The following is a 144,179-nucleotide window of genomic DNA, read 5'->3' on the forward strand; positions in this document are numbered from 1 at the left end:
ACAAAGACCAGAATGTAAGTCATGAAACCATAATACCCTTAGAAGAAAACATAGGCAAAAATCTCTTAAATATAAACATGAGAAACTTTTTATTGAATTCATCTCCTCAGGCAAGTGAAACAAAATTAAAATATAACAAATGGAACTACATCATGCTAAAATGCTCTGTACAGCAAAGGACATGATAAGCAGAAAAAAAACCCATTACAGTATGAGAGAATATATTTGTAAATGACATACCTGACAAGGGGTTAACATCCAAAATTTATAAAGAACTCACACACCTAAACACCCAAAAAGCAAATAACCCGATTAAAAACAGGCAGAGGATATGAACAGACACTTCTTCAAAGAAGAAATTCAGATGGCCAACAGGCACATGAAAAGATGCTCCACATTGCTAATTATCAGGGAAATGTAAATTAAAACCATAATGAGATATCACCTCACACCAGTTAGGATGGCCAACATCGAAAAGACTAGGATCAACAAATGCTGGCAAGGATGTGGAGAAAGGGGAACCCTCCTGCACTGCTGGTGGGAATGTAAATTAGTTCAACCATTGTGGAAAGCAGTATGGAGGTTCCTCAAAAAACTAAAAATAGAAATACCATTTGACACAGGAATTCCATTCCTAGGAATTTACCTTAAGAATGCAGGAGCCCAGTTTCAAAAAGACATATGCACCCCTATATTTATTGCGGCACTATTTACAATAACCGAGAAATGGAAGCAACCTAAGTGTCCATCAGTAGATGAATGAATAAAGATGTGGTGCATATACACAATGGAATACTATTCAGCCATAAGAAAGAAACAAATCCTACCATTTTCAATGACATGGATGGACCTAGAGGGTATTATGCTCAGTGAAATAAGCCAGGCGGAAAAAGACAAATATCAAATGATTCCACTCATTTGTGGAGGATAAAAACAAAGCAAAAACTATAGGAACAAAACAGCAGCAGACTCACAGAACCCAAGAATGGACTAAAACAGTTGCCAAAAGCAAAGGGATTTGGGAGGGAGAGTTAGAAGGGAAAGGGGAATAAGGGGCATTATGATTATCTCACATAACATAGGGGGTGGGGCACAGGGAAGGCAATATAGCACAGAGAAGACAAGTAGTGACTCTGTGGCATCTTACTATGCTGATGGACAGTGGCTGTAATGGGTTATGTGGTGGGGACTTGATAATGGGGGGAGTCTAATAACCACAATGTTGCTCATGTAATTGCATATTAATGATACCAAAATAAAAATGTTATATTAATTTCAGGTGTTAGCACCATGATTAGACAATTACATACAATATAAAATGCTATATTAAATGTAGTTACTAACTGTCAGCATATAAAGATAGTGTAATATTGTTGACTGTATTCCCTATGCTGTGCCTTTCATCCATCTCACTTATTTATTTCATAATTGGGAAGTTTGTACCTCCTTATTTCCTTCACCTAATTCATCCATCCACCCAGTCTCCTCCCCTATTTCAGCCACCAGTTTGTTCTCTGTATTTATCAGTTGATTTCTGTTCTATTTGTTTGCTTGTGCTTTTAGATTCCACATATAAATGAAAGTATATAGTATTTGCATTTTTCTGACTTGATTCACTTAGGATAATACCCTCCGTGTCCATCTATGTTGTTACAAATGGCAATATTTCATTCTTCTTTATGAGTGATTAATATTCCATTGTATATATGCACATCTTTTTTCCACTAATCTATTGATACACAGTTTGCTTCCATATCTCAGCTATTGTAAATAATGCTGCAATATACATAGGGATGCATATGTATTTTTGAATTAATGCTTATGTTTTCTTTGGGTAAGTACTCAGGATTGGAATTATTGTGATATTTCTATTTTTTGTTTTTGGAAGAACATCCATACGGTTTTCTATAGTGGTTGCACCAATTCTACATTTGAGGAAGTGGGCATCTTAAAGAATGCAATGGATGTGATTTAATGATGCAAAATGGAGGAATTAAGCATCCTAAGTGAACCCACCATGGCTGACTATGGAAATTTTACTTGACCCTGGCATTTCCACAGTGCATGAGAGAAGGTTGCAGGGTCCCGGCACAGTCTCCCTTTCAAGTTCTTGAAATGACCGTAGATGTTCCTTTTAATAGTCATCACAGTCTACTTTAGTACCTGCAGGAAGAACCTTGTCAGATCTCCCTATAAACTATTGCTTCCAAAACTTGATTATCTATGTGAATTATCAGGGAATCAAGTTAAAGTGCATACGTGATTGATTAGATTTGGGGTAGGGCTCTAACTCCTGCTTTTCTAATAACCTCCCAGGTGATGTGGCCACTACTAGTATATAGATCACACTCTGAGAAGCAAAAACATAGGATAGTTAATTCCTTATATAGGTCTGAAAACTTCCAAATCAAAATTGTGTGTGTGTGTGTGTGCATGCACTTGCCTGTGTTAAGGTAGTGGTGGTGATGGGAGTACTAAAATTGTTGAGCCGATATCTTCTGAAAGCATGAACTGACTCAGGAGCGCTGCATATAGAGTCCATACTACTTGGTATCCAAGTTCCCCTTATTAAGCTATGGCATTTCACTTTGGTCAAAGCCTGGAAGTTTTCTTAAGGGGATAACTGTGACACTTTTATTACTCTTTTTCTCCCTAAAATCTCAGCAGAGCAAAAACTTGGATTGCATTATTTGATGAATTATAATTAGGAATTTGATTTCCTTTTCGGCAGCAGTAAAAATGTGTTCACCATCCCTTAAGAATTCACTACCACAGGTCTGGTGCAGTTTCTACAGAGGTGCTTCAGGGCCTTTCCCAAATCCTTATAGGTCTGGTAATGAAAAATTCTGCTTTAACAGCCCTTTCAAAGTCCGGTTGCTAAGCTCTTCCAGGATTTTATTTCACAATATGGCAGTTTTGTTGTTTTTTTAAAACTGCTTTAGAATTCAGCAGTTCAACAAGACTGTTTTGAACTACTTTGTGTAGAAGAATTCCTGGGAACTAGAGAGATGCATAAAACCTGGTCTGGCAGACCTGAATTCAAATTCTTATTCTACCAGGTACAAACCATTTGCCCAGAGTTTATATAGCTTATGCCTTAATTGCCTCAACTGTAAGTAGGGATGATAATGCCTATTTATGTGTAAGGAACCCACAAGGTAAAGTGTATAAAATCTTTAGTATGGGATCTGTGAAGATTTAAAAAAAAATTAGTGATGGTGAAAACTATATTATGGTTGTACTTACACTGAATTATCAGCTAGATCCTACATTCTATAAATATTACAATATCTCATTATATAAAACATTCACAGATGTAGTCTGCTTTATAGAGTGTGTGGATGAGTGTGTGTGTGTCCTGTTAGCCTATAGAAGCCGACGTGTTCTTACAACCTGGTCGATCTTCAGCACAAGGCTTTTATCTGAGACAAAAAATAACAGGGAGGTGAAAGGCTTAAATTTATGAAATAAATAATGCGCTAACAAGAGCTCCAGCATGGAACACTTTAATTCCTGAAGTCTTACCTCATTCTTTATTCCTTTCTATAATTAGACAAAAGAATATGTTGATATTCAAGTAGTAAATATTTATTTAGGTCAAACCTAACCTAATTAAAGAAAAAACAATTCCCAAGGTGGGATGTGAAGCCTGATGAGTCAGCCTAGCAGAGCAGGGACCACGCTGATTTTGTCCCCTCTTATTATGCCCCCCCAACACCACACGCACACACACACACACACACTCTGGCATACAGTGCCAGAACCATATTTACTGAGATGAGCTGAATTAAATTTTTCATTTATGTTTAAAACATTTATTTCATAGGGAAAATAACCCCTGTATTTGTACACATAACCTTTGGAATACTAGAGTATTCCAGCTAGAATAAATCTTAAGACACAAATAAGAAAGCTCAGTTGAGCTTTACAAGGTACCAGCATTTCGCCAACAGGGAGATGGCTAAAGACCGGGAGATGGCTAATAATGGGGCGAATGAGTGGGCTGCGGCTGACTGAGGCCTGCTTTTTGTGATGAGAGCATGGAAGAACGTTTTTGGACTAAACGAGTTGGCGCTATCAGAAACGGCTTATGCGACAGAAGCAACAACATAGTTTTCTAGAAAAGCCCTCCCAGTAGATGTGTGAACTTGTTTGACTTATGTTACTTCTTTTGGGCTTAAATACATACAAATTTCATCCTATCTCTACCATTAAGTAATTATTACTATTTTATCTTTTATTGAGCAGTTCAACTTGTCATTTAAAAATTCTACCCGCAAACTATTTTTGAATCTTCAATGCAATAACCGTCTAGAACCCAACCATCTAAATGGCTGTTTCTAAATTACAAATGAAAATATAGTAACTGACTTTGATTATCAAAGACACTCAATGATACCTGTAGATATTATTTGTTTTCCTTTTATAGATAACTTGTCCAAAGTTGTGCACCTATAAGGGGATAAAGTCAGAAATTGAATATAAGACCATTTGCTTTCAGATATTATACTTTGAATTTATGTACTGTGATGACACCTAAGTTTTTCATGAAAACATGCTTTAACAAAATTTGTTCCGGAGATGCCAATAGACCAATGTGGTCTTGGTAGGATAGAGATGTCAGGATGTAAGAGAAATGGTAGAGTGATGCCAAAGACAGTGGATGGTAACTGATGGAGAAAGAATATGGTGGAGAGAATGAAAGTTTATAATTGGGCAGATGGAATACAAATACTAGGCTTGCCACTTCTCAGATGTAGGATCTGCAGTGATTTAATTGCATCTCTGTTCTTTCATCTGTAATATGGTCAGAACATTATAACCTTCTCAGAGTGACTGTGAGTTCTAAATGAGATAATATACATTTAAATACCCAGTGTCTCTACCCTAGGGGCAAAGGCAGGTCATGGGAGGATCACGCATGGGACATTTGCAGGGTTAGCAATTACATGTCCAAAATAGTTTTTACCATAGTATCTTAGAACACACCTGTTGTCAGTGTTCTTTGTATGCCTCACCTGAGAGTCTCCTCTCCCACTCTGGATTATAAACCTCTTGAAGACAAAGACAGGCCTTTCCATGGTCTGTCCCCACGATAGCCAGGTGGTACCCAGTGTATGGAGGCAAGAATTTAATAAGTTCACGAGTGATATTTTGAGGGTACCCCTGTGGCTTGTAGACTGGAATAGCATAGAGAGAGACTGGAGAAAGGGGATTAGCTAGGAGGCTGCCTGGAATGAGAGAAAAATTTCCACTTTAAAATTACCAAGTCAGCGATTCAGAGTCTATATTGATTTGCTTTTTAAAAAGAGTATTAATTTCCCTTTAAAAATGTGGGTGAAAGACTAAACAAATTGGACCTTAGATTTATTTACTGACAGGCAGTCCCTGATTATTTTCCTCTTTAAATCATCCCACTGCCATACTGCAGGTCCTTCCAAACATTAATATTAATGATGTCTTGCTTCTGGGAGAGGCTGGTGGATATGGCATTTCATAATTCAGATGTAAAAGTGCAAAGGGTCTCACAATTTCAACTCCAGTACCTTCACTGTGCTGTGAGAGAAAATGAGAAATCAGAGTATATAAAAGGGATTCAAGATTTAATAATATTTTTAAGATAACTAATCCCCTGTGAGAATGTTCTACATTCCCACCTGGGCAAAAATTTGATTAATGTCCAGTTTCAGTTACAATCATACTTGTGTTTGTGTGGACATAGGGTTAATACTGTTTTTTGGTTGAAGTCAACCTTTCGTTCATTCATTCATTCAACACATATTTGAGTGCCTGGTATTCACCAAGCTGGAGAGGGTCATATACCTAGCAAGCCCCTGTCCTCAGTCACACCTGTCACAATCAAGAATCTTTTCCTCTCAGTCTCCTAGAAACCAACAGCACAAGGTCAAAATGTAATTACCAGCCAACTGGTGATAATTGAACACCAACATAAATCAGGGACTGTGCTGAGAACTGGAGTTATCTACCAATGAAAAACACGAGATCTCTCTCATGGAGCTAGCAGACACACGAAGAGGAAACGGGGTGATAAAGGGTGTATTGGAGAGTAGTAGCAGTTAGCTAGGGGCATGCCAGGAAAAGGATAGGGAAAAGGTATTTTCAACACAAGCAGCATCTTATGAAAAAGATGGGAGAAGAGTGTAGGGTGCTAAAAGGGAAAGGAAAGTAAGTATGGGAGCATCCGAATGGTACATAGAGGTCAAAGGGAGGTGATTCAGGAGGTTGGAGAGGTGAACACGTTCTGGAATGTGTGAGTCTGGGATGCCACATCGGGATTGGAACTGGACGCCTAACTGAAGGCTGAGGTCCTCTTCTGGTGCTGAGTGAGTGCAGACATGGGGCTCACCCACTTTAGTTCGCTGCCCTTTGTGCCTAGGGAAGGGTGAGTAAGTCCTCAGGGAGAGAACCTGTGAGCCGCGTATGTGAGGCATGGGGCAGGAGATAGCGATGGTGATGGACCGGGGCTGGCTTTCCTGCAAAAAAAGTACTCTGGCTGGGTGGGGATGTGCTCGCGGGGAACAAGGCCGGGGCGGTGACCCTGCTGGTAGACCACTGCATTAAACCCAGCAAGGAAACACGGAAGTGCAAACTAGGAGGCTGACATTGATAATGGGACTTTTTGCCACCTTGTGGTAGAAACGCTTTTTTGCTGTCTTCTTGGTGCTCCTTGTATGTATAGGTTTGATGTTTTTCATTTTTGTTGGTTGGTTGGTTGGTCTTTCGAGTTCTCAAGCTTTTATTTATTCCTTCCTTTGTCCTTTCTCTCTAAAGGGTCCCCCTCACCTCAGATGCTCTTGCTTGGTCCCAATATCAACACCAGGCACTGACAGACACTTTCAAGACCAGTCATGTTCTAGTAACCGAGCAGCATCTTGAAGTATTCTTCAATTCCACAACCATTTCCCTTTTAATGTATTGGCTTGGAATTGAGCTGTGGCTCGGGACTTGCTTACAGGACAGTCCGTAAGTCCCAAATTTATATTGCCAGAACTCTCCTCGGGCTTTGCTTTCCTCTAATGTCGTCTTGCTGCAGAAACGACTGGGTGGAGTGACACCTCCCTCCACTCCTAACGTCCTGTATTTGTCTTCTTGTTGCTGGCTGGATTTCCACTGATAAAATCAGCATTCTCTGGGCTCCTTGGTACTGACAAGGGAATTTTAAACTCCTTGTGGTGGAAAGTTGCTTCATGTTTAAAGTCCAGGCTGACAACAATCTTCTGAATGCCATGAAGTTTCCTGTGTAAACCTCCTGCAAAATGTCCCTGGAAGCAGTTGAAGCAAACTGTTAGTGCTGAGAGCAGGGGAGAAAAGTTCTATAGGGGCTTCACTGGGTATATGGAAAGACTCTCCCCTCAAGTGAGATTTAATCTCCCCCAAAAATGAATTATTTATGCAGATGTGTCTATAATGAGGCCATTCTAGCTCATGCTGGGAGCTTCTGAGTTTTCTTTAAGTATGGAGAGAGGTCTTGAGACATGACACAGCAAGAGGGTGTTTCTTTCTTCTTGCAGCTGCTGCTCCGAAGGTCGGACCAGTTACTCTCTCATTGTTATTGGATGGCTTCCCTTAGAAACAGAAGTGGCCAGATCTGTGTCTGGATTTCAGGCAGGGGGAGGGCAGGGCAGAGCTGGGGAAGGCTGAGGACAGGGATAGGGCAAGAGGGAGGTGGGGTTGCTGGGCAGGGCTACTCAGCCTTTTGAAACTCCATCTGTTTTGTCACCAAGTGGCAGAGGCCAACAATTTGCACAACATGATTAGTGCAACATGAACAGTTATTCAAGTGAGGCAATCAATTGGTACCTGGCAGTAGGCTGTGAGAAGAGCTGCCAGTCTCCTTTCTTAATTGGAGAAATGCCTATAGCGGAGCCCTTTCTAAGTATGCTTACTTAGTTACATGGAAGGCCCAGTCTCTTAGTAATAACCTATCATTTTTACTAACAGTAATACAATAATTATAATAGCAAATATTATTTTCTCTGAAATTGTAAATCTTGGGGGTGTTTTATTATTATTAATATTAATATTACTGTTGTTATTAGTGTGGGAAATGTATCTCTCACATGCTGGGCTCTAATTACCATTTTTATGAGTACTACGTATTCTTTTACTTAGGCAAATGGATTTGTATACGAAGGGACTTTTCCCTCCCTGCATCTCTATTCTGGAGCTCATCTGTTTATTGAGAAGCATCCCAGAATGAGCAGAGGGTGATACATGTCATCAGTAGAATATTGCACTCTTAAATAATGAACAAGGTAGCTGCAAGGACACTGCCTAACAGTACATAAGCATGAATTTTGAGGTTTCTTTCATTTATTTCATCCAACCATATGCTGGACAATGACTTGCTATATCATGGTAGGGATTTCGGCATCACAGAAGAAAAGGGACTGGCCTTCATGGTTCCTTATAACCCTGAAAATTGATCATTTTGTGTTTGATGATGCCATATGAGGAATGCCCAAATGATCAAGAGAAAGCTGTGCCACTTCTAGAAAAATAGCCCTGCTGGATTCCTGCTTCAAATAATTCTAAGGAGAACTTCTTTTGGTGAGCTTCTTGACCTTGGCCAGTGAGGACAGTGTCAGGAACACTACCTCCATCAATTCTAATGTCTGGGTTAAGGAAGAAAGTTAAGAATTTTTCTCCTCCTGATTAGGACATCCTGGGAACATCTCAGGTGGGATATAAATATCAGATATACCCAACAGTCAATTATAAGTATCCTCGAGCAGCTGAGATCCAGAGTGGACTGAAACATTTTAGACAGGGTTGTTTATATATATGTGTGTGTGTATGTGTGTGTGTGTGTGTGTGTCTTCTTATCCCATCTTATCTCCTCTGTGCCTCTGTGTGTGTGTGCCTCTCACTTATCCAAACACACACACACACACAAAATGAGAGAGAGGGACCTTTCTTTGTTCTGTACCTTTTTTCTACTTATTTGTCTCTAAAGGAACTCTTCTTTAGCCCACTTTGTGAGTCACTTCCTTTCTTTGTCCTTTGTCAATGGAACAACACACCTTTTAGGTCATTGCTTTTCAACTTCAGGGTGTCTGTGAATCACTGGAGATTTTATTATAATGCAGGTCCCAAATCAATACATCTTGGTGGGGCTTCATGTTACAAATTTCTAACAAACTCTTAGGTGATGGAGATACCGTTGTTCAGATGCACCTGGAGTAGGAAGCTATAATCCAGCTTGTCTTTTTTACTTTGGCCTTTCTAAAGATTGACTAAAGGATAACATATCTTCCTCTCATTTCTAGGCTCCACCAGAAGTGGAGTAAGAGGAGCAATTACATGGCTGAATATGCATGATTCACAACAGGAGACAGCAGTAAACAAAGGCCCCAGCTCTCTTCTCTTGCCTGAGAGCTGTGCTGACTTGCTGTGGCCAGAGGCAGAGAGGATGATTCAGAATCTTATCAGTGGGCTGAGAATGATTCAGAATCTTATCAGTGCAGTAGCCAGAATTGTTGGTGAAAGTGCATTAAAGCTCTAAAGAGTTGAAATCCTGTAAACCCACATACCTGAAAAGCCCTGTTGGTCAAAGATCTCAAGACAGTTTTCTTATGCTTTTCAGAAGCAATCCTCTGCAAAATCCTTACTGCCAACTTACAAGAAACTTGACAGTGGGTGGCATGTTTTGCCCTATCCTTTATTTTTATGTCATCTTATAGTTCTTGTTTGCAAAGCACATTAAAGAACTGTGAAAAAATAGAGACAAAAAGACAGAAAGGGAGAAGATAAGTTGTGCCATTTAGACTTAATTTACCACTTTGAGTAATGAGGAAGGATATGGCATTAGATTGCAGAAATTCAGGGTGGTATTTCTATTTACAGTAAAAATCTATGATGGAATAACTCAGAGGAAAATAAATGGAAACAAAGAGTATGAAAGTTTGGAGAAAGTTCACAGAGAGGTAGAATCGAAGGCAGATTCTACAGGTGATGATGGTAAAGAGAATGGTCCAAAGGAGATCTATCATATGCCTTGTTTGTTACTAGTCAGCTTGGTAATCTACCTGGTAAAAGAGAGTGACCAGACAAAAGAAATGAGTTCCTATTTTGAATGGTGTATTTCTATACATAAATTTATGTTTCAGTGAAATATGTTGAGGGCAAGAGTTTCATCTTATATTTATCTATGGGTCCCCAGAGTCTAGTGTAGGACTTGGCACATAATAAATAATAAATTAATGTTTGTTGAATGTAAGGGTGGATAAATGAATGTTAGTGTACCATTAAAATTCTTAGCTATGACCAAATCTCAATGTATTGAGTATTATTTGAAATAGATTTTGAGCTGATACTTAATGTTATTTTCATATATTATAGATGGATGGATAGGTATTACTCTGTATAATGCAATGGTATTTATTCTGTGTCTTGACTTAATAAAAGTGGGAGCAAGCTGCAGAGTAAGGCTAAGGTGGAGAAGGTGTGGTTTAAAGAAAAGCATACTCAGGTAAAAAGTTCCTGCCATACATAAAAAAGCTAAACAAACCAAAAAAAACAAGCAAGATAAACTTTTGGAGGTGATAGATGTTACCTTGGTTGTCATGGTTTTACATGCGTATGCATATCTCCAAACTGAGGAAACTGTATACATTAAATATGTGCAGTCTTTCTTATGTATCAACTATACTTCAATAAAGCTGTTTTAGAAAATCAATGATAAGACCAGGAAACATTTATGCAGAATTCAAACCAGGAAAATAAGAGGTACTTGTCTTCTCTCTCCACAAAAAAAAAACAAATAGATACTCACCTCTTTAATATTGGTGCGTTATTAATGGTCACATCATAAGGAAACAGAAAAGGGGATTCATACATTCCTGTGGAAGGAACAAGGAAGAGAGTGACATTTATCCCTCTACATCTCCATTTTCGAAGAAGAAAAGAAACTAAAGCTGTCTACTATGCACCTCTTTAAAGACTTTTTGATAAACCATGATCCTGACATAGGACTGTAGGATAGGGAAATTTCAGGAACATTATCTGGGTGTTTGGCAGGGAAAACAGTCCAGATGGTGAGGATTCTTACTGTCTCTCCAGCCCCTCTTCCCATCCCAAATAAGAATGAGGAAGCAGCAAGGCCCTCAGTCCCTAAGGACCACCAGCAGGAAGCCAGCCAAAGCTGCGCACGCCTGCGTGTGCTGGGGCCCTCCATACTGCTTTGATTTCAGCCACAGAAAATAGAATGCATTTCAGCATAAACACAGAACACAGATAGATGAGTGTTATCAACTAAATGGCAGCTGTGAGAGGGAACATGGGAGTGGCTTCTGAGGAGGTATTCCATATCTCCCAGGAGACATCAAATTTGAGTTTATAACCTGAAAGGAGATGCAAGTGCTTTTCTTTATAACCCAGGTAACCTTTGTGATATTCCACAAGTCTATTATATTTCTCTGTGTTTCTGTTATTCCATTTCTTTGTTTCTGTTATTCCATTTCTTTGCAGCTCATTCCAAGAAAACTTCTTGAATGCCATTTCAGTAATCTCTCCAATAACCTTCTTTTCCTAATCTGTCCAATTAGTTATATACAAAAAGATATTCCTGACAAGAAAGCCCACATGTTCCTGACTGTCACCCTTCATGATGCAACATCAGGCCCAGCACAGGTCATTAGCATAGTGCCCACCTGAGGTGGCTTTGAATGAGGTCCCAGCAATGAGGTCCCTTGATTGCTTAAGAGAACAGGGTTAATTGCCAGGCTCAATGCTTACACACAGAAAGAGCCAGACGTGCCTCACCAGCTCACAAGTACATGAAAATCAAATTACCCAGCTAACAGGCTGGATGTAGTTTGTGTTTTTATCTTCCTTTCTCTGGTGTGCGCCCACAGATGGAAGGGTTAAAGATGTGATAGTTGGCTCACACTGAACATTTATCCTTTCTGATTCTGTTAGTGTTTTTAGCTTCAGCTTTAAAATTTGTTGTTTATTTCATTTTCTTTGCTTGCCAGCTTGGGAAATTAGTCATTTTCTCAGAGAAAATCAGATAGTGGACATAAATCATTTGATTTCTAGCTCATTCATTTTCAACTATCTCAAAGTTCTTCTCTCTTCCCAAAGTTCTTATCATCTCCTGACTGGGGAAAGAATGGATGGCTATACTCTTATTGCCAAAAGACAGGTATTTACATAATTTAAAACCCTGCCAGACAAGTAATTATACATCATCTCCCCTGTGGTGCCTTCCACCAGGAAGACAGAGACACAGGCTGTTTCAGAGGTGATGCAAGGGGGCCAGGGTGCTACACTAGAAGAACTGGGTCCTTCTGTCTTTGCTTACAGAGGAAAAAGTGGCTTTATCGAGATTTTACCTAGCAGGTGGGCACTATATATGGAAGAAAGGGATGAATAATGAATTTATTTTTCCTTAACAACACATTTCTTAAACAAAATTGCAAAATGCATAAAATAGTATGGATGCATGTCAACTACTTAGAAAATTAGGATAATTTAGATTACCACGGCATCTGCAAAAGTTACGTAACTGCTTCAGGTCAAATATCAAGTCTTTTTCATTTGTAGTTTGAGGAAATTAATAATTCTGTCCTCCAAGTTGTTTTTCTACTGTTGTTACTCTTGTTTTGTTTTTGATACAGGAGATAATACATGGTAGTAGCACAGTGACTGGGGCAACAAGCGCTTACTAAACATTAATCATTATTATTATTTCTATAAATTTTTGAAATAGGATATGGACCCCTGACATTTTCATTACCAAATACCCATATGTTTACCTTTATTTCAATCAAGACCCTACATTTGGGAATATTTCCATTCTCAACATACTATATTAATCAAGTAATTATCAAATTGTTGTCTTATTTTTTACTGTTCAAAGGCCTAGAACTGTCGATTATAGCTTCAGATGTTTGTGATAATGAGTGTTTCCACATGAAGTTCATATTCCAATTCAAAGGAAAGAAGGATGGTATATTGCCCCATGTGAAATGGTCTATTCTTGGATGAATTTGAGAGCATTAAAAATATCACAGGGACCTAGGTATTCAGACATCCTGGGCAAGGACCCACATCTACAAAGTCATTTCTGTGATCAAAGTTCTAGGATCTTATGGATGAAGATTTTTTACTTAAATCATGCCAAGCTAACGATACATAGTGTCATTTCAGGGACATTCACAGGTATCTTTCCTTTTCACAAATCCCAGCAACTGGATGACACCTGGAGTTTAGCTTGTTACTTCAGAAACAAGGTCACAGTTAATACAAATAATAGGAGAGGCCATCTTTTAACCCCATGTTCAATCAACAAATGTTTATTGTAGGTCAACTATGTATAGTCTTTTATATAGTATAAATGAAATTTGAGGCAGAGCAGAAAGAAGTGAGGGACAAGATCTTCTGAGTGGTGTCTGTCTGAGTGACAGGGGAGAAGAGAGAAGAACAAGGCGAGGGACTGGGGATGGCAGACTGAGCCAGTTTCCCTGGAACTGACCAAGGTTCCGGATCTGTGGCCAAGTAGTCAGGGATTTGTTTTCGGAATAGAAATGCTTACTTTGGGCTATGTCAAAGTGGCCCTTTTCTGATCTATGTATATAGAACATTTTAAAAAGGGCCCCATCTGCTTTTGGAAACACCACCTACCCCTTCAACATGCCAGGCCACATAAGGTACAGCACTGCTCTTCCAATCCGGTTGACGGACCTTAGGAATCACAGACACGAAAGATAATTTGCTTCAATACTTTAACCAAGAAATCAATGGGTCTAGAAAGCGAAGTCCAGCACATTCAAACTGCTTAGTGTCATATTTATTCGGTATAACGTTTAACATTCCCAAGTGGCAAGGAAAATAGAAATTTCCTCTGGCAAAAGAAATAGAACTATCAAATCTGTAATAAATAGAAATCTTTTTACCTTTTACACATTCTCATAATTTCCCCTGCTGCTTCAGCTAATTAATTATCAGTGCTGTTTGTGTTTAGACAAGGGGTTTGTCTCCTTCACAGCCCATCTGCTTCTTGGTAACCTTGCTGTTAAGTCATTGCAAAGTGGAGTTGCTGATAAAGCTATCATCTCCATGGCAACCCACTGCTATGTCACAAACACAGGAGTGTGACCTCACTGCAGTTAAAGGAGAAATCAAACCGGTGTCTGTTGTGAGAGGCGATAAGAGTTTTTAATCAGACACATGGGTTTTTTTTGTTTTTTTTTCAGAAATGCAGGAGGGAAGAATCCTTGTAGAGGAACATTACTGTACAACCTTGCTGCTAATTAGTAAATATTAAAGGAACATTTTAATCTTAGGAGTGCAATATATATGTGCGGCTGGTCGTAAGTTTTGATGTAGATTCCTTTTGCTGGAAACAGTTTCCAGAATGATAACTTAGTTTTATAAAATGTCACCAGTTTTCAGATACCGATGAAATTTTAGTAACAAAAGAACTGCAGGATACCAGAATTGATTCCATTCAAGCCAAGTTGATAGATGAGAAAACTTGGTTACATAGTAAAGGACTTTTACCCAAAGCGACTCAAATATTCTCTGTGGCTACTTTGATCATTTTGGAGAAACAGTTGCAGGCTGTGTGAGTCTGTGTCCACCCCACTGTCTCTGGCTTGTGAATGTGAGTGGTGATGCCAGTGGGTGACTGGCAGGCTTCCTATCAGAACACCTCCTGACAGGTCACCCCGAGTGCACAGAAGGGTGCTTGTTCTGCTCTGACTTCAGCAAGGCAAGTCCTCAGCCTTTCTCTTTTAAACAGAAGGCCTCTTGAAATCCCCTTCTATTTAGAATATTTAGAGCCACTAGTGGGAAAAGCAGCACAAAGAACAAATCAAGGGGAAGAGTGTAGATGTGGTTTGAAATACCAGTTTTGTGATTTATTTCCTCAGCATGGTCATTTAAGACAAGTTACAGTCCCTTAAACAACCAGCTTGATCTTCTTCCATAAGGAAAAGCAATTCTTCATCTTTTTTGTTAACTGGGATGAAATGAGAATAAATTAATTAAGTATGGGTCTAATTCAGGGACTTTTCTTTTTTTTGTCCTTTGGCTCTATACAGGTTAATTTCTTTAACATCCAACTAATGAGACCTTTATTATCCCACAAGCATTCTATGGCTGTTTTATTATATCTCTCTTAGTAAGATGACACTTCTGGTATGATATTTACCAAGCTGAGAAAGTAGGCAGCTTCTTCCTTACTTATTGCATCTATTTGTACAGCGGCCCATATACCGAAGGGGAATTATGACATGTAGTCACGGAGCATCTCTCCTAAAGAAAGAGCTAAACACACTGAGTGAGAAGGTGAATTCTAAAATCGACCCACAGGAACTGTTACCATAAGTTCTCATCAGCCTGTTATTTCCTTCCTTGGATGGCTGGTTAACTGGTTACTCAGTTGTATGATGCAGGGAGTAAATATTGTAACCTGGAAGTGGTACATCTCTCCAGCTGTCAGAGCGTTAAGGCAACAACATTCACTGGGCACTTGTGTGTGCATGTAGTAGATACTGGTAAGAGAAAACCAAGAGAAGAGTGTGTGCAGCCAGCACATTATAATTGTTTCCAATGCTATGGTAGACAGGACCAACAGACACATAACAGTACAAGCAGAGGTTACAGAGTCAAAGGTGATGCCTGTTTCAGTTTATATAAGTGCCAGGTGTAGGAATAAAGCATATCAGACAAACCCCATTTTTTTATTAAGATATCATTGATATATACTCTTATGAAGGCTTCACATGAAAAACAATGTAGTTAGTACATTCACCCATATATTATCAAGTCCCCCCATACCCCACTGCAGTCACTGTCCATCAGTGCAGTAAGATGCCACAGAGTCCCTACTTGTCTTCTCTGTGCTACACTGTCTTTCCCATGATCCCCCACACCATGTGTTCCAATCATAATGCCCCTCAATTCCCTTCTCCCTCCCTCCCCACCCGCCCTGCCTACCCCTCCCCTTTGGTAACCACTAGTCCTTTCTTGCAGTCTGTGAGTCTGCTGCTGTTTTGTTCCTTCAGTTTTGCTTCATTGAGACAAACCCAATATTAGATGGCAATTTTTAAACAGATAATTGGAAAGAAAGAATGGACAAATAGCATATTCTGAGCATTTAGCATGTGCCAGACCCCATTCTTTCAAACAAACCTAGGATTTGGCTTTATAGTTTACCCATGAGAGGACTGAGCTTTGAGTAGTTAAGTGACTTGTCCAAATCAGTAGGCAATACACTGGCAAATTTCAGAACCCGAGTATTCCAAAACCTACACGTTTATGACAAAAGTATGCTGCCTTGCATGATCTTACAGGAATATGGCATAGACATAAGACAGAGATGAGAATAAATGACATCCTCTGGAGTTCAAATCCCCATTTTTTCACTTCCCTCACTTGGATTGATCCAAGCGTAGCAGGATGCACTGGCTTCCCTGCAGCTTTAGCCATGATTCCTTCTGATTGTTTTTTTTCTTTCCTGTAACACTGGAGAAAGATATGCCAGCACATGTTGTTTGAAAGTACTCTCCCTCTTGGAATCATCCACCTTTTAGAAATTAGCTGAGTAGTGTAAAAAGACTTAGCAAGATTAACATATTGACAGAATTGATAAATTTTACTTTTTATCCACATTCCTGGATATTTAAAACTTCAGTTATTTATAGACTGCTGTTTAGACAGCTTTGCCATTATATAATAACCATTGATCTATAACGCTCATAAGTTTTCTCCTATAAATAATTCACTTGGTCTGCTTGCTTGTGTAGTTCTCATTTGGCCTGGGAACATTAAATAAGGCAAATACTTGGAGAGTTAAAACACTTCAATCAGGTGTCCTTGCAGCTAAATAAGTTAGATTTGGATAGATGGGAGTAGGTAATACTGGCTGGCCTTTAAGTTTAAGTTATAAATTGGGGGCAAATGAAGGGTCCCAACCATTACTTATCAAGGATGTTGTATGAGCTGAAAGAGGTGTTGCTTAGCTTTTCTTTAACTGTGTAAGCTCATATGTAATTTATATTTTAAAGAGAAAAAAGCAGAAATGGGATTGAAATATACACCTTGTTAGATCTTATTTTCACATAACACTGTGGCTGGGACATTAAGTCTACATACATTATAAATAGATTTACTTCATTCATCTTAATCACTGCATAGTGATTTACTCAGTTTCTTTTTTATGGATTCAGGTTGTTTCTAGGGTTTTGAGGGATTTTGTTGTTGTTCTGTCTTGTGTTGTTTTGCTATTACAGAGAATGTTGCGATCAACTTCTTTATACTCCTATCTTGCCAAATTATTGAACATCTCTTTAGGGTACATTTCTACAAGTCCAATTGTTGATCAAAGGATAGATGGACTTTACCTTTTTATAGATATTGGCACAGGGTATATATACAAAGTGTATCAATTTAAACCTCTGCCAACATTGGTCTAGTTTTTCAATATATTTCATTGTAGTATTAGGAAATATCAAAGTTTTAAACTTTTACCATTTTGATGTCTAAAAAATAGTCAAACTGTTAGGTTAAATTTCTTTAATTATGAGTGAGCTTGAACATTTTCTCATGTTAATTGAGAATTGGTATTTGGTATTTCTGTGAATTCTTCATGTTATTTTTCTCATTTTCTATGATATAGTTTTATTTGTAAAGTTATTTTAATATTGAAAGTATTAGTCCTTAGACCTTAGACTATCATATGGTCTAAGAATAGTTTTCACAGTTATCATTTCTCTTTTAATCCAGTTTGTGGTAATTCAGGAAGTTGTAGGAGTTTTAAACTTTTATGTAAATATGTCAATTCTTTTTACAATTATTTGGTTTTAATTCTCTAATTTCCTAAATTCTCAGGAATTTAGGGAAAAATACACATTTTCCTTTTGCCCTCATAAAATCTCTTTCTTTCCTGTTTCTGTTGATATTCTTATTAATTCTTTGGTCTATTTAGGATTTATTTTCATGCGAGATGTAAGAAAGAAATGCAACTATTTTTTTAGACACTAGCCAATTGTCCCAACAACATCTGCTATATAATTTGCTTTTTATTCATCTTTATCATGTACTAATTCTTACCCTTAGGCATTTATCTCTATATACGATTTTCCTTTTTTGTTGTCCTTCTGATAATCTGAGCTACTATAAACTGTACATCTTGTAGCTTAATATTTCATAGGGCCAGTTTCCCTCCACTATTATTTTTCATAGTTATCCTGGCTTTTCTATATGCTTTTGTTTTTTCCATAAATAATTTGAGTACATCTCGGTACTTTAATTGAGAGTGTGCTAATTTTATAGATTAATTCTGAAGTAAATGTTATTGTTACAATATTGAAACTTCACCCAAGAATAAAATACGTATTTCCATTTATTCATATTTAATTCCATGGGGTGACTAGAGTGTTTTTCAAATACATTTCTTTCTTAGTTTTCTTTATAAATTCTTATAGAAAACCTCTGCATTGTTCATCTACTGTCTAACATGTTTTGCTTTCCATGACTCATCCCATTTCTCTAATATCATTGTTTTATTTTCTCTTCTCATTTAACCTTAGAAATGTCAAAATTCCAAAGCAGCAGTGAGTTAATTCTTCCAGGTTCTGGAGACTAGCCTTTAGCTATGAAGGGTGAATGACAGAGTATTTGAACAATGGCCAATACTATAAGCAGGGCAGGGCAGCTACCTCTCACTGCTTTTGACTAGCATGCAATCATTACTAGTGCAGGACTGAGTGATTTGGATGAAGTTTACTTAAGGATCACTGTCATTATATATTTATGAATAACTGCAAACACTATTTAAGATAAGCCATTCCCTGAGAATTGACATGCCACATCAGGACTGGATGATAGAATTCCTAGGCCTGCTTTTATGGCACTCACAATCTGTTTCATAAGCCAGCCTCTGCAAGCTAATGATCACAGTCACCAACCATTCTATTCTCATTTTAATAAACATTGCAAAGAGAGGAAAGGATAGTAGGAGGAAAAAATGTGATGAATATACTGCTTAGGCTGTCTACAAACAAAAAAAAAAAAAATCCATTCGACCTTATTTGGGGGAACAGCAGAAAAAAATGAAAACCTCTAATAGCAGCCACACATTGATGTTTAGCCTCCTATGCTCCCCTTTATTCTCATCCATTTCTTTCCAAAAATGGTGGGGACAGGGTATTCCCAAACAGTGTATTCAAATCCTCATGCCTTTTCCCTCTTTTTGTTATTGGTGGTGGTGGTGTGTTTTAGGGGGAGTTGCAATCACAACAGCTTTCTGAAGCTATTCAAATAATCCCATATCCTTTTCCATTACCAGAACATTTATTTTGTCTGGGGAACAGGTTTACTTACAGTGAAAGATACTCTAATCTCGAGGAGTTCACAAAGAACAGAAGATTCACTCAAAATCATCTCATTGACCAGGCTCTGCAGCTTTATAAAGGTCAGAAGCCTCCAATCTCTCCACTCCTCCCACCCCATCTTACTCTTCCTCAGCCTTATCTCTTGTCCCTGTTCCCTGATGTCAAGTCTAGCCTTGCCAACCCTGATACATAAACAAGTGGGTTTAGTCACAGAACAAGGTGAATGGAATTTCTTTCACATGTTCACTGGGAGTCTGATGTATAAGGTGAATGGAATTTCACATGTTTACTGGGAGTCTGATGTGTCTTACATCTCTATTTTGTCCACTAACCAGAACCAGAGCTGGTTAAAAGTCTGGTGAATTCTATTGTCTGAAGCATGAAGTTGTAATATCACCTACTAAAAGATTCTATTAGGATTGGAAAGGCTGAAGAGATAAATATCAGTCTATGTCCCTTCCAGTCCTTCCTTTTTTCTCTGATCTAGAATCAGTGGCAGGGTAGGAGGAAGGTGAGGGCCGAGGATACTGAATAAAATGCCCTAACCCTAAGAGTAGGATGGGCACTTGAAGCTGGAATGATTGTGGGCTTCCATCTGGTACTTAAAATGGTGAGGGATTATTTTCGGAATGATGGCTCTGTGGCTGTGAGAACACAAGTTAGCAGGAATGGAAATCTCTAATGGGAATTTATATTATTTATATAATAATGGAGTTAATTCCAAATAATGGGATTATTTGCACACACATATTCAAACATGTAATTGCGTGCATATAAGGAATCCACATAAACATGAGATTCCAAAGAGAGGCAAAATGAAGTGTACATATCATCCTGATCTAAGGAGAACAGGGTAGAGGTCTGGGACTTCAAAGGGAAGGAAAGCATTTCACAGGAAAATGAAAATAAAATTAATGTCTGATAAATAAATGTTTGGTAAGCCATCCAGAAACAGGAGGAGGAGAGGACATTAATCAAACAAGGCCTGGCAATAAAATTCCTGAGGTTCTGTGAATTTAACTGAAAAGTGGGAGAAAATGTATCAAAGGCACCCAAGATTATCAGAATAACTTGGGAGTTTCCAGTCATCTCTATTGGTCACATTGGCAAACACTTGGCAGTCTCATCAAAAATGCTCCTAGAGCGCACACAGCTGTGCTTCCTCTCACCTGGCAGAGCTGTGAGTCTGCCTTGAGGGAATTCTATGGAACCTCAGGCTGTCCTTCAGATGTCTAAATCCATTTCAGTAACATAAATAGTGCAGGAATAAACAAGAGAACAGTAGCTTCTGATTGTCCATTTGATATGGTCCTGGCTAATCCCCATAGCACATTCTCTCAGATATAAGATATTCAAGGAAAGTTAGGTCTATCTATCTGTCCAGAGAAGAATCCAGAATAACAATAAACCTATTACATCACAATTTAGTTGTCCACACAATCTAACTCTAGACAAATTGCCTCAACTCTTTCCTTTCTCAAGTAAAAGGCGATTGATAACTAAATCTAATCATGCCCGCAGGTCCCATCCGTGATTTCTTTGCTCTAGGGTAAAGACAAAACATAGGTCTTGCATAGTCAGGCCTCTACCCATGTTTGCAGTCTCATCTCCTCTAGGCTCTTCTTTACATTCTAGAATCCAGCCACATTTGCCTTTGGCTCCCTGTAAACTTGCTATTTCCTGTTATCCCAAGGTATTGTCATATGACATGCACTCTCCCCAAATTCCTTTCCTTCTTCTTTTTGCTCTGTTGAGGGGGAAACATCTTCCTCTGCTTTCAAAGATTTTTCTAGATGGTCTAAGAATTAAAGTGACATGAGAAAGAATAACAGGAGAAAAATCAAATAAATTTGCATACATATAGGGGATCTGCGTAAACATGAGATTCTAAAGACAGGCAAAATGAAATATACATATCATCCTGATCTAAGGAGAACAGGGTGGGTTGGGGCCTGGGACTGCAAAGGGGAGGAAGGCATTTTGGAGGAAGATGAAAAAGAGCAACTGTTTGGTAAATAAATTTTGCTAGGCCATCCAGAAACATGAGATAGAGAGGACTTTAATCAAACAGGGCCTGGCTAGGTTCCTCCCTGTCTACCATCCCTAGTTAATATTATAGTGCAGTTATCTGTGGTGATAGCTGTCTTCCTGGAACATGTCATGGGTCTTCACTCTTTCAGGCAGATAAGGGGAAGTTTAAAGTTTCTTCCTGAGTCTTTTGGGTCTTGATTGCCTTAAACTCAAAATAACCTGAGTCTCGAAGTAATTCCTTCTGAACCCTTACAGCTCTTTACTCTAAGACATCATTTAGATCCTGGGTTAAAAATTAATTCCTTGGGAAGGCTGTTTGTTGTCCCTGAACAGGCCAAATAATACTATAGACTTTCAGAACACCATGTACTTGGCTATGGTGGCACTCGCCACTGTTTTATTTTTCTCATTGATTGATATGATTTGATCCATGTCTGCTTCTCTTTCTAGATTCTAAACAAATATGAGAAGAGAAAACTTGCCTGTGTTGTTCACGATTGCATTGTCTATGAAAAATCCATTAAAATCACCTTGAAATAAAGGCAGTTTTATTTTAGCTAAATGTAGGACCTACAAGCCCAGGAAGATGTAACTTCAATAGATGGATAGGAGATAGTTCCAAAGGGTCCAAGTGAAACGTAGAAATCTAGTATGGTGGTCAGCTTTTCACAGGAATGAATTTTCTAATGAATGTTGTCTGTATATCCTTCAAAAATGCTTGGGATCTTTAGGGAACAGAAAAAACTCATGCAAATACGTTTCCCTGGCTTGGCATAGGATATAGGTGTTCTTTGCTGCTCCTAGTGTAACCATCAGCTGAGCTGAGTGAGATGCCAAATTCAGGAGAGGTGACTGCACAAAGAGAAGCAATATAATCAAACAGTTGCCAAGATAACACTCCAAAATCATCAGGAAAAGAACAACAAAACATACCACTCAAAGAATCATAGAATGTTAAATCTGGGAGAAATATTCAGTATTTTAAAAGAATAATCTGCTTCTTTTAAAAATGAGAAAGCAGAAGCCTGGCAGTGGAGAACTAGGACAGAAATCAAAGGTTCCTTACATGTGATGCATATGTTCTTTGCTACACCATACTGCTTCTGAAATAGTCATATACTTGGACATTGTAAAAGCAATTGGGGAAAGAAACAGTTAGTGGAATTCACATACTGTAAAAAGATAATCTGTAGCCTTGTTTTCTTCTTGCCATACAAATGCAAAAAAAAAAAAGAAAGAAAGAATGACTGAATATTATCTCTGAAACATATTATGGAGAGAATGGTAGTATGGCAGTCATCCAAAAAAGCTTTTACTGTTTCTGGAGTATTTGTTTGGGTACATTAAAACTATTTTTTTAATATAAAAGGCAGTCCCTCACCCTGGTCCCTCTAAATGAGAGACAGTAAATGAGAGGGATGGGAATTACAGATCAGCTAGTCATCTAGTCATCTAGTCAGGGATTCCCGGGGCCTTCTGGAAAGTGTTGTTTCTGCAGCAATCCAGTTTCAGGGAGTTAATTTCTGCCAAGGTTTTCAGCATACACATCTAAATACAGTTCTTCAAGTAGAGTAATTTGATGTCCAAATTTCTAAAGCTGTATTATTTCTATATTTCAACCCAAAACTTCAACGTTGAGCTTGATTATACAATTAAGTCCCTCCAAGGCCACAAAAAATAACAGAGAAAGAAAGAGAGAGAAGATGAATCAGTCACCCGATCTTCTAAAAGAATAAGGCAGCATTTGATAGAGTGACTGGGTTGTGAATATAATTTGGGTAATATCAGTTAACACACTCTCCCGTCCCCTACCATCACCAAACGCACACACACACCTTGGAAAAAGACCAGAAGGGGGAATAAATGGTGTTATTTTTGTGGGTGTCCTTTTTATGTTATGTTGTTACATTATTTTTATAATCAAAACTTATTTTTTCAGTATGTTATTTAACATGGCATAATAAACCAGAGTAAAATCCCCTTCCCATAATCAAATTTCCATGACTAACCTATTAATCTAGGCCTGACACTTTTGTTCTTTGTTAACTCCAATTCAACCAGAGAAGTTACAGTAAGATATTACAGGGATGGTACCCAGTGAAAACATTCAAACAGCAAAATATGCTCATCATAAATAACTCTTAACCAAAGGTAGGTGCATTGTCTGACTTAAGCATAAACCCCTCATTAAGCGTCATAAGCATAAACCCCTCATTCTTATGAGTGACCTTCCATCCCCTGGGGGGTTGTTATCATTAGTAATATTCCATTCCTAATATTGAATTCATTTCTTCAGGAGCCCCTGTTTTATGTTATGTTCCACAAAATTTAATGCTGACCCTGCTTTTAATCAAATGAAAGATAAAAGTGCAGAAAACAAAAAAGAGGGGGAAATCAAAGAAAACAAAATCAAAGGAAACATGTGCAGAAAGTCCATCTGGTTGTTTCTTTCAGACATGAACTTGAGTCTCAGTGAATGAATGCCCCTTCTCACAGTTTTGGCACTTTTAGTCTGGAGCGTCCTGAATAAGCCCATGTCTGAGTACTCTCTTATGGTGTCTCTGAAGCAACATCTGAATATGGGCCAGCCAGAGAAGGGTTGCCCTGTAATTAGCTAATTTAGTCCTAGAATTATCTGCTTCATTTAATGACTCTTATTTCACCTGACTGGTCGACATCTCTGAGTTCACTTTTTCCAGAAAAATGATGAATCCTTGCACATGTTTACCTATAAAGGTGTTTCTCCCTTCCATATCAAGAAGCATGGCTTCTTGCTTTAGGCGACTGTCTGCTCCATTTACCAGTGCTACCTCAGTGATGTAGTTCTGAGTACAATATTTCAGTATGAAAGGGAGTGAGTAGCCTCTCTACCCTCACATTTCATAATGGCTTTCCTGGATGCAAAAAAAAAGAAGAAGAAAAAATCAATTCCTGACTCGTAATGGGAGGTCCTTTTATCTTTCTCATGTCCTCATTCTCTGCTTCTTTTGTCAAAGCTCAAGTGGGGTAGCAGCAGATGAGGAGAAGTTCTGTATCAAATTGAATCTCTGGCTCTGTCTTGGGTCAACTTCAAAGGTACCATATCTCTAGGGAAACATGAAAAGGACTCTGTATTAAAAAAAAAAACCTTTACAAAGGCAGCCTTTAGTGGAGATGGCAGGTGGCCCCCGGAAGAGTCTCCAAAGGTTGATTCTTAAAATGAACTTGACATTGACTTGACACTGAAAGATGAAAATGGAGCTAGTGAGACACTTTTTGCCAGGGAGATGTCACTGGCTTGGCACAGCTTCTGAGGAGAGGCCACATTCAAGGGAGAAATTCCTGTCTATGCTAACTGGCAATACAAAATGTTCATACAGCAATGTGGCCAGTGGAAGCCATTCTCCCAAGGGAGCCATAACTCTGTCTAAGATGCTGGAAAGGAGGGTCTTTTGGGTACATTCTTCTTCTTTTGTCCCTTAAGTTCAAGGAGAAAGAACTGTAGGTTCTTAATCAGTTTTAATCTTCCTATACCTTATTGCCAGGCACAGTACTTCTAATAATAATAGCACTTCTTAAATGGATCTAACAGTAAGCTATTTTCTGGTAAGAGTATGCATTAGATCTTAAGCACTTATTATGTGCCTTTGGAGCAGTTTCTTGAGAGATTATATAATCTCCACAATCTCCATGTTTTCTTCACAGGATCTCCATTTACACTTCATACTGACTCCATGAGGTAAATATTTCCCTTTCCTATGTTTCCAGTTGAAGCTCAAGGAAGTCATTCAACTTGTTTAAGACTTAAGTGGTAAATCTGGAATCTAATGACCCCAAGCACATATCCCATGATGCCACATGCAATTTGTCCTCTTTGCCACCAGATAACACTTACATTCAGGGCAAGACTTTTGGTAGAGAAAGTATTGGTCATATTATGCCCATACTACAATTCCAGAAACCAATCAACAAATGAGACTGTGATGAGCGTGCGAGACCCGTGAGAGAATCATGCTGGAGAATTGGGCGCTCTATGTGTAGGTGACAGCGATGGCACACGGAGAAACTGGATTTCATAAGAGAGCACTCATATGCAAGTATTAAGTCTACTTCTCATTGCAACCATAATCTATTAACCTTTGTTACTGAGGATTTCTATTATTGCTAATGCCAGTTAACTTACATGGCATCTGAAAGAAAAGGACAGAAGGGCTGAGAGACAGGATGTTCTGTCTAGATTCAAAAATCAGAGTGGACTGTTAAAGATATTGACTTGATGGTATTGTACAATAAAGTTAGTGACAATAAATAAGAGTGTCCAGGGACAAAGTTAAAGCCCATTAGGTTACATTGTACCTGCTGTAGCAAACATGGGCAGACAGGTGTGAGCAAATTACGGCTTTCCCAGGAGGTTCCAAGAAGATGGTAGATTTGGGAAACCTTCATATTTTCAGTTGTGCCCTGAGCTGTATCTAATGAACACTACATTCTGAAGTCTTTGGGCTGAGCAGATGAAAAACGGTGGGTGTTAGAAATGGGCTCAATATTTGCTTTCATGCCTCATTGCATAGCTCTTAACCTGTTGCAGATTGTGTTTGAGAGTGAAGGACAAAATGGTTAACAGTAGCTTCCTAACATATGAGAATATTTATTTCTGTATGCATTTCCCCTTTCAACTTCATTTCTATGACTAATTCCCTGAAATGCAGTAAATAATTTACAGTGTTAGTATCACAGCAACAGCAGTCTGCATGGGTTGGTTGTCGATTTATATCTAAAATAAACGGCATCTTTCAGAAGGAAGGATGGATACAGCAGGAGGCGTGGTTCTATGTGCTCACTGTTGTCAGGCTGTATAAGCGTGCTTGACCATACATGCAGCTCACACAACGTGCGTCTATGACTGGTGTCTTCATGAACTCATTCAAAAAAAGTGCACACAGTATATCGCCTTATGCACACAGCTAGTCTCATTTCACAGAATGATAGAGCAGGCTTATGCCAATATAGAATTTCCCAAGTGTAAACCTCTGTTTTATTCTCTATAGAACACCCATTGCTTTTCAGTGGGTAAGAATGGGACAGACATCTTTACATGTAATTGGGATGGGGAGGATAGAAGGTCTAGTGACTTCTTCAACAGATTTTCAAAATAATCCTGCCGTTTCAACTCAGCTATATGTCACTTCCAGTGGTTCTCTGTGCTACAAATAGCCAAGTCCTTAAACTGGGAAGTTGTTTCTACAAGGCAAATTTGGTGTCTCTTAGATTTCTGCTTTTGGTTAGAATATGGCCTTCTTAGCTCATTTTACATCAATTATCATAAACTGTACAGCTTCACAGTTTCCAAAGTTTTGTTAAACTTATCACCTCTTATTTTCTTTTTGTCCTTTATGCCTTGTTATGAGAATTTCCCAGAGGGATGTAAAAGAAAGGCTATCCCCGGAATTGTGAGAGAATCCAAAGAACAACTTGGACAAGGCCAGTAGGCAGGTCGATAAGTTCCATTAAGGGTTACTTGTGGAGCCGTGGCAACATTCGGGCATTTGCCACATCAATGTCACTCACACACACACACACACACACACACACACACACACTGCTGACTGGCTGGCTTTCATCAGAGAACAAATCCTGTGTGTGGCAGAGCTGGCAGTCCTGGAGTTCTTCTCCTGATCTTGCTGTCTCTCTCCAGACACAGAGCAGTTCCATATTCTCTGTGCCTCGCCCTCCTGGAAGGAGCACCTCCCTCTTCCTGGAACTGCCATCCAGGAATGGGACCCAGTAACTTGTTCTGAAGTGGTGTCCTGAAACAAGATTGCTGCTCTTTGGCTAGATTTCAGAGACTCACCTATGCTACATGCCCTTAAAATAGCTTTTTTTTTTCTTTAGTGAAATTTTGGAAAAAAGCAGAAGTTAATCTGTGTTCAACTTGCTGTCTTTAATTAGATGTCTGTTTTATTCTTTAGCTTATATCTCTTAAATCTCAACCTTTCTTTGGAGACCCTGGTATTATACTATAGTATAAATCTCCTTGAATTTGCAATTCCAAGGGGGAGATGGCTTAGACAAGTTTGGAAAATCCATTCCTCACTGGCCAGCCATTAATAGCCATTGAGAAAGTACAGATGGTTTGAAACTACTGACTACATTACCCTTCAATAGACCACAATTTCTGGGGCTGTGCCTGGACTAAGAATTGTCTCTGAAAAATATATGCAGCCCTGGTTACTGGGCCAGAGAGTATAATAAATCTTTTTTTAAAGGATTGTTTTTATCCAGTTTGCTCTCCATGTCCTCAACTGAAAGGAAAGTGTTGATGCCATTGCTTTGATCCTGAGAATAATTTAATTCTGCAGTGTGCCTAGAACCTTTGCTTGTTATAGAAGGAACACTTGCTGGTAAATTTTAGAAGTCCAGCAACTGACTCAAGAAGAATTAGACTTGCAGCAGTAATGTAAGCAAAATAGCACATAGTGAAGTTTGTAATAGTTGAAAATAGGCAAGGAATAGCACAGTGGGTACACTGAGAGCTGCTGCAAAAATTGACCTTAAAAAAATTAGACCTATGAGAAATACATCAAACAAAATATGATGGAGAGCAGCTAAAAGTGTGCATAATCACATCTGTTAAAGACTAAAATTTGATTTGATAGAAAAACAAAGTATTCTTGACAAAATTTAGATCTGCAAAAATGAATGAAAAAATTGGATTTGGTGGAATTAATAAACACACAAATAGAAGCACAAAAACACTACATGCAAAATGCAGAAGCTATAATTGATGAGATTCAGTATGAACAGAAGACCTTGGTCTTTCAATTATTCACAATTCGCAATTTACACAGAAAAAGCATTGACCACAATAACACACAATTTTAGCAGAGTGAAAATGAAAATGAAAGCAGAGGAAAAGATTTAAAAGCAGCATATAGAATATTGATCAAAGAATAAAATTAGTAAATGGAGTTGTATTCTGAAAATACTGTCTCTACCGAAAGTCAGCAGCATTCATAGAGTCCTTATTAGAATATTTGTATGTGCAACAAGGATTTAAACATTCTTGCTGTTAGAATCTCACTTGTCCTTAACCTATTCTTGAAATATGGTTTATAGCTATAACAATTTTTTTCTATAAACAACGTGATATAAAGACCCAGGTAGAAGAGTAGGAGAGTGTGTGTTCTGACTCAGTACATGGCACTTAATATAAGTTGGAAATTGTGCCAAACTGAGATAAGACCCTGACTTTCTCAGTTTGAGAGAGATGTGGCTGGGATAGTATTCTGTACATAGTAGTATTTGTTGATTTTAACTTTTATTGACCTCGACAGGATATGCTCAGTCCTTGAGCACAATGTATGTTAATGGCCCAAATCATCTTTCTCTGTTTCTTGGCATGTTTGTGCATTCTCCAGTTCTATTTCCATTTTCAGCCAATGCTGAATTTAGAACCCACCCCCCACCAACACACACACACACACACACACACACACACACACACACACTTTCTCTCTGTCTCTCTGTCTCTCTCTCTCTCTCTCTCTGTGCCAATCCTACCAGCAGGTATTTCCTGATTCCCAGTATGCTCAGGCCAGATGAAGCTTTTAACTGCCTCCTTTTAGCTCCCAATTAAACCTCTTTGTTTAACAACTTTGCTTTCAGATTTGTTTTACCTTGTTTCTCTTTTCTATCCATCAGCCCTTTCATAGTACCTAACTTTGTGCTCAGTGCAAAGTAGGCTAAGAATTACATACAAATTTATAATAAAAGATAAATCCTCTATCTGTAAATAGCAATAAATAATAAAATAAAAGCAATACCAGAGTCTTAAGGGGAAATTAGGAGGTGAATTTTGTCAGCATAAATCACTGAGATCTATGGTCCATGCTCAAGAGTGAAATGTCCTGAAAGAAATACACGTTGGTTTGCAAATCCATCCTTTCTCTTGGCCAGTTTTCTATGTGGCTTCACTTCTGTTTAAAATACAATCCCAGGATGCAAAGAACACCTGTATGCAAAAGCATGTGTATAAACAAATCTTATGCTAAATATGTTATTTAAATTGTGCCACTTTGGATTATACTCATTTCTTCATCCTTCTATTCATGTGAATCTTTGAAGATGAGTTCTTTGTAAAACCACTTTAATCTAGCAATAAATATATAATATCAACAAAACCTTATGGAAAGGAGAGAAGGCATCCCTGATATGTATATTTATGACTGCTCTGTAAACAAGTGTGGGTTAAAAAAAAACACAAAAAATTGTTTGTGAAAATGTTTGTACTGTGTGTTGGCAGAAGGAAATGAAAAAAAAAAAGCTGCGCTATCTTTAAACAGTCAATTCACAGTTCAAGTAAAATATAATGCATAAAATAAATTTAAAAATATTTCACTCTACCTGATAGTAATATTTATAGGAAAACATAACTTAGAATATAAGAGAGCAACTAGAGATCATTTAGAATTATTTTCTTATGTTAAAATGAAGAAATTGAGACTAGAATAGCACAGATGGCTTAACCCAGCCCGGGAAGCTAATGAATGATTATCTATATTCTGGGACAAACATATTGCACATGTTAATCGTTTTCCACTGAAAATAGATATTATTGGTAATCCACCCTGTTACCTAGAGCAGCACAAAGTGCACAGTTAATGAGTCAGCTCAGAAGCTGGGAGGCAAGAAGGCAAGTCATCAAATTTACTGAACATTTAATACATGCTTGGCATCATGCTAAATTCCTTATTGCAGTTTTTAAGAGTTGTGCAGCAATGAAGCAATTCATATATTTATTGATGGGGGCTTTTAGTGTTGATAGAGTCTATGTAAATTTGCCAGATGTCTTGAAGTAAATTTTGGAGTTAGAATTTGAACCCAGATCTGTGCCTCTGAAAGTTAATTTCAACAAGCCACAGTGGTAGGAAATAATAGAATTTTGGCATTTCTGCATGTCTTCTGAGACACTGGAAGGACATTTGCTTTATAAACAACCTTGGAAGTTTGAGTTGGAGTCTCTCTAAAAATAGATACACAGATAGATCTTCAAAGATAGTAAAGTCTCCCACCTCTCCCCAGAGAAAATTTGCTTACATTGTTCTATGGTTAAAACAAACAAATTATTCTCTCTCTCTCCAGATGAGGAGATGGGCAGGTTTGCCGGTAGCCCCTTCTAAGATTAGGAATTTCTTAAACTCTGTTTCCAGGCTGTTTCAGACATAGGCCTGAGTATGTGGCATCTGCGTGGGATGGTTCCATATCACCCCACGGAATATGGTGGGCAAGGGAAACTGACATGAACATATTGTGCCATGGATAAGAGATTGTCTACGTCCATGTGGGCTCATTGTTTCCTTAGAAAACACACTGAAGGAAGTATGGTGGGCAAAGTTTGGGAGCTGCCTGAATACTAGACATACCCTAGTTCTCCAACCCATAAACCTGCCTGCCAGATTTAAGGAAAGGGGTCTCATTCGTTCCCTGACAAAGTCTGTCTTCACACAGCCAAATCATTTTAATCGTGAAAAAATATGACATTTCTTAGGCCCATTGGCTACAGCTTAGATTCCATGGAACTCATTAAAAGCCAAGGGAGAAAAATAATGGTCACTAAGGAGATATTCTAACAAAGAGAACAACAGTTATTTACTAATTTAATTTAGCTAATTGGCAATTTAGTTAATTTCTAAAAAGCTCTAATATTCTTTCTGATTCAGAACTGTTTGTTACCATTTAAGAAATTGTTCCATGAACATTTCTCTGATACTCCCAATGAGGATGGTGGCTACCATTTCTAACCAAATGCCCACTTTTTGCCAACTTGGTCTTTTTTACACTACCCACTCCTGGCATTCTTGACAAAAAAAAAGTCATCTATTTCTATTTATACTTTCAACTATTGGTGAAGTATAATCATGTCTACCACATGACCAAGTCAGTGCCTATATAAGATGCATATATTAAAAATTCTTTAAGCTTTTCTCATCAATAGCTAATCTATTCTCATCATTTTTACAGTTGTCCTTTCGTGAATTCTTTTGCATTCAGTGAATTTTTTCAGCAGTGTGACTTCTCAGTTTGAAAAGGTAAATGCTAGAAGCATTTTCATTAAGATGGCCACCAGCTAACCTGTGAAATGGTGCATCAGTATGCTGCTTGGGACCAGCCTTAGCCCTTTGGGCTGCCAGCTCCCATAGTTCTTTTGAGTGCAACCCGTCTTCTCCATGACTATGTGCCTGCTCTGCCCAGGACTGTCACTCCCCACGGCTACCCTGCATCTGATACATTTGCACCCCCATTTGCCTGAACTGCCCTTGATCAGATGGGCCCTCTAGAACAATGGAATTTGAGGAGAACAGAGAAAAAAAACCTGTTTAGACTTGCAATTCTTCAGTCTTTTCGATAACAACCACGATAAAAGAAGATGAATATGAGGGGCAGGGAGGACTTTGTGAGCAAGAGTTTGTGGTTAATTTCTTGTCACTGAAGAAGTCTGTGGCAGGAATCAGACCATGGCAGACAGAAGTGCTCTATTCCATGTCAGGAGAATTAACTAGTTTTTCACTGTGGGGAAATTAAGAACAGAAACAAACGAGGCATCAGAAACAAAATGGTCACAGTTGTTCTTTGTACTCTGTTCATAACTTAGTGCCAGGGGGTGAGGCAAATTGAATATATTAGGTCATTAATTTCCATGGCATCCTTGTGAGGGAGGACAATGGAAACTAATTATCCTTATTTTATAGATTCTGAGGGAAGTAAAAAGACCTCTCCGCAGCTTGTGTAATTCATGGGTAGAAGAACCCCAAACCTCAATTTAATTTCACAATAGGTCATAGGTTCTAGTCAAGTCCCTTGGAAGACCCATTCCAGGCTGGGAGCATGCCACTGAGCATGCTGCATGGCATTAATGGTCTGTAATCCTTTCTCATATTCACCAGCGTTTCCAAAGAGTCAAGGCAAGTTCCAAGCAAAAAAGGGAGTAGAAAGTTGGTGTCTGTTCAGAAACAGAACCACGGAGTACATTTAACCAAGCGACTGATTCACTTTCATAAAATGACTTTGTCAGTGCCTAATAGTCTCAAGTTTTTAGAAATAGCACAGAAAAGATCCTTCTCAAGCCCATCCGCTTTTCTTTTTGTCTGACAAAGTAAAAAAGGGCCCGGCGGTGTCTGGCGGGGCCGTCACACTGTCATTGCCTCACCAGCTCCTCCCGTCCTCCCCTGCAGTAGACCTTCCCAGGTGTGCAGAAGTTCCCTGTCAGGGTCAGGCGGGAGACAAGGGGAGGAAAATGGACATCAGGCTATAAATAAGAATCATGCTAGATTTTAAAATCATGGGAGTGAATTTTACATCATAGAGCCTCAGCAAGGGGGAGGTATGGGGTAGAGCAGGAGAGCTCAAGGAAATACCAAAGGACACTGTAAGTGGGTGCAGCAGTTGATGGCAAGCAATATGCCAAAACTAAATAAATAAAAACCCCTCTCTTTTTCAAAGGTGAAATGCTCTGGAGTTTGGCACATAGAATTAAAGTAGAAAAAAAAACACATTAAAGGCAACCCAAGCTCCAATGTTGCTGTCTACTGTGCTTTGATGTAGTCTGGGCATGTACACAGGGTTACCTTTCGGGTTAAAAAAATGTGTGTGTATACACACACACGGAAAATGTGTAAAAATTTCATCTCAGCCATGTTCACCCAAAAAGCACCCTGGCAAAACAGCTGGTTATAAGCACACGAAACCGTCTCTGGACAAGACGGAGCATTCTTCCAGCCCCACACTAGGGCCAGCAGAGCATCCCGGCTGCATGACCTTGGTAATGAGAACTGGAGAGTGGAAAACCCTTGCTCTGAGGGCTCAATAATTAATCAAAGCAAAAAGATTCTAATGAAGGCTGGAGCCACATCAGAACACAAAGGAGACATTTATGAACCTGGGGCTAAATGTAAGGGGAAAGGGAAAGAGGAGAGCTCAAAAGTTATGTTGCCAGTGAATGAGGAAGTCAGAAACTGAAATATTGGACTTTTCAAAGTTCTGGAGAGCCCAGTGGAGCAGAAATTCATGCTACACATGAGCTATGTTAACCTTCTCTTCTCTTCAATGCACATATACACAGAGTTTGGGAGTTTGATGTGGGAGATTTGATGCTAGTCACCCCCAGGGCCTGGATTCTTTAATGAGGGCCCAGCCCAGTCAAGAGCTGGCCGAAGGTGGGCTTTTTATCACTTGCCAATCTCGGGACACATGGTAATTCTCTGTTTGCTGTGTAACATATGTGTACCAGCAAAGCACACATATTTTTTTATTTTATTCACGTGTTCACTCATTTATTGATCAATAATTATTGAGTAACTAATGTGTGAAACCAAGGCCAGCACAGTGCAGACAAGAGACAAAAATATAGAGTCTCAGATCCTAAAGAAGATATGAAATATTAGGCTGAGTTTAGTGCCAGGAGAGAACTGTACACAACATGACAGAGAAATTCAGGAGAATGCAAGACCGATTCTTGTTTAGGATGAACCAGAAAAAGCTCCAGGGAGGGAGTGACACTGAAGCTGTGCTCTAAGCATGGTTGGTATCCTTTAAGGAAGCCAGGAGCACAACCAGAGGAAAAGGTAAGCAGAGCTGTGTTGTCTTCAGTCATGTAAGGCTGTGATCCTCCAAGTTATCTATTCTATACAGCCACATTTATTTCCATTGCCTTGTAAAATAATTCAGAACCATTGAGCAACTAACAATGTGTGGATTGTATGTTGCAACAGAGATCCAACTACCAGGAAGAGCAAATGGGGACATTGGGATTACTTTTATTTATTTTGTTAGAGTACATGGTTTTTGACAAACTCTGAATTTGTCAGTAAGGAGGCAAAAAAGTGGAAGAGCCCTTTTGATGTCCACATAGTCACTCAAATGGCCACAAAACCACTTGATATTTTCTCTTTGGGCAGCTATGTTGAGTTGTAGCTCTTCACAAATAACCTATAACGGCAATCTCTCCTCTAAGAACTTGCATTTTGTGGGAAGACAAATGTACATATATTCACATGAAAATTAATACCAAATTTATTGACAAACTGGTGGATGTCAGTTTACAGTTTGTAAAGGGTGTTTATAAGTTGATAAAGCCTCTTAATAACTCTATGAAATAAGCTGGGCAAATTATTATTACCCTTATTGTGCATAAAGGTCAAGATGAGTGAGAGGGTCTTAGCAAGGAGAGAGCCCTGTCCTAAGTCGGGTGGACTTTTAAAAATGTGACCACTCCATATACATTCAACTTGGTTTGTTATTTTTTTAGCAATAACCAGTAGGAATCATCCATTTTTCAATTCACTTCAACAAATATTTCTATTATCAAGTTTCTGTCTTTAACTGGATCTTGGTATGGCTGATGTGCATAGCAAAATCTACAGTCTGATTGGGGCAATGATTGCTTTATAGATTTTTCTGAGAAGTCTTAATAGTTCCCACCCAGATAGGCTCTCCAGAGATAACAAATTGATAACATGGTCTAAATAGCCCAAAGACTTCCTTCCCACTCTTTTTTTTAAGCAGCTAGGGGATGAAGTAGAAACAATCGAGATGCCCATAAGAGGGCTGTAGAAGATGTTGCCCACATACATGAAAACATTGGCTGTTTTCTGCACATGTGCCCAAACCACAGTTCAGCCTGCTAATATGTATTGCAATTACCTTTATTTAGCAAAGGGCCTGGAAAAGAAATCAAACCTAAGCTGTCCCCACCCCGCAGGTCCATAAGTGTACCCTTGAAGTTACTGGTGACAGTGCTGCACCCTTGGTCTTGGATTCTCAGAATACATGCAGAATGTGTCACTGTGTATACTTGTAGGACATACTGAGTTACAGTAGCCGCAGTACATATTCAGCAAAGCTTCTAGTTCTGTATTTTTGAAAACTGAGCTTTTAGGCACATCTAAGTTCCTACAGGCGGGTCATGTTTCTCTCTGATCTGGGTTAGGAGATTTTTCTTCAGTTGTAAAGAAACAGCCAGATACACTTTTTCGGGGATTGGGGTGGGGTTTACAGCTGCTTCCAGGTCCTCCAGAAGCCCAGGAAAGTTCTAAAGGCCTCTGGATCCTTGAGAGCCTCTGGGTGAGAGCTCAGAGAGAGCTTTTCCTTTCGTGAACTCAGCAGCTGGCCAAGGGCTGGATGGGTCTGTCTGCCTGGTGGGCGCCGGGGAGATTTGTTCTGGGCAGAGGCCCATATGAGTGCGGCCGTCTGGCTGGTCATTTCTCCTGTGCAGAGTGGTTTAGGAGCTGAAAAGGTGGCACCTACGGGAATAACAATTTCTCAGAAGGGATAAATGTGTTTCTCTGAAATCTTGAGAAAGATTCTGGATCCTGTTTCCATTCCTAGAAAACCCTTCCATTGTCAACACTTGGCACTATTAATGAGCACATGCTGTGACAATGAAGCAGCAGTTAGGGTCACAGGAATTATTTGGAGGATTATGTAATCTTAGTCCTTTTACAAAGAAAGAAGAAAAAAAACTTTAAAAGGTAGCAGTGAAGGACTTCCTTCCTGCTGAGAGTGATAATACTACCCTTCAGTTATGAAAATCACACACAGCCCTCCAGCCCATCATAAAGGATGAGCATTGAACTGGAGAAAGATTAAAAACAAAAGATTGTCTTTTATCTTTCTTTCTGTAAATCTGCCTCTTCCACATATTTCTTTTTTTTTTTTTTTCAACTAAGGTTCATATTGTGAACCACCCGTATGTATGTCTTGTGAGATTATGGGAACGTCCCTGCAGGGTGCTCTTGTAGACAGGCTGTCTTTCATTTTCCTTTTCTGATAATCTCTAGACTCCATGGATTACACATCAGAGATCATTTTTCATAATAAAGCTTCCTCTCAGGCAGTTTATCCTGAAAATTTTATGGTTGATTGTGTTTCTGATCAAAAATATTCAAGCTGTTAGCATTTCAAAAGATGAATCTAAGAGATTCAATTAGAGAAAGGAGGAAGGAAGATACAGTGTAATTGATAATTAGGTGAACTTCACTTGAGCTTCCTTAGGAAAACTCTGGTCTTTGCGCTGGATTTCAGAGAGTAATGAGTTTTTATCCGAAACTCACTTGCTAACCAGCTGGAGTCTTGTTCTCCCCTCTCAGTGTGAGCAGTCTTTGGTAAAAGGCTTATCGCGGGTAATGGGCCAGCCCTTCACCCTTGATCCTTGTCCTTTAGTCTGCAGAGACCCGGGATGTACACTGCCACCCAATAACGAGGTGAGGATCAAATAGCAGCTGATCTCATCAGCCCACATAAAGCCGAGAATGGGCACATTTTCACAAATTATTTGAGGACAGCACCTGAATTGCTATCAGCTAACTGGATAGATTAGGGGAAGCTGAATAGCTCCCTCCCAGCACCCCCTCAAATTATTCAGGGGGTCTTTTCCAGTCTTAACCTTTTTTATGGAGATAGAGCCAAAAGTCCTATATAACCTTGATTAAATTTAAGACATTCTTGGCTTCTTTTTAGTGCTGTGCAGGGATACTCTTGATTATGTCATTACACAATCAGACTGCATTTGCCATGGCCAGATACAGTGTGAGGCCAGATACAGATACAGATACCCCAGAGTCCTAGGGGCTACATGAGGAAATGTCTGAAGTATATCTTACTATTTGACCATGACTTTTGCTGAATCACAAAGGAATGTGTAGCTAAATTAACAAAATGGCATAAACTGCAGTTTAGCTAATGGTTAAAAAGCATAGGCTCTGAAGCTAGCTCACTTTGATTCAAAACCTGCCCCCACTATTTTTGGCTATTTGGTCTCAGGCAAGTTACTTTACCTCTTGGAGCTTCAGTTCTCTCATTTGCAAAATGAGCGTAATAATAATAATACCTCTTTAGGTTGGTTGCTTTGAGTCTGGAATGAGATAGTTGGGACTGATGTGAGCAGATCTATTTACTCACTGGATTCTTCTGTTAATACGACTTTTAATTAGAGTCCTGCATGGTCTTATGTTTCATTCCCATGTACTCGATGGGAAATTTCCCAGCATAAATGTGCAGATACTGAAAATAGCATTCCTGTGAACCCAGGAGTGTGTTTGGGAAGTAGACCTCATATACTTTTGCCAATAGCACAAGCATCAGTTATGTTTTTTTCAATTCAACACTCAGATGCATCTCCAGGCAGCAGGTCTGGAGGAAACTTTGAGCTGGTAAGTGCTAGGGTTGCGGAGCTCTTGAGCAGTAGAAGCTGGGTGCAGATCTTCAGAAATGATCCTACTGCTCATGGGCACCTTCTAGGTCCCAATACTCTTGATTTAAGAAGTGCTGAATACTCTGAGCCATATTGAAACTCAGTTCTGTCCATGTCTCTGATCATCCTCATCTCGTGATCCAACATTCACTCTTCCATAACGGCTCCCCCCACCTTTAGACTTTGGCTTTGCTTCCCTAGGTAACTAGATAAAACTGCTTTCCCCACCTAAATGCCATATAGACTCTCCCCTAGATTCAATATCTTAAAAACAGTTATAATTATTCAAGTCTGGCCCATCCCCTGGAACCCTATGACTCAAGATTTCTATGTGCACAGTGTCCCCTTTGATCCCTTTCCAGGATATAAGCACTTGGCAATTGATACAAGTGCGTCCAGCCCTTTGTGTTAAATCCCTTAGTCCCTTATCTAACCCGTGTCAACTGAATTGAAGTACTTGCTTCTCATGCATGTTGCGTAGTGTGACTTACTGTTGTTGTTTGTGGGAGAGTAGCTTCTCTTTCAGCCTGGTTCCTCCACATATCCCAGCATTAGAGCTTGAATCAGTTGTGAGGACCTGGGTTATGCTGCAGAAACAAATGACTCTCAGATCCTGATTTCTCAAAATAGTAAAGTATTCCTTCAACTCCCTCAACATGTCTAGCATGCGTTTGCTGTGATTTCTGCTCCATGTCATCTTCGTCTCAGGAGTCCCGCTGGTGGAGTGGCCACTCTCTGGAACACTGCTGTCTCGTAGGGAAACCAAACCCTGCAGCCATGTCTTACTTCAACAAGGTGGGAATTCATGGTCCTCCCATACAGGGGGGAATTGTGGGGTGGGTATCAAATATGAATGAGCAGTCCTAGGATCTGCCACTATCCTGGAGCAGGATTCTGTCACTATAGGAAAGACTCTAATTCAGACTTAGAAGTTTTTCTAAATGGGAAGCTCAACTTCTAGTTTTCCGTATCTCCAAATTATAGAAAAAAGTGGTAAAATCCAGGAATTAACAAACTGTAGATTTTAAGTTAATAATGAAGTAGGCTTACCCCTTATTTTTTAAAGGATCCTTATTTCAGAATTTTTTTGAAGGAGGATAGTGACCATTAGATTGATACAATGGCCCCTCTCTTTACCTTTTACTTCATCTAGCTACAAAAGATCAGAGAAAGCACATCAAGTCATTCTCTAAATTATGGATTTTTTTTATTGTATCTAATGTAAATATTTAATGTAAATACACCATAAAAAGTTGAGTGTCATTGTAAAGAGAAAACACATATCCAACAAATTTATTCAAATCAAATGGGTGTGGGTGAAAGCCCTAAGTAAGTAACTGATAAGAAAATAATACCTAGTAATAAAATAGCTAAAGAAATAATAATAAAATCTCCTGTAAACCCAAGGGAAATATAATGTTACAGTAGGAGAACTGACAACAAAATTAAACTAATAAATGAGAAATACATAGTGTATCAATTCAGAAACTGCAGTAAATGCATTATTTTACTTTCCCAATAAGATGGCTTATTTATTTTTTATTTTTTTCCAGGAATAGGATTAAATATTGAAATTTTTTTAAAGCCAGAGCTATTTCCAATTCCTCTGAAAAAATGAAATGAGAGTAATGTAACTGACGTTCTAAGGATGAGAGAAAACTTGTTTATTTTAGGTTTTAAGGAATGAAGGTGTTCCAAGCTCAGATATTGGCTTAATTTCAGTGAAAGTGCAAAATTACTGAATAATTTTAGCCTTGATAAAACAAGACTGCCTTCCAGTGAGGAAGAAAAATAACCAGTTTTTAGCTCTAAAACTCTTTGGACATACAAAGGCTTTGTTATTATGTTATATTTTTAGTTTATTATGCACAAGAGATTAGTACTTAGTGCATAATTTGCCATTGCAATAGAATAAATAAAAATAATTAGTTCACAAATTGTGGCAATCAATGGCAAGTCATTTACATAAGGAATCGTGAATCTCTGAGTTCAAAGAGTAGACCAAGTATGTAGTAAAATAATCAGAACAGGTGATGGGATGTGTATGTTCACCTGTATTTGTCTTTTACCCTTGTCCAGCAAGGTAGAATGCCCTCTGTAACTATTTATCGAATATTCCTAGGATCAAGTTGCCAGGCAGATGTTTCTAATTGTTTTGCATATGAAGGAGGTGACTTAGGGAGAAGTGTGAAGCTGACTAATAAAGTTTAAAAAGCTCAACTCCAAGTCTGGTATAATCCACCCAATAGCCCTAATTCATCTCCATTAGACATAACCTAAAAAGTAAAGTCTCCCTTACTTATCTACAGTCACCAAACTCAATCATCTTAATAATGCAGCTGCTGATGGAGGATTAACAACCCTAAACCTCTTGGACGTGATGAGCTGTCATGTGGCAAAAGGCTAATTAGAAGGGCCTAGATAGACTTCAGAGGGGAAATGTGGCCACACTCGTAATACCTCTGTGGCTGATCCTGAGTTCTGAGTGCCTTAGAGATATTCTGAAATGTTTTGCCATTTGGGAAATTAAAATTTACAGTGACAAAATTGCCTATGTTAAAAAAAAGCAAAACAAAATCAAAAGAATGACTTCAATTAATGGGTCAGCCTAGGGAAATGGATTTTTTATTTGTTAAGAACCAAGGGACTGAATAAAGATCCATCAATATACAGTACCAGGTAATTCTAATTAACTATTGTAAGCAAGGAGTTTGTCTCACTTAGTTTAGAAGCCACAGGGGAAAATAGCTCTTCCTTCTTAATGCACAGGCATTATCTAACATTCCACAAAAGAGACAATCTTATCTTCCCTGGAAATCTTTGCTTGTTCTTCTCCAGCTAATATTTTTATTAATCAGTATTTGATTAGGTATTTTCATTTCCAAAATACTTTAAAATCTTACATTTTATAATAAAGACAGTCTTGATCATTATCACTTTTTTCTCCACAAAGTCTAAAACACATAGAAGGGAGCTAGAACTTGAATGGGTAAAGCAGTTGGCATGAGATATGGGCCTAAGACTTCAAGAATTTGGAGCTTCATGTTGTATGAGAATGTAAAGAAAAACTGTGTAACCCAATTGTCAGTTTTATCTACCTAGTTTATATCTTCTGCCAATATGGGTCTTTCATTACTTTTTACTGAAATGGTATTTACTTAAAAAGTAAGTTTTGAAAATTCAATATACTAATCAGTTAATATTTTAAAATCCCCTCTACATTTTATACATATGCATATTTTATATAACCAAAAATGTAGCTATTAGTATCCTTTAAATTTCACTTAACTTGCCAGATATTTTGCCATTTGCCTAATATTGTCAGTTTACTGGCTACATATCATTTTGTTGTGTTGACATACTATATATAATTTATTAAACTTGTCATTCATGTGAAATATCAGATTACTTCAAAGGTTTATTTTCCCAATAGTATTATTAGAAATAATGTTACTGATAATACTGCAATGATCATCTTACATGCATGCTGGATTATTAAGATAAATCCCAGGAGTGGAATTATTGAATTAAAGATACAACCGTCCTTGTGGCTTTTTTGCTACATTTTTATTTTATTTATATATGATTTGACAATTTATAACGCCAGTAGCAATGAATGAGTGTATCATTTTCACCATAATCTTGCCAACAGTGTCTTGTCAAAAACTCGATACTTCATCATGCAATATAATGTTTCAAGTTCACTTAAATTTCCATTTCTTTGACACTTAAAGAGTTATATTTTAGCTAATTAAAGCTACTGGGATCATTAAAGCCCTCTGAGTTATTATTGGGTTTTCATCGTTTTGAGTTAAAGATTTAGTTATATACAGATGAATATAAAATTTAGTTTCAGGAAGTCCATGAATAGAACTTGTTATACAGTGGCATATCATAAGTAAAGTTACTTTATAAGGTTGAACTGCCTCAGTTTCATATAAAAAGTAGCAAAATAACCTGGTTAAAACAATGATCTCTATTTCAAAAGGCTTGAAATAAATTTGTCCTAACAAGACATGGACCCCAAGGGCATGGCTGCAGTATTTCAGATTTTATTTGTCTTTGATTAGAAATTTCATTTATTAATAGCATTTCACTGATTCTTTTATCCATGTGCACGGTATACTTCATCTTCTCTCTTTCAGAAAGGCTATGGGAATAAAAGCTGTTTGTTTATTTAGTCATGCCCTGGTTTCAGGATTTATTATGAGCTTTCTTGAAGAAATGAAAGAAAAATATTTTAAACCCTTGTTAGGAGGTAGACTCTATTATCATCACTTAAGGCAGAGCTCAAAAGTGAGCATTGGGTCACTTACTTTATAACACTTATTCTGATATCTTGTAGTTTTGAGGAGATTATCGGATCACAAATTGAACCATAGATCAAATCCCCTCTCTCCAGCCTTTTTGTTCAATGGCCTCAGAGCCTGTGTAGGAATATCTCCACAGAATGGGACTCTTTGCCCTTTGGTAGTTTTCACCCCAATGGTGAAACTTTTGCATATTCAACCTCATTGTATCTATAGAGTAGCCATCATTGAAAAAAGTAAATAGTCTGAGATGTTAGATAACCACACAACAGGTCTGCATTCATGTTGGTATGGTGTTTTTGGTAATGTCTGATCACAAATGTCTAATCAATTGAATCTCGTTCATGTTGTTTCCTGCCTTTGACACCATATGTAACAAATTAAAATGCACTTCCTCATGACATAGTCTCATATATTTGAAGACATCTATTCTGTCTCTCACGAACCTCCTCAGCTTTAAACTCTGCTTCATCAGACATTCTTTCAAATCTCTTTCCCACCCTGATTTCACATCAGTTTACTAGTCATCCTTTGAAATGATAATGTAGCACAATAATAGCATATACTTACTGATTGCAAGCTATGTGTGGGGTTAAGTGCTTCACTGTGAGGCAAGCATTTTATATCCATTTTTTAGACAAAAATGAGATAAAGATTTTAAAAGCCAAAATACTATAAAACCAGGAATTATCAAGCCTGGGCTTCTGACACAGGACTGTCTAGCTCCAAAGCTCAAGTCTGTCCCCACCTGTGTGCATTCTGAAGACCCTGGGTGAGGTGTTACTAGGACAGAGTAAAGCAAAACAGTCGACTCCCTCATTCTAGATGGGGCCATTATTGTGGCATCCAAAATTTCTTTTAAACGTATTATTGTTTTATACTCATTACTTACAGGCCTGTATCAGGCTTATTATTAGCTAAATCTGCCAAATCCTATTGGTTTGGTTTTATTTTCTACAGTTTTTCCATTAAACTATGTTATCTACAGTTGGTGTCTGAACCTAGTGGAAGACTTTTCCTTTATCTAACTTATATTTATTAGGTATCTGGGGCTCATACATGACAAACATCCAGAGTCTTTCCCCTTGAAATCAAATGCAAAAATTTCAGGATATTCCTGTCATGAAGAAGACGAATAGTTTTAAATGTATTCCCTAATAGACTGAAACTCTTGGATAAAGTGAATGTGAGGGTATATAGGCACTTTTCCCTTGTCAGCAATTGACAATGATTAGTTAACTTGTTTCTTAGATACTATGGTGATGAGTAAGGAATGATACAGTATTAAACATATAAGGGATTTTGTAGTGAAAAAGTAGAAATCAAAAATGTAAGATGATGTTTTACATATGTTAGGGAAAGTCTGGCATGTACAAATGGCCTAAGTTCTATATGGTTCCAAAATTTGCTTTGTGTAGTTGGGTCTTTTCTTCATCTTGCATTTTCCTAAGTTTTGATAACAATACTAGTTCAATGCTTTTCCGTGCATTTCCTTCATGACTTGGGAGAGCCTGTGTGAAAGCAGTTTGTAATAGGAGCATACGCACGAGTGCAGGGCTGGTTATGGGAACATCAAAGGAAGTCGTGATAGTAGGAAGTATCTTGTGACTCCATGGCTAATCCACAGCAGCTTCAGATTACACTTTACAGAAGAATCCAGAAGCAGGACTGGTTTTGCTTCAACCATTTCTTCACCTCTCTTCTACCTCTGGGCCAAGTCACTTTTCTCAAAACCACAGCACCTTAATTCTATATGTAGATAAGATGAGTGGACAGTGACTCATTTTTCTTTGTTTTGTAGGTTATTTGCTAAAGTGAGAAGAGGAGTAAGGGTTGGATTTGGGCTAAATACAAACTATGAAAAATAAATAGAAAGTGTACTAGGGCATTAACCAGGATTATGTAGTGCAATTGAGAACTGATAATAAATTACAGCTTATACTCAAAATCAAAACATGCAGTGACACACCTCTATATGGCTATGTGGTTTTCTTTAGCAGGGCTTAGTAGCCTTAGTGTAGAAATAGAAAATATTTCTGTAGAATGAACATATAGATGGGAGATTACATGGAAATATAAACTGGGGGGTGGGCAAGTAAAGTAGGGGCAAGAAATGTAAAATGCTCAAGGGAATGGGTCCAGGCTGGTGGGAGAAGGAATTGAAATTGTGAGAAAGGTGACAAAAAGAAAATAAGTGTTAGAAGACTAGAAGTCTCTGTGAGATCAAATAGCAGCTCTAATGAGGCTCAGGAAAAACAGAGGGGGTGGGTTAAAAAAAATAGGAGATTGTAACTGGAGCAAGACAGTGAGATGCAATGACTCTGAAGTGGAGAGTAGATAGAGATGGTGAGAAAGCCCAGGGTGAGGCTGTGGAGTGAATTCCTAATGTAGAGGGGATTGAAAGAAACTCAGATCTGGGAGGCTACAGTATTTGACAAGTAGAGATGGAAAACAGTGTCAGCTGAGTAGGGAATGACAAAAGCCCAGAGAAGAAGGCAGGAAGTACAAGGATTTAGGGATGGCTGGAAAACAAGACACGTATGTTAGTCTAGTGGGAGCAGATCATTTTCATAAATAAATTGTATGCAGTCCTTTTCCTCCTCCTCCTCATCCAGATCTTTTCCTTGTAAGTTGTATGAGGCAATAGTGATTCTGATTTCAAGGCTGGGTAGGGCTCACCCAGCTTCCTAAACAAAAGGAAAGACAAATTAAAATACAGGGCTGAGTATTGCTATTATTTTTTCTTTAATATGATGTTTTGTGAATCATTGATCAAGTGTATACTTGCCCCAAACTCATTTTGTACAGAGAATATTTAATGCAAAAGTGATTCCCACCCTCAAAGAATACTTATCTATTGCCTTTTTTCCCATTTGTGCAATACACTAGTACTCAATATTTGTAAATGTAATTTAATATATTATAAAAGAAAATTATATTCTGATTTCTAATATGCTCCTCTGATGCTTCTGCCCATGATGTATCTAAACAAATGTAAGAATTCCAAGTGATAACTGCTGTCTCTGTGGCTAAGGAAAAGAAGAGAATTTAGGTAATTTATCAGATTATCCTTTTTATTTTATTCTCATATATTTTTATCTATATATTCTATATATCTGTATCTCTATAGCTATCTATAATTTATAAAATATGTTTAATTTAATAAACATATCAATCACTGATCATGTGGAATATAAATATATTTATGTAATACATTATATATAATTTATATTTATATATTTATAAATATACATATCATATTCATTCTACATAGCATTACTATAACCTCCCAGAGTCACAAAATCCGGCAGATGTATCATGCTCAATTTTATTTTAGATATTATTTTCTTAAAGTTTCATATTACTAGTTTTGTTCTGTCCTTAGTTTTCTTGAGGAATCGTATGACTCATTTCTTCCCTAAGAACACAGTTGGCTACAGAAATGTTACAACTAACCCCCTCCTAATACATGCATACATATGTGGGTGTGTAAGTGTATATATGTATGCATATATAAAGCTTTGAGGTTCCAGTTTACCCCTGGAGGATGATAACATGCATGGCTTTCTGAAATATGAGTTGGCATTTCAATTTGGCCCAATTTCACCCTAAAGTTAACAATTCTATGATCACATTTCAAAAAGGTTTAAGGACACCGCTGAAGATGGAGTCTGATAAGCAAATTTCTGTGTGGTTCTGCTGGCTCTCTCATTTTTCTTTTTCTCCTTTTATTTTAAAAAATGAAAGAAGTAAGGCTGAAAAGGTCAAATGCTTTAGGTTTTGTCAGACGGTTTGGGATTTCTCCAGTGAAGAATACATCCCAGTTCCCCGGAATGTCAAATCAGCAGCTTAGTCGGTCACTAGCACCAGGACAGATGGGATTCCCCCAGGAGGCTTGGCCCACTTCCCTTCTTAACTCACACAGTTAAAACTTGAAACCATGGATTTCTTTAACTTCACATTTGCTTAATAAAAAGAAGCCATTCATTTCCACCTCCAAGAGAATTTAAGACAAAGATCTGAAAACCGTTCCTCTAGAGAAAGATCAAGAGGGAAGCAGATGAAGAAAAAATGCAATATATTTTTATACTGGTTATTTGATTGAGATGTAAGTAAATATCCATTGTGTAGAAAATTGCATGTAGTTGATCAATAATGCCATCACTAATATCAGGCTCTAATGGTTGGCTTGAAAAGATATGGCTGGGATACCTTAGGCTAATCTTAATTAGCTATAGGATTTTTGTGTGTTGTAAGTTTCACAAGCCTTGGTGTTTTTTTTCTTCTATACAATGTAGAGTTAGACAGGAGGATAATATAGTTCAGAAATATCTTGGGAAGACAGGCTTCTTGCATGACACATAATAGGGTCCCAGTAAGTGCTTATTGATTGAATGAATTGATAAATAGTTGATTTTTAGTTTGAAGGCTTCAGTTTTGTCATAGACATGCTGAATGTTTTGTCCAAATTACTTAACACCTTTGTGTAGCTTCTTCCTCCTAGAATTTCTAGGGATAGTATGATGATTAATAAGGTACTGATCTGAAGAGATTATTAGTTCATTTAGGAAAGGTATATTAATTCTGTTATTATTTGTATGTATATTACCAGTATTGCTCATGTTTAGAGTCCTGTTTCTATCACACTGCCATCTCTAGTTTCCATCAAGATATTTTAATGTATCATGTTTTGAAAAATGTTCTTATAATACTATCATTTGTTTTGCTGCTACTGTTATATTATGGTATAAAGTCATAATATAATATACATTTCTATCAATATAAAAAAATGGTCAAGCCAAAGTATGTATTGAATTCTTACCGCCTTCCAGTGACCTTTTGAGTCATTGTAGATGTGACAAGGAATCATGACATCCCTAAAGTTGCATTCTAGTTAAGGATGACTCTGCACATAAAGACAGATAATAAGGAAGTGAGGAAAAAAAAGATAGTGCTAAGTGTTTAGAAGAAGATAAATGGCGTAAATGTGAAAAAGTGATGGAGAGATGAATTATTTTAGATTGGGTGCTCAGAAAGGTCTGACAGAAAAGATGGCATTTGAGCTGAGGCTGGAGATGTATGCAGGGACCAGTGCAAGTGCCTTCAGAGAGAATGAGTTTGGAAGGTTCTAGAGGCAGCAATAAATTAATTGTGACTGAGACACAGACAGCAAGTGGATAGTAATATATTTGTACAAGGATTCAATGATATTTTTTTCCTTTGTCCCTCTGCAAAGCTGTTACTTCCTTCAGTACCGGAAGAGGAAGAAAAGCTAACCTAATTCCTGAGCTTCAGAATTTATTTCCAGCACATTGTTCCAGCCTCCTTCTTGGAAGTGCTGCACCTCAACAGGCCACTCACCCTGGGCCCGGGTCAGCCCTCTGAGCACAGAGGGCTGTGAACATACTCACCCCAACTTTACGAGCCGGAACTGTTCTGAGAGAAGACTGAGTCCTGCCTGTCGTCTGTGGTTTTTCTTTCACAGTGAAAGGAAGATGAGGCTGAAGATGTTAAGAAGATGAGGGGATGTTAAGAATGGGAAAGTGGCCTAGATGTATATTGATATGTCCCTGAAGATGAAAGCATGTTCTTGCACGTGGCTGGTTGTTTTCAATACTGTGAAAGGTAAAAATAAATGCATTTCACAGCATCAGAAAGGGAGATGGAGTTAGGATGCTTAAGTATCGTTCAGTGCTAACTAAATGTTAAGAAGAAAAGAAAACATGAAATGTGGATTTTCATAGGCATTTATGTCTTTCCTTAGGAAAGTTTTAAAACATTCACACTACTAGAAAGAAAAAATTGTGTAACGAATCTCTATGTACCCATCACCAGCTTCAGTATTTATCAATGTTAGGCCTATGTGGTTTCACTTATCTCACTTCTTTTCCATTTTTTCACTGTCCTGTAACACAAGTCCTAGATATAATATTTTACCCATGCATGCTTCAGAATGCTTCAACAGGAAACGATATACTATAAAATATTACCACAGTGATATTATCACTCCTAAAAAAATTAAACATTTTGCTCAGATCCTTCAATTACTAGACCACACAGATTCTCTAATCGTCTTGGGTATGTCTTTTTGTCATCGGTTTGTTCCAACAAGGAATCAAAGAAAAGGTCCACACATTGTATTTGTTTGTATTCTCTCCTAAATCTCTAGACTGTACGAGCCCCCCTCCTCCAAACTTTTCATTTGTTTGGGAAATTTAGCCACTTATCTTATAAAATATCTTATATTCTAGATTTGTTTGTTTCTTTGTGTTGCTGATTAAGGGGCTCCTCCAGTCTGTGTATTTCTCCTAGTTAGAGCTTGCTGAGACTCAGAATAATGACTTTTCTCAACAGCATGTAGTAGGCAGTATGTAGCATACCTGGATCACATATGAAGGCCAGCACCAGGCAGCTAGCTGGTTGTTATGCTTTTAGCAATGGTTAGACTAATCAATGGGTTCAGGGGCTGGAAACCCAGGCTCATATATTAAAAAGGTTTTCACCAAATTTTGCCTATTATTCTTATTGTCCACTGATGAACATTGCCCAAGTCACTATTCCATTAGGAGGTAGCAAAACTGATTTTTAAATTACATTATTCTATTTTCCCCCTAGAATTCTTCTATAAAGAAGAAATTTTCCTCATCAACTATTTAGTTACCATGAATAGTGCTTTAATGTTTTAAAACATCATTCATGGAGTAAAAACAAATAAGCTTAGTAGTGCAATAGGTACAGAATATTAGTCAGCCAGTCTGTGTATGTATGTATGTATCTGTCTATCTATGTAAAGATGTTACCTCTGGCTAAGAACACGCAGAGACTATGCAGAGAAACTGGTATTTGAGTTGACTGACTGACTGATTGACTTTCTTTCTTTTTTCTCTCTTTTTTCTTCCTTCCCTCCTTTTTTCCTTCTTTTCTCCCTCCCTTCTCTCTCCCCTCTCTTTCTTTCCCTGCATATGATAAAGTTCACAGTTCTAAAGTGTCCAGTTTGATAAGCTTTAATGGTAGTATGTATACATGTAATTTTCATTTCTCAGTGGCTAGTGAAGTTGAACATCATTCTATGTACTATTAGCCATTCATATTTCTCAAATCTTTAATTTGTTTTCATATTGATGGTTTTGTGCCTTCTTACAATTGAGTTCAGTAAGTTCTTTGTTCTGGATACAAGCTCTTTGTCTGATATATGTGATTATATTCTACCAATCTGTGGCTTGCCTTTTCTTTACTTAATGGTGTCTTTGGAGATTACTGACTTTGAATGTTAATGAAGGACAATGTATCTTTTTATTTTCTTGTATGTCTCATGCTACTGTGTTCTAAGAAATTTTGCTTACCCTACACTCATATAGATTTTCTCCTAGGAGTTTTATAGTTTTAGGTTTTACAGTTAGGACTAGAATTCAATTTGAGTTAATTTTTGTGTATGATGTAAGGGTAGATTCACATTTTTCTATACAGGTATTCATTTGCTTAAAAGTCTTTCCTTTTCTCATTGATTCCCTTGGCACCTTTACCAAAAATCAATTCGTATGTGTGTTTCTCTATTTCTGGACTCCCTTTTATGTTCCATTGATCTATGTCTATCTTTTTGCAAATACCCAAACTATCTTGATTCCAGTAGTCTTATAGTAAGTCCTAAAGTCAGGTAGAGTAATTCTTCTAACTTCCTTCTTTTTGTAAGTCACTCTGGTTGTTCTAGATCCTATGCATTTCTGCACAAGTTGTAAAACCAACATGTCAATTTCTACTAAAAAAAAAGCCTACTAGAATTTTGATTTGAATAATGTCAAGCCCTTACATCAGTTTGGTAAGAATTGTTGTGTTAATATTAATATTGAGTGTGCTCAATTAATTTTTGACAAACACACTATGTTAATTAAATAGGAAAAAAGTATTTTTGAACAATGGTTCTGAAACAACTGACTACTCACACTGAGGGGGAAAATGACATCTACATCTACCTTATTCCATTCCCAAGAATTAATTTGAAATAATCATACATTTAAACATGAAACCTGGAACCATAAAGCTCTTGAATAAAATATAAGTGAATGAATATGTTACACTGTAGAAGGCAAAGGTTTCTTAGATAGAACCCAAGAAGTGTAAACCATTATATGGAATGAAAATCCTAATAAATTGGAGATCATTAAAATTAAAAAATCTGTTCATCAAAAGACATCATTAAGAAAATGAATAGTCAAGCTACAGCCTGAAAGAAAATGTTCAGAATGCATTTCTTACAAATAAATTGTATCAAGAATATAGAAAGGACTCCTAAAAATCAATAATAAAAGACAATCTAATTAAAAATGAGCAAAAGTATTGAACAGACAATTTACAAAGGAAGATATATGAATGACCTGTAAGCATGTGAATAGGTGCTTAACATCATTAGTCATCCTGGAAATGCAAATTGAAAATGCAATGAAGAATGCAAATTGAAACTCCAATGAGATATCATTTCACACCTGCTAGAATAGCTAAAATTAAAGAGAAATAAGACAATATGATATGATGTTAAGGATATGGAGTAACTTAAATCTCATATGTGCTGGGAATGTATAAAATGGCACAAACACTTTTTGAGAACTGGCCGTTTCTCATAAAGTGAAATATTGCTATGCTAGAGTGCAATTTTCATACTTATCTCTGCCTCCTATTGGTAAGAGAGGCAGCTCAGGATAGTGATAGCATTCAGGGCCCCACATAAACTAGCTGATATCTTTTGTTACCAAGAGGTAATTAATGTGTCTCTCTGCTCAATTCCTTGGTTAAGACTGGAATGTGGGGGACATTAGTACCCACCTAAAGAACTACGCCACAATGTGCTCAACTTCTACATATATAAGTCTCTGGGATTGGAGAAGATTCTCAACATGCAATGTTGACTAACTGCAAGTCACTTCTAGCTGTAGTTCATAATGACTCTTGTTCTTCATTTATTTACCTCGTGTGCCATTAGGGTCAGGACTAACCAGGTGACTCAAGAAGTCAGCAAAAAGCCTGAAAAAAAGCTGAAGAAGGCAAGGGTTGAGGAAGGAAGATAAGAAAAGTAAGGAATAAGAGGTAAAAGAGAGTACCAGACTGGCCGACTAGACAAGGATTCATGCATTCTAATAATATATTTAAGAAAAAATAATAAAAAATAACTAGGCTTCATTAGTACTTGGCCTAATTTATGCTTATATTATGATCTGTTAAGTTGAATGCAGGACATTTTCCTGTAGAATTCCCATTTTGGCAATTGTGCCACTTACTCTTTTTTTCTTTTTTATTTCCATCATCATTTCCACTGGTTCCTGTTAAGCTTCATTTTGTTGATTTCTGATTACTTCTCCAATTTAACAATGTCATTTTGAATTCAAATACCATTCTCTGGAGTGCTGCCCTCCCTGAACCTTCCTGGGTTTCATTTGCAAGTTTGAGAATAAACTCTATTACCATTTCATGGTTGGAAATATTAAATATGCATTTTGAAATGCATAACAAAATTCCCTAAACTATTTCAAGGCTTCACAAGCATTAAGAGTGATCAAATCCGTAGTGTCCTCATGATTTAAACTTGAGAGTTTTCATTTTGCTCTAAACATCAGACTAAACCATACAGTATGCATTGTTATTTACCTACATCTAGAAGGAATTCTGATAACTAGATCCAGAGCACAAATTCAGAGTCATTCCAGTGGAAAGCCAATGTTAGGGAGTCAAAATCACTTGATAATTAGGGGATATGGGTAGAGTTGTACCTTCAAACCAAATTTATGCAGAGATGTTTGTAAAATAACAAATCAAAACTGCCAAGCTAAGATTTTGCTTTATTGCAACATGCAAACAGTTTTATGAATTATACTCTATTTGAAATACGGGAAACATTTTAATTTGCATCTGATGTTTAAAATATTTTCTCAGTGAGGAACAGGTGTCCATTGCACTGAATCTAGCAGCTCCATAAGTTAAATCTGACAAATTTTAAATGAAAAGGGAGATTGTGTCATTCACCTCAAATTTTATAATGATATGCTAAAAGACTTCTCCCAATCTTGCTTCATCTGGTATGAAGACATATAATACTTTCCCCACCCCCCACCGTCCTCTTCCAGTGTCATTTGGAGCTCTTTCAGGGGTTGCATTATCTTCATGAGGCTCTAGTGTCGCCTGGTGGAAAAAGCAAGCCATGAGATGCGAGGATTCCTTCTTACTATTTCCAGTTGAATGTACAACTTGTTTAAGTTGAAGTCTCTGAAACAACTTTAAAAAAATAAAGTCTAATCGTGTTAAACATTCTCTTCCCCTCAAAATACATTCTTTGATGCATTAATCATTATCATCTGTTTTTTCAAAAAAGTCAATGAAATATTATTCCTGTGAAGTACAATATACAAAATACTACCAGAAAATGATTCAATATCAGTATGGAAGATACAAAAAGGGTCTGACATTCTTCATAATACTAATAATAACTAGCATTTATTGAATGTTATGTGCCGGGCACTGCTCTAAGTGATATGCACATTCTTGTAATCCTCACAGAAACCTGATTTACAGAATAGTAAACTGAACAGAGAGATGTTAAATATCTTTCTGAGTAAGTAGGCGGCAGTGCGAGACCTCACTATCTGGAGCTGGAGCTCATGTACTTAACCACTACACACCTTGCCTCCCATGATATGGACTGTGGGTCTTGAATTGGAGAAGGTGGTCTCATGTATCTTAAAGTTAAGTGCAAGGAGCCTAAGCTAAGCAAAATCTCTTAATATCACTTCAGTCAGAAGCGTAGGTACCACATCAGCCTTTGTGAGGAGAGGTGGGTTGATTAGTGGAAGGACAGACTAGAAGTATCTGGGGAAGGTATTTGTACCCATTTCCTTAGGAGGAATACAGTTATCATGTGGCCAAGGAGAGTAAATACAAAGTTGGATTTCATGATTCCAAGAAGCTACATCTGGATTTTGTAAAAATCTGTATGATCTCAGTTACAGTTGAAAAGTGCATAAAATGAGAGAAAGTGAAAGAAAAGTAGATGTTCCTTATGAAAAGGTGAGAAGAGCATTTGCTCTTCTGCTACTTTTGTTGAATATGGTTTGAACACCTTGTGGTATTCCACTGAACATATATTCTATCATTAAAGAATTCATTTTCTGTAGGACATTTAGGTTCTTCTAGTTTTTGCCACTGTAAATAATGGGGATAATGAACATCTTTGTATATGGATCCTAATCCATAGCTCCTTTGGTTGGGTGTGTTGAAATAGGTTTACTTGATGAAAGTTGATAGCCCTTCCTAAGGTCTTGATACATTTTTTAAGATGTACTTTTTGGGCACTTTTTTGGGGGTGGGGGCTGTGGGAAATATTCATAGTGGCACTGAGTATGTATAGCATTAGCAGCAGGCTCAGCTCTGGAGTCCTACAATACCTTTCAGTGGTTATTGGCAGAAGAAAGCAACCACCCACTGTCTTTTCAAAGTGAGATTCAATGACCAGGCCCCCTTACGTTTTTGCCAGGAAAAGTTACCTTGGAAAATCTAATACAAAACTTTAAGCAAACGTCTGAGAAACCTATTATTCCTGGCTAACCACTGACATTCTATCTTCTCATAGATAGTCAGATAGAGTAATTACTTCCACTCTTTCTTCAGGTATCCACTTGAAATTTGACCAAGAATTCCACGGTTCCTGGGTAAATATAGAAATTAATTTGTGTCAATACTGCCCCAATTCTTTCTGGCCCTTATAGGAATTTAAGCTATGGAAAATAGTATCATCATATGATGTCAGCATTTTAACTGGATGACTTTACACTATTTTATAGATTAGAAATGAAATGATGAGTTATGTTAATCAAATGCCATTTGTTTATTACATTTATATTTTATTAAATTTTAATATAAATTAATATATTGTTAATTATTATAATACTCAATATATTTATAATACATTACACATTAAATATTTATATTTATACTTTTAATGAAAATTGCCCAATTTTTTTTTTTATTGAAGTATTGTCAACATACAATCTAATATTAGTTTCAAGTATACATGGTGGTTCATCAGTTACCCACATTATTAAATCCTCACCCCAATGAGCACAGCTACTCTCTGTCAACATAGGAAGACGTTATGGAATCACTGACTATATTCTCCATGCTCTACTGCTATCCCTGAGACCAACTTATATTTGAGAATTTATGTGTCCCTTTATCCCCCTCCCCCTCCCTGCCCACTCACCCCAATTATAAAGGCAATAGATTTTGAAAGTATTTTATAAATGTAATAATGTAATATCCCTAACAAGTTAGATTGCTTTATATCCCTCCTTTTACAAGTATGGGGAATTGAGTTTCCCGTGAATAAGTAACTTGTCCTTAAGTGTGCCAAGTTCTGCCAGACCTAAGCATTTATTTGGTTTATGTGGCTAATTTTTAAAACTACTCATTTACCTTAGAATCATCTCTGTTTCTTGCCTACATGGGACTAGCTAAATTAAATTTCATGTCCAAAGGGAAATACAACATTCTTTGAACCAAAGAAACCCTTTTAAAAGGGACAATAACTTCTTTCTCTGAGTCATCTTTATGTTGTTGCAGAGCAGGAAGCTAATCTTGCCCCCAAAGTCAAAACAACTCTTCCTTTCCTAAATTTAAATACAGCACTGATGTAGTGATGTCAGAGACTAGAGAGAAGGTACATTGCCGGATAAGACTTGAACTTTCAAGATTTGTGAGGTAGGGCACATTGGTTTTGTGAACTTGAAAATAAAAATACATGAAGAGTTGGGGTTAAGGAATAATGGGAAAATTACATTTGCAATCCAGATCTTCTGATTGTTTTAAATAGGGAAGGCTGCCTCAATCACTAACACCATGAAAGTGTATCTAGGAGGTGTTGTGGGATGAATGTTTATGTTCCCCCCAAATTCATATGCTGAAGCCCTGAAGCCAGTGTGTCTGTGTTTGGAGATGGTGCCGCTAAAGATATTTTGTTAAGATTAAATAAGGTCATAAGGGTGAATCCCTGATCCTGTACGATTAGTGTTCTTAAAGAATAGACACCAGAGGGTTTGTCCTCTCTCTCTCCCTCTCTGCACACTGAGAAGAAGCCATATGAGGACAAAGCCAGAAGGTGGCCATCTATGAGCAGGGAAGAGAGCTCGGGCTAGAAACTGTACCAGCAGGCACTTTGGTCATGAATTTCTAGCCTCCAGAACTGTGAGGAAATACATTTCTGTAGTTTAAGCCATCAAGTCTGTGTTTTTTTTGTTATGGCAATACAAGCAGATTAATCCAGAAGGTTCCATAGCACAGGGAAGCGTCTATAGTTTGGATTAGACCTGTGGGGTACTTAAAGTAGGTGAGTTATGTTCTCTAAGCACATCCTTGTATCTTTGTATATTGTTTATAGTTTTATGTTGCTGTATAATTATCTGAAGAGCACCTTTTTGTTTTCTTACTGAGTAGTCCATGAGAAAAAAAGGAAGGGAATTAACATTTATTGGACACTTAACATTTGCCAGACACCATTTCACATATGTTTTCTCATTTAATCCTTAGAAACATCTTGCAACTTAAGTATTATTATTCCAATAATTATAGTTAAGGAGATGAAATAACTTTTTCCCACAATCACTTAGCTAGTTAATGGGCAGATTTGAGACTCAAACCCACTGTTTTTTGTTTTTTCTATGAAGCCACATTCTTTCCATTACACAATACTCAGGATCCAGTCAGGACAGAAAATCCACTCTGGTATTTCAAATGGAGAGAATCGATTGTACTGGGAACAAAATAATTGAACTTCCAAGCAGAAGATGTTGAAGCAGACCAGAAAGTAACACAAACAAAACAAGGTTGCCCATACCTTTGAGCTGCAGGATCCAAGGGCGTAGGTGGTGCTACTGGACCCCAGGAACTTCCTGGTGGATCCCACATGATCACCTTGCCTGTGCTGTGCCACTTGGGACCGTGGAGGAGAAGTTGTCTAACAGGAATTAAGGTGGCTGCCTTGGACGCTACTCAAGCAGAGAGACAGAGACAGAAAATTACTTTGGCTTTTCTCCTCCTCCTAATTTCCAGTCTCCCATCAATTCCTCTCATCAGCTAAACCTCCAGAAAACAAGAAGCAAGGGGCTCAGGAAATATGATTCAGAACAGGCAGAGAAGGAGCAAAGAATAAGTCTGGGAGCAAACAAGCCGATGGCCAGGGCTGGCCACGTCACGCTGCCATCTAAGTGAGAGAGTCTCAAACCAGACAGCTGTTCTGCATTCCTCTCCAATCCCAGTAAAGTGTGATGCTCACAGTCACGTCTTTACATCTGAAAGGGTGTCACGACTTGTCTAGACTTTCATTTTGCACATTATGAAACCATGACCCAAACAGGCAAATTTATTTAGTGAAAGTCAAATTAGGAAGTAAATAGCAGAGCCAGCACCAAATCCAGGAATTCTGAGACCAAGTCCAGTTTCTTCCCATTTTTCCATGAAGTGGTCCATAAGCGCTTGTCAAATTGAACTGGACTGATTCAAATAGGTGATGATGGGGGGAGGGCGATCATAAGCTTCCAAAAGCAGGATCACATACTTCCAAAAATGTCTGGCCAATTCAGCACCATAAGGACACTGCAGACAAAGGGCATTCCTGGTCAAACCATCATACCGGTTCTTTCTTACTCATCTTATTTTTTTTATGTTATTTTAATTGTTGTCTTGCAGTTAATGGAAACAGAATGATTGTTACTTTATTTTGGATTACCACTTGATTTGTTTAAATGTAACTACTTTCAACCTGATAACCATCAAGAGTGTTAATATAAAATGGGAACCACTGCACCAACTGACCCCAGTGTACATAACACATCGTTTTTGCTCTTTTTCTTAAATGACTATTATTTGAGCATTGTCCTTGGCTGATCACATCTGAGAATAATCTCCCCTGCTCCTGCCCTCCAATAACTTAGGGGTAGAAATCAAAGAAAATTCCTTTGACTCGAAGGATAAATATGTTTATTTCATCTCATAAAAATTCATAGTAATTTCTCTTTAGCATTCTTGTTATATTTCTCAGTAAATCCAGAAGAGATTATATTTCTATTTTCTCAGAACTTGCTCTGGCAAAGAAAAATAAAAAGATTAATTTGTACTCTGTCTTCGTGTTTTCCTAGCCTCCCAGGCTGCAATTTCCCAAATCACAGAATATTGGTTACCTTAGCTATAGAGCTCTATATAGTTTTTGTGGACTAAAACAGGAATGGTGAAATAAACCCGTCTAAGACTTCCTCATGACTTCTTCCCTCTCTCCCTTTCTTTCTCTTTCTCTCTCTACCTACTGAGAGAGCACCCACGTATTGCTATCAATTCTTTCATCAATTTATAGTTTGAAATATAGATAATCCTGAGAGACAATCATGCTAGGTTCTCCCCCACAGGGTTGTGCAGTATGCAGCCATTTACATAGACTATATTGAAAATCTCTTCCCCCAGGAGTTGTGCAAAAGGACACCTTTGCATAAGTCTAAACAAAGTGGTCTTAAGCAATTAAGTGGGATATGCATAAAAATCAATAAAGCTTTGTTCAGATTGGAGGAAAGATCTGACTGGGATTTCTCAGTCTATAAATCAGTATCTAACTTCCAAGTTCTGCCAAGGTCCAGGTCCCTTTTGCCAGGCATCTTGAACACTGAAATTTTCTCACTGTATCCAACTTCATTTTTTTTGTTTCATTCAAGATATGTATCCTCCTTGCAGCTAGTCCTAAAGTTTCTTCTAGACTCCTGCTTGTTCTCTGATCATTCTGTACCTCCCACTGAGATATCCTAGTTCACCTTCCGTCCATTACTCCCACCACATAGAAATATATATTATATCCAGAAAAAGACAAAGGTCTCTCTTGTTTATCAGCTAGTAACCATTTCTCAGATAAATAATTTCTTGACAATAAAATAATTACCCCAAATATATAGACATATGAGAATCAGATGCTAGTCATCAGCAAAGCTTATTTTCATGAGCATTTGTAGGAGCAATTTTTATTAATCAAACTCCTGTGGTAGCTATCCTTTAAATCATTAAATAGAGAACTTAGAGTGCATTCACTAGTCAGGTCCCACAGCACAGGCTTGTGCCAAAAACTATTATAATTACTCTCTTTTCAGAAAAAAAGAAGGAAAGAAATAACCAGCATTCATCTATGCCGTGGTTTACTCAGAACTAGTCACAGTGTGATGCATTATCCTGCCCTTTTACTCTGTCTTTTCATGAAGATCTTTGAGCACTAAGACTAAAGGGGCTATCTGGGTCTACACCCATCTAAGGGACATTCCTGTGTCTACAGTGGTTTACCATGGCACACAGTCATATGTCTAGTTAATAGAAATGTGAGGGCTAGAGCTTAGTGATCCTGAATTTCCATAACATTTTATTATTTTTCTTTTCAAAAATAGATGTAAACTAAGAAGTATTCCTTCTATTTTCTTGACCTCCTATAATGCAGTTAAGTAGAGACCTGTGATAACAACACATTTTCTCTTCTGTTTGGGGGCTTCCTGGATTGGCACTTACTGTATAGACCACAGATAAACTTGTAGAATCAGAGATAGGTCTGTGTAGTAAACTTTCTCATCATTGCTATGCTTTCCCTGATAATAATGGTCTGTTAAAATGTCCTACCAGTGCCATAACTTCTTTAGTTCTGCAGAAACCATGGAAATTCTTGTAGAACTTTGGAGTTCATGAGCAGCAACTGCTCAATTCTGTATGACTCTCCATACTTGTTATGGTTTATCTGATAAAAATTTAATTTTCTGTTTGGATACTGTCATAGATAGTTTCATCTTCTATCACCTTTATGAGAAGATTTATTTATTTATTTTTGAGGGAAGTAGGGAAGACCATTCATAATGAAGTGATTTTTTGCTACTTCAGTACAAAGCAGCTAAAATGCACTGCAGTAAAGATGCTGGGCAGTCAGGTTGACAGCTGACCATGCAGCTTAGGAGTGTGGATTGTTTTATGCCAAACTTGTAACTCAGCAATATTAAAACACTTTCTAATCAGAGAATTTCATGTTGCTTTGAGAATTGCCAAAAACTGCAAATGTTAATTTCATAGGTGCTAAAAGTTTATTGGTTTTGAGCGGGTACCAAATATATCTGACATTCACCTGAAATGACTACACGTAGCCTTCTCCCCATTACCTTCCTTAATGTCTCAGAGGGAATTGCTCTGAACTCCAGGCTACAGAACTATGTTCTAGTCATGCCATTTACGACCTAGAGCAACAGGAGGAAATTCTCCCTCCCTTGAACTATTCTTGCTTATTCTGGGATTCTTAAAAAGAAAGAAAAAAGCTAGTAAGAAAAAAAGAAACCTACAGTGGGGAAGCCTGAGGCTGCAACACAAATAATGATTATTCCTGTCAAGGTTTAGCTGTGGTTGCTAAGTTACTGGCCTGTTCTGAAAAACCTTGAAGTATGGGACGCATTAGGAGCTCGTTAGGTCCCAGTGACTTGTGGTAAATGTACAATTTGTCTCTGTGCTAAACACACTTCAAAAATAACAATAAAACCCCCAGATGGTTTAAAATTTGTGACCTTTCTTTTTCTAGTTTCAGTTCTTCCCCTCACCTAACAGCTCATAGTCTCATGTCATTACAAAAGCAACATTATTGGGAAAATAAATAGAAGCATTTTGCAATGGGAAGAAAATATATTAGCTTAAAGCCTTTGGCATTTAATGAAGGTGTTCACAGAGAGAACCTCATGAAAGGTTGAGGAAAACTAAAAGAAGATTGCATAACGATTGTTTACATGAAAGCTGCAGCGCCGTCAGCTCACTTTTGGAGAGCCCCTCTAGCGTGTTTGCCAGGCTGCCAGACCGTTCCAGGGACACAAAGCCCTTGGCTGTTTGATCTTACGCGTGTGTCGGTTTTCTGTTTATCCCATTAATATTGTTTGTCCAATTCATAGATCTTGGAGCTATGAGTGCTATGAGACTTCTCTTTGCAATTCAGAATTATGATATGTGGAGAATATCACACATTCTTCGCAGCCCAAACTTGATTATAATTTGTTTATTAAACCATTTACCTTTGGTTACTGCAGCCATGTTTCCACTCATGCTATCAGTGCCTTTTGGGGCAGGTCTGAAAGTTTTGACAAGATGGTGTTACTGAGAACAGCCTAATGAAGGTAGTGCAGTGGTGGGGGAAAGGGCCAGGAGAGAATGGAATAAGCAGGGAGAGAGAGTGATGCCAGAAGGGCCAGGAGAAAAGGAAGGAAAGTGCAGAAGGTATCTTCAGGCTGTCCTAGCTGTTGCAAAGCTGGCAAAGTGCAAAGATAGGAAGTAGCTATTGTGACTGCCCAAATTATTTAGTAAGATTCTCCTAGCATGTGGGATGTGGACTCTAAGAACTGAAGGTAAGAGTTACAAAGGACAATAGGTCTCATTTCCTGTGCTAACTTCATAAATCTACTTCCTCCTTAGTTGTGTTGGTCTGAGGTAAATGATACAATTTGACTCTGAGAGATCTTCCTAAAAATGCTTAGATCTGAACTGCTTCAAAAAGAAAATCTTTTCTGTTCTCGTGCCAGTAATCAGTGGGAAATCAAATGGCATTAAAAATATCTCAAGTCAAAAATAATGTTGAATGACATTCTTTTTCTCATGACTTTCCTATAGATATACAGGTGTATGTGCACACCTCCCTCTTTTCCTTTCTTAATAAAGGTATCTTTCTAATACTGCCACACATAGCCATGGAAACCACTTTGTGTTTCTCTTCTTGGCCCAGAATAATGGTCTGAACTCTCTCAAAGCCTCTGTGCTATTCTCTTCAGATAGTCACATTTCAAAAATCTCTCTCCCGTTGCCCTGCAGTTCTTTGAAAAGCACGCCTTCATCTGTGACATATGCTTATATTAAACAAAATTTCCAATGAAAAAAGAATCTCCACATCAACCCCCATTCTTGTTAAGTGAGAAACAAAACAAAACATACTCTGGAAAGTGGAAGATGCCATGGATCATTAAGAACAGACACTAATCCCTTTCTCAGTTTTCCCAGCTATGTCTGCTTTTACAACATATTTTCATAAGTAGTGGGAGTTTCTTTGTTTTAGAAATTTTTCCTGATTGTAGTGGCCTGGGTTAATTTATTATATTTGTGTCTAATACATGATACATGCTGTTGATAGGCACCATTGCCTAGCCACAGGTATAGATATGCAACATAGGTTTAACCATCAGTAGCTACTCTTCAAGCAGAACCAGTAAAAATTCCTTCTGGAATTGAAAAATAAAATTTCTCTCTCTTTTCACTGAATTTGTTCATTTGGGAGAATGTGAAGCTGTAGCTGACCATCTTGGAGAAAGCCTTTTGTTGCAGCCTAAAGCCCAACAGAGACAGGCAGTAATGAAAGACAGGTGTGTGACTTTGACAGCACAAGATCAGGATTCCAGTACCTGAAGCTCTGATTCTACCAGCCCTCTCCATATTGCTTCATTATTTTCCCCTCTACAATCCCAGCAGCATACAGGCATGGTATAATGCCTTTCATCTTAAAATCAAGATGAAAGAAAAAAAGACTTAAATTTTCTAGCACCTCCAACCACTAGCCCATTTTTCCTACAAACTCTTCAGAAGAGTAGTCTTTGACCACTGACTCCAGTTCTATCCATTCCCCTGTCTTCTTTTTAAGTTTCAATTATGTTATCTTCTGTTCGTTCCAAAGACTATATGCGACACATTTTACATTATGAAGTGAAATAACCCAATTTAGGAATTATAACATTATCAATTTTGTTTCACATGCCCCTGTATTTCTTTATATCCCAGTCCACTGCCTCCCATAGAGAAAAAGATACCACTATCCTAAACTCTGTGTGTATTTTCCTTTTCTTTTTAATCCTTAACAGTTTTATCCACATAGTTATCCATAAACAACATAGCATCTGCCTTGAATTATTCCATTCAGGCTCTTCTGTTCACTTTCTCACTGACACTGCCCTTGAGCTGTTCACAGACCCATGAGTAAACCCTTCCTCATCATTATCTATACTTACCAAGAGCACTTGGCTTGCTGTATTATTCCTTAGACTATCTTTTCTCTGGGAACCACTCCTTACTGACTTCCTACTTACCTCACTGAGTAAGCCTCAGTGTTCTTTGCTGGGTGCTCACCAGTTTTCTAACCTCTCTAACTGTAGGAGAGTCCTAGGGCCCAGACTTTTCTCTCTTATTTATATTTATGTGCACTTACTTATATCTATCCTCGCTTCCTGGGTAATCTCATCGAGGCCATAGCTATGGAGTCCATGACCTCAAAATTTCTTCAGTTGTAAACTCTTCCCTGAATTCGAGGTTTGTTTATCTGACAACTCTATCTCACTTGGACATTCAGTGGCATATCAAGCACAATATGTATAAAATTGAGCTCTTTATCTCCTCCTTATTCCTACATATTTCCCTTTCAGTAAGTGGCAACTCCATTCTTTCAGTTACTCAATCTAAAACCTCTAGATCAAACTTGACCCCTTTTTCGTTCACGCTCACACCCTTTCCATCTTGCTTGGAGAAGCTTAAGTCCTTCCCATAGCCTAGGATGCTTGTGATGTCGTTGCACTTACATACCTAACTTCATTCCTATACCTGCCCTTATATCCTCTGCTCATCATTGAAGCCTACGTGCTATTTCTGAGACCTGCCAAACCTGTTCCTGTCTCATACCCCTGGTACTTACTACTCCTTCTGCATGACCCAGGCTACTTCTGGATGGACTCATAGCTCTCTCCCTCCTTTCATTCATGTCGCCTCTAAGGACAGTTTACCAGGTAAGCTTTATGTGGCATCACTCTCTAAAAAGTCACTCTTCCTCCTCCTTCTATCCTGCATTATTTACATTATAACACTCATTATCTTCCAGTATTTCTCTGTCTATGTCTCTCCTCTCTCTCATCTGTCATCTGTCAACCAATCTCTCTATATAACTTACTCATTTATTCTTTAACACATGGTTCTCAATCAAGACACTATTGAAATTTGACCTGAATAATTCTGTGTTATGATGGTCTTCCTGGAGTGCATTAAGGAACGTATGGTAGTGTACCTGTCTGTACCCATGAGATGCCGTGACAACCAAAAATGTCATCAGACATTGTCAGGTACCCTGTGGGGGATAAAATCACCCCATAAGCCCAAGTAAATGTAAGCTTCAAGAAAGCAATGGCTCTGTATCTATATTGCTGACTGTTAAATGACTGGTATACAGTGAGTGCTCAATAATATGCATTAAGTGAATGAAAGCATAGATTCCATGAATTATCCCAATATTATTTCCACTAATATGAGCCAACAAATCCCTTTTTGCCTAACTGTGTTTGAAATGGCTCTTTGTCTCTTACAACTGATAGATTGTCAGAATATTTGGAAAATACAGAAAGAAAAATGTATGACAATATAAAGAGTAAATTTTCAAGATAGCCAAATTTTTATGTTAATGCCCTGGGATAAACATGGTCTGGAGAAATAGTCTTCAGAAGGGCAAATTGTCTATAGTTCAAGTAATTGGTCTCCAGTGTTTACTGTGCTGATACTCAGAAATGTCCCTCACTTCATTTTTCTCAGTAACATTCTTTCGGTAACCCAATAATCAGATGCTTCTTTGGACACCTCAAGTTGAAAAACACTCACCTTCTACTCATTCCTTATCCTATGTTTAAACACTGATATATTACAAATCTTCTAAAGTAATCTCAGAGATACATTCAAGTAAGTCAGCAACTTTGCTTTTGAGATGTTCATAGTTTAGTACAGGAGACACACATGTAAACAGATAGTGTAAATCACCTGTGGGAGACGCTTTGCCAAAGAGATGTATCTGTATCTGTCTGTCTCCATCTCTATGTACCTGTGCATAAATGCCAGCTCCAAGGGAAGAGGGGTTAACTACACCTGGGAAGCCAGGGAGGCATGTTCAGATGGTGACCTTTGCCCTGGGGTTTTGCACAGTGAATAGGTGATTGATGAATAGATGTCCACTAGTGAATAAAGGATGGAAACTATTTCTGGCAGAGTGAACAGCATGTAAAGGGGCTTGGAGGTGTGACAGAATGTGATATAGAAAGGGAACTCTAAGTGACTATGTGTAGCTGGAGTGTACAATGTGCAAAAAGGAGTCCTAAGAAGAAAAGAAGATGAGATAAATGAGGCCAGGTCATAGAGGGCCTTGGAAGTCCCATTAACATGTATGGCCTTTAACCCCACAGATGAAAATCCATCCCACTTTGGAAGGGAAGGGAGTCATATGCTTCTGAAAGACCACCCTTCATCTCTGTGCTTATGATGTGGTGGGGAAAACACAAGAGGAAGAATGTCCAATTCGAAGTTTATCAAAATCATCTAAGGAAGGAAAAAGGAATCAAACTAAACCAGGAGCAATGGGAATTGAGAGGTGAATGTAGATATGAGTAATACTTATATGAGTGAATCCACAAGTCCAGGTGATTGATTGGAATGTAAGAGGGAGGAACAGTAGAAGATTTTCCTGTGCATCCTAACTGGGGCAATTTGGGACTGAAGGCATTGTGGCACCAGTGGTCATGTGGAGAAAGAGAAAGACACCTCCCCTGATTCTTGTGTGGTCAGAACAATGCTTGGGGTTCAGATATTTTCTAGTTGCTATAAATGCTGAGCACTGTGATTCGGATGGGAAATTGGCTGGAGCAGGAGAAAATATTAAAGATCGGGGGTATCTCCATACCAGTGTCATATTTTTAAAAGATAGTGTGGCTTTGAAATCTTGATGCTGAAATCACAAGGCAGACTCTTAAAAATATCAACTGGCTCTGGCTGAACCCTTTTAAAGAAATGACTGCCAGCCTTCCATGTTTATGGACTTCTTCACGGACAGTCACAACAACTTATTTTCCTGGCTTCAGCCCATCTCTGAGTTCTCCACTTCTATGTGTGTCTCACTCAAACTAAATTATCTGTGTGACTTGGCAAGTCTTGGGTATGTGCCTGTTTGTGAGTTAACACTGCCACCTAGCATCTGGAAGGGATCTTTCTTCATCAAACAGGAGAATCCCAATCTTTCCTTCTCCAGGCATCCTTTGCCAGAACTCCTACCTTGAAAAGAGCTTGTTTATGATTAATCAGCACTGCAGGTGAAGAGCTTTTCATCCTTACACCAACATCTCGGCCTGCTGTGCTAACTATCTGGAGTGTCCATCACGGGAAAGTGACAGAGGGAAGTCGGGGCAGCTGTATGTGCATGCACGAATGTTCCACGTCCTAATGCAGAGCAGAGAGAGAGGGAGCCTGCAGGGGAAAGACAAGGCACCGAGCTGGACTGGATGTGTGCAGGAGGTAGCAGCAAATCTCTAAGGAGTGGAGTAATTTATCAGGAGTGAGAATGGGGCAGACAGCCTCTAGGGAGGTGGGTGGCAGGGGCTGGAAAGGAAATGGTAAAGGCAGGAGGAGGAAAGGCAGATGTAAATATTTTAAGTCATGGAAGAAGGAAAATGTGCTCAAGATCTTTCTCTTATTGCTTTCCTCTCCTGGTCTTCTTCTCCGCAGCCCCTCCTTCTTCTTTCTCTCTCTCCTCTCTCTTTCGCTTAAATGCAGAGGATCCTGCAAACTTGCTTAGCAAGCAGCATTTGATCAAGACCTGATTTTTTTTTCTATCGTGGAATTCTTGGGTTTCAATACATTGTTTTGCGTGTGCTTCCTTAGTTTTCATATGTATAATGCATGCATGGAAGATAGGCAGTTGTTCAGGCTCAGTTTTTATTAAGCTTGGCTAAAGTACAGCTTCTGAACTCCAAGCAGAAAGGGCCTGTTCGGATTTTACAGAAATCACAGAAATGTGCCCCTTATGCATCTAGGTGTCTTTCAAAGACTTCAAAAAGCAGATCTTTCACCATACCTTGAGACAGGTTTGAGAACACTGTTTCTCCCCGCTGCCCTCTGCTGCAACAGTTTGATGGTCAAAGTCTTTAAAGGTTTCCTTTCGGGAAATGTTCGTACATCTGAAGGAAAGTGCCCAGGTCTGGATTCCTTTGGTGTTTTCGTCCCAGTAACAACCCACACCAAACTCCCAGCTGGTCACTGCCTGAACTCTTTCCTTGTGGCTGCCTTCTTCTTTTTGTTATTTTTCCACTTTCTCAGCTTTCCCAAGGATAAACTGCCTCTTACTTTAATCGCCTCGCATTCGTATCTCCAGCTTCTCGGACATATTTTTGAGTGTTTGTCATGGGCAACTGTGAAGGAGGGGTTAATTCCACTCCAAAGACTTGGCAGGTTCCTGTAAGGAGAGTCCAGTCAGATGCAGAATTCAGGGAAGTCCAGTCACAGAGCCGTTCCTTTTCCCTATCTGACCTTTTCTTCCCTTTCACCTTCTGTGACTACCCTTGGGTCTTTCCACCTGTCCCCTCGGGTTACTGTGCTCTCAGTTTCCCCCCAGACTCCTTCAGCCCTTGACTCTCCTGATGTTTGAGAAAGCCATTAACAAAATCAAGCCCAGTAAGATCCTTTTCATCAAGACTTTCCACACCATTCCACACAGTTTTCTTTTTAAAATAGGTTCCTGAGTGTGTGTGTGTGTGTGTGTGTGTGTGTGTGTGTGTGTGTGTGTGTGTGTGTTTGAATAGCATTCAGTCAGGCTTCCGTCTTGGGCTAGCATCAAGCCCCTTATCACCTTGTGGCCGTGGAACACTCTGGAGTAGAACCGTATGTGTCACGCGTATTGCCCTATCGTGCTGCCTTAATCTTTCTTACTCCCTGAGTGGGAAGCCTTTCCCCACCCTGGCCTTCCCTCCTTCATCCCTATAATCTGTGTGAAAATTACACATGAACTCCTCTAACCAGGGCTGCAGCACGATGAGCTGGCAGCAGAGTTGCACAGGGCAGCGCAGCAGTAAGAATTAAAATCATTCATCTTCTTTCCTTCCATTGGCAGCCAGGGAGGAGCTGGGGGGGAAAGGTTATGAATTGCAGCATTTCCAAGGCGACCACAGAGAAAATGAAGAAGGCTGGGGATTTAGGAAGGTAATGCTACAGGTTAAGATATGGGTCAGGGGTCTCTACCTTTTTTGCATGGCAATTTTGAACTTGAATAATTTATGCTTCATTCGGATAAATGCATTCCATGAGTTTGGCCTGATATCACAGCAATATAGTGCGCTTTTTGAACAGCATTACCTAGATTTAACCTTTTATGAAACCATTTAGGCTCCTCTTTGTGTTGATTGACTCAGGTGACCTATTGATTAGGAGGCAGATTTATTTTTTAATTGTTTGGGGGGGAAATCCGTGGATTTAATGAACAGTTTCAGACTTGCGAGTGGGCTTTTAGTATTGTGGATTTTGGTAGTGAGGAGGAACCTGAGAGCTAGTCCTCTCTCTCTCTTTCCTTCCCTCATATCAAATACTCTTCAGATTCTAAACACTATTTGTCTCAGTGCCTATGAATCACTCAGACAATAAAATGTTTATAGTTGAGCTCCACTCACTGAAGTGTGTATCTGTTATGAGAAGAGATGCTAGTTGGAGCTGGAAATTTATAACAGACACCCACAGGAGGGCACACTGGTGCAAATCACATCAGGACATAGAGCTTTTCATACAGAATTACTCCATGTGCCATTTAGAATGATCAGGACCTAAAAACAATACAGAATTCACAGAGGAAGCCTTCAAAGATTGTTTTCCTCCTGACACTAAAGCCAAGGGTTAATTTTCTTCTCAACTTCATCTAGACGTCAGGTTCTATGGCGAAACATGAAAATGGAGAGGATGTTTTGTGTTTATTTTATAGTGTCTCTTTTGTTTTCTTGTTTATTTGTTATACACCCTTAAAGATGAAATCTGTAAGCATGGAATATAAAAATGGGCATAATGTAAATATCAGGGGTTCCTTTTCCTTATCTATGAAGTGGGTTCCTTCTTCATTTGAGCTCCTTAATACTACTGAACTTCCTTTTCCTTATCTATGAACTAGAGTGAAGATTCTGTCAAATCTTTAGCTACAAATAAAATTATAGATATTTGTGTTCCTTTCTGAAGTTTAGCTCTATTTCTAACATCACCCTTATCCTCTGTAATGTATGCATATGTAGCACTTTTTAAGTACAGATGGCACAGTCTCTAGAGCTATAGAATGAAGGTAGTATTTATCCCTGAATTTCTATAGCTCTGATTTCCTAAATACACTAATAGAAAAATTAGACTAAGAAAAAAAGAGTAACTAAGCAGGATATTCTCCTAGTTACACTGGGTATTGAAACTTCAGCAAATGTCTCAACAAACCTACAATTATTTGGGAAAAGCCAAGAGGAAACTGGCTGTGAAAGATTATTTTTATACATTTTAGTCCTCTGCTGTGACATGTGCCAAGGTAAATCTTTGAAAATAAGAAGACATACAGGATCAGTTTATAAACCACCTTGGACAGAGTCTCCTTGTTTTCTGACTGGAACAGTATTGGAAGACTTTTATCCATGGGTCTCTCATGATGCTGCAAGTCTTATGACCAGAGGTACTGACTGCCTTTGTGCCAGAGGTAGAAATCATGTCTCTTTTCCAGGACAAAGGCCTGGTTTGTTTAGTGCTATTCCAGTAAAGATCATGTTTCTCTCTGAGGCAAAGGTCAGGCAGGCTTACACCCATTACATAAGATTTGAGTTCCCGAAGCTTTGAGTTACTTAACAGTGCAACCCACTGTGTCTTCACATGTAAGGTGACCTTCCTCCAGCCACCCTGTGGGAACTGGGACCCAGGGAATGCACATCCCATGCTCTGGATAATGTTATTAGTACCCATAATGAAGTCCTTTTTACCTTGCCTAGAAGTTTGTGTCTTCTGCCAACATCCATGAAACCGATGTAGACTAACTGGTCAGCTGGCAAGTAGGATAAAATCTCCAGCCCTTCACAGTTCCTGATAGCAGCAGCTTGTACTTCTCCCTCAGTCCTAGGCCCAGGTCCCTGTAGCCACAGTCCTCATCATTATAGATGGTTGGGCTCTCTGTGGTGCTGGCTGAGAACTCACACTTTGCCAACTCACTGGCTAGGCTGACCCTATAAGAAGCCACTGTTTGGGGAGACCAGGCGGCATAGTCCCAAAATATAAGGAAGTTAATGCTCTGTGAGGTGGGATCTACTGGAAGGGAGGGGGCGGGGAGAGAGCATTCTCCACAGAGAAATGCATTGCCTCCCCCTTTTGGGGAGACTCTTCTGAGGGGCATTCTTCTCTTGACACCTTTCTAAAGATGGTTTCTACAGACAGCTCTCTAATATCCTTCATATCTGTTCCTCTTCCTTCCTCCCCTTGCTCCTTTCCCCCTCATTTCTGCTTCCCTGGGATTAGGTTCCTTAATAAATAGTAGCATATTATATTTTGCCACAGGCTTTGTTTTCTAGACAACCCTGGTTAAGAGAAAGTATAGGATACTTGTACCTCAATGCATACATGTTTGCAATTAAAGTAACTACAAAACAAAATTGTATTAACAGAAGGTAAATAAGTGTGCAAATTGGTTAGCTGTCCATTCAAGCTCTTTAAATATAAGAAACCTGGCAGCAGATGTCAATCTACAGAATACCTTCTGCCAGGTGCAGCAGCCAGGCTGGCCATTTCAAAGACTATTATATCAGTCTTCCTGTAATTAATACACTTTCAAATGATATTCTAAGTTGATAACCCTCTGTGCCTTTAGAAATCAAGTCTTGACATACCATGTTATTCTTACTATCATTGTTTTTTACAATAACTTTGGCCAATATGATATATAGATAGTATGAACTACAGAGTATTTAAAGGAAATCATTGATTCTGGATTCCAGGCATATCCAGACAGCATAGTTTTAAGACTGTATCATATTCTCTTTGATATGGTGAGATTTAAGAATTGATGCCCAACATTAGAGAAGGGAACAGAGGAACATATACATCTAAATATATAGCTAAAAGACAGACTTCAGGTTTGATAGACATGGATTCAAATATTCTTTTATCAGTCCCTCACTGACAGTATTTATAAAACTTCCTCATGTGCTGTTATGTTAAGTTGTATCTCCCCCACTGAAACTCACATGTTGAAGTTCTAACTCCGAGTACCTCAGAATGTGATCTTATTTGAAAATAGGGTCGTTGCAGATATAATCAGTTAAATTAAGATGAGGTCATTAGGGTGGGCCCTATCTCAATATGACTGGTATCCTTACAAAAAGAGGACATTTGAATACAGGTATATACACAGAAACAATGCCATGTGAGGATGAAGGCAGGGGTCAGAGTGATGCCTCTGTAAGCCAAGAAAGGCTAAAGTGCAGGAAAACCACCAGGAGCTAGGGCAGAGGGATGGGCCAGATTCTTCATCACAACCCTCAGTAGGAACTAACCCTGCCAATACTTGGATTTCAGACTTTCAGCCTCCAGAGCTGAGACAATAAACTTGTGATGTTCAAGCCCCTCCGTTTGCTGTACTTTGTTACAGCATCCCTGGAAAAGTCACACACATGCTCTGCACAATGTGAAAAGCTTGACATATAGAAGTGAAGAAAATATAGGCATAGTACCTGCTCTCATGGAACTTACAATTTAATACGAGAATCTGAACAGATGAACAAACAGTGTAAGTTGTAATGTAATAGGAAAAAACTGGAGGGGATGCTATGAGAGAAAATTGGTGATGGGGACCAGTGATTACCATAGGTAGGAAGGTTAAGACAGGTTTCTCTTAGGATGCAACCTCTGAGCTGAGACCTTCCATTCAAAGAGTTTTGGGGTTGAGAGTTTGAAATGGAAGAGGGAGCACACATGAGGACCCAGAGACCAGTGAGAGCTTAGAACACAGCAGGAACTAAAAAAGTAGAACACCTCTATCCTAGTGAGTCAGGGATGAAGGGCAAAAGATAAATCAGAAGTATACCAATGTCTTACTACACTGATGGACAGTGACTGCATTGGACTTCATAATACGGGTAAATGTAGTAACTACCTTGCTTTTTCATGTGAAACCTTCATAAGGTTATATATCAATAATACCTTAATAAAAAATATATAAAAAAAGAAGTATACCAATGCCATATCATTTAGGTTTTCCAGTTGAAAACCACCTAAGGACCTTAAACAAGGGAGTGACTGTATCCATTATGTTTGTAAAAGCTTTATTCTGGCTTTTGTACAGAGGAAAGAGGGGGGAAGATAAAAAAGGGAAGTGGGTGAATCAGCTGAAAATCTATCTCAGCAATCTAAATGAGAAATTAGGGTGGAGTATGCTACTTGAAAGCACGGGCGATGGAGAAAATTCAACAGCTGGCAGATTTAGTTTAAAAGAAGAACCAATAGGACTTGCTAGTTCTTGGAGAGAGGGGAGTGAAGGAGAAGGAGACATCAGGATGACTTCTAGGTTGCTGACTTGAGCAGATGGATGAGCAAATGGCAGTGTCATTGCTAAGAGAGAAAATGGAGGAAGAAATATTTTTGTATTCTTGTGAAATAAGTTGAGACTGAGGAAAAGAGTCAAGAATTTATTAAAAGTTGAAATGTTTTGAGACATCGAGTAGAAATGTCAAGTAGGCAGATGGTATGAGTTTTGTTTTTAACACGGAGCTCTGGGCTGGAGATAATGTAACGGTGATTATCTGATATGGCATGTAAACGGTGCTTAATATATGGGAATGACTAGGAAGAAAGTGTAGAGGTAAAAGAGAGAATATACAGTCAAGCCTTGAGATAGGTGTGAGGCAAATTACTGAACCCCTTGGAAACTTAATTCTATCACCTGTAAATAGGAATGTTATTACATATTCTTAAAGTTGTGTATGGATTAAATGAAATTGTATCTAAAATATGTAATGCAAATCATAAAAACTGAATACCTGGTCATTATTATTATAATCACATTATTTCTGCTTGATACTAAAGAGACAGAAAAGATTAAGTGGGAGACTGAAAACAGAAAAAATTCTTTTTTTGGAATCCAATGGAAAACTTCATAAGTAAGGCTCTTTAAAACTCTTTAAGTAAGTCTTAAAACTCTTTAAAAACGTATCAGAAGCAAGATGGTGGGCACTGAGGCGTGACCACTGTATTCGGCGATAAGGTGATCCCCAGAACTACTTTGCCACAATGGCAGAAACCAAACATGTACAAAGGAGAGAATTTGAGTAGTTCTAGGAAATTTCTAGAAGACTTTTTCAAGCCAGAGGCTTGTGTGTGTTATCAAAGTAAGAAGGTAATTTAAAGGGGAGATTGACAATGTTCAATAATGTATCTGAAGTCTGATTTTATTGATGTGACAGATACCCCTGACAAAAGAGCCAGAGGCCTACCCCCTGGACTAAGCTTGGACTGTTCCTGAGAGGCAACTGGTCTTCAGTGTTGACAGTGAAGATGGCCACATTGAGGAGAGGGGTGGCTTAAGAATGGATAAGCTGGGTTCCTTGTAAGGGTGGAGGGCAAGAACTTTGAGAGTGGAGAATGGGAGACTAAATGGGTCACTAGCCATGAAGTAGGTGGTAAGAAGGGAGCATTTAGTGACTACAAAGGACTTGAAGGCCTGAGTACAGTGACAATTAAGAAAAGGTTAATTATCATGAGACAAATGGCAGGTAAGGACAGGAAGGGATTTAGTACCTGCATTATTATGCTAATGACAAACAAACAAACCCCCTGATGAGAGAGGCCCCCAGAGTTGAGGGCAAGCCTGAGAAGCCAGGTGGTGACATTGCTCCATCCATCAGTCACACTGGTGTTAACATTTTCTGGTAGTAGAAATAGGGAAAGAAAACTGTAGTTAGTCAGATAAAATTAGTGCAGATGAATGGTATATGTAATCGAGACAATGCCTGGGGAATCTCAAAGCACAGTTTTAGGCAGGTTGAAGGCAATTGTTCAGTGTAAGTTTATGCTGAATTAGAGGGGAATGGTTGGGTCACTTGTCCATCTATGTGAACTTCAAATCGTGTGACGCTGAAGGAATTTTTTGACTGAATGGTTTTTCATTATTTATATGGAACCAGAAGAAGCAAAGTGACCATGTTCAAAGAGTAAATCCTCTTTGGTTTTGCATTTCCTGTGGTTTCATACTAATGTTGGGTACATGGCAAATGATGATTCTAGTATGAATGAATTGATACATATATGGACCAATGCCTTATCTGTGGATGAGTTCAAGTACAGACTGACCAATCACTGGTAAGATACTGTAGATTAATGTAAATATAAGATGAAAGAAAGAGCAGTGCTGTCTCTAAATCCATGGAGCAGTAGACTCAAATTCTCAGTACTCTGAATCTGAGAATTAATAGATCAAGTCCAGCCCAGAGTAGATTCCATCTGAGACAAAGACCTCAGATACGTTAATCATACCCATTCCCCAGATGAGTGTGTCCTTTAGCTTTCTCTAAAACTTACCTTGGAAAGCAGTAGTTTTCCCATCTTAAAATGAAGCTTTTACAACAGAAAGCTTTGCTTTCTCAGGAAATGTTTTTTCAGCTTCAAAGATTATCTTTTCAGAGCTTTCCATAAGAGAACACTAGAAAGGATATTGAAAAGAAATAAACCTAGAATTCTATTTACATTGGAGGCATTTTCTTGAAACATGCTTTAAAGAATACATATCTCTTTGGAAAGGAACAAGAAACACAGGTATAAAAACACTAACGATACTCTTCTCTGCTTAAAGAGCATTCCATAAACAATATGTTTTTTTGAAGAGACTGTAGCAGTGCTGAACCTTCATAGCACTGTATCAGACCCAGGGAGCTTGTGATATTTTGCTGGTGAAATGTTTAATTTGCCACATCACTCTGTTTTATGGGAAAACAAATTAACTGTATTATTTAAGTTTTTAATGTAATGACTTAGAATTTTATATTCTTCTACAGCAATGCTTTCTCTTGTCAACTCCACTTTCTATGGTCTGCCTGGCACTTTCATGCCTAGCCATAAGACTCATGTTATATTAATACAATAAAAAAGGTATTGAAATTAAAATAGCAATAACTAACATTTGTATTGCACTTTATAGCTATCGAGTTTTACTTTCACATCGAGCTTAGTAACCATGAGCCAGTGTTATTATTTTCATTTTCATTTCACAGTTTGGAGGCTCAGAAAGTTTAGAGTTGCCTGAGGTATATAATAAGTGAGGAAACTGGGACTGTGAACTTTTCTGGCTACAATTTCATGGTTTTGTTTTTGTTTTTCTGTTTCCCCTGTAGCTGTTCACAGATACACCTCTAAATTGGATACCTCTGGTCTTGTCTTTAGATTGTCCAGGCAGAAAACAATTTCTCCTTGTGTGACCTGTAAACTGTCACGAGAAGAAAAAAGTTAGTAGATAAGTCCTTGTTCTCTGGTAGTGCAGTAACCTTTTGTTTGGGGGATATTTGGGGTATGCAGAGACTTAGACAGATTTTTTATTCCTTCAAAACCTTTAAGCAAGCATTGTATGAGATACCACAAGGCATCAAACATATTCACGTGTCAATCTTACCATGTCTTGTGTTTCCAGGAAAAGCTTGACAACTCTGCCCTTTCTGCAGTACTGTGAATAGTGTTATGAGCGCAAGCTTAGGAAGTGGAAAGAACTGAATTCAGAATACATTTCTTCATTTATTAGCTGTGTGGTCTTAGAAAAATCACTCCTTTCCCTACTCATCTGTATAATGGAATGATAGAATTTTATTGAGGTAGAGATCCCCTTCCTCTTGGATTACAGGTAATCTGTGTAAAAAGACTATCCCAGGGACCTCCTAGAATGCTCACCAGAACACAGTTACTACTGCTATTTCTTGGAAATCACCCTGTTGCTGCTATTGACTTTAAGTTCCAGCCCTTGGGTGTTGACATTAGAGACAGTACATAGAGATAGGAAGGCTGACTGGGAGGGGGGAATGCATGCAACCGGGTGATTGCCAAGACCTAAAGCAGAAAAAGCAAGAGCAGCATTTCCCCAAATATCTACCCCATGCCTGTTCCTCCCACCACAAAAACAGTAGCAGACTAAGGGCCACATAAGGAAACTATCCTATTTTATAATCCTTACATGTACTGGTTTAAAGGCTTTTATGTGATCCAGTAATTCCTTATTACTGTAAGAGCATCCCCCAGAAATTTCACGACCATCAGTAGGTTCACGTGGTGCAGAAAATGCCTTTTTCCATGTCTGATGACTCCAGTGATCAGAATATTTTTCTCATGTGCGGAAATCAAATGAATATAACTTGGAACTACCTGAACCAAAAAGTAAATAATTCTTTGTGTGCTTTGTTTCCAGCACCAGGGTATTATAAAGCAGAAAGAAAAGAAATGAGGCTTGTGATAATTTGTGTTTCACTGGGTCTTTTCCATTCATGAGGTACCTGTGATCATCAGCTATGCCTGAGAGATAACAACAGCCCTCAGAGCCCAGGGCACAGGCGCCATGCTGCATAATAAAAAGGGGATCCTAGTAACCGCCTCAAAGCAGGTGCGTTTTGGTTTCCTTTAAAATAAATGTTTTAACTAAAGTTTTTGGTACAGATGAAAGCTAATACAATGGATCTTTACAAAAAAATATTAATAGGGTTATTCAGGCACCCTGACTTTTAAAATATATTTTAGGCTAGTTTTGTTAAAATAATAGCTTTTGGCTATCACTGAAACCACAGGTCTAAGGAGGACCCAGAGCCTGTCAGCTGCAGCCTCCTTCCCTGAGGGTGGGAGGCCCTAAGCAGAACAGAGTCTGAGCTCCGGAGTCACATTGTCTGGACAAACATCCCAGCTGGGCACTATCCTGGCTGTATAGCCACGGGCAGGTTACAAGCCTCCTGCAGTCTCAGTTTTTACAGGAACAGAATGGGGATAATTATGGAGCTGTTGTCTGAATTCAATGAGATAATGTTATGTAAATAGCTAAACTTAGAGATAGGCACATCACAGGGGCTCAATTAGCAAATGGGCTGCTATTATTTCAGTCATTTATTTCCTCAAAAAATACTTAGTGGATTCCATAAAGGAGCAAAATTCCAAACAAACAAATAAACACAAACAAAAAACAGCCCTTGACCTCAAGGAGCTCACCTTCGTTTGTGAGACACAGAGATGGCTCTGCATTCCTAAGTGCTCAAAGAGAGGAAGGCATGCCTGGTCTAATAAGGGTAGTAAGCTGGCAGCCTAAGGGTAGGAGAGGTTTCCAATTATGCAATAGTTTCTGAGTCTGAAGAGAGAAATAGGAAATCAGTTATAGCAGGGCTCGGCAAACTTTTTCTGTAAAGGGCCAGATAAGAAATGTTTTCAACTTTGTAAGTCATTTGATGTCTCTCTTGCAACTCCTCCTCTCTTCCATCATAGGGAGAAAGCAGCAATCAACTATACATAAACAAATGGATGTGGCTGTATTCTAATAAAATTCTATTTACAAAAACACCCCTTCTTTAGTCAGGGTTCTGCAGAGCAACAAGAGCCTTTGAATGTGTACATCTATAGAGAAAGATTTATTTAGTGGCTCATGCATTTATGGAGGCTGGTAAATGCACAGTCTGCAGGTTGGGCCAGCAGGCTGAAGACCTGGGGAGGTATGGTGCTGCAGTTCAAGCCCAGAAGCTGTGGGGCTAGAGACCTCAGCAAAATAGCCGAGGTGCAGTTCTAATCCGAAAGTCATGTGCTGCAGGATTTTCCTTTTCCTTTTGTTCTATTCAGAACAATATATGAGGCCCACCCACATTATGGAGGGCAGTCTGCCTCACCCTAAATTCACCAATTGAAATGCAAATCTCAACCAAGAGCACCCTGCAAATTGAAACATAAAATTAACCACAACAAGGCCTCAGCCAGATTTGCCCCACTGTAGTGTGCCTACCCCTGAACTAGAGAGAGAATTATTCCTGCTTAGATTAAAGTGAGAGGGGATCTTTTTTCCAAAAGCAATGGTACTCTGATCCCTAGTTGCTATTGACCGGTCACTGAGCGCTCTGCTGGATTCCAAGGTTTAAGTACGGGAACAGCGTGACTAGAAGGATTTGAGATTATGCGTGGTTATTCCAGACAACCTCTTCCTCCCGTAACTGAGAATGGGAGGCCCACTTGGCTTGAGCATCATACCCAAATAGGCGACCATGGGGAGAAAGGAGAAGCCGGAACTCACAATAGGACTGCTTTCTCCTCTAGCAAATGGGACCGTGGGCAGGGGAGGGAGTTGAACAGAAAGAAAGGATTATGTAGCTACCTTGTCAAATGGAGTAAACCAAGTTGTGCAGAAAAGGGAGCTCCTCTCCTTAACTGTAACCCAGTAATGACTCAGTGATTTGTTCCAGTTCATATAGAAAGACCCTGCTCTTCCCATCATGTTTGACTGGAGGTCTGAGAAAATGATAATGTTGATGGAGTAGGAAAATGGAAAAGATTAATTGATTTCACTTTTCAACTTCAAACTGACTCTAGATCGCTCTTTCCTCATTTTCATTTCAAAAACAGGTTTTTCTCTAGCTCAAAGGTTGTTCTGGGGCCTAATAATTTACATTGAAAAGCATTCCAGGACTTTTAGATTAAAAGTATTATTGAGGTACAGAGTTCAGGTTCATTGTTAATAATATCAGTCCTTTACAGCAGTCTTCTCCAAACTTATTGGCTGCTTGGGAATGCTCAAGGTTAGTAGCAGAGGGCACTCATCTAAGAAAAGAATTAGACATGTGGAGGGATGTATGTATTGTAAGCCCTTTATGAGAGCTTTGTAAGAGCTATGTCCAACACTAGCTTGCAGAAAACGTCATGGTCCTGGGGTAGCCTGCTGTGTGTCAGAGTTGTACTGAAAAGTTGCACGAGAGTGTAACCAGTGTAAAGAAAGCACATTTAAAATATCCTAGAGAAGTTCATGTTTTTCAGTCCTCTGCCAATCAAGAGTTTTACGGAAATTTGAATTCCTGGTATTTTACTAAGATAAGGATATCTTATCCCTATCCCTATAAATATAATAAGAAGGAATACAAGGGAAATTCCACGTCACTATGTTGTCACAAACAAAGATGATTTCTATCACTACCCTTTCGTTCATTTTTAAAAAATTTAATGAAGAAATTAAAGGAAGAAATTAAGAAATTAAGGAAATGAGTAAATTTGAGGCTAGGCTATAACCTCTGTTGACTTAACAAAGTGTTTTTATTTTGGTCTGTACTCCCATTAATTTGCTGCCATTTACATTGTATTTTTCATAGATAATACATGACATTCTCTGTGAAATAATACAAGGTATAAATAAGTACACTATAAATAATATTTATGTAGGAAATTAGCAAAAACCAGCAGCTGCCAATCCACAGAGCAAGCCCTGGAAGATACATGTGGCAGTATAAAAAACCTCATTGTATTTAATCTTTCTGGAAACTTCCCTTCATATCATCTATGAATGTTTAGAGTTCCTTTTGTTTTCTGAATAGTTCTTTCTTATAGCATCTTATTCCCATTTCATAGATGCAATAGCCCCACTTACATCTATGAAGATGGTAAGCATTTTTTTTTTCCTTTCTACTTCTTGCCTTGTCTCTGTTTTCTTCAGGTTCTTCTTTGTTTCTTTTTCTGTTTCTCCACTTTGGTCTGTATCTTTCACCTAAGTCTTCCTCAGTCTCTGCTGATACTTGACTGTCCATTCATATTTAAGAACAATTCACAATTTTGACGGGAGACTGCAGTCTTTACTCCAGTGCAATTAGCTGGAGAGAGACTGCTCCTGTTGGAGGCCACAGGTCTTTCCTCCTGGGCGGTGCTCTCCCTACGGAAGAGGCCTCTTATCTGCCTGGAGGTTACAAGGCAAATTGTCAGGTTTCTCAGAGCTGAGCTAGGTGAGCAAAGAGGACCTGGGAAATCTCATAATTCAGGTTATAGATCTCACAGTTCAGTGTGTAGATATTCATTTAATTCTTCATATTTTAGTATTTCATCCCACTCATATCTTTTTCTGATATTCTGCAGCAGGGTTTCACAACCTCTGTACTATGGATGCTTAGAATTGAATAATTCTTTGTTGATGAGACCATCTGATGAATTGTAGGATGGTTAGAATCATGCTTGACCTCTACCCACTGTTGGCCAGTAACAGTACCCACCCCCACCCCAACTTGGGACAAACAAAAATGTTGCCTAAGAGGCAAGTTGAAAGTGTGAGAACCGCGGTTCTAAAGGAGAACATCTTATTCAAACATTCCACAGAATAAGTGCCTTGTCTTTTTTCTAGTATATGTCTATGGGTTCATGTGGAAGACTGAGAGGGGAGTATAATGGTCTTATGCAAGAGGAAGTCCAGGGATCTAATTATAATGTGAACTTTCAACTCATCTTTACATATTTATCCACATTGAATCTTTAGAGATATCTTCTCCCTATAAATCCAGAAATTTCCCAAGTTCTGTAACAGGAATCAACTTGTTTGTTGACTGCCATCTTACAGACTCTCATTTCTTTTTCATCTGCTATCTCAGTAAAGAATTTTCCATCTATTTCTGGCTTCCGAAATTTTCTTGATATGTCTTAACTGTAGCTATTTCCTCTCCTATTACTCTTTTAATCTCTGAAAGCTTAAAGAATTTTTTTTGTTTAATCTCTTTACTCTAATTCTTGTCAATTCAAAGAATGAAAAATTATAAATGTGTGTTTTCTGTCCCTATGCATCTGCATGAATATTCAATATTAAATATAAACCTTAAAATGTCAGTGTTTAAAATAGGTCACTTTCATCTATGCCCGTAGAACTTGGAAGGTACATTTTATTTTTCTTAGAGCATTATTATTCATATAGGGACAGGAATCCATTACATGCATATAAGCAGAGGGGCTATAGACTTAATGTTTGTGTATCTCCAGAATTTATATATTGAAATCTAATCCCCTATGGAGAAAGAGAAGGTTCCTATGGCCAGGATTCCCACCTGGCACTGGTCGGCTTGCTCACTACACAAGGGTGGATGATACATTGTTATTGACTCTATATAATGAGCTCTGCCCAGTGCTCTGAGTGACACAGGGACATGGTGGCATAGTTGCATGGCTGCATGGCTGCAAGGCTGCAGGAGAGCAGAGGCTGGAGTGGTGACAGCACCAAGGACAGAGACTGAGACAGCTGTGGGGGGAGAGAGGCCCAGAGGCAGAGACCAGCTCTGAGTGGATGGAATTCTAGTGATTGTCCTGCCACCATGGGAATAAAGTTGGGTATAAACCCTTTTACCCTAAGAACATTCCACTGTCATTTTTCAATCTCATTGAATCCATAGTGAACTTGTCCAGGGCTGAAACCCATTGGCAAGACAATTGGCAAAGTTGGCAGGATTCATTGTAGATTGAAGAACAGAATAGGCTGTGCTCATGGGAGGAGTGTTTCAGTGGACTGCGCCTATGGATGGGGAGACATTCAAGTGTCACCCAGTGGACATGTGGACTGACATGGCTTGCCTCCTAGAGGACTGGGCTCCCTCCCAAGACTAGGAAGGGGTGTAGGCAACACCTGAGGCAGTAAAGTTGGCCTTCAGCAAAATGGAATTTCTTAAGGAAACATAGTGCCTGTGAGGCTGTGGGAGTTGTGGGGTGTTTTTTCCTCACAATATTGAGAAAGGCCATAAGGGATAAAGATGTCTTACTGCAGGAAGCATGAGAGGAGGCAGCACAAGAATGTGAGTTGTAAGGTGCTCTAGAAGAGATAAAAAAATTGGTTGGTGACTGAAATGGAATCACTATGAAGTACAGTGGAAATGGTAAGGGATGTTGTGGCAGCCCTGGAAGCAAACAGCCCAAGAAGCAGCAGCATGAGAGTGCAGACTGCGAGGTGTTGTGGGGCAGGTGAAGAACGTAGTGGTGCCATGAGCCCCAGAGATAAAGGAGAAGCCAAGGTCTCATGAACAGGTGGGATGGAGGTCCTGCTGGTGCCAGAGGCATCAGCCCCCCCTCAGTTGAAACTCCACCCAGTTGATAGCTGATGGAAAGCCCAAAAGAAAATAAAGACACAGCAACTGTGGGTTCCTTGGGAGAGGTGCAGACCCTCCCCAGGTCGTGGAGCACTCTATGCTCTGCTCCTATAGTCAGGCTCAAGCAATGAAAGCACAAAAGGACATATGGCAAGACACCCCTATGTGATGGTAATTAAAAGGTGATTAAATTGAGGGCAGAACCCTTATGAAAGGTATTAGTGCCCTTATAAAAAGGCACTAGAGAGATCCCTCACCTCTTTCACTTGTGAGGATACAGTGAAAAGAACAACATCTGTGAACAAGAAAGTGGCCTCTCACCAGTCACTGAATCTGCAGGCACCTTGGTCTTGGACCTTCTATCCTCCAGTACAGTGAGAAATTAATTCTTGTTTATGACAAGCCACTCTGTCCATGGTAGTCCATCAGAGCAATTCAAATGGGCTAAGACAAAGCATACACATTATGAGAATGGTTCTGGTAATAATTTGCTTCTAAGTTTCAGAATCACCAGTACGTCGCCAACCCCATCATTAGTGCTCAGTTCCCTTGTTTGACTGATTAATTGATCCATTTGATCCTTACAGTTGATCTGTGAAGCCAATCAAACAAATAGAACCCATGGGAAGTGATGCATAGAGAGGTTAAGTGGCTTGTTTAAAATCACAAAGCTATTTAGCAGCAGTTTTAAGACTAGAACACTAGTTCCCTTCTTTTTTGACTATTGTATTCTTTGCAGAATTAGCACCACAAAAGCTCTGTGAGGCAATCATAATAACAGATAATACTTAGCAGGCATTTTACTTGGTGTCTGGTTCTATTACATTCTATTATAAGTTATTTATACTCTATCTTACTGTACCCTCACAACAACTTCTCAACTTAGGGCTCTGAGTTGGAAGACAGAAGTTGAAATTAGAAACTAACAAAAGTGAAGAAATAGATTCTCCCCTCAGAGCTTCAAGAAAAAACCAGACAGCTGACACTTTGATTTTAGCTTAATGAATCTGATTTTGGACTTCTGACCTCTAGAATGATCAGAGAATAAGTTTATGTTGCTCTAAACCACTAATTTGTTAAAGTATCAAAATGAAACTAATATAGCTAAAATGGCTGGAATAACCATGACCTCTCTCCAAATGCATGTCTGTGTTTCCTTCCTTCTTTCATCCCTTCCTTCCATCTCTCCTCAGTGTGCATCCTATCCTGTAGCCTTAGTGAACTATTACTAGATCCTGGAGCATTGCCATAAAATGGAGAAACATAGATAAGAGTGTCTTTTATTATTTATATTTATTTCTGAACACCCTGGCTTACTTTCTCTAGGGTATTCTAAATGGGATTTATTCAGTAAGTATCAGAGGTATAATTCATCTAAGGAAATGAATCATTAATGCATATGCAAAGATTGATGAAAATATTTCATTAATGCATTGCACTCATTGCAATTTCATACAGCTCATTTAACTGCACTGTTAATAAAGGGTATCACATTGAACATATCATGTAATGCTCTTAAATATGCCATTATTTTAATGTAATATCTATAATCCATTTGTAAACATTTATATGTATATTCATCTGTGTTTGTAGACATTATGGACACCATATATAATGACCTTGATGTTTCACGCATTCATGCCTTCCTGTGTGAGCTGCCCTATCCTTCTTGATGGTTTTTCTATATCCTAATTATCCTTCAGGACTTGGATCAAACATTAATTTCTTTACAAAACCCTTCCTCACCATTCAATCTCAGTGACTACAGTGTCACCATCCTCCATCTTATTCCCTTGACTTTTTGAATTTTAGCAAGTGAAATTAAAACCTCTTCTATGAAGCATTAATAGTTATTTAATGATACATACATTAAACAAATGTTGACTTCAGTACCCCAGGTGCTAATATCTCAAGGAAAGGAGAAACAAATCTAATTGGGGATAAATAAACAGAAAAGCTAGTCCTCTGAGTGTTAACTGTCCACACCAAGGAGGATAAGCTCCTTTCAGATAATAGAGAATTGCAGAAATTAAATCATGTGCTTGAGAGAAGCACTCAATCCAGTCCATCAGCTGGTTAAAAATAAACCTAGAGATGTCATCACTATAAATTTATTTTTTATCTAGGACCTTTCCTTTCCCATTTAAAATCATTCTCTATATCTTACATTTTCTATGAAGTCTTCATTTACTAAAGTGCATCTCTGCTCAATGTTCACAATTATCTGTACTCTACCAATTTTTTTCTTTTCGCTCATAAGCATTTTGGAATAGAGATCTACTTTATCTCTGTGATATATTCATAGTGCAGGGTGTAGCCACAAAATTTCACATATAAGCATAATAACAATAATCTATATTACAGATGACAGATACAGAATTGCTATTCCAGACCTCAAAATTTTAAATCAGAATAAATAAAGCTCTATGCATTTCATTACAGCATTTCTCTCAAATCTGGTTTGGGGAACATAGATAAAAATCTGCGTATTTCTGCAATGATTTTTTCATTGAAAATATGTCTAGCAATTTCTAATACATGTTCACACAAACTTGGTTTGCATTTAGTAAATAAAGTCAGATGCTTTACAAAAAACCATGAATTAGTTTTATGGTACATCAGTTTGATGGAATATTACATATCCATTAAAATGATGAATGTGTAAACTATCCAGATACATGGGAAGCTATATACTGTGAGAAAAGTAATATACAGTATAATGATATGATCATCTCTATTGTGTACATTATTTGTTATATGTAAAGCTTGGAAGAGGCCACAGAGAAATATAAATAGCTGTTTTCTTAGGAAGCAGTTATATTTTTTATATATTTGAATTTGTTTTTAGAGTAAGAGTATTTAAACTGCATTTAATGAAATAAACTATAAACTTCCCAGTCATATAGCCTCTGATAATTTATGTCAATAAAAATAAAAAGGTAAGTTTAAAGGCAGTTTCTTGCCTGTAAAATGAGGGTATTGGTTTAAATAATCTCTAAGTTCCCTTGATCATTTGAGATCAGCCATTCATAACACTATTCCCAGGAAGAAGTTTTCCTCTTTATTTTCATGAATGCAAGAGGAAATTACAAACACTGTCTTTAGAATTAAATCACTTGTTTTAAATCATCCCTCACCATCAAGTATCCACCCAATAAGAGACCTGGGACAAGTTTTTCATCCTTCCTAAATCTTGGTTTCCTCACTTGTAAAATGGAGGTAATAAAACTTTACCTTACAATATTGTTAAAAGGATTAAATAAAAAAAACAAAGTGAGAGTTTGCACAGAACCTGGTATGTACTAAACTTTCAATAAAAGGTAGTTATACATACACACCTCAAGGACACAACTGCTTTACCTATAATTTATTTTTTCCCCAAAGAAAAGCCAAAGAAAGAATATCCCTAGGAATAACACTCTGTAACATTTAGGCTGTTCGAAATAAACTCTTGACCAACAGGGAATTTTTCTTTTATTTCTTTTAAAGAGACGTTTTCATATACTCAAACTCAATTCATAATGAAAGCAGATTTTCTTCTGATGCCTGTAGTAGGTGACCTTTCTGCTGATGGGCCTTTGTGATAGAGTTGCAGGCATTCTGAGAACTCATTGAACATTTTGAAAATTAATTCCTTTTGGTAAAATGGGCTGGAATTTGGGAATAAAATTCTTTAGATGGAATGTGAATCATGGTGCATTCAATATTTAAATAGTTGAATGGATCATTTCTGAAGTTTATCATTCTATTCTGCATGCTTCTTCTGAGGAGCACAGCTGAAGTACTGGGCCTATATGTTGAGCATGTCTTGTGTCCCCTCCTGAAGGTGAGGTTTTGTATGAGGGTGAGCAAAGGGAAACAAATGAATAATCAAAAGGATCCCTAAAATATGGTCATATTTCTACATAATTTTATGTCTTACACACCCATCTTAGCCTCATTGTCAGTATGTTTAGAAAAACCCTCCAACTTACTAAAAGGGTATAATTAAGGGCCTTCTGAAACTACAGAAGAGAAAGACTTTTCCTCTTTATTAATAAAGGTATACAGCTCTCTTTCTTATGGGATAGATTTAACCTCGCCTTACATCTCCAAGCCCAGTTGGAGAACAAGCAAGCATTCCAAAGGGAAGCTCTGCCTTTCCAGAACTGCCATGATCAGATACATGAGGGTTTATTAAAAAGACTAGAAAAGTTGAATGGGAATAAATCATTTTGGCTTATTAAATAATGAGGGCTTTACCTAGAGAGAGCATAGATAGGTTCAAAATAGCCAATGGGAGAACTAACTTCTTGAAGTTTGTAGCAGGTGAATTTAAGACAAAGGAAAGGCTCTTCTCCAGCTGTACTAATCTGCTGCCTCTCTTCAGGATAGGTTACTGCTCTCTTTTCAACTCCCATAATTTGCTGCATTTTAATAATCTGTCTCCAGATCCCAGAATGAATCCCTTGAGATGAGGAACTAAGTACTGATTATTCATCTTTGTTAAATTATTTCTAGTTCCTAGGAAACTAACCATAACCATTGGACTCCCTCAAGAGATAGAGGCTTAAGAAGATAACAAAACCTTCAGACATCGGTAGCTATTAGGACTACTGCTATTTGCAAGAAACCACTCTTTGTGTCTCTGTGCCCTTTTCTGATCTATGGATTTTAATATTTTTTAGGTTGATTTCCAATAGCTAAGGATATCTATGTGATGTACAACATTTAGCTAGCTTGCCACACTAATGAGCAATCACTTAATTTTTCTGGACCTCAATTCTATCTCCTAAAATTAAGTCCCAGAAACTAGATTGTCTTAAAGATAGGAGTCCTCACTTTGTATATTTTTACCTTGTTATAGAAAGGTTAGATTTTTAGGGCCATGTGCTATTTTTTTCTAACTGAAGTTTCTCCTCTCTTCTACATCACACCTTGATTTTAGTATCCAGCTCAAAACGGAAGTAGGGAGTAAGAAAGACGCTGGTTCCTAACTTAGTACTGAAATAACAAAGCTGAAAATAACGAGCTAAGAAAATTGCTCTTGTGTTTGTATACTTTTTTCTCTTAAGTTTGCCTATTGTAACTCCTTTATTTTTAAGAAAATACCATCAAATCGGAAGGCTATTTCCTGCTGGCTACCTTTTTACCTTCCATCTCATTCCACAGACTGTATGAAAAGTAAATTTAACAGACATAACTAATGAAAGACTGAGGGCAGGCACATAATGTATAGTTGTTTTATGGCCAGGGGCTTTTCTCTATCTCTTGTCAACTTCTCTCTTGGATTGCTGTAGAGTTTGATCATTCTGTATAGTATTAGTTTCCCCATGTGTGAAATGAACAGGGATCTAGCATACGTATCTCTGGATACTGTTGTTAATATCCCTTGGCAAAGACACAGCAAAGCGCAGTAATAGTTGCATTGCCTGCACATGTCCCTGTGGCTGATTTGCCTTTAACAGCTGGCAAAGTAGACTTAAATCTGTACTGCTTTACTGCGAACAGATGAACCTCATCTTTCTTACTTTACTTAAACTAGACTGCCTTTTGGGGAGCTGTTTCTTTGTGGAAATCCCCAAACATCAGACCTCATCACTGATAACAAAATAAGCAAGCAAACAAAAAAGGTTTAATTTTAAAAATGAAAGCAATAATATCTCATCAAAGTGAGTAGATTGTATTGCTTGGCAATGCACCTGTCAGAACATAAGGTAAAGAATAGACTGTACACATTCACTACCATGTCGTTAAAACTATCTACTCACATTCTTAGAGGTGCAGGAACCAACTAATTGAATATGAACAGCAACCCATTCAAACAGCGTGGACATTATAGAGCAATTCAGTTCTCTGATCATCTAGTTCAGTCCAATTTTGTGATCACTTATTGTGCAAGGTGTTTAATAAGTTTCCTGAAGCATATAAAAATGAATGACATACATGTCCCATTTTTTCACTTAATATTCCTTGAATGTATGGCATAATAGAAACAATCTTATTATAGAATATGAGGACCTTTAAGGAACATTAGAAAAAGGGAAGACATGACTTGTATCCTCTTATCACTATGCAAATGGAAAATTTTTGTCGAGCATCTTATAAAACATGGGAATTTAAAATATACAGTAATTAAACAGGATGGAATTTTGAATCAGACCAATGTCTTAATTCTGCCAATGATTTTTCCAGGGAACTTGTGTTACTTAATCTCTTAAAATATGACTTTCTCATCTGTGTATAAAATTCCACTTAGTAGTACAAAACTGGTTGGATATTGACAAGTTAATGCATGACTCAACCTTATTTAAAGGAAATTCGTACAATGACATGGGAAAGACATGATTGAGGGCCCACTACTAAGTCCTCGCTGTTACTGTTGCTGGGACCACTGTTGCTCCTGTTACTACTACTACCACCACCGCCATCATCACTACTACCACTACCATCACTACTACTATCAACACCACCACCACCACCACTACTACCACCTCAGCCACCACCACCACCACTACTACTTCCTGTCTTAGCCTCATGATTGTCACCATCACCACCAGGCACTCTTGTCACCATCATCATCATCATCATTTTCATTAAGTGAGGAGCAATAATATGTTCCCCAAATGTGGAAGAGATTTGTTAATTCCTCTGAACACCTTGAAAGTTCTCACTCCTATTCTTGGCAGCTTCAACTTTATAGAACAATATCAGTGTAAGTCAGGAAAGAGGCTCAAGGGAGAAACTACCTGAATTAGACTTTTAGTGGATAAAACCTCATTTGTTTTAAAATTAATACCAACAATGAAAATCAAATACAAAGAAAGGCTGGAAACCAAAAGGTAATTAAATTAATGCAGAGATTTAGGTCAAGTAGGAAAAAAGGGGAGAGGGAATATTCAAGAAATAAAAAGTGAGTGTTTGAAAATAAAAATAATGTTAACCAAGGTAATTCTTCCCTAAAACAGAAAAAAACATGAAAGACAATATTCTTTTTGAAAAACAGGCTGAAATAATGGGTAACATAGATTATATTTGTAGTTCTCCTTAGAACGTATTACCTACGTTGAGTTCATACTAGAAAGTCTCTCCTGAGAGGAAGCAACTACAGTTAACAATAACTCCAACCTAGGTTTCATGCCAGAATTTATTATGAAATACCTGAGCAACAATGACCAAGTCCCAAGATCCTTCCATACATAAGATTACACGATGAGACTCAAAATGTTATCTTATTCATCTACTTTCTGATTTAAACATGTGACCCAATTTTATTAATTGGAAAATAGAAAAGAGTGACTTGAATACTGGTTAATATCAATTTAGAAACAGTTTTCTTCCTAATGGATGTTCAAGAATCCAAGGCAAAGTTTAGGAAAGGATATGCCCATTGGAAGAAGACATGAGAATACATTTTAAAGGTCAAGAATGTATAACATTGTTATATTGATTCTGACTGCCTTCTGAGACCCAATAGGGGCCATCGTTTACTGTATTAAATACAAACATTTTCTCAAGCAGTAGACAATTTTGATTATGAAATGTTGACTTCATATTGTACTGGACTGCAGGGTAGTTTCAAATCAATTGTTAGGTCCCAGAGTTTAATGGTTGAGGGCAGAGCGTGGAGTATAAATGTGGTGGTGTGTGTTGTGTGAAATGTCTTTCATGGAATCATAGAGATTCCCTAACAAAAGGCACCCCAGGAAAACAACACAAAGACCTATAATAATTAAAATGGCAAAGATCAAGGAAAAGGAGAGTGTATTGAAAGCAGAGAGAGAAAAAAATTATTTATAAGGGAAATCTCATTAGGTTATCAGCAGACTTCTCAACAGAAACTCTACAGACCAGAAGGGAGTGGCATGATATATTTAATGTACTAAAACAGAAGGACCTCCAACCAAGAATCACTCTACCCAGCAAGATTATCATTTAAATGTGAAGCAAGTATTAAACAATTTCCAGATGACAAGTAGTAGAGAGAATTTGCCATCACTAAGCCTATCTTACACAGTATGTTAAAGGGATTGCTATAGATGCAAATGACCCTAAGGCTAAATAGCTTTCACTGATGAAAATAAGCCCATAGTAAAAGTAGTACACCATCTAATTAGCAAGCAAGTATGAAATTAAAACAAAAGAAGCAGAATCAACTATACACAACATCAGTCAAAATATACATAAGAAGTACAGATTATGACATCTAATACAAAAAAATGTAGAGGAGGAAGAAGAGGGGAAAAAAAGTGCCTTTAGATTGTGTTTGAAATAGACTAATTAGCAATTTAAGATGACTATTATATAGTAAGGAAGCTATCCTTGAACCTTTGGTAACCACAAAACTAAAGCCTACAATAACTACACACACACAAAAATAAATTTAAAAAAAGGGAGAGAAATCCAATTACAACACTAAAGAAAACCATCAATAACAAGAGAAGAGTATAAAAGAGGAGGAAAGGAACAGAGAGGAGATATAAAAAACAGCCAGAAAACAATTAATAAAATGGCAGTGAGTACATATCTATCAATAATCTCCTTAAATGTAAATGGACTGAAAGCACCAGTCAAAAGACACAGAGTGGCAGAATGGATAAGGAAACAAGACCCATCTATATGCTGCCTACAAGGAACTCATTTCAGACCCAAAGACATAGACAGACTAAAAGTGAAGGGATGGAAAAAGATATTCCATCTAAATAATAGGGAGAAAAAAGCAGGAGTTACAGTACTTATATCAGACAAAATTGATTTCAAAACAAAGTAACAAGAGACAAAGAAGGACACTACATAATTATAAAGGGATCAGTCCAACAAGAGGATATAACTACTATAAATATCTATACACCCAACATAGGAGCACCTAAATATGTGAAACAAATATTAATGGAGATAAAGGAGGAAATAGACTATAACACATTCATTTTAGGACACTTTAACACACCACTTACATCAATAGACAGATCAACCAGACAGAAAATAAATAAGGAAACAGAAGCATTGAACAATGCATTAGATCAGATAGACTTAACAGACAACTACAGAACACTCCATCCAAAAGCATCAGGATACACATTTTTCGCAAGTGTACATGGAACATGCTGCAGAATGGATTACATACTAGGCCACAAGAAAAGCCTCAATAAATTAAAAAAGATTGAAATTGTATCAAGCAGCTTCTCAGACCACAAAGGTATGAACTAGAAATGAATTACACAAAGAAAACAAAAAGACTTTGAAAAACGTGGAGGCTAAACAACATGCTTCTAAATAATAAATGATTCAATGAACAAAATAAAACAAAATCAAGCAATACATGGAGAAAAATGAAAATAAAAACACAACAGCCCAAAATCTGTGGGAGACAGCAAAGGCAGTTCTGAGAGGAAAATGAATAACAATGCAGACTTAACTCAAGAAGCATGAACAATCCCAAGTAAATAGTCTAAAATCTCAATTAAAGAAACTAGAAAAAGAAGAACAAATGAAACCCACAGTCAGTAGAAGGAGGGACATAATAGAGATCAGAGCAGAAATAAATAAAATAAAGAAAAATAAAACAAAAAAATCAATGAAATCAGGAGCTTGTTCTTTGAGAAAATAAACAAAATAGATAACCCCCTACCCAGACTTATCAAAAACAAAAGAGAGTGTACATATATAAACAGAATCAGAAATAAATAAGGAATAATCACAACAGATACCACAAAAATATAAATAATTATTAGAGAATACTATGAAAAATTATATGCCAATAAATTGGGCAACTTAGAAGAAATTGACAACTTCCTAGAAAAATACAACATTCCAAGACCCAAGACTGACCCAGGAAGAAACAGAAAATCTGAACACCAATTACCAGCAATGAAATCGATTTGGTAATCAAAAAACTCCCCAAAAAACAAATACCAAGTCCAGACGGCTTCACAGCTGAATTCTACCACACAGCTAGTTCTAATCTTACTTAAAGGAAAGTGTGTCATTCTCTCTCTACAATTAACTTAACATCCTTTAGATATTTCCTCTTATTTCAAGTTATTTTTGTGTTCAAAATGACTCATACACAAGGTTTGAAAATTCCAATAGTACTCCAGCCTAATAATAAAAAATAGTATCCTCTTCTCTATAGACTCCCTCCATTTACAGTCTCCAGAGGTAACAACTTCTAGCTGTGCAATTTCATAATGATCTCTATGTCTCTAAATGACATGCTTATATGACTATTTATCTTTTAATTTCTAATTTTAATAATCTAACTTTTATTTTTTTATATTACTTATTGACCCCCTACTACTGGCAAATGCCTCAAATCAAATACACTTTCCTTCTTTCCATGTAGGAATACCGTAATTTGCGGTTAGATCAATAATTAATGTAATATTTAGTGTTTGCATAATTTTGACTTGTAGCCATTCACAGGTGAGCCATATAGTCACTTGAATTTCATTTCCTTAGTTGATGGAAACAGCTTGCTTTTTCTCTTTTCCCATTGCTAGCATCAGTATCAGCTTTCTCTCACCTGACAAGTAACAAACCACTGTTCTCCCTGTTCTCTAGCTTCAAAATACAATCACTTTCATTTGTAATATTATTAATATTTATATTGTTAGGTTCACATTTATTAATATTAAATATTTGTTAATATCAGTTCATCTGCATAATCAATAACTATCATAGTAATATCAATATACTAAAATTATTGATCTTTAATAACAATAATACCTATTCTTTTCTGTACTTTTGAATACCATGCTTTTTTCCATGTGTCTTTTGTGTAATCATTTTTACCCCTTTATTTTTGTTACCACATGGTTTTTAGACAGAAAAGAGATAGTTACATGGCTTTCATACCCCATGTTTAAATAGAAATTCCATGTCTTTCCATATCAGTGTCCCTGTCCTGTATTTGATGCCTTCTAGTTCACTGTGCTGTGCTTTGGCTTCTGTTTTCTGTTTAGTCCCTAAAGGAAAACAGAGTGAGTGTTTGGTGCCTGTGTACATTAGTAGGTTTACTATATACTAGTAGTTGGTAACTAATATAATGATTATTATAGCTAATGAAAGTTAAAAAACATGCAAAAAGTGGCTCTTGAATAAAGAGAAAAAAGTATAATATATATCATCTGAAAATTAGGTAAAAGAACAATTGTTTCTCATTATTTGGCATTAATTATGTGGCAGAAACTATACTCAATGCCTTATATAATTATTTTATGAGTACTATTTAATTATTATAATAACTTTGCCATTGAGGTTTACTTATTTATGGATGAGAAAACTTTAGATTTAAAGAATTGACTTTTCCAACATCATAATTAATTAAAATCCAAACTTAGTATTCTTTCTACTATACCATGTTATAATAGGGTGGTAGTAGTCAAGCAAAGGCAAGGTTTTCTTAGACACTGTTGGAGAAAGTATAAATTGATATAACCCCTGTGGAAGAAATAATGGTACTGTTTACCAGTATTAAAGGTATGAATACTTGTTGACTCAGAATTTCTGAGTCAATAAAATTTATCTTAGTAATCTAGGTGTATACATATGAAATGATGAAATAACAATTGCAACCATCTCATGGCATATTACTCACCTGAAAAAATAAAGTTGCTCTTTATGAAAAGATGTCTTTACCTTAAAAGAAGCAAGATGCATAGAATAATGGGAATAGATGGGAATAGAATTTTTACTTTTGTGCTAATAGCATGATAGTAACATATTCAAATGCAATTATATTTTCCTAGATGAGCTCTGGCAGAATATTTAAGAAACAGTAATAGTGACACCTATCAGTGGTAGGGGCTGAGAAGAGGTTGAATGGATAATGGATATAAAAGTGTGACTTTTCAGACGGTAGCTTTTTATATGTAAGAAAATTAACCATGTCAACATGTTTTGTGCTCAAAATATATTAAAGAAACTGTTTGATTTTTAGTAATTTATGTTACTGTATCCACATAAAACAATAACCTATGGTGCCATACAAAAAAAACCACCAAGAGTATATGTACATGTCTGAGGATGTGAGTCATGTGTTTCATAAAATTATTTCTGAATATCATTGGTATTGAAGTATTTAAGGGAGATTTTGGGAGTTCCCAACAAGAGAAGGAAGTAGGAGAATAATCAGAATTGGGAAATGGGTAGAAGGAATATTACTTCTACCAAAAGTCAGCCTACATCACTGCTATATTCACTAAGTGTTAGGTGCACCCCTGCAAGCTTCAGTACACCACCAGCGAAGGGAGTCCTGTAAGCCAGTCTCTGCATAGCCAACCTGGGACCAACCCAACGGCTTACTGAACAAACAAGGTTTGATAACAGGCACATCAAACTGGGAAGTGGAATGTCTACCATTCTATATTTTTTTTACCCCTGTTTTGATCACCCTGTCCATTGGCATCTGTTGCCTTCACTCAGACACTATTTTCTGCAGTAAGAGATCAACTTTCTCACAAGCCACAAATTGGCTTCTTATACATTCTGAATCAAGATTGCAGAAACTCTATAAAGTATTCAAACAAGTTTCTCATACTTACTGTCCTACAATAGGACATATCATACCATAGATAGTTTGCTATTATTTTGACTATGATTATGGACAAATGTAATATTGATTATCCTTCATAGTAAGTCTTTGAAAGTTTTTGATTCTATATTAGAGTCTTGATTCTGTAGCAAAATTCTCTGCCTATAGATCATTTTAGATCATTTTTAGATCAACCTGATTAAGATTTATTTGTGACTGAAAATGCAATTATAAATCCTTTGGTATTTTTATTCTTACACAAGTCACTTTCCCTTCCATGTAATTAAAGGGAAATGCAGTGGAACAGAACCATGTATACAGTTTTTCTTAGGCTGTCCAGACCTTAGCATCTAACTTCTTATACAGTGGAGTTTTGTGTTTCATTTATTCCTCATAGCAACAAACATATCTATTAAAATTTATTAAAGTTATGATGGCATAAGATTTAAAGAATACACAGTAAACCCTTCAGGAATCTCTCTACTATTTAGGCATAAGGATAGGATGGTGTCTTATTGGCACAAATAGTTTAAATGCCTAGATATCTGTCCAGACTGTCTTTCTTTCTTTCTTTTCATAAAAGACCTTCCTGGGTTGTATTTCCTCAGTAGCCATTCATGTATTTTACAGATGGATTAATTTTAACTTTACAAGAACTTGGCTGCCTACGTTAGGGCATAACCCCCACAAAAGAAGTGATCCATTGTTTACAAAGAATGTGGTATCTTCACAGATTCAGGCATATTTATCAGGGACCATAAATCGGGATGACCTAGCCATCATTAAAGGGTGTCCACGACTTAACACAGCCATTTGTTGTCAGTATCGTAACTCAACAACTTTGTGTCACCTGTTGTTTTAAGGCTCGTTTAAGCAATTAAAAGAAACATAAAATTTCTATTCAGTATTTTATGGACATGTGTTCTTACAGACTTGCTGAAAATGTTACACACAGAGGCATTGACTTAGAAAATAAACTGTATATATTAAAGTAATCAAAGTTCTCTGTCACAGTGCTATATGGCATCTTTCTTATGACTGACAGATGACATTCTATAGCACATGAATTTGATACAACTGTAATCTGATACAGTCTGTGCCTATGGGATTCCACACTAAAGACCAAAGAAAGGAAAGCTAAATGGTGTACACATATATTTTTATACTTAATTTTGATATATACAAATCTTTACATAGTTTAGATGTTTAATTGTATTATACAGAGATTTTTGCCAAGCCCTCTACAATTAGAAGTCCTAGTTGAAGTCCTAATTTTCACATAAATTTTCTTGTTCCAGGGCAGATGCTGCTCAGTTTTACCTACTTATTTGAATGTGCATCTCACTGTACAATCTGATCTTCCCCTGCAAAGAGCCTCCTCTGTTACAGGGTGATCATTGCCTAGTCAGCCATTCAGACTCCCCTAGAATCTGTCATTGTGGGAACAGGAGTGGGTGGAAGATGGATAGACTGAAAGGAACTCTTTAAGGAAAAGGTTGAAGCAATTTTCAATGGGATAAGGGAAAAATAATTACAAAGAAATTCTTTCTGGAAAAGATCAATAGCCAGAAAATTACCCTTTGAACTCATTGTCATAGGAAATCTATTTAAAAATTTCTCTCCAGAAGATTAATTTTTAAATTGACTCATATATCGACTACAACTTTTTCAAACAAGCAAAATGAAGCCCATAAAACATCACTCCAAAGAAAAGGGAAAACAATGGTTTTCTTGATTTTAGTAATATAGACACATTTTATGGGAAAATTTAAATCACTTCAATTTACCATATTCAGAAATGATTTAAGTTTAGTCTTATGCATTATGGTTACATAAGTGGAAGGTGAATTAAGGAGATGATGTGAAGTAGAGGAAAAAGAAAGTATTGCAAAAATTTGCAATATACTGCCTCCAATATTAAGAATTAAGAAACCTAACAGTACTGTAGTTATCAAGGAATATATTTTTGACCATTTCAGGCATCTAAAAAGATCTATAAAAATCATATATTTTTGTCCATAGTATTTTTAAACTCAGCTTTATTGAGATATACTTTGTATACAATAAAATTCACTAATTTTAACTGTACATTTTGATGAGTATTGAGAACTATATACAGTTGTTCTCAATATTCTCAGTAGCAGTCATGACATAGAATATTTCCATTAATCTAAGCATTGCTTTATGCCCTTTTGTAAATAAAACTCACCCCAGTTCCTGGCAACCACTGATCTTTTTCTCCTTATGGTTTTTGCATTTTCTAGGATTTCATATGCATGGAATAATACAACAAACACATTTTGGTTTTGGGCTACCTTCTTTCACATACCATAATACTTTACAGATTCAACTACATTATTGCATGTAGCAGTAGTTAGAATTTTTTTTTGTATTTTAATTTAAATTAAATATCTTAAATTAAGGTATCATTAATATACACTCTTATGAAGCTTTCACATGAAAAACATTGTAGTTACTATATTCACCCATATTATCAACACCCCCCCCACACACACATACACCCCATTGCAGTTACTGTCCATCAGTGTAGTAAGATGCCACAGTCACTAGTCTTCTCTGGGCTACACTGTCTTCCCCATGACCCCCCCACACACCAGGTGTACTAATCATAATACTCCTCAATCCCCTTCTCCCTCCCTTCCCACCCACCCTCCACACCCTCCCCTTTGGTAACCACTAGTCCCTTCTTAAAGTCTATGAGTCTGTTGCTGTTTTGTTCCTTCAGTTTTGCTTCATTGTTACACTCCACAAATGAGGGAAATCATTTGGTATTTGTTTTTCTCTGCCTGGCTTATTTCACTGAGCATAATACCCTCTAGCTCCATCCATGTTGTTGCAAATGGTAGGATTTGTTTTCTTCTTATGGCTGAATAATCCATTGTGTATATGTACCACATCTTCTTTATCCATTCATCTTCAGTAGTTAGAATATTTAATTGTTGAAAGTATTCTACTGTATGGACAAACCACAAATTGTTTATCATTTCATCAGTTGATAGACATTTGGATTATTTCTGGTATTTTGGCTACTGTGAATAAAACACCTATCAACATTCAAGTATAAATCTTTTTGTAATAACATGTTTTCATGTTCCTTGTGTAAGTACTTATAAGTGAAATTAGTGGGTCATATGGTAAGAATATGCTTAACTTTATAAGAAACTGTAATTTCTTCAAAAGTGGCAAAACTATTTTGCATTTCCACCAGCAGTGTCTGAGCACCCTAGTTGCTCTGCATTCTCACCAATATCCTGTGTCGTTCTAGACAGTGAACTCTTTTGGCCATGCACCGCAATATGAATTTCATTTTCAGTTTAGCTACTGATGCATACACATAACTGAAACATGTTTTAGGAAGCAATACTACATATAAGTCAGTCTGATTTCTATTTTCTATTCTTTTATATTCTGCTAAAAACTTTTAAAAATCCATGTCTTAACTACTGAACTCTAGTTTATCCTATTTTAAAATAATAGTTTTTCCTATAGTTTAAAAACTAATAGTTTGTCATAGAGTTTCAAAAACATAACTCATAATGTTGACACACATCTGCATGTCCACACAAATATCTACTTGCAGATTGTTGCTTTATTTTTCTAATGAGACAATAGGTATATAGTATATAGTGCATATGATTTTCCCCACCAGGGATCAGTTGTTTGAGACTGGAAGGAAAAGCTGGTTAAAGGATTAATCTGGGCCTGGGATTTTGCCAAATAGATGAAATTGACATAAAACAAAGCAGCAGACTAATGGAAAATAGATGAATTTTGAATAGAAGCAGGACTGGGTCTGGTAGAAAGTGTTATTGGTAACATGCCTGTACCAGAAGATGGACCCCAGTGGCCACAGGGGCCATTATGCAAGAATCACCCTTACCCACCAAAGTGATTACCTTTTCTCTTCACCTTTTCAAGCCACTTTGTGTCAGAACCTGTGTCAAAAAAAGTATGGGTTTATAAAAAATACATATATTAGTAATGGTTAAACATTTATTTAGAAAGAAGACAGAAATTATTTTCTAAAACTATTAGGTTTAACCATTTGATTTATTTATTCATTGCCTTTTCATGTTTGTCCTATTCTGCTTTTCATGTTTGTTCAGGAATTATAGTAAGATGATCAATGATTTAAATTTGAGATACTAAAGATAACAAAAAAGTTGGTAATAGAATGATGTTCAGTTTTAAGATAGTGGATTCATAAAATGTAAAAAAAAATCATTTTCCCTGTAACTCACACGTTTTGTTTCATTTTTAGAAAAATTTTACTAGTCTCTGATTTTCTTCCTAAACTTCATCAATATTGTTCCATCAATGTGTATCAACCTAAATACTGAACTTTTAAAGGAAACTGTGTAAAGTTGTAGAAATCATTAGTACACTGATTCAACATTTCAGATTAGCAAAGGAACATGGTCCAAGGTCACTGAATAAATTACACTGCATCAAAAAATGAAAATTACACCCTGCCATGGTATGATTTTAATAAAAAATGAAAATGGAATTCATGACCTCCTTTCTTCAGGCTACTAATGTTCACTGACAAAAGATGAATCCCTTCTGTGACATTAAATGTGAGATGGGCTACAGAAAATGTTGTGGACTAATTTACTTGCCAAGAAGAGAAGCAAAGTGTATACACACGTGTATTTTTACACCCATCTGCTCTCATGGTAAAGCCAAGTATGTTTGAGGCAAATAGATCAGGCCAAATAAGATAATTTTTTTCCCAGTACAATTATGGAAGCTTAATGAATAAATGAGATGCAGGTCTAACAGAATTAACTGAGGGAAAGTAAGAATGTTTATTAGAAAGAAGTGACAACCATATAAATAGTACCACTGAAAAATTACATAGCATAGCCCCTTTAGTAACCATTGGTAGGTCACTGTCATTCTGCAGGGACATGTTGTATTGGTCTCTAATAAGACACCTCAAAATACAACATTAATGAAACTGTCATTAACAACTCATAGAATCAAGCAAAGGGATCTGAAAAGTCTAATTTAAAGATGGAACAAGTAGCAGGGCACTATAATATAATGTGAGTTTGGATTAGCACACACTATACCCTAATTAAATTTGAGAAATTGGTTAATAACAATAATATAAATCCATTTAGTGCAAATGTAAAATGCCTTGGTGATGACAGAAATTAACAGAAGCCATCATTCAGAATGACAAAAAGTGAGACAGACTCTAGGATGCATGGACTAATGAAGTTGCTAATAAGATAAGATTTTACTAAATATGTCATGGAGGAGTATCTCTTTTGCCAGTTAATATTTTTATTTTGCTTTAAATGAAAACCATTAGCTTATAAACTCTAAAATGTCAAAATGCTCCTTATCAATTATTTTATTACAACTCTTACTGATAGAATAGGATATTGGGTAGCATAACTAATAAAGGACTCTTTCTTAGGAAGTGCCCTTTGTGTTTAGAGGATAACCTTCTTTTTATTCAAGTATGGTCTATACACAATCTTATGTTGGTTTCAAATATACAACACAGTGGTTCAACAGTTGCCCATATTATTAAATCCTCTCCCTCTGTAGTGAATGACTATCTATCAATGTGGAAAGATGTTACAGAATTGACTATCATCTCCATACTGTACTGCCTTCCCTGTGACCAGGCTATATTTTGATTGAAAATTATTGTTTTTACTTTAGAGGATATTATTTATTTTACTTTAGAGGATAACCTTTCTTAATATAGTATTTGCTTGATGTTGCTTTATAACTTGTTTAGACTGTCTCTTTTTCCTGCCCTTGACTTTTCCATCTATACCTCTGCCTCCATGGCCTACCTATTTATTTTCTAAAGCCCCTATATTCAAACTCCTGTTTTTGCCTGTTGCTCAAATATTTCACTTACAACTCATATATTTAAAACTCAAGGTATTTAAAATGTCCTTCCTGCCTTGGCCATACCTTTTTCCCAAACTTGATTTCCCTTTACGCACTTAACACTTGGCATCAGTGACTATCCACCTCTCTTTGGAAATACCCTTCTCTTTTGGCTTCTGCATGGATATCTTTTCTCTTTTCTCTTCCCATCTCTGGCCCTTCCTCCCTGGTCTCTTTTCAAGAGCCCCTTCTTTTCTTCTACCTACTAACAATGATGTTTTCCAAATCTATGTATCAAATCTCTTCTTTCCTCTAAACACTTAATCTATCTGTATATTTATTCTCCAGGGATTCCATCTGTAATCATTTTCTTATTTTGTTTACAGGAATAAAACCACTATTCTCTCTTGCTGCTAGATTTTGACTTTCATTTTCCTTTTCCCTCATTTATTTCCATTAATTAGGTTAGCCCATGTAATTAGGTCAGGCCATTCCCCTCCGGGCCCTGAGGGAGCACCGTGCTCCCTGCCCTTCTCAGCAGCACCCAGTTCCTTGGAAGGCTTCCTCACAGTCTCAGCACCATGACCGTCCAGCTCCTAACGCACCTGCACTCTGCTGCGCCCGCAAATCTCCTTCACAGGCAACTTCCATCCTATCACTTTTCTGATAAAGAACTTTCCCAAAGCCCAGTGCATCAAATCAAAGCTCATTCAACTATAGTTCAGTTTTTCATGGTTTGTCTCCTTTCTACTGAAACAATTTAGTCCCACTCGTTTCCAATATATAGTGTCAACTTTAGTTAGGCCATCTTCATTATTATTTCCACCTTATACCTTTGTCATGATGATTTTTGCATCTGACATCACAGTACGTGAATTTCAGATCAAGGTTTACTTAGAATCCTCTGAAAGCCTGTGATTTATCCTCAAAATATAAGTCCTTTCCTTGTTTCTTTTGGGTGAATGATATCCAATTCCACAGACATCTATTTTTAAATTTTCTACTTACCAAAAGGCACTACAAAGTGGTTGAGCTATTCAGAATTACTATAATTTGAATTCCTAAACAAAAATGAGAAACTTAACTGTAGCTGTCTGGGTATACATTTATATCATTTTATATTATTGTTTATATTATTTTTCAGAATGCTACATGTATCAACATTATAAAGCTCCTACTTCACATGAACAAAGGTTTAAAATGTTCAGAATATTATGAAGGATTTGGTGGTGGTTGTTAGATGTATAACATCAATGTTATTTTTTGGTGGTTTTCATTTTCACTTGGAGGAGTTTTTGCTTTTACTTCTACATCAGTTTGAATTTAGCTCCATCATGTTTAATTTAGCTTGTTGTAAATGGATTCATTAACTTTACAGTATTTAATGGTGAATGTGGTATCATTAAAAATGTTGGCTTATAGTTATCAAATTACTGGATTTAAGACATATATGGGTTGCAGTTAAAATGAATCCACACACCCCTATTTCCAAGTTAAGTGCATATGCAATTTTAAAATTATACATTGGTGCATCATTGTTTTCCCCTACAAAAGTTGTAACAGCCTGTGTAATGCTTTATTCCTGCCTAAAAATAATTTTAGAAGCATTGATTTATAATATCTAATCAGGTTTGGCTTGTTTAATAGCTCCTCCTGCCCTAAAGCTTGTTTACACCTCTCTTATACAGTATATGTTTGAATCCAGGAATCTCTCCAGGCTACAACTTGCATTTTGCCTTTCCTTTTAAATCTACCTCTTGCTATTTACTTAGTCCATTGAATTTGATGAAAGCAACAGAGCATACTACTGAAAAGCAATGGCCTTGAATCCTAACCTAGGTTTGATGTGCAGCTTTTCTGTTGTCTAGTATAAAATTGTGAGTGCTACTCAAGCTTGAGTTTTTTCATCTCTAATACAAGATACTGCTTTCACGTGTGATCATTTGGGGCACTGAATGAAGCAGTGTCCAGCATATAGCTTTCCTATAGAGCCTACTGTTGCCTGGGACTACATATTCAATTCTCCTTTATTCTTGCATTAGTCAATTTTATTTGGTTTGTTGGTTCAAAAACCCAGTTGAACAAGGACAAAATGTTATAAGTATATGACAATGTTCCACTGAGCAGGAAAATACCCTGTGAAGAAGAAAACAATGGACCTGGGGATTAGACAGTTCTCAATTTCCTTTCCCATGGCTTTCATTTTTGGCTCCATTATTTGCATCTACTTCATTCTTTTTCACCTTTTCCGGCTGACTCTCTCTGCTTCAGTGTCCACAGAGTGAAAAATATGGTTGGGCATAGCTTGTGAGTTTTTGGGTTTCCAGTCCCCTCAACCAGGCAGTGATGACAGTTCAGAATAGTCAATTAATCCAACTAGAGGATGAGATGATTGTCCTAATTTAAATATTGGGACCACTTTAAATCTATCACATATACTAGGGAAATGTACTGCTATATGGACATGCTTGCTTTTCCAAGAAAGTATCTTTTTTTCCAGAAAGGAGAAATCATGAAAGTTAGTTAGATAACTTACAGATATCTTTTATGTTATTGGTACTTGCTCAACCTTATCTCCCAAACACAGATCATAGCTGCAAAGGTCTGTCCTTATGTGGCAGGAGAGGTTAGACATTAAATTACTTCCCTTTTCCCACCTCTCTAAGTTCTATCCATTCTTAAATTCCAGCTCACTTAACAATCTCCTCTATTAACACCTTAAAATTATTTATTATCTAATGTATTTTCAAAAATCTCTGAATATAGAAGTAGGTTAATAGAGTTCATACAAAGTGTAACACTAATTTATTCTCATGTAACTTAAGTCTTTGGGTATTTTCTTTCCATCGAATTGTCTTTGTCATGTGATGCATAAGAGGCATTTTATGTGAGTCTGGGTGGGTTAAATCAGTAACTACAAAATTCACTGGCATTCTTTGTGTCTTCAGGTGAGGCCTTTGTCCTCTACCCTTGATTCTGGATGAGCTTATCATTTCTTTTACTAATACAATATGGTGAAAAAAAATACCACTTGACTTCTAAGGGTAGGTTATAAACCATGATATAGCTTCTACGTTGTTTGGTGGAACATTTGTGCTGAAGCACTGAGCCACCATTGAAGTGCTGCTACCTTGATCATGAGTTAGAGAACATCTGGAAACACAGAGAGGTCATAGTTAGGCTTCATAGCCCCAGTCCAGGCACCAGGCCCATGAGTTAAGAAGTCTCCAGATGGTTCCAGCCCCCGGCCATCAAGTCACTTTATACCTTTGAGTCTTCTCAACTGTGGTCTCCAGACTTTGAGTGTCTGGGACAAGCCATACCAACTGTGTCAATTCTAAATTTCTAACAACAAAATACATTCACATATTAAAATGGTTGTTTGATGCTATTAAATCATGAGGTAGCTTGTTATACAGCTATAGGAACTGTAACAGGTCCCTTGTCAGCTAAATGAATTCTCCCACTTTATAGCTTGTCTTTTATTTTTTTCTGTTTTCTTCCTTTTTTAAAAAAATTTTGTTACACTTGACATACAACACTGGAAGTTTAAGGTGTACAACACACTTACTTCATACATTTATAATGCAATATGATTGCCATACTAGCATTATCTAACACCCCTAATGCCTTTTTTATTATCTCAGTGGTGGCTTTTGATGAAGAGAAGTCCAGTTTACAAACTTATATTTCATAATTAATACTTACAGTGGTTCTGATTTATACATGCTTTCCTATCCAGGGTTAGGAAGAGATTTTCATATATTAAACTTTTAGAAGCTTTATGGTTTCATTTTTATTTTTTACCTGCAGTACAATCAAACTTATTTTCTATATGTGATGTTGAGAGTCATAATATATTTATTTTCTCTATGAGTATCCAATTGACCCAATATCATTTATTAAAAACTAGTATTTTCTCACTTATGAGTGGATCTATTTCTGGATTATGTATTTTCTTCCATCAATCTACATGTCTTTTCTTGCACAAAACTGTCTTAGTTATTGTATTTTTATGTCTTTATATATGATTACATAGGATCTTTGATATTTTTTCTGAACAGTTGTCATTTTTGCCTATTTGGGGCCTTTGCATTTCATTGAAATTTTAAATCAGCTTTTCAATTTACATGCAAAACATGCAACACATAACACGGTTGTTAGGATTTTTTGTAGTTGCATTGAATTTGTGGATCAATTTTGGGAAAATTTATATCTTTATAATATTTGATTTCCCAATTTATAAAAAGATGTATTTCTATATTGGAGTATTTTAAGTTTTTCTCAATAATGATGTAGGGTTTCTCTGTAGAAGTATTACATAATTTTTGTAAGAATATAGCTACATAAATACTTTGTTTACATTTTTAAAAGGGTACTTCATTTTCTATTTTATTTTGATGTATTGCATTTTTGTTTTGTGTGTGTGTGTGTGTGTGTGTGTGCGTGTATTCATCTTATACACAGCAGCCTTGCTATATTTATATATATATTTCAAGTAGTAGTCATCTCAAGCTGCCTTTGGATTTTCTTCATATACAAATTACATTGTTTAAAAATCATAATACTTTTATTTCTTCCTTTCTAATCCTTTTTTTTCAAATGTTTATTATTTTTCAGCCCTGACTAGGCCCTTTATTCCAATGTTTAGTAGACATAGAGAAAGCTAGTTTTCTTTCTTCTTCCTAAACGTGAAAGGGGACAAAGGGGCTAGAATTTCAACATAAAGAACAATAATTAGTTTATTTTTGTTTCTTAAATGTACTTTATCATGTTAAGTACCTTTCCTTTATTTTCTAGTTTGGGAAGTAGTCTGTGCTTCATGAGTGAAGTTGAATTTTATTATGAGCTTTTTCTCTTTCCTCGTTGACAGTTATATGTGCTCTTCCTCCTTGTATTTTTAATATGAAATTTGATTGTGATGTATAATTCTTTTATATATTCTGGATCCTTTTTTCTTTGTTGCTATCTTTTAACTTGCATCCATGTATATGAAGAAACTGACATATAATTTTCCTTTTTTGAAATAGCCTTGTCAAATATTACTCTGATATATATATGCACACATATATTCATATATATATACTTTTATATATACATATAAACTTTTATATGTATAAGCCTTAATGTATATAGAACTTTTATATATGAAAAGCTTTATATATACTATATAATTATATATGTCATACATAAAACTTTTATATATAGGTACATATATATCCAAATAATATATATATATATATGGGGAACATGATGTGAGAGTTATGCCAGCTTTATAAAACAAGTTGGACAATATATTTTTAATGATAAAACCATTGGGTCCTAGAGTTTATTTTCAGGAAAATTTTTCTTTGCTTCTCTTTATATAATATGATATAATATAACATACTAAAATACAGCATGTGAAGTTTTTATTATCAGAATACCAAATGTACAGGATTGTCCTGAATTTTTGTTTTTTTCTGTGTGTGTGTTTTCTAAAGAAAGTTTATTAATCTCTACAGCATCCTAAAATGAAAGGAAGGAATGCCCATAATATATATAGAATAAAAGATGAAAATCTACTTTCTGTAATATAAAGCAAATCTTTCCCCTCTATTTGGAAGCAACAAATTGTGATCAACTTTTCTAAGATTCTCAACCTTATGTTTCCATGATTCAATAACATCATAAAGGAGATTCACAGCTATTTCTTCCCTAATCTAAGTGAGATATGTGGGTAGAAGATAGATTGCATTCTTTCACAAAACAAACGTATTTCTTATTCAGTGACTTATTCTATAGACCATCATTTTCTACAGTTGTCTTTTTCTTTTCATTTCTTCCATTTTATTTTGATAACCAAAATCTCATACTTTACCAGATCCCCTAGTCTTTTCTCTAATGTCCTTTTTCCTGTTTCAAGATTTAATCCAGGACATCACATGACATTTAGTGATCTTGTTGCTTTTGCCTCCTCTTGTAACAGTTCTCAGACTTTCCTTGTTTTTGATGACTTTAAAAGTCTTCAGCATTGTGAATGTTTTGGAAAATATGCCTCAAGTGGCAATTTTTTTATGGTTTCCCCATCATTAAAGTGATATAATGTGTTTTGGGGAGGAAAATCACAAAAGTAAAGGTACATACTATTCATATGGCTTATCATGGTTTATGTTAATATTGATCTCCTGGCTAGAGGCAGTATTTGTCAGGTCTCTTTGGTAAAATTACTTTTTTTCTCCTTTATATACTGTATTACTTGGGGAAAGTCACTATGTATTTCACATTCTGGGAGTTATATTCCTTAAGGGTGGAGTATCTCCATAAATTGGGATTCCTCTGCACAGGAGCTTTTTCTATTCCCCTCTTTATTATTTTATTGCTTATTCAGTCACTTATTTATATCAGCATGGTCTCTAGCATATTTATTTTATACTTTGGGTTATAATATATTTATTTGTTGCTTAAATTGTTCCAGCTTTGACTAATGGGGACTCCTTCAGTTGCATGCTGTTTCCCTTAGACATACTAACAACATTGCAATATTTTTGTTTTTCAGTTTGCTTACTTATGTTCTGAGAATTTTCTTATTTTTGGCACTACAATATGATGCAGGTTCATCTTGTATATTTCCTGCCCCTTTCCTAAAATCAGCTGCTTTTCCAAGGAATCTAAACTTCCTTTTATTGGAGAAGGGTGTTAGACACAAGAATCTGGGTGCTAGGAGTGCTGTTTTGTATAATGATTAAGTTATGTTTTTTTAATGAACTTATCATTGATATACACTCTCATGAAGGTTTCACATAAAAAAATTGTGGTTACTACATTCACACATATTATCAAATCCCCCCAACACACCCCATTGCACTCACTGTCCATCAGCATAGTAAGATGCCACAGAGTCACTACGTGTCTTCTCTGGGCTACACTGTCTTTCCCATGACACCCACACATTTTGTGTACTAATCTTAATACCCCTCAATCCCCTTCTCCCTCCCTACCCAAACTCCACCACCTGTCCCCTTTGGTAACCTCTAGTCCCTACTTGGACTCTGTGAGTCTGCTGCTGCTTTGTTTCTTCAGTTTTGCTTTGTCGTTACACTCCACAAATGAGGGAAATCATTTGGTGCTTGTCTTTCTCTGCCTGGTTTATTTCACCGAGCATAATAACCTCTAGCACCATCCATGTTTTTGAAAATGGTAGGATTTGTTTTCCTATTATGGTTGAATAATATTCCATTGTGTATATGTACCACATCATCTTCTTTGACCATTCATCTCCTGATGGACACTTAGGTTGCTTCCATTTCTTGGCTATTGTAAATAGTGCTGCAATAAACATAGGGGTGGATATGTCTTTTGGAATCTGAAAACTTGTTTCCTTTGGGTAAATTCCTAGGAGTGGAATTCCTGAGCCAAATGGTATTTCTATTTTTACTTTTTTGAAGAACCTCCATATTGCTTTCCACAATGGTTGAACTAATTTACATTCCCACCAGCAATGTGGGAAAAATTCTTAGGTTTTCCCTTTCTCCATGTCATCACCAGCATTTGTTGTTCCTAGTCTTTCCAAAGTTGGCCATCCTAACTGGTATAAGATAATATCTCATTGTGGTATTAATTTGCATTTCACTGATAATTAGCTATGTGGAGCATCTTTTCATGTGCCTGTTGGCCATCTGAATTTCTTCTTTGGAGAATTGTCTGTTCATATCCTCCATCCATTTAATAATACAGTTATTTGCTTTTTGGGTGTTAAGGCGTGTGAGTTCTTTATATACTTTGGATGTTAACCCCTTCTTGGATATGTCACTAACAAATACATTCTCCTATACTGCAGGATGTCTTTTTGTTCTACTCATTGTGTCCTTTGCTGTACAGAAGCTCTTTAGCTTGATGTAGTCCCATTTGTTCATTTTTGCTTCTGTTTCCCTTGCCTAAGGAGATGCATTCATGAAAAAGTTGCTCATGTGTATATTCAAGACATTTTTGACTGTTTTTTTCTAACAGTTTTATGGTTTCATGACTTAAATTCAGGTCTTTGATTCATTTTGAGTTTACTTTTGTATATGGTATTATACAATAATCCAGTTTCATTCTCTTACATGTTGCTGTCCAGTTTTACCTATACCAGTTGTTGAAGAGGCTGTCATTTCCCCATTGTATATCCATGACTCTTTATCATATATTACTTGACCATATATGCTTGGGTTTATATCTGGGTATCATACATTAATTGACCATATATGCTTGGGTTTCTATCTGGGGTCTCTATTCTGTTCCATTATTTTATGGGTCTGTTCTTGTGCCAGTACCACATTGTCCTGATTACTGTAACTTTGTAGTAGAGCTTGAAGTTGGGGAGCATAATCCCCCCAGTTTATTCTTCCTTCTCAGAAAGGCTATTTGGAGTCTTTTGTGGTTCCATATGAATTTTAGAACTATTTGCTCTAGTTCATTGAAGAATGCCATTGGTATTTTGATAGGGATTGCATTGAATCTGTAGATTGCTTGAGGTAAGATGGCCATTTTGACAATATTAATTCTTCCTATCTATGAACCCAGAATGTATTTCTATTTATTGGTATCTTCTTTAATTTCTCACATGAGCATCTGTGTAGTTTTCAGAGTACAGGTCTTTCACTTCCTTGGTTAGGTTTATTCCTAGTTATTTTATTATTTTGGTGCAATTGTGAATGGAATTGTTTTCTTGATTTCTCTTTCTCCTAGTTCATCATTAGTGTACAGGAATGCAACAGATTTCTGTGCATTAATTTTGTATCCTGCAACTTTGCTGAATTCAGTTATCAGTTCTAGTAGTTTTGGGATGGAATCTTTAGAGTTTTTTATGTACAATATCATATCATCTGCAAACAGTGAGAGTTTAACTTCTTCCTTACCAAACTGGATGCCTTTTATTTCTTTGCGTTGTCTGATTGCCATGGCTAGGACCTCCAGAACTATGTTGAGTAAAAGTGGAGAGAGTGGGCATCCTTTTCTAGTTCCCAATCTTAAAGGAAAATCTTTCAGCTTCTTGCTGTTAAGTATGATGTTGGCTGTGGGTTTGTCATATATGGCCTTTATTATGTTGGGGTACTTGCCCTCCATACCCATTTTGTTGAGAGTTTTTATAATGAATGGATGTTGAATTTTGTCAAGTGCTTTTTCAGCATCTATGGAGATGATTGTGTGGATTTTGTCTTTATTTTTGTTGATGTGGTGTATGATGTTGCATTTTCAAATACTGTATCATCTTTGCATCCCTGGAATAAATCCTACTTGACCATGATGGATGATCTTTTTGAAGTATTTTGGAATTCAGTTTGCTAATATTTTGTTGAGTATTTTTGCATCTATCTTCTTCAGGGATGTTAATCTATAATTTTCTTTTTTTGTGGTGTCTTTGCCTGGTTTTGGTATTAGAGTGATGCTGTCCTCATAGAATGAGTTTAGAAGTATTCCCTCCTCTTCTACTTTTTGGAAAACTTTAAGGAAGATGGGTATTAGGTCTTCACTAAATGCTGGATAAAATTCAGCAGAGAAGCCATCTGGTCCAGGGCTTTTGTTCTCAGGTAGTTTTTTGATTACCAGTTCAATTTCTTTGCTGGTAATTGGTCTGTTCAGATTTTCTGTTTCTTCCTGGGTCAGCCTTGGAAGGTTGTATTTTCCTGGAAAGTTGTCCATTTCTTCTAGCATATAATTTAGCATATAATTTAGCATGTAATTTTTCATAGTATTCTCTAATATTTTTTCATATTTCTGTTCTTCTTCTGTGAGGTAGGCCTGTATTGCAATATACTACCCTCTTAGCAAGGCCTTCGCTGCATCCCACAGGTTTTACAATGTTGAGTTATTGTTGTCATTTGTCTCCATATATTGCTTGATCTCTTTTTATTTGGTCATTGATCCACTGATTATTTAGGAGGATGTTGTTAAGCCTCCATGTGTTTGTGGGCTTTTTCATTTTCTTTGCATAATATATTTCTAGTTTCATACCTTTGAAGTCTGATAAGTTAGTTGGTACAATTTTAATCCTTTTCAATTAACTGAGGCTCTTTTCATGGCCTAATTATGATCTATTCTTGAAAATGTTCCATGTGCACTGATAAGAATGTGTATACTGCTGCTTTTTGTTGGTGTTCTGTAGATGTCTCTTAAGTCCATATATTCTAATGTATTGTTCAGTGCCTTTGACTCCTTACTTATTTTCTGTCTGGTTGATCTGTCCTTTGGAGTAAGTGGTGTGTTGAAGTCTCCTAAAATTAATGCATTGCATTTTATTTCCCCTTTCAATTCTGTTAGTATTTGTTTCACATATGTAGGTGCTCCTGTGTTGGGTGCATAGATATTTATAATGAATTTATCCTCTTGATGAACTGACCCCTTTATCATTATGTAATGTCCTTTTTATCTTGTTAATTTCTTTGTTTCAAAGTCTATTTTGTCTGTTACAAGTACTGCAATGCCTGCATTTTTCTCCCTATTAGTTGCATAAAATGTCTTTTTCCATCCTTTCTCTTTTAGACTGTGTATGTCTTTGGGTTTGAAGTGAGTGTCTTATAGGCAGCCTATAGATGCGTCTTATTTTTATCCATTCAGTGACTCCATGCCTTTTGATTACTTCACTCAGAGCATTTACATTTAGGATGATTATTGATAGGTATGTACTTATTGCCATTGCAGGCTTTAGATTTGTGTTTACCAAAGGTTCAAGGGTAACTTCCTTACTATCTAACAATCTAATTTAGCTCACTTAGCATGCTTTTACAAACAAAATCTAAAGGTTCTTTCTTTCCCTTCCTTTTTCTTCTCCTCCCTTCTTTATATATTAGGTGTCATATTCTATACTCTTTGTCTATCCCTTGACTGATTTTGGGGTGGTTGATTTGATTTTGCATTTGCTTAATAATTCATGAGTCTACTTTCTTTACTGTGGTTTTATTTCCTCTGGTAATAGCTGTTTAGCTTTAGGAACATTTCCATCTATAGCAGTTCCTCCAAAAAACACTGCATAGATGGTTTGTGGGAGGTAAATTCTCTCAGCTTTTGCCTATCTGGAAATTATTTAATCTCTACTTCAAATTTAAATGATAATCTTGCTAAGTAGAGTATTTTTGTTTGGAAGCCCTTTTGTTTCATTGCATTAAATATATCATGCCACTCCTTTCTGGCCTGTAGGTTTCTGCTGAGAAGTCTGATGATAGCCTAATGGGTTTTCCATTGTATGTGATATTTTACTCTCTCTGACTGCTTTTAGTACTCTGTCTTTATCCTTGATATTTGCCATTTTAATTGTTATATATCTTGGTGTTGTCTTCCTTGGGTCCCTTGTTTTGGGAGATCTGTGCACCCTCCATGACCAGTGAGACTATCTCCTTCCTCAGATGGGGGAAGTTTTCAGCAATTACCACCTCAAAGACACTTTCTATCCCTTTTTCTCTCTCTTCTTCTGGTACCCCTATAAAGTGAATATTGTTCAATTTGGATTGGTCACGCCATTCTCTCAATATTCTTTCATTCCTAGAGTCCTTTTCTCTCTCTGTGCCTCAGCTTCTTTGTATTCCTTTTCTCTAATTTCTATTTCACTTACTCTCTCCTCTACATCATGTAATCTGCTTTTGAATCCCTCCATTGTATGTTCATTTCAGATACTGAATTCTTCAACCTTTTTATCTCATTCCTGAATTCCTCCCAGAATTCTTGAATATTTTTCTGTAGCTCCATAAGCATGTTCATGATTTTTATTCTGAACTCTCTTTCAGGAAAATTGATGAGTTCAGTTTCACTTGGCCCTCTTTCTGGTGTTTGTGTGATTTTGGTTTGAAGCAGGTTCCTTTGATGTCTCATATTTGTATGTGACACCCTCTAGTGCCCAGAAGCTCTAACCTCTGGAGTTGCTCAGACCCTGGAGTGATGACAGGGGTTGCAGGCTAGCATCACTGGTGCCTGTCATGAGGAAAGAAGTCTTTCCTGCTTCCTGGTTGCAGTGCCTGTCTCCACTGCCAGGGCCAGTGGGCCAAGTGCACATGGAGAAGCCTCTGTGCTTTGCACTTGTAGCTGCCATAGGCAGGGCCTCCCTCTGGCTGGCCTGTTGCAATGACAGGGGCAGCTGGTTTGCAAGCCAGTGCCAGCCAGGAGAAAGGCACAGCAGGCTGTGTATCATGCTGGGGGGTCCTCTGAGCTGTGAAGCCAAGCAGAGGAATAGAGCACCTGAAGTTCCTGCAAGTTCCCAACCTGCCAGTCAGAGTATGCCCAGACCAGTTTTTCCACCTGTCCTTTCTCCTGAGCAGCAAGCTCTGTGTAATCCTTTCCCCTTTAGTAGGCCTCTCGCTATTAGTAAGTCTCTCAGACTGCCCTCCTTTCTTTTGCCCAAGAGTGGCTGGATGTGAATCCCTGTTTTCAAAAAGCAATTGGAATCTCAGTCTCTCCAAGTATTCTGCCTGTTTTAGCTTTCCAACCCCACTAATCTCCAGAGCACCTTGTAATGTAGGTCTGTGCTCCCAAAGCAGATCTCCAGGGCTGGTGTTCAGCAGTCCTAAGCCTCCATACACTCCTGACTCCATTTCTGTTCCTCCAGCTGGTGAGCTGGGGTGGCGGAAGGGCTTGGGTCCTTCTGGATCATGGCTTTAGCACTTTACCCTTTTCCTTGAGGTCTGCTGGTTTCCCCAAGTGAAGACAGTGTGCTGTAGCCTTCTTTCCTGTTGCTCTTTCAGGATTTGATGTATTTGCTATATTTTCACATTATATACATGGTTTTGGGAGGAGGTTTTTGTTTCACTTCTCACGCTGTCATCTTTAATCTTGTTCAATGATTAAGTTATGTTTTCCCAAGTATTTTACAGTTTTTCCATGCTATCAAATCACTGGAATAGACTTGTTCATAATATATTAATTCAGTGTCCTTGTGATATGTAATGATGTCACTTTTATCATTTGATATTATTTGTGCATTCTTCCTACTTGAAAAACTTTAATAAGGGTATATAAATATTATTCTTTCTAAGAAACAACTTTTGGGTTTATTGAATCCCACTATTATGTGTTTTATTTCCTTTTTAAAACTTTATTCTTTACTATTAACTTTTCCTTATTACTCTGAGATTTTATGTCTTTTGTATAACTTTTTTGATGGATAGTATATAATAGGTGTTAAGTTTTTCAATGACTGAGCTTAAGGTTTTACATTTTTCTCCAAGCAGAACTTTAGCTGTATTTTTTATGTGTATTTTTTTATGCATTGGTATTTTTTAGTTTAAAATATTATGCGATTTCCACTGTTTTTTTCTATACATGAGTTATTTAGATATTAACTGATAAATATCCAAGCATGTGAGGATTTTTTCACTATCTTCTTATTGATTTCTAACTGAAGTTGACTATAATCAGCAGTGATACTCTCTTTGATTTCAGTAATTTAATTTTTGTGTTTTTTTTAGCCCATTTGCTTTATAGGTCAGGATATGGCCAATTGTATTTAATATTCCTTATATATGTGAAAAGAATATGTTTTCTACTGTTGTTTGGTACAGTGTTTTCTATATATGTCAATTGACCAAGTTTATTAAATGAAGTCCCACAGACAAAATAATTTTAGAAAATAGTAGGTATATCACATCAGAAATACAGCACCACTTGTTTTCATACATTTTTGTAACATACAACTTTAACGACAGAATCTCTTTAAAAAAAAAATTTCTAGGCCTGCTATAGGAATATAGAATACTAAGGCAATAACTTTTTTCCTTTTATGTAATTAAACTTAGACTCTGAGTGGGCCAAGCAGAGTGGGGTAATTAAAGAGAATTCTTTTAAATTCCCAACTCTGTATTTCCATGTGTTCCATATCTAACTAATAAAATGTTGCTTATGTGCTAATTGTGACTTACATTAAAAAATATTGCAACACAGAGGCTAACTAATCACCTTCAGATAGGAATGAGAACTAATATTAGTTCTTACAGGTTATTTGTAAGTGAGCAAGATGTCATTTGTAAGTATAATCTACTATATGGGAGAATATATTAGCAGATGATATATTTGATAAGGCGGTAATATCCAATATATTAAAAACTCATACAACTCAACACCAAAAAATATAAATAACCCAGTTAAAAAATAGGCAAAGCACCTAAATAGATATTGTTCCAAAGAAGAGCTACAGATGACCAACAGGCACATGAAAAGATGATCCACATCACTAATCATCAGGGAAATGCAAATCAAAATGACAATGAGTATCACCTCATACAAGTCAGAATGGCCATGATCCAAAGGACAAGAAATAACAGGTGCTGGTGAGGATGTGGGGTAATGGGAACCATCCTACACTGCTGGTGGGAATGTACATTGGAGAAGCCATTATGGAAAACAATACTGAAGCTCCTCAAAAACTAAAAATAGAAATACTATATGACCAAGTAAGTTCAGGTTTAGGAATTTACCTGAAGAAAACAAAATCTTCGATTCAAAAAGACACAAGCACCCCTATGTTTATTGCTGTATTATTTATAATAGCCAAGATATGGAAGCAACCAAAGTATCTATCAATAGATAAATGGATAAAGAAGGACAGTACATATATGCAAAGTAATATTATTCAGCCATAAAAGGAAGGAAATCTTGCCATTTTTGACAATATGGATGGACCTAGAGGATATTATGCCAAATGAAATAGGCCAGGCAAAGACAAATACCATATGATTTCACATATATGTAGAATCTAAAAACAAAACAAAACAAAACAAAGAAAACAGCAGTAGACTCACAGACACTGAGAAGTGACTGGTAGTTACCATGGGGGGTAGGGCTTGGGGTGGGTGAGTGAAATAGGTGAAAGGGATAGAGAGACACAAAATCTCAATCATAATATAAATTAGTCATGGGAATAAAAGTACAGCAAGAGAATATAGTCAATAATTTGTAAGATCTTTCTATGTTTAGAGAGAGTAACTATGCTCGTTGGGGTGAGCATTTAATAATGTAGATAACTTTTGAATCATTATGTTGTATACTTGAAAACAATATACTGTTGTGTATCAACTATATTTCAATTAAAAATAAATAATTTAAAAATTAAAAAAATGTTTATGCAATATTAACTAACCACCTTCACATAGGAATGAGAACTAATATTAAGTGAACAATTATAGATGTCACAAGTTTTATTTGTGCTATTCTATTTTAATCATCCTAGCAAGTGCAAAGGTATATGTGATTATTCCTGAATATAACTAAGGAAGTTAAAGCATAAGGACTTCAATTTCTTGTCCAAGGCAATAGAGCTATTAAATGGCAGAGACAGTATTTTAACTTAGGCTTCTGTGTCCAGAACTTTCACTCTTTGGACTGTATCACATCTGAATTGAAAAAGAGAAGAAATATACACACAACTCAGTTTAGTATGGAAATAATTCAAGTAGCAGAAAGATCTTTGACCTCATGTACTTTGTTTCTCTCCTTTTTTCCTCTGTTCTTCAAATCATAAAATTTATAAAATATAAAATCATAGTTGAGGAAAAACTTATCAGGCAACATTTAGTCAACAATAAATATTTAGGGTGAGTTATGAATAACAAAATGAGCAGTGTTTAAAATTTATTTATTGAGAAAGATACATGCATGCAACTCCTAAATTATTATTTTTAAATATCATGCTTTAAACTATTTGTCAAGAAGTATATCAATTTAGTTACTCAAATTTAAAAAAGAGATGTCTTCAAGCATGAGTGTATAAACGAAAGCCGTATTTTTACATGCCATTGCTCCTCCATTAAATGGCATTGCTGTCTCTTGCACTTTCCTGAAACCTGGATAAATGGAGAGAGCTGAATAAAAAATGAAAGTGTGTAGAAGCAAGTTAAAAACACAAGGATAGACATTAAAGAATGACAGAAAAACTATTCAAATTACAAAATGGATAAAGAAAAGAAGAAATTAAGATGAGAAAATAAAAGAGAGAGGTGGGCAAAAAGTTCCAGTCATCAGTGAACCAACATCTTCCTTTTAAGTCTGCACATTGCATTTTTCTTTGCTTACTTTCATAGTTATCAAAAATATTTTTTTAAGTGTAGATATTGCATTAATTGTTATATGGACTAATTATAAGGGTTCCACCTCTTGTCCTCCTGAGGTTTATGAGCCAACATTTATGTTGAATATTCATACATTTTATGTAGGTAATGGTTTAAATGTAATTCAGATGTAAATCCAAGGTATATTGTTGCTACCAACTGTTATATGAAGTGCTAATTAATGGCATTTAAAAAAAGGAATGGATGAAATGTGACAAGAGGAATAAAAAGGATAGACATGAAGTAACATATCAATACCATGAGATTAAGTTTGGACTTAAGAAGGGGAGGAGGATGAATATATTTACAGGAAAATAAACAAAGTAAATTAGCTTAAAATTAAGGTTAGAATTCTGGAGAGTTTAGGCAACCTCAGTCATTGCCCACCTGCAGGAGATGGAGACTGGGTGGGAAGCAATGTGAATAAATGAGATGGTAATAGAGTAATGCATAACGTCCCCAGGAGACAGTCAGAGTTGTGAGTAAGCAAAAGAAGGAGAAAAGGTGAAAAAGATTGATGAAATTTGACCAGTAAATAGTATTTAAGCCTATAATTTTCTGAATAATGGCTAAAATCAAGAAAAGTTGTAAGGGAAAGAGCAGAAGATTTTTACATTTCTCCATGGGTTATTTTCTATCTTGTTTTCTGTCTATTGATCTTGCACTGGAAGACCTTGTAACAAAAAGTTTTTTGTTTTTTTGAAAAACACACAGTGTGTAAAAATGTACTACAGTAAGAAATGAGAGAAGAGAGTATACTTACTTTAAATGTGCCCTTTATGGTGTTCTGAAACAATTTCTTCATTCAACTATTAGACTAGAAAAACAATTTATGACTTTAAGAAATCAAACATCTGGAAGAGACAGCATGAATGTGCTGACACATCCTGAGCTTCTAATTAATGAGTGATTCAGGTATTTCAGGAATGAAAGATGGCATTTCCAATGGTTGTTCTAAGAGAAATTATTTTTAATAGGAACATTAAATTCAGTACTATCACATTTCAATAATCTCTCAGCTTTTCACTTCTATGTACTTATGATTTCTTCCTCTATATCCATAAAGTATAATGAGTAATTTCACAGATGGAAATTTTGTTCTCTAGGATTAGTTTCCTTGTTGGAATTTTGAGGTATGTGTTGTGAGGATAGGTATATGTGTATGCGTTTATGCACTTTGCAATCCAAGTGGGAGCTGTAGCTCTGACATTTTTATTTTCTTGTTTTGCAAAGCTGCCCTTTTGCAGGGAAAGGCTGATGACTCTTAGGCTATTATTGCTTTAAGCTTAATTAGAAAAACCCATCCCATTTTGTCCTTTGCAATGTTTCTCTCCTTTGTTCCCTGGAGAATAATGGGGGCAGAGCAGCAACCACAGATGATCCTGTAGTAGGGATATCAGATTCATTTTCAGGAATAAGTTTTGAGCCAGCATATTTGTTCTACCTGATGCTTGGTGTTACAGTTATTATTGAATTCAGCAGATAGAGGGGGAGAGTTTTAAACTTGGGAACACTGATGGAGAGGAGGCTTCAGACAGAGGATTATTCTAGAGTTTACTGAAAGGTTGTTTCACTCCAAAACAAATCCTTAGAACTAGAGTGGTTAAGTCTCCATGCCTAGACATAGAAACAATGTACACAATTAAAAACAGTCAGCCATCCAAGAAATATGTTCTAACCAATGGTTCAGGTTATCCATCAAGAACTAATCAAACCTAACAGACGAGGCAAGCTGTTTTTCTTGTGTTTGTTTGTTTTTTCTGTTTAAATCTTGTAGCAGTAACAACACAAATGAGAGAAATTTTTATGTTTATAGTTAATGAAGATTTAGAGGAACAATGTAACAGGGAAAAGGTATTGGCCACTTCTTAAAGGTTTGGTAGGTTGGTATTACCTTAGGGAATTTACAATTATAATATGGCTAGAAGTCCAGCAGATTCAGAAACCTTATCTCTCAGAGGATGACTCACATTAATCAAACATATAAGAGAATGAAGTAGGAAGCCAGAACTCCAGTTTACTAATTTTCTTTGAGAAATGTAGCTGTGTCATAAGAATTGCAATACTTAAATACTCAGGTAATTTCTCTGTATGGAAAGCAATGAGGAAGAGCAAATAATAACCAGATTATAATAGGTACAGGATTTTTTTCTACATAGAAATTTTGTCCCTGGGAAGAATCTCTTAGAAGTTTATGGAGTAAACCTCATAGCTGTTTCCAATCAGATGATCTTGCTGATGGAACCAGATGGAAAATCCTTTCAACTGGGGAAAAGATTCGGATCAGCCATGTAGCCAGCAGATTCTAGAGACTATTGGACTTGAGCCCAGGTATGTCATTTACTGTCTGTATGACCTTACACAAGTTATTTAACTTGTCTGTGCCTCAGTTAAGCTACCTCATTTATAAAATGAGGATAATAACAGGACCTATATCATAGATTAATTATAAATATTAAAGGAATAAATATCTTCTGAAAAAGGCTAGAACAGAGCCTGTAAGTAAGCACCATGTATTTATTAAATATATTATATATATTTAACCTTAAAAATAAAACAGTCACTTATTTTACCAGGAAAATTGGTTTAATTGAGAAGAGAAGAGAATTACAATTTGGGACACACAAACTATGACAAAACCATAGTCAAGTCCCACAAACAAAGGAGAGAAATCTTACTTCTTGAGAAGATGGATTAAGTTGGGAGGGGCTGTTTTGAAGGAAAGTCCTTAGGAGAAAAGTAAGAATTCAGGGTGATGATGGTTTCTCATTGGCTAAGGTGCAGAGTAGTCAATTTTTTGTAGGAGATACAACCTGTCTGTCTTTACTTTTAGGGGCCTGTAATTGATGATTCCTTGCAGTTGAATATTCTTCTGTTGAGGCCTATAATTGATACAGAGTGGTATGGCTACCCTCTAGACTCCTGACTCCACTTCAGTGAGGGTTCCTTTCACTAATTCTCACAGTGTATATACATATATCATGGCCAATATATATATATATATATATATATATATATGATTCATATTACATGTGTGTATATGTCTATAGACACATATATATTGCACTGTAAGGAGATATATATAGAAATAGATATAATATATATATCTATAGATAAAAATATTCTAAAATTATTGCCTGCATTCAAGATTTAAAGCTTTGCCCATCATCCTATTGGACAAGGCATTGGTGAAGACTTCTCTAGCCCAGTTTTCCCATCTTTAAATGAGAGTCTGAGCAAGGATATCTACCTCAGAAGGCTGTTTTGAAGATTTAAATGACTGTGTGTATGAAGTACTAGGAAAGTAGATATTAAATAAATGCACTGGCACATAGTAGATAATAAATAAGTGTAAATATAATAATAGTATCATAACAATTATTATTTTCCCCCTGGACTATCCTTAGAAATACTGTATCAATTTTTTTTGTCTTTCCTAGTTCTAATTTTTCAGAACGCCCACCAGTCCCATATAGTTCTTTTGATCTTTTAGTAGATATCTTTTAGACCTTGAAGATGCTTCGACTTCAGAATTTCGTCTTTATTATTTGTTCATGTGTTTTAGTTGCTAACGTTTATAGAGACTTACCTGCATGTGTGCATGCCACTGTATTAATGTTTCTGCATCCATCTTCTCATTTCATCAGCACATATCTCTGTGTATATAGGTACTTTCTCATACTTACTTACCTGATACAGAATTTAAGGATTAGAAGAGATAAGTAATTTGATTAAACTCTACCAGCTAGCATTTAAGCCCCAGGCTCTCAGTCTTTGTTCTTACCTACAACACTATGGCAGGAAGCCTCACAGGATCTCCAGTGTGCTGATGATAACGACATGCAGTAAAAATTATTCCAAAATGTGGAAGACTTAGACACCATGGTAATGCATATGAATCAGGAATTGCAGATAAAAATGAATTTCATCAAACTAAAGCAAGTTGCAGTCCAAGTATAAAGCCTAGATTGAGAAATAACTTAAAATGCCAGTTGTATTGGTTTCTAGCATTATGAATGTTTCAATCTAAGATATAGAATGGCATAGTTATCAAAATATGGCCAGTTTGTAAAAATTCACAGCAGACCTACATAGCTTCATTAACAATAAACATAAATAATTTTTCATAAATAATTATATTTTAGTACTAAAGATAATTTTAATTCAATACAAAAGTAAAAGTTTATTACATTATTGCCAATTAAAAATTAGTCCAGTCTATTCATTTCAACTCAATTTAATTAATTTTATTTGATGCAAATCTAGTTGATGCAATTAAAGTCATTCCATGTTTATGGAACACTATTACATATGGGGAATAATGCTTGAGCTAAACATATATTAGGGTAAAGTGCAGGTAAAAGGAAAGACTAAAGAAAGCATCTTATTTTGTTGGTTTTGCCTTTAATAATATTTTTAAAACTCTGAACACATATTTTTTCCAGCTTAACATATACTTTTCAAAATAAAGTATTTGCAAATATGCTTCAGTTTTATATTACCATTTCCTAAAGGAGAAAGCAAACAAAGATGAGGAAAGGAGACAAGGAGACATGAACTAAACATACGTGACTGTAACCAATCGCAGGCTAGCAACTGACTCTCCCTGGTGAAAAAAAGTGTCCCAGATTTGTAATGTCTGCTGATTCCCTCTCATCATGGTCAATTTCAGTCAACTAAATGTTATACAACCAGCTTGGGAAGTACCTAAATACTTAACAAATGGCTTTCAGGAGCCATTCTGAGTAAGAGTAGGCACAGCAGACAACTCCTGCAACCCTGTGTGTTTCCCTGATGGAGGTAGATTTGTCCATTATTGTATGGCTCCTTCATTAGACTAAAATGCCAATGACAATATTTCTCTACAGTGCAAAGCCTTGCAGTTCCCCACACTTGGCCCAATGTCTAGGGTAGATGAGACTCAGCAAATATATATATATTTTTTTTTTAGAAGAGCAAGGTACAGGCTTTTATTTAGAGATAAAGTGAAAGGACGGAGCTCCGGGCTCACGTCAGGAGGGGACAAGAGAGTTCCTCAGAAAGTATTTTTGAATGAATTTTCTCTGCTCTGTGTCCCCCTATACCAGAGAATTCTCATCTCAGTCCTCTTCAGGAAAGAGGCCTAGCTACATAATCCTTCATCCTCTGAATACCTGGTGTTCAAGAGAATCTTGATCATTGCTATTAATTTCCACCCACATTTATCTACTCAACACACTTTAATTTAGGTACCTTCCTAGTGTGGCTAGAGTAATGGTAAATTCTACAGATACAGAGACGAAAGCCAACAAGATCTCCTGGAGGATCTCACAGTGTAGCCAGAAAGAAAGACAGTGACAGTGGAGTGTGAGAGGGCTAAGCCCATGAGAGAGGCCGGCACCCAGGTGTGAAAACAGATGGCTCTAGGACAACCTCTGCAGGATGACACCAAGTTGTTTCTTTTAGTTTTTGTTATACCATCTATGCCTAGTGTTATTCTTTCCCATGGTGTGTGCTTGGTTAAAATTCACAGATTAAATGACTGACTTTTCACCCACTTTATCTCAATGAAGTTTTAAGTCTATTTTCTTGTCTATGGGCTCAGACCTTGTTGGGAAATTATTTAAAGCCCTGAAAAAAAGAAAGTTTAAGTTAATGTATACCCCATCATGCCATTCTGCTTTACCAAGTACTGTAGTTGATCCCAGAACAGAATGATTACCTTTCTTGAAGGAACAAGGCAATGTAACGCTTATAAAATAATAAAGTATTTTATTAGCATCCAAGTATGTGGCTATCAGCTCCACCATTCTGAGCTAGAAGAAAAACCCAACATGTTTTTGCTCTGTCTTACAGAGCAAGTTAAGGCAAACGTCAAGCCCATCTGCCTTGCCAATGGATTTCAGCCGCAGGCAAGTTCGCTATGGATTCAATGTGACCAAAGAAAATGACAGTAAAACGTTCTTGGGGTGAAAGGGTTATACCCAACTTTATTTCCAGGTGGCAGGTCAGTCACTAAAATCCCATTCACTCAGAGCAAGTCTGCAGGCAGCAAGCCGGTCTCTGCCTCTGGGCCCCTCTGTCCGTACAGCCGTCCCATGCAGCCATCCTCTGGGCCTCTCTGCCTGCATAGCCATTCCACACAGCCATCCTCTGGGCCTCTCTGCCTGCATAGCCATTCCACACAGCCATCCTCTGGGCCTCTCTGCACAGCTGTCCTGCACAGTCATTCTTTGGGCCTCTGTCCTTGGCGCTGCCACCACTCCAGCCTCTGCTCTGCTCTCCTGCAGCCTTGCAGCCGTGCCACTGTGTCGTGTGCCCAGAGTACTGGGTGGAGCTCTTTATATAGAGTCAACAGCAATGTATTGCCCACAGGTGTGCAGTGAGCTAGTCAACCAGGACCAGGTGAGAATCCTGGCCACATGAACTCTCAATTTATCCACACCATCATAGAATAACATTTTACAAATAAAACATTTATACTGCCCCCTTTGTTTGCAACAGTTTCAGGACACTTGTCTACATCTCATTCCACACATCCACATCTTTGTAAAACATGACTTAAATTTATTTAATTAATGCCTTTTTTTGTCTAGCTGGAGGCAAAATTATTTTTAACCAGAAATACATTAATTATGCCCACAACTGCTACTGCAGTTGTGCTAAGTGAAGTACCAGTTAAACTGAGGTGGCTCCAATTTTTCTAAGAATTGGAGCCTCCTCCACACTCAGATCTGTACTTCCCCTGGTTTAGATCACCATCTGCTGGGGCACCTCAGCACCGATGGGCAGGCGGCCTTCCAGCCTAATCTCTTTAACTCTCCATTGGCTGCACTTAGCCAGATGCAAGAACAATTTCATTCTGACCTGCTTAAAAACAGGTTTTGAAAATTACTAGTAGCTACTACAATCCAATATAATGCAGTACTTTATCCCTATTCAGCTCTAAAATTCTACTCAGCCATCACAGAATTTATAAAAGATGGGCAGAAGAAAAGGGGAACTTGATAGAAACTAAATCGAAGAAGCAAAAAAGGTCTGAATCCTGCAGCTACCACGGTTAGGGGCATAACCAAAGATAGCGAGGTCCTTTTCAAACCAGGCAACTGGGCTAATGGCTTAACACTACGAACCCTCAGCCCATGGATGAGGATCAAGCTGACTCATAAAATGTATTCTGTTCAGTGTGCAGTCCTGTTGTTTCTCAAATGGCCTTCCCTGGCAAGAACTGAGGCTGGGAAGAGAAGCCACGTGTAAGTACTGGGCGGGGCCCACAGAAAAAGCCTGCAAGGGAGCAGCTGCAAATAATCCTTTTTAATTCCAAGTCAGTGTTTAAGCACCCTGGGTGTTATAGTTTGGGAGGTGGAAGGGGAGGTTGAAGTAAAAGTGGAATTGGATTTGGCAGGCACATATTTTCCTACGGACTGTGCTCAATTCCTCTAATCATAGTTATTATGAATGTTTCTCTCCAATTAATTCCTCTTGTCACTGTGCTTTCATGTTCTCCCCACCATCTGCTAGTCAAGGTATAGAGAGTAGTTTTTGATCCAACAAATAAGGTGGAAAGGTGATTACTCTTAAACCATATAAACACATGCACACCAATCTTCCTGCCTTCTGCCCCACAGGGTAAAACAATTGTAGACATGAAGAAGGTTAGAATCACAACTGACACCACAGAAATACAAAGATTTATTAAAGAATTCTATGAAACAAAAGTATATACCAATAAATTGGACAACCTAGAAGAAATGGACAAATTCAGAGAAAATACAACCTTCCAAGACTGACCCAGGAAGCAACAGAAAATCTGAACAGACCAATTATCAGTAACAAAACGAATCAGTAATCAAAACACTCCCAACAAACAAAAGTCAAGGACCAGAGAGCTTTACAGCTGAATTCTACCAAAATTTTAAAGAAGAGTGTGAATGAAATGAAGGTTCTTGTGGCCAGGACTCTCACCTGGCCCTGGTTGGCTAGCTCACTATACATGTGTGGCAATATGTTGCTATTGATTTTATTTAAAGAGTTCCACCCAGTGCTCTGGGCAACATGGTGGCATGGCTGTAAGGCTGCAGGAGAGCAGAGTAGAGGCTGGAGTGGTGGTAGCACTGAGGAAAGATGCCCAGAGTAAGGCTGTGTGGGCAGAGAGGCCCAGAGGCAGAGCCCGGCTTGCTGCCTGCAGACTTGTTCTGAGTGGACAAGATTCTGGTAACTAATCTGCCACCGTGGAAATAAAGTTGAGTATAAACCCTTTTACCACAAGAATGTTCTACTGTCATTTCTTTGTTCGCACTGAATCCATAGTGAACTTGCCTGGAACTGAAACCCATTGACAAGACAAAGAACTAATACCCATTCTTTTCAAAGTATTCAAAAAAATAGAAAAGAAGGAAATACTTCCAAACTCATTCTGTGAGGCCAACATTATGCTATACTAAAACCAAAGACACCACAAAAAAAAGAAAACTATAGACCTAATGAACATAGATGCAAAAATCCTCAACAACATATTAGCAAACCAAATTCAAAAATACATCAAAGATCATCCATCACTACCAACTGGGATTTATTCCAGAGATGCAAGGATGGTACACTATTCCTGAATCAATCAGTGTGATACAACCCATTAATAAAATATATAAAACCATATGATCATCTCAACAGATGCTGAAAATCAGCATCCATTCATGATTAAAACTCTTAATAAATGGGTATAGAGGGAAAGTACCTCAACATGATGAAGGCCATGTATGACAAACCCACAGCTAGCATCATACTCAATGTTGAAAAGCTGAAAGCTTTACCTCTAACATCATAAACAAGACAAGGATATCCACTCTCACTACTTTTATTCGACATAGTACTAGAAGCCCTAGCCACAACAATCAGACAAGATAAAGAGATAAAAGCATCCAAATTGGTAAGGAAAAAGTAAAACTGTCACTATTGCAGATGACAGGATACTACATGTAGAAAACCCTAAGACTCCAACAACAACAAAAAATAAACTATTAAAACTAATAATGGGTTTCAGCAAAATTGCAGAATACAAAATTAATACCCAGAAATCTATTGTATTCCTATATAGTAACAATAAACAGCAGAAAGAGAAACAGGAAAACAACTCCATTTACAATTATATCAGAAAGCATAAAATACCTAGGAATAAACCTAACCAAGGAGGTGAAAAGACCTGTACTCTGAAAACTGTAAGACACTGGTGAGAGAAATCAAAGAAGACACAAATAAATGGAAACCTATTCCATGCTCATGGATAGGTAGAATTAATATTATCAAATTGGACATTCTATCCAAAGCAATTTACAAATTCAGTGCAATTCCTATCAAAATACAATGGCATTTTTCAATGAACTACAGCAAATAATCCTAAAATTCATATGGAACCAAAGACCTCAAATAGCCAAAGCAATCCTGAGAAAGAACAAGACTGGGGGTAGTATGATCCCTGGCTTCAAGTTGTACTAAAAAGGTATAGTAATCAAAACAATATGATACTGGCACAAGAACAGACCCATAGATCAATGCATCAGAACAAAGATCCTGGATATAAACCAACACATACATGGTCAATTAATATCTTGTAAAGGAGGCATGAATATACAATGAGGAAAAATCAGTCTCTTCAATAACTGATGTTCAGAAAACTGAAGAGCTACATGCAAGAGAATGAAAATGGATTTCTAACTCCATACATAAAAGTAAACTTGAAATGGATTAAAGACCTAAATGTAAGACATGAAGCCATAAAACTCTTAGAAGAAAATACAGGCAAAAACCTCTTGAATATAACCATAAGCAATTTTTTCTGGACACATCTTGGGCAAGGGAAACAAAATAAAGAATGAACAAGTGGGACTACATCAAACTAAGAAGCTTCTGTACAGCAAGGACACCATCAGCAGAATAAAAAGACAACGTATAGTATGGGAGAATATATACATAACTTATTTATCCAATAAGGGGTTAACATCCAAAACATATAAAGAACTCATATGCCTCAACACCAAAAAAAAAAATAACCCAACTAAAAAATGGGTGGAAGATCCAAACAGACATTTTTGCAAAGAAGAAATGCAGATGACCTATAGGCACATGAAAAGATGCTCCACACCACTCATCATCAGGGAAATGCAAGTCAAAACCGTGATGAGATATCACCTCACACCAGTTAGAATGGCTACTATCCGAAAGACAAGAAATAAGAAGTGTTAGTGAGAAAAGGGAACCTTCCTGCACTGTTGGTGGAAATGTAAATTGGTGCAGCCACTGTGAAAAGCAGTATGGAGTTTCCTTAAAAAAATAAAAAAAGAAATGCCAGATGATCCAGTAATTCCACTTCTAGGATTTTACCCAAAGAAAAAAAGATTCCCTGACTTGAAAAGATATATACACCCTTATATTTATTGATTTACAAAAGCCAAGATATGGAAACAATCAAAGTGTCCATCAATAGGTGTATGGATAAAGAAGGTTGATATATATATACACAATGGAATATTATTCAGCCATAAAAAGGAAAGAAATCCTGAAAAAGGTTAAAAGTATCTGAAGTGTGCAAGGACCTTGGTCACAGGAATGTAATTTTCTAAATACAAATGTCAGAGTGCATAATGGCATCATCTACTGCTCTGTGACCTTGAGCACTTGTCTCCATTCTCTGGGCCTCAGTTTCTCCTTCAGCAAACCAGGAACAATTCCTAAGTTATCTTACAGGTGTGCCATTATTAGTTTCAAAGTTAACTTGTTAACAGGCCATCTCTGCAACAACACTTGAGATAGGGTTAAGGTACAGGACTAGAAAACAAAAAGATATTGATTAGTTTAATTGGATTTGGACCATTTTCTGTGTGTAAATCCACTAACTAGAGGCCCCCTTTCCTTGCTCCATCCTTTAACTCACTGCCCATAGTCTAGTATTTCTCATCTCTCTCATTCTTAACCTTTCAGAAGTTAAGATATGTGTGTTTTCCATTGAGGTATAGATTATGCCATAATTAAAAGTGATGTAATGATGGGGACCATTTCTCTTTTATTCTCTGAAAGCTCTGGTTTAGCTGAGTAGTTAACAAGCAATTCTGACATGGATGAGTTTTTAAAGCTTCAGAGAAAACTTTCCTTAACGCGAAGTGTATTAGCTCTGGTATCCTGGCCAAAATCCAAATGAATAATTACATTCTTTTCTGCTAAATCTTTCCTGTAGTTTTAATTGGCAATAACATTCTTTATTTCTTTACCTCAACTGGTGGCTCTTGTTCTTGAGCATCCGTTAAAACTATGCTGCATTTTATTCCAGTGGAGAATTGTTTGCAGTAGTTATCCTAGTATTAAATGGCCTCTTTAAATACATCCCATTTGCAGTTCATGTGTGGGCATGAGCAGGTGTGAGTAGAGACTTAAATACAATGATTTATAAAGTGCCTCTGTATCCTGGATAGAAAGGGCAATTTAGACCTGGGTTATCAGCATTATGTGAAAAACATGCTTCTGTAAACCAATTACTAATTACACAATTACCGTTGGTGGCACAAGTAAAAAATGAGGTGATGCTTTTCAGCAAATTCTAGTTTTAAGTAAATAATTCTTGGTGACAAATGATTAATTGTGTTAAGCTGTCTTTACTAGATGCAATTTAGAGTAAGTCATTTTAAAAAAAACTAAACAACATGATAAAGTAATGCTAATCTGTAATAAATATATCTTCCTAGAAGGAATTTTATAAAGGGTAAAGAAAAACACTTGATAATTATTTTCCTTTTAAGAGAAGGATTAGTATATTAAAGTGTATAAGGCAAGCTGTTACATACTAATGTGGTCAAATGAAGGTTCACAGAGAGAAGTGATAGTCTTCTGGATTTTTAAACAATAATACTCATGATAGGGCTAATTTTGGGACTGATACTAGTTTTGATTTGAGAACAATTGCACTTAAGGGACAAATAAAGGCACTACTGTCAAAAACCAATTCTTCTTGTAAAATTGATTGAAAAAAATCAATCCGTAACTTCAGTTTTGGAATTCTAAATATGTACAGTGATGCCTCAGTTCCTACATCTACTGATCAACTATTCTAAGTACCCAAACTGTCCTGCAGAAGTGGCACATAGTGGACACCTTGGAGGATGCAATTTACTCTGCTAAGTTCGGGGGACTCAGGGTTGTGATTTTTTTTCTCTAGCTCCGTATTGATATGGGGTATAGGAAAAACAAATCACTAGCTCCCTCTCTTCAATGGGAGACATGAATATCAGTGCTTTTTTCTTGTACTAAAGAGGCAGTAGTATATTAAAATGGAAAACATTTTAATCTGGCTTTAAAAGACACTTAAATATGCTCTGCAACATCACAGTTCCCTGGCAAAATGAGGCATCAATACATTTTAGTGAACCCAAAAGACAATTAGGCAATCTGGTGAAATGAATCCAAAGTTAATTTCCTCTGAGTATATTGTCATATTCATAGTTTACATAGACCAACAAGGGAGCCTCTGGCTCTGTCTATTTTTAAAAAATAAATGATGTCTACCTAATCTTACCAATCAATACATTTCATAAAATGATGAATTGGGCTGTAGCAACCAGGATTGATTGTGGAATCAACTAAAATGAATGAATTAGCTATGTGCTAGCCCAATATGCTCTTCAGTGGAGGGTCTAATATGATGTCCAGAAAAATGTGAACATTTCTAGTAGTAGTATTTTATAACTAAACTTGAAATCTGAGCAGTCAGTGGGGAGGGACAGGACAGAATATCTTTGGTAGAATTAGCTGCACCCTCATTTGGCACTTAGTGAAAATAATTCTGATTCAACGATTCATCCATTGACTTTCTCCAAGATCTCAAGGTGTTGAAGGCCCCAGCTAAATGGCCTATAACACAAAAAAACATTTTTGTATTTGCATAATACATCTGAGCCTGAAGGATATGAATGTTCTCTGCATGTTGCTTTTATTTTCTACAAAGATGATCTAAATTGTAAGATGGGAATGGATGTTCAGGAGATGTTTGTCATGGGCAGTTAGCAGGTCTTTCTGTGATGAATAAAGTAGGAAAATCCCAAATGCAACTTGTCTTACTTGAATTATAATGATCTTGAAAATTATGTGTTTGAATTGCAAAAGGAATTTCCTTTTCCTTACTTGTGTTCCTTCTAGACCATTTTATTTATTCTTAATAATTATAGGTAATTGATATAAAGGAACTCTTCACATTTCATAGACAGGTTTAGTCAGATTTTGTTTTATTCTTGAGCTGATGAAGAATAGATCAGTCAATATTAAACTCTAAATTTCTTCTGTGATCTGTTCAAATCCTGGTTGTCCTCTTACTCCTGATTTATCCAGTTATTCATCCAGCAAATGTTCATTCTGGGCTTTATAAATGCTAGAAACTATTGATACCAAGAAAAAGAAAGCTTAATTCCTATTCCTGATTGTGTTTCTGTTCACAGCCTGCTTGGTATTGTTATGTTAGGTCATCACTTTAAACAAACAAACTTTTCCTATAAGATATTAAAATAATCCAATTAACAATTATTTTTTCATGACTTATTTCTGAATTAGGTTTTAGGAACAGCATGGGGTAATTCAAGATATTTCCTTCAAATGAAATATAAAATCAAGGTAATCATTTATGGGATTTAAGATTCCATGATATTTGGCTTTAAACTATTAATGCCCTACTAATTCCCTTTAGAGCATTATATTTCACTTTTATATATTTTCCTGAAGATTCAATTTATTAGACAGTCTTCAATTTCTGTTCTTCCTTGTTTCACAGAGTTCTTGTTGTCTGTAAAAAACAGTTATATTGTGCCTATAATGTCCACATTTCAATTACCAGTAAAGGAATCCTAGTATACAGAACTCAAAAGTGCTTCTTAGAACCTTTGGGATATCTAGTGGTATATTAGTTATGATACACTGAAGGCATAACTCTCTGCTTATATAGTAAATACTGATTTCACAAATGAAATGTGAGATTAATGTGTCAAGTTTTCGAACATTGACATCATTATACCAGTTTCTTACCTGGGCTACCTGTTCTAGCTCAATGTAAATTCCTCAACCCAGCAGTCCAAACACTTGCTCATAGTTACCCTTGATCCTATACAATCCCTTGTGGCAGTCAGTATGGCCTTTGCCCTTCACAACACTATATCTGTCTGTATATTTAGTCTGAAATGCTTTTTTTAACTTTTTTCTGCTTACCTAATTTACATATAATGTTTAGATCCAGCTCAAATATCACATACTTTAAGAAGTCATTCTTTAATCATCTTATGCCATGATGATCTTTTCTTTGTAATCAATTCTCTCAGCAGTCTGACCTAAGAAAAATTTCCTAAGAAAAAATTAACCTAAGAAAAAATTCCTTTGTACCTGAAGCTTTGGAACTGCTGTCTAGGTGCTTTATATTTGATATATTTGATATTTTGGATATACTGTCATTCGTACATCCATCCATCCATCCATCCATCCATCCATCCATCCATCCATCAATCAAACATCCACTGAATGCCCCCATATTCCAGACTTTCTGCTAGGTTCTTGGAAAGGGTGGGGCTGCTGAGGCAGGGCAGGCAGGGGAGGGGAAGCCTCGCCTACACTCTGAAGAACTATATAGTCTAGTGGGACATAGGAAGTAAATATTCACAGTCTGCCCCTTCTTCAATCCCAACTCACCCAAAGGATAGAAAACATTGGCTCTTTGTGGTAAAGATCCTAAACAATGATTAATTGTATTATGGGGCTTAGAAATGACAAACTATATTCCATCTTCCCTCTAGTCCTGAGCAACTGAAGTTATGGAATAATAGGAGAGTTAGCGAATCCTGTTACTCTGGGGTATATGTGTGGTTTAAACTAGCCCCCCATATTGTGGATAGATGTGGAAGTTGGGAGGAGCTTGTTATTAAAGAGACCTACATAAAGGAAGGTACATATTATTAGAGTTACATGTGATCTCCTTTTTTTATCTCCATTGGAACAAAAGAAAATGACATGATATATTCATGGAGTTCTTTGGAAACATATAAAAGCAGCACCTATCTCAACCTAGGTGGGTGATGTGACTAGATACTGGGTAAGACTGATCATTTGAACTGACTCCTGAAGAACAAATAGGAGTTCACCAAGCAGGTAAGAGGAAGCGAGAGGATTAAAGGGGAAGCCACTACAGGTGGAAATATTGCCAGTAATAAGCTTGACTGTTGATATGTAAAGGGTTGCAAATCTTTGCTTATGGCCTGGGAATAGGATGCAAGTTAACAAGTGACAGAAGAGCCAATTAGGGGACAAATATGAAAGGCTTAAATGTTATACAAAGGATTAGACTTATTATTTAAAAGTCATTGAAGAATTTTAAATATGGATCAGCTTTAGTTTTGGAAAGATCCTTCTGGTAGTAGAATAGAGCATGGATTCAGGGTGTGGGCAGGGAAACCAGTGAGATGCTCTTACAATTATGCCATTACTTCCTAATGAGCTGAACTAAGATAGAAATCTTGGAATTGGGAGAAGGGGTTGGATTTTAAAAACAACTGGTGCTTAGTGACTTTCTGGACATGAGAATGAAGTAAGAAAGGATTCTGGTATAATTCCAAGGATTTCCTCTTGATCCTCAGAGGTCCTGTGAGTTGCATTATTAAATAAGAGGTAATTCACACACCTCTTATTTGGGTGTGTGATTTGGGGCTGTGTATTATCTCCCCAGATAGAATGTAATATTCTCAAAGTCAGGGACCTTACCTTCATTTCATTTATTCTAGCCATTGTGGGGTACCCACAAGTTATATTAACAACTAATTGCTGAATAGAATAAAGAAGCACAGATGATCCATTAGCATTTTACTGAGGGGCACAGTGAAGCATAGGAAATAGTTAAGAGAACCACATGTATATTTGCATTAAATATGCAATATATTTGCATATAATTTGAGTAAATCTGTCAAAATAGTTTCATTTTTCATGTGCATCTTAAATATTCTAAGTCTATTATCAATGTCCTTTAAAGGAGCCAATACCCTTATTAGCCAATACCCAGGCTAAGCACAGGAAGGGACAAACCTACAACCTATTTATTCATATTCAGATGCCCCTAAAGGGCTATTTACTCCTCTTCCTAATGGTTGTTCCTTACACTTGTAGTGAATACAGCATTGCAATGAACTAGCAAAACTGTACCTCTCCTGCTTCAGACAAGCTCAATTACATAGAAAAGAGGTAGTTAGTATTTTGTTACTGGGAACCTAACCATAGAAGGTCTTAAAGAAAGGTATTTAGCGAGGAGGAGATAATATATCCTCCTCTCAGATTGTGGACATCTTTTTCTTTCACTATTGTTCGAATCTCTCTTTAAGGAGCTGGACAGCTGTTGGGAGGATTCTCTGCATTGAGTGAAAGGTAAAATAAATAGTAGTTTCCAAAGACTAAGCCAGTCTGGACACCTTGGAATCACTTGAGGAGTTTACTCAAACACAGATGCACAGTCTCCATTGTTTAACATTGTCTCTCAGTAGAGCTGATGAGGGTTTTGACATGCATAGTTAAAACACTCTTTTCAGATAAATCTGAGGCAGCACCAGGATTGGGAATCATCAAAATAGGTGAATATAGAGGACCCTTCAGGCGTAGAGTTTCAGAATTCTTCTCAACACCTACTTCCAGTGGAGCAGTGAAGAAACCAGGAGTGTCTCTGACTCTTCACCAAACCTGAGAAGCCACTGGGGTGAAAACACATCAAACTGTGATGTCGGTTACACACTGGCTCTCTGGGATTCAGACACAGGTCAGCCTGGATTCCAGAATCTCAAGGACCCTCTCATCTGACCACAATGACACTCATTAGGAATCCTGAGTTTGCTGAGACGGTTGGATCTTATGTTTAACCAGCACATCATATATATACATAATATTTTTATTTGTCTGATCATGTTTGAGCTCTTTTTCCATGACTGCCAACTATTTCTTCACTTTCATTCTTTCACACTACCTTCCTCCTTTTCTCTCTTCCTCCTATCCTTGTCTTTCTTTTGTCAAAAGAAAATTCAGAGATCTTTATTTGATATAAATAGGGAAACTTTCAAAATGGTTAAGGAGCTCAGCTCTCAATAGCAACACCTCCGTTTATTTTCGTCTGTGTGCATGTGATTTGTTATTAGAAACTTACATTCCTTTTAATTGCTTGCTTGTTCGTAGCTGATCAGCTAAGAGGCTGTAAAGTCATTGTGGCATGAAGAAAGCTTACATTTTGTTTAAAGTCAATCAGTATTTCCTGGAAATCAGGGAAGTTTTAAATTTTGGTTTCTTGATTTAGCATTTTTCTTAAGTATATTCAAACTGTGGAATCCATTTTGGGTTTTCTTTTAATTCTTCTTTAACATTAAAACAGAATATTGAGTTAATTATATATGTCATGCTGTGGCCCACCTTCAACCTTGATTTGTGCATGGCCAGTGTCTCTTCCTTCTTTTTTCACTCAGTTCTCATGTTCTCCCCAGACATAAACATCCATGCTAATCTGTTCTCTCTCTTTTGCCTATTTGTGAAGTGTTTCTCTATTTTATTAATTTTCTCAGAAAACCAGTTTTTTGTTTTTATTAATTGTATCATTTTTTACTTCGATAATTTCTGAACTTTATTATGTTCTTTATTTTTATATTTTTGGATTTACTAAATTATTTAATTTAAATGTTTAGGTCATTTGTTTTCCAATGTTTTGTTTTAGATAAAAACACTTAAAGCTACAAATTCCTCTCTATTTTACAAGTAATCTGTGGCCACCCATTTTTTAATGTACTATTTTAAATGCCACTTAGTATTTTCTATTTTGTTTTAAGATTTTCTTTTTAGCCAAAGAGCTGTTTAGAAACAGGTTTCGTTTGTTTTTTTTATTGTAGTGATTGTTATTTCCAGACAAACTAACAAACTTAGCTTTCCTTTTATGAATAATTTCTGATCCTATTCTATTTTTTTCAGACAATATTTTCTGAATGTTGATGAATCTTTTAAATTTATTTATGATGCATTTGGTTAGACTATAGTCAGTTTTTATGAATGTTTGGTATGTACTTGAAAATAATATGTATTTACTGGTTGTTGCTCCAGGAAGAGGGAATTTCCTATTCTGGGCAAGTTCTCTACGAATTCAATGAGACCAAAAAATGACAACAGAACACTGTGGGTAAAAAGGGGTGGCTCATACCAAGCTTTATTCTCATGGCAGTTACCCACCTATCTATCAGTGCCAAGCCCATTTCCATCTCTGGTCCAGCTACAGCTTCTGCTCCCCAGGAGCTTCCTCTACTGCTGCTTCCATACCTGCTTCATCCCGCTTCCCGGCATGGAGCTGGACGCTACTTCTGCTTCCTGCTCCCCTCTAGGCTCCCTCAGCGCTCTGCTTCACCTTCCAGTGGAACTCTGTGGGCTGGTTTCTGGTGACTGACTGCTTCCAAGCCCAACTACATCCAGGCATTTGTGTGTTTCTTCTCCACTTCTCCCTTGGGCTGATACTTTCACAACTGACAGTTCACTACAGGCACTCTGTTAGCTGGTAAACAGCTCATTGCCCAACAGGTATGCAAGCAGGCTTGAATGTACACAATGGGTTATATTAGAATCAGGGGAGATGAGAATCCTCACCATAAAATTTCCATTTTCCCTACACTTGTTATAAGATAGAAAGTTCTATATTTGTTTATTAAATCAAAATATTCAAATCATTTTGTTAATATAGTCCATATCTTTCCTCTCTCCTCACCCCTTCCCTTGGTTTCCTTAATCTGGTGGCTTCTGGTAAGTGTGTTTTAAATATCTAGATAGATAAATGCTTGATTTAGGTAATTTTTCTCTTAGTTTAGTTTGTTGTTGGTTTAATGTATTTTGTATATGCTTAGGTACATATATGTTCATGCTCGCTTTAACTCTTAATATATTTTATATAATATTCCTTTTTTTCTTAATTTTACTTTTGATTGACCCATATATTCATTTGCATGAAATCCCTGAATCTCCAAAGTAAGGAGTCTTTATTATAATTTTGTCCTTTCTCAGCTCAGTTGTACCATCAGTTTCATAGCCAGCTATTAACAAGATCAACCAGAAAAGCACCTTTATAAATGAGTATTTCTTACTTTTTCCTTCCTACTTCCCAGCATGCATGTGCTTCCTAAGTCAGGGAGTAAGTTTTGCATATGTGTGTAAATAAATGACTATTGAACTACCTCTGCTAATGAGCAACTCACTCCCACATTCTGAGTAGAGTAGAAAAGAGAGGCTTCCCTCAGTAAAAAATGGAAAAAGATGCTTGCTCCTGGAATTTCTCATTGAAGAGGGAAATAGAACATGGGTTGATGAATATGAAGTTCAGCTATAAGAATACGGCACATACACGTTATTTAATTTCTTCCACACCTTTTCCAAAACAAGCTTTATTTTTCTCCATTTTAAAAATAAAGGAACTGAGGTTCAGTGAAGAAACTGCTTTGACCCAATGCCACAGAGCCAGTAAGTGATGAAAGTGAAATAAAAACATAAGTCATTCTGATTCTGAAGTTCACATTCTTTGAACTAGGCCAAACTGCCATTCTCTCCTCCTGTCATCAAGGAAATGTGAAGTAGTGGAGTTCCTTTTATCTCAGGATTCTTGAGGGGTTAGAAGTCAGAGTGACAAGACCCTGGTTTTACACTTTGGTCTCTGGATGGATAGGAGAACCCTAAACAAATGAATACAAAGGAGATAGGACTGCTTTTAAAGGAAGCCAGCACTGCAGACTAACCTAGTACAGCTTTATTGAATGTCTTTCAGGGTTTTTCTTTTAAAAAATACAACAGAGAAATTCAAATTGTTAAAGTTAATTGCAAGATTAAATTGCCATTTGTCAATAGCAGTGTAATTTGTATTATAAATTGCAGGACTATAGCTTTCAGGCATATTTTATCAATATGTTTCCAATGATTTAATAACAATATTTCTAAAAAATAAGCCAAGCCACTTTTTTTCCCTCTTTTTAAATGAACATGTTTAGAGGGTTTTCATCAGCGTGCTAGCTAGCTCTGCAAAATTTCTAGTAAATAAATTATCACCGGGAGGCTCAAAATCCATTACCATAAAAAAAGCCATTTTTCCCTCCCTAATCGATTGCCCACTGTGCGACGGCTAATGGGACCATACATACATGTTGTGCAGAGGGAATTCATTTTCAGGTTCTCTCTCTTTTCTAGAATTTATTTTACAGAGAATTTTTCACTGAACTCATAAATTAGTCAATGCATAAAATGAACACTTCAGCTTCCAGCAGGAGAAATGTTAAGGTTGTGCACCTAGAGAATTTTCCAAGCTGGTTCTCAAGGAAATGGAGGTTGTACTAGGTGCCATTGCAAGTACTATGGCACCTGCCTGGGAATGTCAGTCCTCTTCCTGCTCCTGGCACTATTGTTTGCCTGGTTACATGTTCTTGTGGGCGCACAAAATACTGATATCTATTCCATCTGACAAGTGCACTGTGCCGTAATGGCTTTTGAACTTAGAAGTTTTAAAGTTATCTTCTGGCAGCTAGATCCATTTTGCCAAGTCATCTCAGTTCATTCCCACAATCCTATCTTTCACATCCAGTCCCACTCTTTTATCTTTCATGAATGATCTTGCAATTGTATAAATCCCAGTTTGTAGTTTTCTGTAAACTGAGAGTTTTAGCTGCCAAGTCAGCCTTGTACATGCATACACTCAGCTCATCTCTGGGACTAAAATAGAGCAAGGGGCATGGGGTAAGGGCCTTTTCCCACCACCGCCAAATTTTATCCCAACTGAGAGCTGTTCAATCCAATATTTTATTTAGAAATTATTTATTTTGGTCATTCTGGTTGTCTTTTCTTAACAACTTACAATTCTGAAGCTAGAAGCAGACTTGAATTTAATGAAATAATCACCTTCAGTTCAGAGCTATTTTGTATCCTGGTAAGAGGTAAAGTGTGGAATCTCATCTAAATTTCTCAAATCTATTTTTAGGTGAAATTACCTATTTTTGAGGAAAATTTAAGTATCAATGGAGTTAAGCCAGCCTGAGAGATGCCTACAAATATTGATGTGAAGTTGGTGTGGATAGGAGAAAGCAGGGCAGGATAGGAGGAGAAGAAACATTTAGAAGGATTTAGGAAATAGGAAATTATAGTGGAAGTATATAGTAGATTTACTTATTTCTCTGTGTATACAGACCCAGCTCTGCCTGCCAGCCGATACCATGCTTCTCTTAAGATACTTTTAAAATTCGCTTAGAGTAACCTTTTTTTTATCCTCTTCTCTCCTTAGGTAAGTTGCTGTTCCTGCTTTTAAAACATTACTGTCCCAGAAAAATACATACATGAAACAGGTAAATACTATATTATGACTTCTCTACTCTCCATTTTCAGGTAACTATTTCTCTTTGTCTATTTTTTCTTATATAGAGTCTTAATTGCACAGAGTTCAGAGTTTTCACTTCCTTAAGAGTCTAGAGGTATGATGGCATAGTCTTTATATAAGCCAAATGGTCATTTGTAGGCTGTTACACAAGAAGTATAATGTTTGTTTGAACGCATACGTTTACTCTCCAGTTTTCTTGTGAGTTTCTTACTGGTGTTGTCTAACAAATCTTGATGGGGTCTCAAAAACCAAATCACATTTCTTCTCCTAACAGCCATGCAAATGGTGGTAATTCAGATTTTACAGTGGAACAATATAATTCATTTATCTATACCTAAGTTACACAACCATATTATCACTGTGATTTGCATTTATCGCAATAATGTTAGATTCATGTTGATTGAGCAGGAGTTCTTTGTATGATTATGGTCTGGAACAAATATGGGTGACACATTTTAGAAATTATCTTGCCTTTTCTTTGCAATTCCTAAATTATCTTATAGATTCCTTTTTCTTATTTCGCTGTTCATATAAACATAAGATGCAGTTACTGACAGAGAGAGAGAAATAGCACATACATACTTGAATAACTATTAAAGAATAAAACTGTGGCTATTACTAAAGTATTACATAAAATCACAGAGTAAATGATAGAGATTTATAAAAATTTGATGTGTCATAGCCTATACAAACTAAACTATTCACTGCAGTTTTTCTAAGTACACAGTCCTTGAATGCCTTTTGTTAGTGGTCTGTGTGTGTATATTTATTGTCACTGGATTCAATCAAATCAGCATTTTAAATGGTGTTAACTGAGCAATTTCTAGATTGCTAAAATTGTGGGTCTGAAATGGAGGAAATGCAAATGTAAATCACTCAGTCCCAAAAATAGCTACAGATCCTAAACAGTTTGAAAATAAATAGCTGTAGTGGGATTTATGGTATTAAATCTTTGGTCTAATTACAAACATTAATTTTCTTTAATAGCATTGCTATAGCAACTCTATAGCTGGAGGGTCTGAGGCAGGACCCAAATTATGTATCTTAGAAATTCCTTAGTTAGAAACACCTTGCCTTATTGAAACTTTAAGATATTTTATATTCAGTTGGGCTTTTCATCAACTACATAGTTTATCTTTTATGAAGTTTTTATTTAAGATAGTGGAATTTCTCCATGTTTAGATTTTTTCACTTTATTCCCTGTTTTTCCAATACTACTTCAAGTTTCCTTTGTATTTAGGCTTTTAACACCACAGGAGAACTAATTCTAAAAATGTATACTTTAATTGCTATTAAAGAAAAGAAGAATTATAGTTTCTGTGGGAACTTTAACAGAGTTTTCTGACTCCTGTGTAATTATAATTTCAGTCTTAATGATACATTAGCATATTTTTGCATCTCATTTTATAAACAAATGCAAAACTCAATAATAAGGCACTCTTGAGTAGCAAATCTAAAACTATAGAAATTAAGTAATTCCTCAATATAAGATAACTTGAGACAAGAATAAAATATATCTATAGCTTTATCTATTTATGTATATAATGACATATATATATATATATATACCTATGAGGTAGAATAGCTAAAATAGTCAATGGTTAACATTATCTCAACTGTTATGTAAACAAATATAATTATTATCCCTTATTATATAGTACTGGAGAAATTACACATTAAAAATAATTTTTTCTGTAGACCATATTATTATCATAAATGTCCATTTCAACAATGATTTAATAAACATCTGTTTATAATTGGCAATTATGCTAAATATTCTTGAAAATACATAGATAAGCAAAATAAAGAAGTTGTTCCCAAGTAGCCCTTAATAAAATGGTAAAGATCAGCAAGGTCTATATATAAATATAATATTATGTAGAATATATAAATATATATGAACAGGATAAGCAAGAGAAAAATGATATTTTGGACTTGGAAATAAGAGGAAACTTTGTGAAAATACTACTTGTGAGTCAAGATTGGAAGATGGATGGAAATTTGATGAAGGTGGTTCAGAATCTGGATAGGAAAACCCATGAGCAAGACCTGGAAGAGGAAAGGAGATTTTTGGGGAACCCAGTGAGTTTTAAAAAGAGACTGTTAGGACATATAATTATCTATTAAAAAATACATAGATTAAGTAATTCTTAAGTCTATAGGATTAATTTGTTTCATTTAAGTATAGTTGATATTCAATATTATATGGGTTTTAGGTGTACAACATAATGATTCAACAATTATATACACAATGAAATACTCACCACAGTAACAGTAGTTACCAGAGAAGATGTTGTCATATTTTCAAGTCACCATAGAAAGATATTGCAATATTCTCAATGCTGTACTTTTCATCCCTGTGATATATTTATTAGGTATTTTTGTATATGTATAGGGCCTTATAAGAATCTTGTGTTCATGACATTACCCTCTTTTTAATTTAATACTGCATCCTTTATAAGGCTATGGAAAGACACATTTGACAACACATTAATTGTTCTCCTAGAATATATGTTCCTCCATTAGTTTACAAATTCATTGAATAAGATATTGTAAACTTATGGGGAAATTCATTCATCTTTCTATATCTAGTTATTAGCTACATTCTTTGTATACAATTTACCTTAAACAAATGTTTCATTGTCTCATTAAGCCTTTTTTATTCATTGTCTTGACTTCCTATTCCACCAAACCACACCTTATCATTCCTCCCTGGGATGATATTTGAACACGTGTCCTAGAACAGAACACCTGGCCCTTAAAAATATCTAACCCAGGCCCGTGGTGTTTCAGAGTAGGAACTGAAATTGGTCTGCCCATGACTGAATCTACTCACCACTACCCAGCTGTGTAATTTGGGGCATGTTCCTGTATATCTTTGTGCTTCAGTTTTCTCATATATACAATGGGGATGCAAAATTCAGAGTTGCATTGAAAATGGAACAAATTAGCATATCTCAATAGATAGAAATATGCCTGGCTCATATTAGCTGCCTAAGTGCTGTTTTTCTCTTTGAATGCTGAAGTATCTGAACAGCTTTTGTTCAGATATAAGTGGGGGTCTTCTATAACATTAAATATAATTAAATGGGTATTATAATACTTCCTTGGAATTAGTTAATAAATGAAATTTATAACATATATCATGTTCATGTCTTAACCACCACTGAGCATATGTACAATGGAAAACATTTCATTTTATGTAGAATTGAGTCTGAAGTAGTTTTCAAAGAGTAAAACAGAAGCTGGAGAAATTTTAGATGCTGGACCTTATGTAGCATGCCTTTGCCTATAGCTCAGTGTTTTTTTCTTCATTAATGTGCTACGTATTTGTTCTCCTGACCAGAAATTGTATTAAGGAGGTCAGACTTGCCCTTTTTAATTTTCTTCTGAAGCCTCTAAGTTATACTTGCATCACTATCCTTAACAAACAATCCTGTGTCACACATTTTTTTTAGTACCTCATTCTGCAATGATAACTAAAAAGTATATTTGGTAATAGCAGGTATTGCTGTTTCCATTTGTTTCAAGTGCTATTTTTAATGTCATCTATTGTAATTTAATAACCCAAACCTTGACAGTACTCTTGGTTAAGCTGTGCAGTAGGCAACACGAGTGAGAAGGAAAGGCTGATCAGCAGGCAGTGATTCAATAAAAGAACATGGAGGTGTGAGTTTTCTTGTAGAACAAGCTTTTCCAGAAGAAGCAAGGACCCACTGGGAATGTTCTCAATATTGTTTCCCTGTTCATTACAGAATAGCAGGAAAACATTGAATAATACAATTAAGTAAAGGTTCATATATTTTATAAGCAATTTTATCAGAACTGTTATTATTTTTGTAAATAGTGTTATTTTTAGTCTTTGGGTTTTGCCAGAAAATGTAAATATGTCAAAAATGGCATAATCACTTTCACTTAAAGTTCAGGATGCAGAAAATCAAAAGCTGAACTAGAGGTAAAAATATGCAGTGGTTGCATTTAATAAAGTTCCCTTGTGTTTCCCTTTTCTTTGGAAAGTGAGGGAAGAATGTTCTTGGAGTAGAATTTGTTTATAGAAGTGAGTTAGCAAAATGGAGAATATAATTTAGAACCAATAATAAGGGTTAGCGTAGAAGAATGCTGGATGTCAGGACAGATGAGATGACCACTGGCAGAGAGGCAGTATAAGAAATCATAAATATAGAAGTCAATTTTTTTCCAGAGTTCCTAATTGAGTAATGTATAGAGTTTCATTATGATACTCCAAACTTGCAATTTATTCTTTCAAGAGAAATAGCTATAAAAACCTTTCTGAGCTATAAAGAATTATGCATACATACATAAAAATGTTTTTACAGTTTGTTGTTTGAATTTGATAGTGACATTCACCAAAGATTTTTAATTCATGACATGTTACATCCTTTGCAGACAACACTCCGACTATATTTCAAAATATATGGTATGTATATGTGTGTGGAGGGGGATATTAATAGCAGATAGAAGTTAAGTAGATAGATATATAGAAAGTATATAAACCAATTGCTTTGTTTTTCTCAGATTCATTGCCCACACTTGCCCCTGATTTGCTCTGTTTCACTGGTACCTGACCCTACAAACTACATTTCTTTTTAGGATTTGGTTGCTAGCTGGTTTCTGCTAGGTTTAGCCAGTGGAGGCACTGGTGGGAGATTGACAGTGAGAACAAATGAGCCAGGCTCTCTGTCTCCATCTGGCTGTGCTTCTGCTTCTCTTGTACAGTCGCAGCTCTCCGGGGACAGCCTCTGTTGTGATTTCAGTTCCCTCTGCATGGCCTGACTCCTGGGCCCTGGGAACAGCTCCTCCTACCTTGGATTCTAAGAATGGCAGTATCTTTCTTCCATTGTTAATAGCAGGATTGTCATCCCAGTTTGCTTCATCGTCCCCTGTTGAGTTTCCAGCTCTTCCATCATTAACATTGTCATTTCTTCCCTGGATTACATTTTCTATAATAAGATAGCAGCCATGGGTTCTGTTTTCCTGACTATACTTGTACTGATTCTATAGGTTGGATTTATAATCTGGACTCTGTGTAAGTGTATTCCATAGCCATTCCACATTTTAAATGGATGTTAAGCTATCATACAAACACCCACATGTCCAACTCAGCTTTGCTAGAACTTCAATCACTAGGCATATCCTCACCTCTCATACACCTACATTAGCCTTGCACCTTTTTAAGCACACCCAGTAATGCCCTTGTTCTATTATTCCCCACTGCAAAGACCCACTTGACTGATGGAGCAAATTTCTAACATGCCTTAAGCAAGTAAATAAAGAAAAGGTTCTAAACATTATGCTATAGACTTAAAACCCAATAGGAGTTTAAAGAGGAGAAGATGGAGTTGAAAGAAAGAATTTTGCATGATTTTTTTAAATAGAGAAACCCTAGTTACACCTGAAGGGTTGGTAGAGCCTTGATGGGAAGTCTCCTACTACATAGAAAGAGGCATGAATCAATGGGTATAGTGATTAGAGCAGACTGGGAGTGTGGGGAGCTTAGGGAGGTAAAGGTGCTAACTGAAATAAGCTCTGTAAACTGTATACAGGAGAACTAGAAATCATTGACTTCCAACTTCCGTATGAAAAAGTAGAGGTGAAGTTCAGCGGAAGTGAAAATGGCTGGCATATAGAGTAATGGAAAACTCATAGAATGAAGAGTAAGTTTAAAGTTACTGCTTATGGGACGGGTAATCATAAGGTGATGAACCATAGAATCACCATCTTAAAAGGCATGGTGAGGATGGTCAGAATTAACCTCTGATGAGCCAAATAGACTGTATTTTCCTTTAAAAGTCACTCTTTGAAGTACTGTATGATATCTTACACACATGTTCACACCATAGGATCTAATACAGGTTTTGGAAGGTGGGCTCAGTGTCACATTAATTTTATTAAAAGATGAATCAAAAGCATTCTTTCTTTTTTTTTCAGATTGTTGACATAACATATCCTATATGTGGTTTATTTTGGATAAAACATAATTCTCTATTTCCAAAGCGTCAGTTTAGACACTGAACAATCAATGATATGGGTCATAGTTTTTACTAAATAAAAGCCATTTCTGGTGTGATTTACCTTAAAAATTATTTTTGACTATAAACACTCTGTCTCTTTGGGGTCTCTGACTATGGAATAATACGTGGTAGATGTACTTGAATGAACTTAGTCAAGACTGAAAATATTTGCATGTACCTAACACTTCTGATCAGTTTAGGATAATAATATAAGATAAATTCAAATTTTAAATGAGCAGTAATGGACCAAATGTGTTTTATTTTCAAATTAGAGTACACACTAAAATTTAGCAAAGCTAACAAGCTAATATCAGGATTAATATATTCATTACCCTTTGAAATTCACAATAAATCTTAAAAGCTAAGTGAAGGGTTAAATTCTTTTAAGGATTTTCTTATTGTTAAATTATTTAAGTTTAGATGCCAGGGCTTTTGCTGAAATTTGTTAAGCCATTTCAAAAATACTATGTTTATGACTCTATGGTCTCCATTACTCCATTTGGCTTCTTTTTCCCCCAGATTATATTAATTTATTAATTTATTAATTTGTCAATTTATTTTAATTAGTCATTGATATGCAATCTTATGAAGGTTTCCCATGAACAACATTGTGGTTTCAACATTCACTCATATTATCAAGTCCTCACCCACCTATTGCGGTCACTGTATATCAGCATAGTAAGATGCTATAGTCATTACATGTCTTCTCCATGCTATAATGCCTACCTTCCCTGTGACATACCTATATTCTGATTGCAAATTTTAGTGCCCCTTAATCCTCTGCTCCATCCCTTCCTACCCACCGTCCCCAACCCCTTCCCTTTGGTAACCACTTGTCCCTTCTCAGAGTCTGTGAGTCTGCTGTTGTTTTGTTCCTTCAATTTTGCTTTGTTATATTCTGCAAATGAGTGAAGTCATTTGGTACTTGTTTTCTCTGCCTGGCTTATTTCACTGAGCATAATACCCTCTAACTTCATCCATGTTGTTGCAAATGGTAGGATTTCTTTTCTTTTTATGGTTGAATAATATTCCATTGTGTATATGTACCACCTCTTCTTTATGCTTTAATCCATTGATAGACACTTAGGTTGCTTCCATATCTTAGCTATTGTAAAGAGTGCTGCAATAAACATAGGGATACATATGTCTTTTTGAGTCTGAGAATTTGTTTTCTTAGGTAAATTCCTAGGAGTGGAATTCCTGGTTCAAATGGTATATCTATTTTTAGTTTTTTGAAGAACTTCCATATTGCTTTCCACAATGGTTGAACTAGATTACATTCCCACCAGCAGTGTAGGAGGGTTCCCCTTTCTCCGCATCCTCGCCAGCATTTGTTGTTCCTAGTCTTATGGATGTTGACCATCCTAACTGTGTGAGGTGATATCTCATTGTGGCTTTAATTTGCATTTCCCTAATGATTAGCAATGTGGAACATTTT

General features: G+C 36.9%; 2 long non-coding RNA genes across 2 annotated transcripts; both read right to left on the reverse strand.

Moving 5' to 3' along the window:
• Positions 1-6,679: 6,679 nt before the first annotated feature.
• On the reverse strand, positions 6,680-14,057 carry LOC140848162 (uncharacterized). The gene is made up of 4 exons (XR_012128714.1): positions 13,920-14,057; positions 10,796-10,862; positions 9,555-9,731; positions 6,680-7,283 (listed from the first exon to the last, which is right to left on the reverse strand). It is a non-coding gene; the product is annotated as an uncharacterized lncRNA (long non-coding RNA).
• A 37,483-nt stretch (positions 14,058-51,540) lies between these two features.
• On the reverse strand, positions 51,541-66,202 carry LOC118971494 (uncharacterized). The gene is made up of 4 exons (XR_005059924.2): positions 65,860-66,202; positions 55,801-56,558; positions 53,563-53,616; positions 51,541-52,097 (listed from the first exon to the last, which is right to left on the reverse strand). It is a non-coding gene; the product is annotated as an uncharacterized lncRNA (long non-coding RNA).
• Positions 66,203-144,179: the final 77,977 nt, after the last annotated feature.

Source organism: Manis javanica, chromosome 3, assembly GCF_040802235.1.
Source record: "Manis javanica isolate MJ-LG chromosome 3, MJ_LKY, whole genome shotgun sequence".
In the NCBI taxonomy this organism is placed as follows: Eukaryota; Metazoa; Chordata; class Mammalia; order Pholidota; family Manidae; genus Manis; species Manis javanica.